This window comes from Oncorhynchus mykiss, chromosome 18, assembly GCF_057628025.1.
Source record: "Oncorhynchus mykiss isolate SJ-2025 chromosome 18, ASM5762802v1, whole genome shotgun sequence".
Taxonomy (NCBI): Eukaryota; Metazoa; Chordata; class Actinopteri; order Salmoniformes; family Salmonidae; genus Oncorhynchus; species Oncorhynchus mykiss.
In genome coordinates, this window is record NC_143039.1 from 56,873,615 (window position 1) to 56,978,311 (window position 104,697).

Here is a 104,697-nt window from a genome sequence, read left to right on the forward strand (position 1 = left end):
AGACAGCAGTAGTAGTAGAAGTAGTTGTATAAAGTATAGTCATAGCAGTAGTACTAGTGGTAGTAGTAGTAGACATCAGTAGTTCTAGTAGACATTAGTAGTGATAGTAGTAGTGGCAGAAGGTAGTAGTAGTAGTAGTAGTAGTAGTAGTAGTAGTAGTAGCAGTAAACATTAGTAGTAGGCATTAGTAGTAGTAGTAGTGGTGGTAGTAGACATAAGTAGTAGTAGTAGTTGTAGTAATAGTAGCAATAGTAGTAGTAGTAGTAGTAGTAGTAGTAGTAGTAGCAGACAGTAGTAGTACTACTACTAGTAGTAGTAGTACTAGTAGTAGTAGTAGTAGTAGTAGTAGTAGTAGTAGTAGTAATATACAATAGTAGTAGTAGTAGACAGTAGTAGTAATAGTAGTACTAGTAGTAGTAATAGTAGTATACAGTAGTAGTAGCAGCAGTGGTAGTAGTAGAAGTAGTAGACAGTAGTAGTAGTAGTAGTAGTAGTAGTAGTAGTAATAGACAGTAGTAGTAGTAGTAATACACAGTAGTAGCAGTAGTAGTAGTAGTAGTAGTAGTAGTAATAGTAGTATAAAGCAGTAGTAGCAGCAGTCGTAGTAGTAGAAGTAGTACTAGTAGTAATAGTAGTATACAGTAGTAGTAGTAGTAGTAGTAGTAATAGACAGTAGTAGTAGTAGTAGTAGTAGTAGTAGTAGTAGTAATAGTAGTATACAGTAGTAGTAGCAGCAGTGGTAGTAGTAGTAGTAGCAGCAGTGGTAGCAGTTGAAGTAGTAGACAGTAGTAGTACTCCTATTAGTAGAAGTAGTAGTAGTAGTAGTAGTAGCAGACAGAAGGAATAAAATTAGTAGCACTAATAATAGTAGTAGTGGTAGAGGTGGTAGTAGTAGTAGTAGTAGTAGTAATAGACAGTAGTAGTATTAGGAGTATTAGTAATAGACAGTAGTGGTAATAGTAGTAGTAGTAGTAGTAGTAGTAGTAGTAGTAGTAGTAGTAGTAGAGGTAGTAGTAGTAGTAGTAGGAGGAGTAGTAGTAGTAGTAGACATTAGTAGTACTATTAGTAGTAGTAGTAGTAGTAGTAGAGGTAGCAATAGTAGTAGTAGGAGTAGTAGTAGTAATAGTAGTAGTAGTAGTAGTAGTAATAGACAGTAGTAGTAGTGGTAGTAGTAGTAGTAGGAGTAGTAGTAGTAGTAGTAGTAGTAGTAGTAGGAGTAGTAGTAGTAGTAGTGGTAGAGGTAGTAGTAGTAGTAGTAGTAACAGACAGTAGGGGTAAAATTAGTAGCACTAATAATAGTAGTAGTAGTAGTAGTAGTAGCACTAATAATAGTAGTAGTAGTAGTAGTAGTAGTAGTAGTAGTAGTAGTAGCACTAATAATAGTAGTAGTAGTAGTAGTAGTATTAGTAGTAGTAGTAGCAGTAGTGGTGGTGGTAGTAGTAGTAGTAGTAGTAGTAGCAGACAGTAGGAGTAAAATTAGTAGCACTAATAATAGTAGTAGTAGTAGTAGCACTAATAATAGTAGTAGTGGTAGTAGTGGTAGTAGTAGTCGTAGTAGTAATAGACAGTAGTAGTAATAGGAGTAGTGGTAGTTGTAGTGGTAGTAGCAGTAGTATTAGTAGACAGTAGTAGTAGTAGTAGTAGTAGTAGTAGTAGTAGTAGTAGTAGTAGCACCAATAATAGTAGTAGTAGCACTAATAATAGTAGTAGTGGTAGTAGTAGTAGTAGTAGTAGTAGAGGTGGTAGTAGTAGTCGTAGTGGTAGAGGTGGTAGTAGTAGTCGTAGTAGTAATAGACAGTAGTAGTAATAGTAGTAGTGGTAGTTGGAGTGGTAGTAGCAGTAGTATTAGTAGACAGTAGTAGTAGTAATAAGAGTAGTAGTAGTAGACAGTAGTAGTAGTAGTAGTAGTAATAGCAGTAGTAGTAGAAGTAGTAGTAATAGTAGTAGTAGACAGCATAGAAGTAGTACTAGTAGTAATAGTAATAAGACAGTAATAGTAGTAGTAGTAGTAGAGGTAGCAATAGTAGTAGTAGGAGTAGTAGTAGTAATAGTAGTAGTAGTAGTAGTAGTAATAGACAGTAGTAGTAGTGGTAGTAGTAGTAGTAGGAGTAGTAGTAGTAGTAGTAGTAGTAGTAGTAGGAGTAGTAGTAGTAGTAGTGGTAGAGGTAGTAGTAGTAGTAGTAGTAACAGACAGTAGGGGTAAAATTAGTAGCACTAATAATAGTAGTAGTAGTAGTAGTAGTAGCACTAATAATAGTAGTAGTAGTAGTAGTAGTAGTAGTAGTAGTAGTAGCACTAATAATAGTAGTAGTAGTAGTAGTAGTATTAGTAGTAGTAGTAGCAGTAGTGGTGGTGGTAGTAGTAGTAGTAGTAGTAGTAGCAGACAGTAGGAGTAAAATTAGTAGCACTAATAATAGTAGTAGTAGTAGTAGCACTAATAATAGTAGTAGTGGTAGTAGTGGTAGTAGTAGTCGTAGTAGTAATAGACAGTAGTAGTAATAGGAGTAGTGGTAGTTGTAGTGGTAGTAGCAGTAGTATTAGTAGACAGTAGTAGTAGTAGTAGTAGTAGTAGTAGTAGTAGTAGTAGTAGCACCAATAATAGTAGTAGTAGCACTAATAATAGTAGTAGTGGTAGTAGTAGTAGTAGTAGTAGTAGAGGTGGTAGTAGTAGTCGTAGTGGTAGAGGTGGTAGTAGTAGTCGTAGTAGTAATAGACAGTAGTAGTAATAGTAGTAGTGGTAGTTGGAGTGGTAGTAGCAGTAGTATTAGTAGACAGTAGTAGTAGTAATAAGAGTAGTAGTAGTAGAAGCAGTAGTAGTAGTAGTAGTAGTAATAGCAGTAGTAGTAGAAGTAGTAGTAATAGTAGTAGTAGACAGCATAGAAGTAGTACTAGTAGTAATAGTAATAAGACAGTAATAGTAGTAGTAGTAGTAGTAGACAGTAGTAGTGATAGTAGTAGTAGCATACAGTATTAGTAGTAGGAGTAGTAGACAGTAGTAGTAGTGATAGTAGAAGTAGCAGACAGTTGTAGAGATAGTAGTAGTAGTAGTAGTAGTAATAGACAGTGCTAGTAGTATCAGTAGTAGTATTAGCAGCAGCAGCAGTAGTAGTAGTAGTAGTAGTAATAGACAGTAGTAGTAGTAGTAGTAGTAGTAGTAGTAGTAGACAGTAGTAGTATTAATATTAGTAGTAGTAGTAGTAGTAGTAATATTAGTAGCCGTTAGTAGTAGTTGTAGTAGTAGTCATATTAGTAGTAGTAGTAGTGGTAGTAGTAGTAATAGACAGTAGTAGTAGTAGTAGTAGTAGTAGACAGCAGTAGTAGTAGAAGTAGTTGTATAAAGTATAGTCATAGCAGTAGTACTAGTGGTAGTAGTAGTAGACATCAGTAGTTCTAGTAGACATTAGTAGTGATAGTAGTAGTGGCAGAAGGTAGTAGTAGTAGTAGTAGTAGCAGTAGTAGTAGTAGCAGTAAACATTAGTAGTAGGCATTAGTAGTAGTAGTAGTGGTGGTAGTAGACATAAGTAGTAGTAGTAGTTGTAGTAATAGTAGCAATAGTAGTAGTAATAGAAGTAGTAATAGAGGTAGTAGTAGTGATAGTAGTAGTAGTAGACAGTAGTAGTAATAGTAGTAGTGGTAATAGACAGTAGTAGTAGTAGTAGTAGTAGTAGTAGTTGTAGTAGTAGTAGTAGTAGCAGTAGTAGTAGCAGTAATAATAATAGTAGTAGTAGTAGTTGTAGTGGTACATGTATCAATAGTAATAGTCTGATTAGTGTTGATAATAGCAGCAGTAGAAGTTTGTAACTGTTGCAACAGTATTAAGGTTTTGGCTGATTAAGCAGTGGTGAAGAGATCAGCCTCTAAGAGAAGTACAGTACCAGTCATCTTGTCCATGCCTCAGCCCTACCTACGCTCCTTAGCCCCTCAGGCGACAGCAGGCCTTTCACTCCCCCTGCTCTGCTCCCTGTGGAGCTGCTGTAGCGCTCTGGGGAGGAGGGAGGAGGGGAGGGAAGGAGGAAGGGCGAGAGGGAGGGAGCTCAGAGGCTAACCTGAGAGAGATCTGGAAGAGGTAAGCAGGAAGTGAGCCTGGATGGCTGAGTGGGCCTGGAGGCCTTACGGGCAGACAGCGAGCCTAATCCCCACCGGACCCTCTACTAATTGGAGCTACAGTACCAGCCTAAAACTGTTCTGAGAGAGGAGGGATGGTTGGCGATAGAGGGATGGACACAGGGAGGAACGGAGTGGACGTATAGAAGGAGAGCCCGGGGGTGGGAGGGAGAGGAGGAGGGAATATAAAAATAGAGCTGGGCAGATTAAGGACCATCTGAAAGCGGGGCAGGGGATCAGAAAATCCTTCCTGCGTGCCAGCTACTGTAGCGCTGTACTGTAGCGCTGTGCTGTAGCGCTGTACTGTAGCGCTGTGCTGTAGCGCTGTGCTGTAGCGCTGTGCTTGTAGTGCTGTGCTGTAGCGCTGTACTGTAGCGCTGTGCTGTAGCGCTGTACTGTAGAGCTGTACTGTAGCGCTGTACTGTAGCGCTGTACTGTAGAGCTGTGCTGTAGCGCTGTACTGTAGCGCTGTGCTGTAGCGCTGTGCTGTAGCGCTGTACTGTAGCGCTGTGCTGTAGCGCTGTACTGTAGCGCTGTGCTGTAGCGCTGTACTGTAGCGCTGTACTGTAGCGCTGTGCTGTAGCGCTGTACTGTAGCGCTGTGCTGTAGCGCTGTGCTTGTAGTGCTGTGCTGTAGCGCTGTACTGTAGCGCTGTACTGTAGCGCTGTGCTGTAGCGCTGTGCTTGTAGCGCTGTGCTGTAGCGCTGTACTGTAGCGCTGTGCTGTAGCGCTGTGCTTGTAGCGCTGTGCTGTAGCGCTGTGCTGTAGCGCTGTGCTGTAGCGCTGTACTGTAGAGCTGTACTGTAGCGCTGTGCTGTAGCGCTGTACTGTATCGCTGTACTGTAGCGCTGTGCTGTAGCGCTGTGCTGTAGCGCTGTGCTGTAGCGCTGTGCTGTAGCGCTGTGCGTGCTGTAGCGCTGCGCTGTAGCGCTGAGCTGTAGCGCTGCACTGTAGCGCTGTATTGTAGCACTGCGCTGTTACTGTGCTGCCCAGTCCTTAGAGCACAACGACCAGCACTGGGCTCTGAGTGACAATAGTAGGTTTAGAGCCAGGCCTCTTCCCACCCACTACTACCACACCATGCCAGATGGAAGGAGGACAGACACCTTTGGGAGAGCACGGCTCCGTCAGAGAGAGCTGAGGCCAGGTGAGGCGAGGAGAAACCTTTGGGAGCGCACAGCTCCATAACACCTGAGAAGGAGAGCTGAGAAACAGGCCTCGTCATCACAGCTAAAGACAGACACACCTGGCACTGTGTCTCTGGAGAGACCATTACTTCACTGGTTGAGCAATGCAATGGTTGAGGAATACAAACATCTATAAAAACATGGCTAGGAGTGATACCACTGTCATTTTGAGGGTATAATTATACCAGTACAGATGACTCCAAAAAATCAATGTAACAAAATACCAAATGGACAGCTCCAGAATGCTTTTCCCTTTCCAGGAGACCCTCATCTTATATTATCTCTTAGTAACGATCGCTTTTGCTTTCAAAAAGAAAGAAATCCGTTGATCGAAGGCTCCATCTGCCAATGGGCTTTGGTAAAACATTACGCCCAAAGAATGTCATGTCTTATCATTTTACCCTTCCTCCCAATCCTGGGTGTTTGCTGTGTACACAATCAATCATCAACCATGTCACAGGCTAATTGTTCCCAATGTCTCTGAGAGGAGAAACCTGATCTCTACAACGAGGCACAACACAAAGGCACTGCTTCATAAACTCAAACACGATAACTCCACCCACAGAAAGAGAGATTATGTTATTTCAGCGCGTACAAATAGCTCTCTACTTCAAAACGAAATGGATAAAATGTATTGTTCTTCTTCAGACTGTCAACTCAATGAAACACATTCAAATGTGTCAAGAATTTAATCTTCCTTGAAAATGGTTTGCAAATGTCAAATTCACACTCTCACACCTTGGAGAGGCTCAGCTATTTGGTATTTCTCACACTGCTCTTGTTAGTCATACACTGTTAATAAAGCAATCAGAAACACACAGACACACGGACACATACACACAAACAAACACACATACACACACAAACACACTCCTCTCGTGCTCTGTTAGCCTGGCACACTGGGTCTGCTCATTACTACAATGCCAAGCTACCAGTTGCTAAGGAGACCTGTGGGAGAGGGAGGGTTCCTGTTGCCATGGTAGCAAGCCTGCTTCCTGCCAACTATCTTCCCCCATGAGACCTGACCAATAGTAGATGGAGAGAAAGAAAGGAGGGAATACAGAGGGAGGGAATAAAGAGTAGAGAATAAAGTAAAGAGAGAGAGAGGCTGGGGGTGGTTATGGTTTAAGATGTTGAAAGAGAGAGCTGTGAAGATGGCTGCAGGAACGAGGTTGTCGGGGGGGGGGAAGAGACGGGAGGCTGAAATAAATAACGCCAAAGTGAAAATTGATGAGGTGAAAAAGAGGGAGACACTGAAAGAGCCTTTTGAAAGACCCAGTGTTGTGTTCCTCTGTCAGCTGGTGATCAACATGGCTGCCGAGTCCACCACAACCAGTTCCAGGCACTCAAGACGACACTACAACCACACAAACACATTGCCATGTCCTGGGGTGAACCTAGATCTGACAGAGCTTTGGAGGAGGACTCACACAACACAGAACACATCCGTCAGGGAAAACTCTGCCTTGTCGAGTCTGAGTGGTGTAATAAACAAAGGAATAAGAGAGGCAGAAGAGATAAAGAGGAAGAGAGAGGGGGTGAAGAGAGGGAGAAGAGGGTTAAACTGATTGGAAAGGCATGGGGGGGCCAGGTGGAGGGTTACATGGAAAGGGTCATGCAATGCAAAGAGAGAGAGAACTCCTCTCTGTCTCAACATTCAAATTAGCCTTATTGGGCTGAAATAAGACATTATTGTTTCCATCCTCTCTCTCTCTTCTTTCACTGGGTCTCTCATTCAATTATTCTTCTCACTGCTTACGACTCACAACAGGAGGCAGACAATGCGTTTTGGTATGTACATTTTTAAAAAATGCATTCCTGCAGAAGAGAATGAGATAGAGAGACTACAATAGACTTGTATTTAACTAGGCAAGTCAGTTAAGAACATATTCTTATTTACAAGGACGGTGTTCAGGGGCAGAACGACAGATCTTTACCTTGTCAGCTCGGGGATTCGATCTAGCAACCTTTCGGTTACTGGCCCAACGCTCTAACCACTAGGCTACCTGCCACCCCAATATCCTACAATAGAGACTACAATAAACTAAAATAGAGACTACAATAGACTACGATAGACTACAATAGAAGCTACAATAGAGACTACAATATATTACAATAGAGACTATAATATATTACAATAGAGATTATAATAGACTACAATAGAGACTACAATGGGAACTACAATACAGATTACAATAGATTACAATAGAGACTACAATAAATTTGATTTGATTTATTAGGATCCCCATTAGCCAATGGAGACAGCTAATCTTACTGGGGTCTGACACATAATAAAAAAAAAATTATTTAACTAGGCAAGTCAGTTAAGAACAAATTCTTATTTACAATGACGGCCTAGGAACAGTGGGTTAACTGCCTTGTTCAGAAGCAGAACGACAGAATTTTACCTTGTCAGCTCAGGGATTCAATCTAGCAACCTTTCGGTTACTGGCCCAACGCTCTAACCACTAGTCTACCTGCCGCCCACTAGGCTACCTGCCGCCAAATACATTACAGACTAAATACTTTACAATTTACGTACATTTAAAAATAGAGACCACAATAGAGACTAAAATGGACACTACAATAGAGACTAGAACATATTACAATAGACCACAATAGAAACTACAATAGAAACTACAATAGAGACTACAATAGAAACTACACTAGACTACAATAGAGACTACAACATAGACTATAGTAGATTACTATAAAGACTACAATAGATACCAGAGGTGTGGACTCAAGTTACGTGATTTGGACTCGAGTCAGACTCAAGTCACAAATATGATGACTTGCAACTCGACTTTGACTTTAACACCAATGACTCGTGACTTGACTTGGACTTGAGCCTTATGACTCGACCTGACTTGATACCCTCCTCAAGCCCAAATATTAAAAATGATGCCGTTAAAAAAAAGGGTTCAGCGAATCAACTCTTCATTTAACGGATTACAGTTTGATTCGGACAGGAGCCAATCAAATTGTGCCAGTTGAGAAAAACTTGTGTGTGGCAGTGCAGAGGAACGTCGAGGAGTGAATTCAGATGGAGCCCTTGGAAAGATGATCCCCAAACGTATTTATCCCCTGATACTTGCAAAACATGCGGGAAGAAAATTACAGACGGAGGCGCAACAATTTCCAACTTTGTTCGACATTTGAAGCTGCACAAAGAACGGTAAGTCGTGGCTAATAGAGCCGACAGCTATATATTTTATTACTTTACTGGTGTATCATGTAGGCTAATGTAACGTTAAGTCAATGAGCCTCCACACAGTCAGTCAGTGCGGGAACGTGATCGTTGCAAGATTGAGCTACAACTGGCTAGGCAGTTGGTAGAAAAAAATCCTGCCTGATGTTACTGCTGTTCCTTAAACCATTGACATACGTCAATACGTGTGTGTGTGTGTGTGTGTGTATATGTGTGTGTGTGTGTGTGTGTGTGTGTGTGTGTGTGTGTGTGTGTGTGTGTGTGTGTAAGGTTGGGTGATTGTGTATAGCGATCCTGAATAGTCGATCACTATTGGGGGGGTCTTTCTCATGGCTACCAATGTATTTCCATGGAAATATAACGTTTATTTGGAAAGTAATAATATGTAGATATTTTTAAAAGCCTTCATGATTTACGTAAATGTAATATACTAACTATTACTCTTGTTAAAAATATGAAATGGTATTACATTTGGTGAAGAGCACATCATGACTTGTTTAGGACTCGAAACTCAAAGTTTAGGACTTGAGACTTGACTTGATACTTGACAGTCTTGACTTGAGACTTGACTCGGACTTGCCTGTCTTGATTTGGGACTTGACTTAGGACTTGAGTGGTAAGACTTGAGACTTACTTGTGACTTGTAAAACAATGACTTGATCCCACCTCTGATAGATACTATACTAGACTGAAATATAGACTCAAATAGAGACTACACTAGACTACAATAGAGACTATAATACACCCCAATGGAGAGTGCAATAGAGACTATAATAGACTGAAATAGAGACTACAATAGAGACTACAATAGAGACTATAATAGACTGAAATAGAGACTACAATAGAGACTACAATAGGCCAACTTATTTCTTTAAGTCTTCTTACCATCCTAACACCACCACCACCACCACCACCACGCATACCCAAACATGTACGCACTAAAGCACACACACACATACACTCAGCATTGCATGCACACATGCAAACACACACAAACATGCTCACACACTGTACCAAACCAATCAAAGATCTCCCTCTCTTTCTCTTCTTCTTTCTGGTTGTTTCTCATTGCCAGGGAATGTGGCGTTTGTCTCGTTCTCACAGACTCTCCCCTCCTCTACCCTCCTGCCATGGTCCCCTCCTCTCATCCCCCTCTCCCGATCTGATTCTTGTCTGTTCATTCCACTCGTTCAGACACACAGACTGCCTTTATTGACTTATTCATGCATGAGTTTGTTTCAGGGGCAGAGCTCCTGTCTGCAAGGCTGACAATCAGACATCCCCTGTCCCCAACCCTTTAACCCTCGGGTCCCCCACCCATATACACACACACAGACAACAGCCCCCAACCCCCGCACCTCAGCATGGCACTGGGAGAGTGTGAGGTTCACTTGGGGTTCTCTCTCTCTCTCTTTCTCTCTCTCTCTCTCTCTCTCTCCCCCAACCCAGCTCCTCCTCTTCTCTTCTCCTCCTCTCCTACTCCCCTTCATCTCTACCTCTACCCATTCCTTCTCTCTCTCTCTTTGTCAATCTCTCTCTCTCTCTGGTGAGGATCCGAGGATAAGGGGAATGGGAAGAGGAAGGGATGCCCACAGTTCCTGGAACAAAGACATCCCAATTAAGTCAGTTTGAGTTAGGGTCTGAGTGGCGGCACCGTGCGAGAGAAGGGGGGAGCTGAGGAGAGAGAGATGGAGAGAGAGAATGGAAGAGAGATGGAGAGAGAGCGGAAGAGAGAAAATGAGAGAGAGGGAATGGGAGGAGAGGAGACATACAGAGTCTAACGAGAAAAGAGGTGAAAAGAGAAGAAGAAGAAGAAGAAGAGCAGTCACTTTGTAGCGGAAGCGGGTCGACTAGTTTTTAGCTCCTCAATGGGAGACTATGAAATATTAATAAGTTGCTCCAGCCATATACTTCAGAGAATCACACACACACACACACACAAACTTCAGAGGCCCATGGTAAAACTGAACGTCTAATGAGACCAGCCTCATGAATTGCTAATGGAGATGCTGGAATGTTTGTGTGCATGTGTGCATGTGCGTGTGCCTGTGTGTGTGTGTGTGTGTGTGTGTGTGTGTGTGTCATTGGGGGGGGGTCATTGGTAACAGAGGGGTGGAGTATAGATGAATGTTCAAGTCTATTCAAAGGGTAGACGAGAGAACTTAATTAAAGGCTATAGAAGTTCTATCTGTCATATTCCTATTCCTTAGAATATCACTGAAAGGAATTTAAACTGCATACAGATCTTAATTTGACCAGTTTCTCATAGCAGGAAAATAATGCTGCAGCAACAGGAAATGTGAATTATTGTGTGGATTAATGAACATTTTTGTTGGGGTTGATACATTTCTAGTTTGGGCAAATCAAGTCTCCAATTTTAAAGTGGAAAGGACACATTTTAGAAACATTTTTAAACCTCAATTATACACTACAAGTTTGCAACAACAGGGTGATCCAATTAAGATCCTATATCTGTAGTATCACTGATAGGCTTCTAATAATTTATACAATCCTACATAAAGTAAAATGGAAATGTATCCTCCATTCATTAAAAATGTGAGTTTCTGTTTCAACCAAAAAATCTACTGATCTAGTTATACTGTTATAAAATCCATTCCAGCTTCATTCCCAACTGTATATATCACACATACTGCTCACAAAGTACAAACGGTTGTTCTACTTTCACAGCTACAGAGCAGTACAGTACCCCAGAGAGAGAGAGAGAAACAGCAAGCGGGAGACAGAGATAGAGACAGAGATAGAGAGAGAGACGGAGATAGAGACAGAGAGACAGCGAGAGAGAGACAGAGAGAGGCCACCGAGGTCTTGCGTAACACTGACTAATGGGTGGGCTGGAACCATCAGCTGAGGGAGTGTGACCGTGGGATTGTGTGTGTGTGTGTGGTGTGTACTGGGACCATGGGGGAACCCAGAGGTGTAGCCCTGTGTGAGAGCATTGCTCACTGACCTCCTTCTTAACCTCTCTTCCCCTGGCGAGATGACACCGAGACACTGGTGAGACACGCGGGACAGTGTGTGTGTATGTATGTATGTATGTATGTATGTGTGTGTGTGTGTGTGTGTGTGTGTGAGTAACCAGACTGAAAGTTGTGAGAAATACTCTGAGAGGTTTTCTACAAAGCTCTGGGTTCTGTAGTATGTTCATCTTTCTCCTAATATTTCTTAAAGGTTAAATGAAGGTTAAATGAAAATGATCCTAATGTATTTATTATTAGACAAGTGTGTGTAAATGGGATGTTGTGTGAGAAGACCAGTGCTGCCATGTATGTGAAAATATGTTTGCATGTGTCATCTGCTGTTTACATCTCTGTTTACATGTGAAAGATTGGGTGAGATTTGTCTATTGTAGATCTATCAGTGCAATGCTTGGGTGGTGAAGCGAGTTGGCATGCACTCGGTATGTGACTATGTGTGTGCATCACATGAATTTAAATATGTAGGATAAACGTGTGTGTGTGTGTGTGTGTGTGTGTGTGTGTGTGTGTGTAGGGGCGGTCACAGCCTTTCCGCCTGAGTGGGGCTGTCAGTGGACATTAGTCAGGCAGGCAGAGGCAGGCGGAACACATCATTAGTAGAGAGAGACACAGGGAGAGAGAGGAAGAGAGAGAGTGAGAGAGAGCTAGTGAGAGAGTGAGCGAGCGAGCGAGCGAGAGAGATGAAGAGAGACAGAGGAGACGGAGAGAGAAAGGGAAGGTAGGGAGAGCGAGAGAGCGAGTGAAAGAGAGCTAGTGAGAGAGAGAGAGACAGAGAGAGAGAGAGACAGAGGAGATGGAGAGAGAAAGGGGAGGTAGGGAAAGAGAGGGAGAGGGGGGTGGAGAGATAGAGCTAGAGAGAGATAGGGAATCAGGGAAAGAGATATAGAAGGAAAGGCAGAGGGAGAGAGCGTGAGCGAGGTGACAGAGCAGAGGACTAAGGAAGAGGCACAGAGCCTCTTTATATCCCTCTTGAGAACATTACACAGACAGCTCTGTCACATAGCTCTGCCACACAGCTCTGTCACACAGCTCTGTCACACAGCTCTGTCACACAGCTCTGTCACACAGCTCTGTCACACTACGTCACAATCAAAGCAATGAATCCTCTCTCTTCTGTCTACTCCCTGTCTTTCTCTTTTGTCCACTATTCCTTCTTTATTTATTGGGGACTCTTTGGTTCTGTCTTCCACCTCACTATATATTCTGGATGTTCTATGCATTCTTCTTAACAACTTAACAAAATATATATGAAAAATGCTTTTAAATACTTGTTCAGATCATGCCACCATTATACTAGAATAGCCTCCTCCTCCTCCTCTCATAATGCCACTCCCCTCTTCAGCATCCTAGCTCCCTCCTTTGTATTTTCCCTTCTCTTATTCCATCTCTTGGTCCCTGTAACTCATCTTTTAGTGTGTTGTCTTATGGTGGCCACCTTCCACTCAACAACACCATTAAAAAGACAGATTAATGCCTCCATTAAATCGACCACCACGGCCGTCATCAGAGACTGAGTATATGGCTAACGGTATCAAGGATTTGATGAAGTCAGACTTAAGGTGGGCTTATAAATCAGTCACTAACAGTTGAGGAGAGGAGGGGAGGAAAGGAGAAAAGGAGAGGTAGAAAAGGAGAGAGAGGCGGACAGTTGAGACAGAGAAGAGGAAGATAGCGGAGCTATGTTGATTAGAATGCATCTTTGTGGGCTTGTTTCACAGACATACAGGTTTATACAACCATATTCCGACTTTGTATCAATTAACAAGCAATTTAGAGGAAACTGTGAAACTGAGATGATAACTTATTTTCAGTCTTCCGGCTACAGAAGTAGAGTGAAAAGGGGCAGTCCAAAAAGAGAGTAAGAGAGAGAAAAAGAGAGAGAGAAAGAAAGAGCAAGGGAGAAAGAGCGAGAGACCGAGAGAGAGGGAGAGAGAGAGGGAGAAAGAGCAAGGGAGAAAGAGCGAGAGACCGAGAGAGAGGGAGCGAGAGAGGGAGAAAGAGCAAGGGAGAAAGAGCGAGAGACCGAGAGAGAGGGAGAGAGAGAGAAAGAGCAAGGGAGAAAGAGCGAGAGACCGAGAGAGAGGGAGAGAGGGAGGGAGAAAGAGCAAGGGAGAAAGAGCGAGAGACCGAGAGAGAGGGAGAGAGAGAGGGAGAAAGAGCAAGGGAGAAAGAGTGAGAGACCGAGAGAGAGGGAGAGAGGGAGGGAGAAAGGTAGAGAGAGAATGATAAAGAGAGAGAAAGACGGGGGAGAAAGACAGAGAGAGGGAGAAAGACAGAGAGAGGTTTGGTTCATTCAAGGCTATCAGTCGTCTTTCAGCCATCACATGTGCAGAATGATAAAGGCTCTGCGAGCTCTGAATCCTGACCTATTTTACTCAAACTACCACAAAAATACAGTTTGAGTTGCTGTCGTGCTCATGACCTCTGTCTGCCTTGTGCCCCACACCTTTCCAACCTGAAAAGCACACACTCATTAAAACTCCACAGTGTCTTAATATATTAATATCAATGAATTGTTATTAATGTTAATCTGTTCAGCCAAACCAAAAACTATTAAATGATACATGAGAGATTGCGCCTTGAATTACTTATTTTGCATTAATTTGTGTTGGATTCAACCATCATCCTAAATTAAAATAAGGTATATTAATGTGTTAAATACTGCCCTTAATAGCATACAGTCTATTTAATTGTGTAATAGCCATCTGTTTGTTGATTTGTTTTAATAGGGTGGTGAGTCGTGACTAGGTACTATTAGATATTTGGCAGTCTTCATCACGACTAGTACGTATGCTAACATGCTAACATGGGTCTTTCATTCTGATCTGCAGTGATCAGCTAAATGAGTCTGACGTACCAACTGCATACAGTAGCTCAGGCTAAACCTAGTGGAGAGCTGTGTCCTGTCCTCACCTGTCATCATGTTAGCATCGTACTACATTTTAAAGTATGTACTGCATGTACTTGGCTGTAATACTTCCTGTTCTTGGCTGTACATGGCTTTTTTTTTTAAATTGTCAATACATTCAACAAATGTAATCATGGTGACGTCGACTGGGGTCAAACACGTTTCTCTATTTAACCCAAGCACATCATTTATTTAAACAGTTCCAATCATTGAGGTTTTCTTTCTCCCATCACTGCTAATCAAAGTGGCATTACAACCCTGGAATGAATCAGTAAGAGGATAAACAGTAGGCTTTGACAACGAGAGAGTATCCTGATTGATGCAGAACATCACTTGAACACGAGGCTACTTCATTGAGAATAATTAACATGAACAGTGACTAATAATGGCGTAAAAGAGTTAAGTGTTCTGGTAATGTGTCCCGTTTTTCTTCTCGACAATCTCGCCATTATTTTGCTCTCACAACGTCGTACTTGTCAGCGACAATAATTAATTTTGTCATCAGGGTACCATTTAGCGATGAAACGTGTCAACAAACAACAGTCATCAAAGCATTGGATGAATTGCCTTGTGATTCCGTTATCCTGACCACAGTATCCGCTTATAGAGACCCTGTTCAGACAACCTAGATGTACAACCCAACAGATGTTCTAAAGGGACGCAGGTAAAGAGCAGCTAGAGAACAGGAAGAACGGGCTCCCTACGTGAACAGGGTCAGAGAGGTCAAACAGCTCCTTGGGCAGTTAAGTGGTTAGTACGCTACGGTGGCCCCAGGTCAGAGGTTTAATAGCCAGAAGGTACTGTAGTAGCTAGAGAGAATGCCTCTGGGTAGTACAACTGCAACATCCAGGAGAGCTGAGCCATCCAACTTGCTGCTAGCTAGCAGCATTAACCACCCACGCACACACACAGACACACATACAAGCGCGCGCACGCACGTACGCACACACAGACACACACATACACAGTGCTGCTGTCCTCTACTGCTTACTTCCCGTCAGTCTTAGTTAGCCAGGGCCTCCGAAGGGAGAAAGCCCTTATGAAGATCTGATTAAAAATGTAAGTACCTCTAAGCACATGCCTCAGCCTCCCAGTCGATATGCTCTAATACCCGCAGGCTCTCTACTGCACCAGAAATAGGTTGTTCACCTGCTACCACTAAGATTAGTCTAATCTCAAATACCTGAGAGAGGAGATACAGTGGATCGAGATGCATGGAGGAAGTCGTTTGTATGTGCAGATGGGAATACACACTTACATGCATTCACAGAAACACATGAGCAAGTCCTGAAACCATTGAAACACACCACAGTGTAAAACACTTAGCAAAACACAGACAATAATAGAAATGCAGGAGTTCTCTAGTTGTCCATGATGCAGGTTTGACTGGCCTACAATTCCCACCAACCCAAATCAGCCATATAGTTGTCCATGATGCAGGTTTGAATGGCCTACAATTCCCACCAACCAAAATCAGCTATACAGTAGTCCATGATGCAGGTTTGACTGGCCTACAATTCCCACCAACCCAAATCAGCTATACAAGATACTGGAACAACTGAAGAGTTTGATTCAAAAACACCATACATTCATTTCAGAAAAGTTGTTAAATTAGCTTTTATTGTTTTATTAAATTATGAACGAGATTGGTGTGTTTTTTCACTATCTAATCCTGGCATTGGGTTGTCCTGTTTGGCTCAGTTGGTAGAGGATGACGCTTGTGGGTTCAATTCCATGGTGGACCAGTATGCAAAAAGTATGAAAATGTATGGACTACTTACTGTAAGTCACTCTGGATAAGAGTGAATGATGACTAAATTACTAAAATGTAAAGATGTTCAATGACATGTTCATCACTTGGTTTCATTTCAGAGAGTCAAATAATCATATTTTTTACGAAATGCTCCGCCTCAGTCTCAGAGAAATAAGTAGTACTGCTAGGTTTTGTGTTGGACACGATGGGAGACAGAGAGCTGGATTCAAGCACAGGGCGCAGCAGGTGTTTATTGTAAAGGACCACAGGAGGAGGCAGGTAGCTGGGTCCAGGGGCAGGCAGAAGGTCATACACAGGGGGTCCAAAAGGCAACAGTACAGGCAGGGAAACGGCTAGTAACGTAGTCTGGGAGATCAGACAATAGGTTGATAACAGAAAATCCGATAGGCTAAAGTACAGGCAGGGAATAGTCAAAAGGTGTCGTTAGTGAGGCAGCCAAAACTATCATACATGGGAGGAGTAAATTACAGGGAAAAACAGAGCTCTGAATAGATGTGTGTCACAAAACAAACAATACCTCACAGTGATGGGGGTGCAAAGAACTGAACTAAATAGTGTGTGATAATGACATACAGGTGTGTGAACAGGTGATCAGAATTCAGGTGACTGGGATCTGGAGAGTGAGCTGCATTCAGGGGATCTATGTGTTTGAGAGTGTGAGTTGGGTTCAGGGGATCTACGTGTTTGAGTGTGTGAGCTGGAAAGTGGGCTGGAAAGTGAGCTGCGTTCAGGGGGTCTACGTGTTTGAGAGTGGGAGTTGGAAGCAGACGTTACAGGTTTTATACAGTCAAATGTAACAAATAGCTACATACTTAAATATGCACTATGCAGAAATTGCTCCACCATTTCCTGGTTGCAAAAATTCAAGTAGTTCACCTAATTTCAGTTTATGTGACAAAACAAGCAAGTATAGTGTAGAGAATCAATGTACCATCTAAACCGATGTTCCATCAGCTGTTTGAAGCTGGTGTACAAAACCGAAAATAAAAGATGCAAAAACAAAACTTAAGAACTGGAAGTATAGATAGATCAGTTTTATGTGCGCTATCACATCTTAGATATGCTTCAATAAGAATTACAGATCTATAACACATATTTCTATGTGAATTTGGTTTGGTCGCCCCAAAAAATGACATATTGCAGCTTTAATAAAGAACTGCACAAATTATACATTTGTGACCAAATTAAATACAGTAAGTAATATGAGATCTGTATGTAAAACATTTATAATTTACATTTTAATAATTTAGCAGATGCTCTTATCCAGAGCAACTTATAGTTAGTTAGTGCATTCATCTTAAGATGGCTAGGTGAGTCAACCACATATCACAGTCAAATATACAGTATACAAACATTCAATTCCAGCTAAACACTGGATATATAGCGTTCCGCAACAACAAAAAAATCACACACATCTAAAATCTATTAATTAGAAATATGAGAACAGTAATATTATAAACACACATGAAGGTACACATAATCAATCATTTCTGATGAAAAAAAGAAATGTGACTCGTTTCAGGAAACTAGGCGTATGTCTCAGGTCACTACTTTACAGGAGAGCCATTTAAATGTAAACCTTTTTTTTTAATCAAAATGCATTTTTGGGCAGAAATGCCTTCTGGAACATGTGAACTTTCATGTGCCTTAAAAACATAAATACAATTGTTAAATTACGAGCCTAGTTGGTTTAGCTACAGAAAAAGAAAGCAACCTTCCTGCTAGCCATGACTGGCTGAGATAATGAGTGGGCTGGACATGCCGAGAAATTAGTTCGGATTGGTCTGCCATATAGCACACTTCTGTTTATTTGAGCACATCAGTATGTGTAGGTAATCCTGTCTAATGCAGCTTTTTAAATGTATCGCGTAGTAGAAATGCGTAAGTGTTGCTCTCCACTTTCTGGAGGACTGAGTTTTGAAATTAGTGGAATTAGAGTATGATAGCTAAGGAGATGGCGAAAACACCATGGCATCTGTGACAAGGAGAAGGGTCCACCAATGATGTATACGGGTAAATAGTCTAGCTAGTTACATTTTCAAATGTTGCACGTTTCTAGTTTTGATAGAATGTCATTTTCATTTCAAGTTATAGTGTACGGTTAGCTAGCTAGTTAACGTTAGCTGGCTGGCTAGCTAGACTCCACTATAAACAAAAGACTCCACTATAAACTCTTCAACTGTAGTTCTATAAGACACTGGAAAAACTTTCCCCTGAGAGAACACCACGTTGAGGCAGGCTGTGTGTGTGCTGCATGGAACCAGCACATTTTATCACACACAGTCACAAATTCCAAGATCGGCCCACCCTGCCTGTGTGTGTGTGTGTGTGTGTGTGTGTGTGTGTGTGTGTGTGTGTGTGTGTGTGTGTGTGTGTGTGTGTGTGTGTGTGTGTGTGTGTGTGTGTGTGTGTGTGTGTGTGTGTCTGGACTCGATTTTCACAGTGGAATTTCCGTTCTATGGTTCCATGGCTTGCTCAACATCCTCTTTATGGCACCCAGCATCTTATTCTATCTGGTTCGAGTGTGACCACTGAGATCGTTGAGTGCACCAACATGTTCTATACAGATGATTCACTGTAAAGCAGTGGTTCTGAGCTGGAGTATTTTTTCAATTAAAAAAACTCCAGTCTGAGGTGAAACCACTAAACTAATAATTTAATCTCTGAACTACACAGAACAAAAATGTAAACCCAACATGCGAAGTGTTGGTCCAATGTTTTCTGAGCTGAAATAAAAGATCCCAGAAATGTTTCATATGCACAAAAAGCTTATTTCTCTCACATTTCTCCATTGTCGAGATAATCCATCCACCTGACAGGTGTGGCATATCAAGAAGCTGATTAAACAGCATGGTCCGTTACACAGGTGCATCTTATGCTGGGGAAAATAAAAGGCCACTCTAAAATGAGCAGTTTTGTCACACAACACAGATGTCTCAGGTTTTGAAGGAGCTTGCAATTGGCATGCTGACTGCAAGAATGTCCACCAGAGCTGTTGGCAGATAATTTAATGTTAATTTCTCTACCATAAGCTGCCTCCAACGTCGTTTTAGAGAATTTGGCAGTAAATCCCACTGGCCTCACAACTGCAGACCACATGTAACCACGCCAGCCCACATCCTGCTTCTTCACCTGCTGGATCGTCTGAGACCAGACACCCAGACATCTGATGAAACTGAGGAATATTTCTGTCTGTAATAATGATCTTTGGTGGCCCACTCATGGCTACGCCCCTGCCCAGTCACATGAAATCCATAGATTCAGGCCTAATGAATTTATTTAAATTGACTGATATCCTTATATGAAGTGTAACTCAGTAAAACTGTTGAACTTGTTGCATGTTGCTTTTATATTTTTCTTCAGTATTTTTTTCTCAATAAGACTATTGGTTGATTTTGTGGTCTCAAACCAGTCAGTTTCTTATCAGTATTCATCACGAATATGGGCAAAATTGAATTATTGACAATGAAAAGGTTTGGAATGATGTTCCCTTGATTAAACCCCTTACTGTTCTTCTTCCTCTATCCAACTCCAATGTCCTGAAGCTTTTATAGTAGATCAACTCTTAATCAACTGAGGGGACAAAGGGATCATCTGGATCAAATCCTGTACTGTCTACAACTAGTGGCAATCCACACACACACAGACAAGCATGCACTTACACACACACACACACTCACACACCACCCCCCTTTCTTTCCGTTGTTCCAACACTTTGTCTCTTCCCTTCTCTTTTTTTCCCTTCTCATAAATAAATACTCCAGTCTGAAGTGAAACAACTAAACAACTAAAACCAGGTAGAAAGGGATTAAACCCTTTCAGAAAAAATATAAAGCTACTAGCAGTGCTATATAGTGAATTTGGTTAAGGATCATATCTGTTCATTGACTACAGCTCTGCCGTCAACACCATAGTACCCTCCAAGCTCATCACTAAGCTTGGAGTCCTGGGTCTGAACCCCGTCCTGTGCATCTGGGTCCTGGACTTCCTGACGTGCCGCCCCCACCTTCACTATGCTGATCCTCAACACAGGGGCCCCACAAGGGTGCGTGCTCAGCCCCCTCCTGTACTCCCTGTTTACCCATGACTGCGTGGCCACACACGCCTCCAACTCAGTCATCAAGTTTACAGACTAAACAACAGTGGTAGACCTGATTACCAACAACGACGAGACAGCCTACAGGGAGGCCCTGGCGGAGTGGTTCCAGGAAAATAACCTCTCCCTCAACGTCAACAAAATGAAGGAGCTGATCGTGAACTTCAGGTGACAGCAGAGGGAGAACACCTCCATCCACGTGGATGGGGCCACAGTGGAGAAGGGGAAAAGCTTCAAGGTTCTCTGCGTACACATCACTCACAATCTGAAATGGTACACCCATGCAAACTGGAGGCTGAGGAGGCTGAGGTTGAATTTGGCTTGGCCCCAAAGTCCCTCACAAACTTTTACAGACATGCCATTGACAGCATCCTATCAGGCTACTTCACTGCCCGGTAAGGCAACTGCACCGTCCACAACCGCAGGGCTCTCCAGAGGCTGGTGCGGTCAGCCCAACGCATCACTGCCTGCCCTTCAAGACATCTACACCACCCGGTGTCACAGGATGGCCAAGAAGATCATCAAGGACCTCAGTCACCCGAGCTACAGCCTGTTCACATCACTATCATCCAGAAGGTGAGGTCAGTACAGGTGCATCAAATCTGGGTCAGAGAGACAGAAGCTGTTTTTCAATCTCAAGGCCATCAGACTGTTAAATAGCCATCACTAGCCGGCCTCCCCCCAGTACCCTGCCCTGAATTTAGTCACGGTCACTAGCCGGCTACCACCAGGTTAATCAACCCTGCACCTTAGAGGGTGCTGCCCTGTGTACATACACATGGAACCATGGTCACTTTAATAATGTTTACATACTGTTTTACCCATTTCATACTGTATGTATATACTGTATTCTAGTCAATGCCATCCGATTCAACTACGGTGGCTTGCGAAAGTATTCACCCTCCTTGGTATTTTTCCTATTTTGTAGCCTTACAACCTGGAATTAAAATTGATTATTTTATGCTTTATGTCTTTTGCCTACCACTTTGCCTACCACTTTGAAAATGCAAATATTTTTTCTATTTCTCTATTTTCACAATATTTTTACTGTGAAACAAACAAGAAATAAGACGCACAAAAAACAGAAAACATGAGCGTGTAAGTATTCACCCCCCCCCCCCCCCCCCCTAATGTCACTTTGTAGAGCCACCTTTTGCAGCAAATACAGCTGCAAGTATCTTGAAGTATGTCTCTGTAAACTTGGCAAATCTAGCCACTGGGATGTTTGCCCATTCTTCAAGGCAAAACTGCCTTGAAGTTCTGCTGGTGTACAGCAATCTTTAAGTCAAACCACAGATTCTTAATTGGATTGAGGTCTGGGCTTAGACTAAGCCATTCCAAGATATTTAAATGTTTCCCCTTAAACCACTTGAGTGTTGCTTTAGCAGTATGCTTAGGATCATTGTTCTGCTGGAAGGTGAACCTCCGTCCCAGTCTCAAATCTCTGGAAGACTGAAACAGGTTTCCCTCAAGAATATCCCTGTATTTAGCACCATCCATCATTCCTTCAATTCTGACCAGTTTCCCAGTCCCTGCCGATGAAAAACATGGGGATGGTGTTCTCAGGGTGATGAGAGGTGTTGGATTTCTGCCAGAGATAGCATTTTCCTTGATGGCCAAAAAGCTCAATTTTAGTCTCATCTGACCAGAGCACCTTCTTCCATATTTTGGGGGAGTCTCCATATGCCTTTTGGTGAACACCAAACGTGTTTGCTTATTTTTTTCTTTAAGAAATTGCTTTTTTTCTGACCACTCTTCTGTGAAGCCCAACTCATCTGTAAAGCCCAGCTTAATGTGGTCCTATAGACAGATACTCCAATCACAGCTGTGGAGCTTTGCAGCTCCTTCGGGGTTATCTTTGGTCTCTTTGTTGCCTCTCTGATTAATGCCCTCCTTGCCTGGTCCATGAGTTTTGGTGGGTGGCCCTTTCTTGGCAGGTTTGTTGTGGTGTCATATTCTTTCCATTTTTTAATAATGGATTTAATGGTGCTCAGTGGGATGTTCAAAGTTTAGGATATTTTTTTATAACCAACCCTGATCTGTACTTCTCCACAACTTTGTTCCTGACCTGTTTGGAGAGATCCTTGGTCTTCATGGTGCCGCTTGCTTGGTGGTTCCCCTTGCTTAGTGGTGTTGCAGACTCTGGGGCCTTTCAGAACAGGTGTATATATACTGAGATCATGTGATAGATCATGTGACACTTAGATTACACACAGGTGGACTTTATTCAAATAATTATGTGACTTTTGAAGGTAATTTGTTTCACCAGATCTTATTTAGGGGCTTCATAACAAAGGGGGTGAATACATATACACGCACCACTTTTCAGTTTTTAATTTTTTATAATTCTTTTGAAACAAGTTATTTTTTTCATTTCACTTCACCAATTTTGACTATTTTGTGTATGTCCATTACATGAAATCCAAATAAAAATCCATTTAAATTACAGGATGTAGTGCAACAAAATAGGAAAAACGCCAAGAGGGATGAATACTTTTGCAAGGCACTGTATTGCTCTACATTTTCTATTCTATCCACGTTTTCTTCACATATACATGTATGACATATTCGATCCACATACAGTCCATAATGTATTTACATCCCGTCACATATATATATATATATATATATATATATTTATATTTATACTTATACTTTGACATTGCTCATCCTAACTTTTCTCTATTTCTTAATTTTGTTCTTATACTTGTCACGTTCTGACCTTTATTTCCGTTGTTTTGTATTTATTTAGTATGGTCAGGGCGTGAGTTGGGTGGGCAGTCTATGTTTGTTTTTCTATGTTTTGGGGCAGTTCTATGTTTTCGGCCTAGTATGGTTCTCAATCAGAGGCAGGTGTCATTAGTTGTCTCTGATTGAGAATCATACTTAGGTAGCCTGGGTTGCACTGTTTGTTTGTGGGTGATTGTCTATGTTAGTGGCTTGTGTCAGCACAGGTCTCATTTTTGTAGCTTCACGGTCGTATTTGGTTTATTGTTTTCGTTACTCTTTTGCATAGTGTTCAGTCTTTCTTTATTAAAGATTCACCATGGACACTTACCACGCCGCATATTGGTCCTCTGATCCTTCTCGCCTCTCCTCTTCAGACGAAGAGGAGGACGACCGTGACAGAATCACCCACCAACCAAGGACCAAGCGGCGTGGTAGAAAACAGCGACGACAGCAGCAGCAGCAGCAACAACAACAGCGGCCGGTATCACAGGACTCCTGGACATGGGAGGAGATACTGAACGGAGAGGGACCCTGGGCACAGGCTGGGGAATATCGCCGCCCCAAAGCAGAGCTGGAGGCAGCGAAAGCTGAGCGGCGGCGATATGAGGAGGCAGCACGGCAGTGCGACAGGTACGAGAGACAGCCCCAAATTTTTTTTGGGGGGGGGCACACGAGGGGTGGAGCTAAGCCAGGTAGCAGACCTGCGCTCACCCCTCGTGCTTATTATAAGCAGCGCGATACTGGGCAGGCACCGTGTTATGCGGTTAAGCGCACGGTGTCGCCAGTACGTGTCCATAGCCCGGTGCGCTATAGGACAGCCCCCCGAGAGTGTCATGCGAGTGCGGGCATCGAGCCAGGGCGTATGGTGCCTGCTCAGCGGGTCTGGTCGCCGGTACGCAGTTTTGGCCCAGGGTATCCTGCGCCGGCTCTGCGTGCTGTGTCTCCGGGGCGCTGGGAGGGTGCAGTGCGTCCTCTGCCCGCGCTCCGCTCGTACCGGGCGACTGTGGGAATGGAGCCGAAGGGAGAGGTGCGTGTAGTAAGCACTAGATCTCCCGTGCTTACCCACAGCCCGGTTCAACCTGTGCCTGCACTCTGGACGGTCCGGGCTAGAGTGGTTATCCAGCCTGGGGAAGTGGTGCCAAGGTTGCGCACCAGAGCTCCAGTGCTCCCCCACAGCCCGGTCTTTCAGGTGCCTCCTCTTAACCCCAAGCCTCCTGAAGGTCTTCCCAGCCTGGTGGTTCCTGTGGCAGCCCCACGCACCAGGCTGTCTCTCTGTCTCCTCCCTGCAGGTGGTCCTGTCTGTCCGGCGCCGCTGCCGGAGTCTCCCGCCTGTCCGGCGCCTCTGCCGGAGTCTCCCGCCTGTCCGGCGCCTCTGCCGGAGTCTCCCGCCTGTCCGGCGCCTCTGCCGGAGTCTCCCGCCTGTCCGGCGCCTCTGCCGGAGTCTCCCGCCTGTCCGGCGCCTCTGCCGGAGTCTCCCGCCTGTCCGGCGCCTCTGCCGGAGTCTCCCGCCTGTCCGGCGCCTCTGCCGGAGTCTCCCGCCTGTCCGGCGCCTCTGCCGGAGTCTCCCGCCTGTCCGGCGCCTCTGCCGGAGTCTCCCGCCTGTCCGGCGCCTCTGCCGGAGCCTCCCGCCTGTCCGGCGCCTTTGCCGGAGCCTCCCGCCTGTCCGGCGCCTCTGCCGGAGCCTCCCGCCTGTCCGGCGCCTCTGCCGGAGCCTCCCGCCTGTCCGGCGCCTCTGCCGGAGCCTCCCGCCTGTCCGGCGCCTCTGCCGGAGCCTCCCGCCTGTCCGGCGCCGCTGCCGGAGCCTCCCGCCTGTCCGGCGCCGCTGCCGGAGCCTCCCGCCTGTCCGGCGCCGCTGCCGGAGCCTCCCGCCTGTCCGGCGCCGCTGCCGGAGCCTCCCGCCTGTCCGGCGCCGCTGCCGGAGCCCCTCTGCCCAGAGCAGCTGTCTCTCTGTCCCGAGCAGCTGTCTCTCTGTCCCGAGCAGCTGTCTCTCTGTCCCGAGCAGCTGTCTCTCTGTCCCGAGCAGCTGTCTCTCTGTCCCGAGCAGCTGTCTCTCTGTCCCGAGCAGCTGTCTCTCTGTCCCGAGCAGCTGTCCCTCTGTCCCGAGCAGCTGTCCCTCTGTCCCGAGCAGCTGTCCCTCTGTCCAGTGGGGTCATTGAGAGGGGTGGTCATGCTGAGAGAGCCACGGAGGCGGACAATAAGGCGGACTAAGACAATGATGAGGTGGGGTCCGCGTCCCGCGCCAGAGCCGCCACCGCGGACAGACGCCCACCCAGACCCTCCCCTATAGGTCAAGGTTTTGCGGCCGGAGTCCGCACCTTTGGGGGGGGGTACTGTCACGTTCTGACCTTTATTTCCGTTGTTTTGTATTTATTTAGTATGGTCAGGGCGTGAGTTGGGTGGGCAGTCTATGTTTGTTTTTCTATGTTTTGGGGCAGTTCTATGTTTTCGGCCTAGTATGGTTCTCAATCAGAGGCAGGTGTCATTAGTTGTCTCTGATTGAGAATCATACTTAGGTAGCCTGGGTTGCACTGTTTGTTTGTGGGTGATTGTCTATGTTAGTGGCTTGTGTCAGCACAGGTCTCATTTTTGTAGCTTCACGGTCGTATTTGGTTTATTGTTTTCGTTACTCTTTTGCATAGTGTTCAGTCTTTCTTTATTAAAGATTCACCATGGACACTTACCACGCCGCATATTGGTCCTCTGATCCTTCTCGCCTCTCCTCTTCAGACGAAGAGGAGGACGACCGTGACAATACTTTAGATTTGTGTATTGTTGTGTGTTGTTAAATATTACAGTTGGAGCTAGGAACACAAGCATTTCACTCCTGCCGCAATAACATCTGTTAAATGTGTGTATCCAACCAATAACATCTGTTAAATGTGTGTATCCAACCAATAACATCTGTTAAATGTGTGTATCCAACCAATAACATCTGTTAAATGTGTGTATCCAACCAATAACATCTGTTAAATATGTGTATGTAACCAATAACATCTGTTAAATATGTGTATTTAACCAATAACATATGTTAAATATGTGTATGTAACCAATAACATATGTTAAATATGTGTATGTAACCAATAACATATGTTAAATATGTGTATGTAACCAATAACATATGTTAAATATGTGTATGTAACCAATAACATATGTTAAATATGTGTATGTAACCAATAACATATGTTAAATATGTGTATGTAACCAATAACATATGTTAAATATGTGTATGTAACCAATAACATATGTTAAATATGTGTATGTAACCAATAACATATGTTAAATATGTGTATGTAACCAATAACATATGTTAAATATGTGTATGTAACCAATAACATATGTTAAATATGTGTATGTAACCAATAACATATGTTAAATATGTGTATGTAACCAATAACATCTGTTAAATATGTGTATGCAACCAATAACATATGTTAAATATGTGTATGTAGCCAATAACATATGTTAAATATGTGTATGTAACCAATAACATATGTTAAATATGTGTATGTAGCCAATAACATATGTTAAATATGTGTATGTAACCAATAACATATGTTAAATATGTGTATGTAGCCAATAACATATGTTAAATATGTGTATGTGACCAATAACATATGTTAAATATGTGTATGTAACCAATAACATATGTTAAATATGTGTATGTGACCAATAACATATGTTAAATATGTGTATGTGACCAATAACATATGTTAAATATGTGTATGTGACCAATAACATATGTTAAATATGTGTATGTGACCAATAACATCTGTTAAATATGTGTATGTAACCAATAACATATGTTAAATATGTGTATGTAACCAATAACATATGTTAAATATGTGTATGTAACCAATAACATATGTTAAATATGTGTATGTGACCAATAACATATGTTAAATATGTGTATGTGACCAATAACATATGTTAAATATGTGTATGTAACCAATAACATATGTTAAATATGTGTATGTAACCAATAACATATGTTAAATATGTGTATGTAACCAATAACATATGTTAAATATGTGTATGTAACCAATAACATATGTTAAATATGTGTATACCTTCCAACACTTGTCTTCCCTCCTCTTTTTCTTCTCCATCAATTTCCCTCCATTCAAAATACTTATGAGGTGATGCTTTACTATAGGATGGATCTCTAGAGTCCCGTTCTCAGACAAGAACCCCCCACTCCTCCATCCCTCCATTCATCCCTCTGTCCCCCGTGGTGGACTCGGTGCCAAGCCCGCCAACTCGAGAGCTCTCACTCCTTCTGCTGTGTCTGTGATAATAACAATAACATGGAAGTGATGCAGAGAGCTTTCTGTTGAACCCACGCCAACCAGCCTGGCTGGCACAGCACAGGGAACCTCTCTAAGGCATCATTCACACTACAGGGCCTGCTCAACCCATTAGATCCACACTACAGGGCCTGCTCAACCCATTAGATCCACACTACAGGGCCTGCTCAACCCATTAGATGCACACTACAGGGCCTGCTCAACCCGTTAGATCCACACTACAGGGCCTTCTCAACCCATTAGATCCACACTACAGGGCCTGCTCAACCTGTTAGATCCACACTACAAGGCCTTCTCAACTCATTAGATCCACACTACAGGGCCTGCTCAACCCGTTAGATCCACACTACAGGGCCAAAGCAAACTGTACTGTGTGGCTCTGATATTTTCTTTTCACATAGTCCTTTTTTCAACATGGTTCCAGCAGCTATGGTGTCTGTATAACCAGGCCAGTACAGCTCGGTTAGGCCCTATTGTGTGAATCAGGCTTAAGCCTGTACCGTAGGTTTCACCATCTCCCAAGCTAGCTACCCACTGGGCACAGACGACAATTCATTGAAATGACGTGGAAACAACGTTGATTCAACCAGTGTGTGCCCAGTGGGTAACCACCAATACTCTGCCTCTCTTTTCAAAGCAAAAAATGTATATGTATTTTGCATTATGAAAATACATATCCATATTATTATTTGTGTTATGGGGGTGTGAGAGTTATATAAGCTATAAAAAATATATGATCAGATATTTTAAAATGTATGTCATGTTTAAATATTATATATAAGGCCATGTTACTTTTCCGTATGGGTTCTTCTCCATTCTGCTCTGCTAGGGGCTGGTTTAAGGTTGATTTAAGATGAAATTGTCAAACCTGTTACGGTCAACCTTGTTGCATTATTTGGTACTTAATAGGCACGTACTATAGTCTTTTATTTTATTTAACCTCTCGACTTCTTTTTCCTAAAGTTGATCATATGCTCATGACATAAAGTACAAATTTGGTGAAATCAAATTTTTGGGGGACCAAGTTACACTTCTCAAAAGGCACCGAAATAGCGGAACGACCCATTTCACAGCAGTTATTACAGACTGTTTTTAATAACCAGCAGCTACCACTGTATCTGATTTGATCATCCCCCCATCCATCTACGTTTCTTCTCTTATTCATCTCATCAACAATTTAGTGATGTGGATGATAATGTTTAATGTACAGTGTGTGTGTGTGTGTGTGTGTGTGTGTGTGTGTGTGTGTGTGTGTGTGTTTTCACATCTGAGTGTGTGTTTGTTTCTGTGCGAGTGTGTGTTTTTATGTGCTTAAAATCGTATTAAACCCATTGCCAACTGTTACAGCCCATCATGTGCATGCCTGTTTTTAACACTGTTATTAAGATTGAATCAAGTTGTTTTTGCCCTCCCAGCCTATCAGATCACTGCCAAACCAGCCAATCAAAGCCCTTGTTACACACAAAGCCCTGCGGAGGAATCTGAGCTGGCATACAGCTATGCATCCCTGGGCAGCACACACACGCACACACACACACACACACAGACTCACAGGGCCTGGAGAATTAAGCCTATTTTAAATCCTATTTAAAACCTAACCCTAACAATTGGAGTACTCCTATCCACTGAACTTACTTACACCTAAATTATATGGTGATTTCATTTGTATTAATTATTTCTCTTAATACCGCTGTCTTTCTCAGAATGTTATGATTGTCGTATATTGAATGAGAGAGATGCCAGGTAAGGCGGGATGAGAAAACGTGCGTGTCTGTGTGTGTGTGTGTGTAACGGCGCCGGAGGGGCTGCCGTTTTATGGTCTCTTAACCAACCGTGCTATTTTGTTTGTTTTTTTGCATTGTTTGTAACTTATTTTGTACATCAAATCAAATGTTGCTGCTACCGTCTTTTATGACTGAAAAGAGCTTCTGGACATCAGAACAGCGATTACTCACCTTGAACTGGACTAATCATTTTTCTTTGATGAGTCGAACGAGAGGGATTTACTCCAGACACCCGACGAGGCCATCATCCCCGTCATTCGCAGGAGAAAAGACCGAGTTATCGCATGAAGGAGATCAGGGTACCTTGTAAGGATCCGGAGATGAGTGGCAAATCTGCCTTTGCCATCGGTACTATTGGCCAACGTACAATCGCAGGATAATAAAGTGGATGAACTACAAGCACGTATATCCTACCAACGGGACATTAATTTAAAAACTGTAATATCTTATGTTTCACTGAGTCGTTGCTAAACGAGCACATGATTAACAGACAGCTGGCAGGTTATACACTGTATCGGCAGGATAGAACAGCAGCCTCTGGTAAGACAAGGGGTGGCGGTCTATGTATATTTGAAAAACAACAGCTGGTGCACGATATCTAAGGAAGTCTTGAGGTTTTGCTAGCCTGAGGTAAAGAATCTGATGATAAGCTGTAGACCACACAATCGACCAAGAGAGTTTTCATCTATATTCTTCGTAGCTGTCTATTTACCACCACAAACCGATGGTGGCACAAAGAACGCACTCAAAGAGCTGTTTAAGGCCATAACCAAACAGGAAAAAGCTCATCCAGAGGCGACGCTCCTAGTGGCCGGGGACTTTAATGCAGGGAACTTAAATCCATTTTACCTCATTTCTAACAGCATGTTAAATGTGCAAGCAGAGTGAACTCTAGACCACCTTTACTCCACACACACGCATACAAAGTTCTCCCTCGCCCTTCATTTGGCAAATCTGACCATAATTCTATCCTACCGATTCCTGCTTACAAGCAATAACTAAAGCAGGAAGCACAAGTAACTTGATCAATAAAAAAGTGGTCAGATGAAGCAGATGCTAAACTACAGGACTGTTTTGGTAGCACAAACTGGAATTTGTTCCGGGATTCTTCAGATGGCATTGAGGAGTACACCACATATCAGTCACTGGCTTCATCAATAAGTGCATTGATGACGTCGTCCCCACAGTGACTGTACGTACATACCCCAACCAGAAACCATGGATTACAGGCAACATCCGCACTGAGCTAAAGGGTAGAGCTGCCGCTTTCAAGGAGCGGGACTCTAACCCGGAAGCTTATAAGAAATCCCGCTTTGCAGTCCGATGAACCATCAAACAGGCAAAGCGTCAATACGGGACTATGATTGAATCGTACTACACCGGCTCCGACGCTCTTTGGATGTGGCAGGGCTTGCAAACTATTACAGACTACAAAGTGAAACACAGCCGAGAGCTGCCCAGTGACACAAACCTGCCAGACGAGCTAAATTACTTATATGCTTGCTTCGAGGCAAGTAACACTGAAACATGCATGAGCGCATCAAATCAAATCAAATCAAATTTTATTTGTCACATACACATGGTTAGCAGATGTTAATGCGAGTGTAGCGAAATGCTTGTGCTTCTAGTTTCGACAATGCAGTAATAACCAACAAGTAATCTAGCTAACAATTCCAAAACTACTACCTTATAGACACAAGTGTAAGGGGATAAAGAATATGTACATAAAGATATATGAATGAGTGATGGTACAGAGCGGCATAGGCAAGATACAGTAGATGGTATTGAGTACAGTATATACATATGAGATGAGTATGTAAACAAAGTGGCATAGTTAAAGTGGCTAGTGATACATGATTTACATAAAGATGCAGTAGATGATATAGAGTACAGTATATACGTATACATATGAGATGAATAATGTAGGGTATGTAAATATTATATTAGGTAGCATTGTTTAAAGTGGCTAGTGATATATTTTACATCATTTCCCATCAATTCCCATTATTAAAGTGGCTGGAGTTGAGTCAGTGTGTTGGCAGCAGCCACTCAATGTTAGTGGTGGCTGTTTAACAGTCTGATGGCCTTGAGATAGAAGCTGTTTTTCAGTCTCTCGGTCCCAGCTTTGATGCACCTGTACTGACCTCGCCTTCTGGATGATAGCGGGGTGAACAGGCAGTGGCTCGGGTGGTTGTTGTCCTTGATGATCTTTATGGCCTTCCTGTGACATCGGGTGGTGTAGGTGTCCTGGAGGGCAGGTAGTTTGCCCCTGGTGATGTGTTGTGCAGACCTCACTACCCTCTGGAGAGCCTTACGGTTGTGGGCGGAGCAGTTGCCGTACCAGGCTGTGATACAGCCCGACAGGATGCTCTCGATTGTGCATCTGTAGAAGGTTGTGAGTGCTTTTGGTGACAAGCCGAATTTCTTCAGCCTCCTGAGGTTGAAGAGGCGCTGCTGCTGTTCCGGACGACTGTGTGATCAGGCTCCCCATAGCCGATGTGAGTAAGGCATTGAAACAGGTCAACATTCACAAGGCCGCAGGGCCAGATGGATTAGCAGGACGTGTACTCTGAGCATTCTCTGACCAACTGGCAAATGTCTTCACTGACATTTTCAACCTCTCACTGTTTGAGTCTGTAATACCAACATGCTTCAAGCAGACCACCCTAGTCCCTGTGCCCAAGAACACTAAGAACTCAATTTCTGTAGCCATGAAGTGCTTTAAAAGGCTGATCATGGCTCACATCAACACCATCATCCCAGAAACCCTAGACCCACTCCAATTTGGATACCGCTCCAACAGATGATGCAATATCTATTGCACTCCACACTGCCCTTTCCCATCTGGACAAAATCAACACCTATGTGAGAATGCTATTCATTGCTCAGCTCAGTGTTCGACTCCATAGTGCCCTCAAAGCTCATCACTAAACTAATGACCCTGGAACTAAACACCACCCTCTGCAACTGGATTCTGGACTTCTTGTTGGGCCCCCCCCCCCCCCCCCCCCCCCCCCACCCCACAACAACCTCTCCCTCAACGTGATCAAGACAAAGGTGATGATTGTGGACTACGGGAAAAGGTGGAACGAGCATGCCCCCATTCTCATCGACATGGCTGTAGTGGAGCAGGTTGAGAGTTTCAAGGTCCTTGGTGTCCACATCACCAACAAACTAACATGGTCCAGTCACAAAAAGACAGTCGTGAAGAGAGCACAACAAAACCTATTGCTCCTCAGGAGACTGAAAAGATTTGGCATGGGTCCTAAGATCCTCAAAAGGTCTACAGCTGCACCATCGAGAGCATCCTGACTGGTTGCATCACTGCCTGGTATGACAACTGCTCAGACTCCGACCGCAAGGCACTACAAAGGGTAGTGGGTACGAACCAGTACATCACTAGGGCCAAGTTTCCTTCCATCCAGGACCTCTACACCAGGGGGTGTCAGAAAAAGGCCCTAAAAATTGTCAAAGACTCCAGACACCCTAGTCATAGACTGTTCTCTCTGTTACCGCACGGTAAGCGGTACCGGAGCGTCAAGTCTAGGTCCAAGTGGCTTCTAAACAGCTTCTACCCCAAAGCCATAAGACTCCTGAATATCTAATCAAATGGCTACCCAGACTAGTTGCATTGCCCTCCCCCTCTTTTACGCTGCTGCTACTCTCTGTATATTATATTATCTAATCACTTTAATAACTCTACCTACATGTACATATGACCTCAAGTACCTCGACCAACCAGTGCCCCCAAGCATTGATTCTGTACCGGTACCCACTGTATATAGCCTCGCTATTGTTATTTTACTGCTGCTCTTTAATTATTTGTTAGGGTTAGAATTAGGTTTAGGGTTAGTTTTAGGGTTAGGCTTTGGGTTAGTTTTAGGGTTAGGTTTTCAGGTTAATGTTAGGGTTAAGGTTGCGGTGGCAGGTAGCCTAGTGGTTAAAGCGCTAGGCCAGTAACCAAAAGGTTGTTGGGTCGAATCCCTGAGCTGACAAGCTAAAAATCTGTTGTTCTGCCCCTGAACAAGGCAGTTAACCCACAGTTCCCTGGTAGGCTGTCATTGTAAATAAGAATGTGTTCTTAATTGTCTTGCCTAGTTAAATGAATAAAAAGGTTAGGGATTATGTAAAATAGGATTTTGAAAGGGACTGAATTGTTTGCCACAAGGTTAGTTGTACAATACTGCCTGTGTGTTTGATTCCCAGAAAACCAGAACAAAGTGATAGTTAGGAAGAGGAGGGGTGTGTTACACCGGTTGACTCAAAACAAGCCCTTAAGAAAACCAAAGCTAAACTACGTGACCTAAAGCCCTGATAAAATAGATGAGTGCAATCTGTGTAGAATTGATCTGACCTTATTGAGGGATTGATCAAATATTCAAATCTATATTAGGGCTTGGAGAGGTCGGAACTAGGCCTATATGACTTGAACAAATAGGCCTATCGAATAAATAATCCAGTCCACAATAATTTTGCCAATATAATCCTCACAAAATGTGCGGTAAACTAATGTAGATTACACAAACTCTCGTCTAGATTTTAATTTAAAGGATCATCTCTATTGTCCTATTTTGTGGAGTATTATCAAATTGCATAGCCCTTGCGTAATTTTACCACGCGCGCAATGAATAGAAGTGGACGGGTATAGCTCTTGTTCGTTGAGGGTTAACAAAGACTAGCCAAGCGGAGTGGCTCGTGCGTGAACACAAGGAACAGAATTGACCCGGACACACTCCTGACTTTCTGTGCCCAGCGTGACTCGTTATTCCTCTCCTCTACATATGGCTTGGGAGCCAGAGATGAAACAACGTTGAGTTCGAACGGAACATGGCGTCACGCAGTCACTTCTACAGTCAGATAATCTCTTTATAATAAAACCATGACGTGGACACGTCACAGTGAAGTGCGCAAACAGTATTTTCCACCATAGCACAAACAAAGCGTTTATGTTGGTAGTGATTTGCTCTGCTTTGCTATGCATAGCCTATAGACTGTAAAATAGGATGAACCCAGTAACCCCTCTCCGCCTCCCTCAGTCCCATCTCACCGCCCCTTTCTACAAACTGACTGACTGGAGAGCAGCGGTGGTGAATGTGGGGAAATGCGAAAACCATACATCGTTAACCAGGAACAAGTCATTTGCTTTAACCATCAGTTGAGAGCTGTCCATTTTTATGGCTGAAGACTGAACAACCATGTGTGGTTAAGATGCACAACCCAAATTAAGTGATCAAGGTCTAAAATTGATTTTATGGAAAGACTGACATATAGGCTACCCCCTATCAACACACACCATCATCATATAGAGGCTAATTATTAGGAATTTCAAGTAGGCTATGTTACTGTACCTTCCATCCAGCTGAACTATTGCTGTCGCCTTTATCCTTGAAATAAGGGACAAAGCGCACCATCCAATCGTAAACCTGCGACAGAGTGAGTCTCTTCTCAGGGGCACTCTCAATGGCACGCGTGATGAGGTCCGCGTACGACTGGTTTCCCCACGCGTTCCTCCGGGATGACTTGGCTTTGCGCAGCTGGCCGGCCACGTCGAGGGCAGCCCCAGACATGCATGTAGGAGCGCCGGCTGCGATGGGGACCAGGGCGCCGGCTGGATGTTTGAGCTCCGCGGGTGCGCCACCTCTTCCCTCGGCTGCTCCACCGCGGCATGCCGGCACGTTGTACTGAAGCTGCTCCAGTTTGACAGATGCCAGGGGCAGACCTCGATTTGCTTCATCCACTCCCCTAGGGAAATCCTCCGGACACGTCGGCAGCGGCCAAGTGCATGACCGCGGCCGGCTCTCCGGCTCGTATTCAGGATTGATTCCAACCTGATGCGCGTCCATGCCGTTATTCTCCATCATTAGCATCTATCCTCTTGGATTAACGCCGAAAAGGCAAGGTCACAAATAAACAAAAAATCCACTATTATCCTCCAACTGCCTTTGGAATTGTTCAAATAGCCCAAATGTGTCTACTTGCCTACAAGCAACTGCTACTGACTGATATAAAAATATGATAAACCAATATCAAAAAGCCAGGAGAGGCGTGGAGTAGGATCATTCTGGAAGAGCATGTATTCTCTATGCAGTATCAGAACAGACCATGAACAACATGCATCCGGCCGCCGGGTGCGCGCAGCACGATAAATAAACCAGGTCCAGGTGATGGTTAAAAATGCATTCTCAAACCCATGTCAGCAACACGGATTTGGTAAATTGTGATTAGCCTAATGTCCCTTTAAAAACCATTCGGCCGCAGCAACAGTTGATTCCCTTGACCAACCGTTGGACTGGCAGGGCTGGACGATATATTCGATAAAACCCCAGAATTAAAGCCAAATTAATTTGACTTTCTTTCACGAAGTCTGCTCACGCTCACTGTTTCTTTCGTCTGGAATCTCCTCTCCTCTCCTCTCCGTCTCCTCTGCAGATTGGTGACCGGCTTTTCACTCACACGCAAGCGCTCACCCGAAAACAACACACACACTCATAGCCGATAGTAACACACGGACTAACTGTGCGAGCTGCGCGCAATTACTCCGCTTAAAAATAAGCTTGCTCTATGAATCATTTACAACCCGCAGAATTCCAGACGAAAAAAGTATCGGCTCATGGAGCATGCTCTGTTTGTCTTCCTTCTCTCACGCGACGAAGACGCCCCGCCATAAGTGCATTACATGCAATTAACCTCCCTTATTTCGTTAGATTTGTTGATTATTACCCAACCCTATTCCTTCCACATTGGTACACCAGTGTGTATCCGTCAGTGAGGCTTGATTATCAAGCGACTAAACTGTAGCGTTGAATAAATGTGTGCTGCTTACACATAATTAATTATATGAGACTTGGATCAACTCACTCCCTCTATAACAGGTTTAGCGAAAGGGAATATCCATTTTATTCTGTATACAACATCGTTTCACATTGATATCCCATATAGAGAATATTTATTCACAGTTCATAAAATACCTTGACAAATGTGATTGCATTGTTTCATTGATGTTTATTGCTTTGTGAATAAACAAGAATGCTTAAATAAAAGAGCAGTTGACGTGGTGTGCTTTAGCCATCCGATTTGTGATGCTTTTCCATGTGCTGCATGTGATCGTCAGTCAGTGGTCAGATGTACCTGTTGATGAGCAAGACTGGGATAAGCATGACATATTCACCTCAAGAGTGCCGCATTTATAAACCTCTTAATCAAATCAAATCCAACGGTATTAGTCACATGCGCCGAATACAACAGGTGTAGGTAAACCTTACAGTGAAATGCTTACTCACGAGCCCCTAACCAACAATGCAGTTTACAAAAACACGGATAAGAATAAGAAATAAAAGTAACAAATAATTAAAGAGCAGCAGTAAAATAACAATAGCGAGACTATATACAGGGGGCACCGGTTAGTTGAGGTACATAAAAGGTAGAGTTATTTAAGTGACTATGCCGTATTGTGCACGTCAGTTCAGTTACATGAACTGCCAACACTGTATTGAATGATTATAATATGTCATTATTACCGGCTTAATTAATGCTACAAATAAATATTTATTAATTTATGCATGAACGTCTACCATATTCCCTACGCAGATTCCCTATGCATTGCAGTCAGACAAGAAAGTCAGAAAAGTCTCAATTACATACCCTTTGAAATAATAATTGTCTCGCGGTTTCATTTCATACCATCCTTTCTCCGTACGGGTGTTTTCCTCCAGCAGAGAAAGGCGGAAGCGACCATTGTGAATGTCACACTCATTTGGCGCCCGCGAGCTGAACCCTCAATGGGTTCAAGTTGTGGGGTATCCATACTGATCTCCTTCCAACTAATAGTGTCTCTCTACATATATGCATTGACTGTTATTCTATCAAATGAAGGGTTATTTGACTGTTATGCACCTGAAGTTTGATATGATGTTATATTATTTGCTACTATATTATATTATGTTCTATTTTATTATTTCTATTCTACTTGATTGAATTATATTATATTATAATATATTCTACTATACTCTATTCTATAATATATTCTATAACCCCATTACCCTTTTTCAATGGAAAATTCCCCAGTGGTGGGTGGTGATGTTACCCCCACTATTGACAGCTTGGTTGTCAGGGGAAACCATATCCTCAAATGCTCCTACAGTGGAATGCTTTCATGGTGACTAAACGGGTCTATCACAACATGAGATGTGAAAGAGAGAGGGGTGGGAGAAGAGGAGGGAAGGAGAGGGTGAGAGTGACAGAGGGAAAGAGAGAGAGAGTGGGGGAGAGAAAGGCAATGAAAGGAGGGGGAGAGAGTGGAGCAAGAGGGAGAGAGGGGAAGGAGAGAGGGAGGAAGGGAGAGGGTGTGTGTGAGAGAAGGGAAGGGCGAGAAGAGGAGGAAGAGTAGAGTGCAAGAGAGTGAAGGAGAGGGAGAACAAAAAAAAGGAGGGGAGGAGAGAGCGAGAAGAGGAGGGGATGGGGAAAGAAAGAGAGAGAGGGGGATAAATGAGGGAGAGATGCTGTAAATGAGAAACAAAGGGGTAATTCAAAACACATGGCCCCTGCCCTGCGGTCTGGAGAGGATATTTTTATGCACCGCAGTGAAGTTGTAACCGGAATGCGGTGTGACTCCTATCCTATGGAATGCAAACACTGAGCCACTGCCAGCTCAGTTGAGTGGAGCTGAGTTGAGTCGATGTGTGTACTGATCTGGTGTGGCCCGTAGCAAACTAAGCTGTTGGGCATTGGCACTGACAAACAACCAAGGAAGCTCCAGCTCCAGAGTCAGACAACAACAACAATAACAACAAAAGGAGCTAAATCAGTATGAGAACATCTTTGAACCAATCACCTGCCAGTAGTAATCCTGGCTGACTAGCTGGCTTAGGTAGAAAGGTTACACTGTAAAAAAATATCCTGTTGTTTTTGTGGTAACTTACTGGCAGCCAGTTACCTGTAAATTACTTTTTTTTCTTAAAGTACACTATGTTACCGTAATTTCAAAGGAGCTTTAGTTTAACAGCACATTACTGTAAAGTTTACAGTAATGTACTGTTAAATCAAAGTTTCTTTGGAATTTACTCTAACCTAATGTACATTATTATTATTGTTTTCATGTTCATTACTATAATAAAGGTATATTATGTCACGGTAAATTCCAAAGAAACTTTAGTTTAACAGCAGATCACTGAAAAGTTTTTTTTTTTTTACAGTAACTTACAGGCTGCCAGTAAGTTACCGTTAAAACAACAGGATTTTTTTCACAGTGTAACATACCTACCTAAGACAGCTAGTCAGCCAAGGTTACTACTGATGTGTTTACTGGGACAGAGTGATGATGTCACTCCCACCCTTGTGTTGAGCAACAACGCCAGACTGACTGACTACAGCTCTAATTAGGCATGTCAGAAGAGTAGACTAACACTGTACAAAAGGTGAGGGATGTCCACCGAACATAACAATAATTATCGGTCACGGGACACAGTCTAGACCACTCAATATTTGCCATAAAAATCAGGGTCGTTGTCCTGCTGTCCTCTCCTTTTTAAAAACCCTTTTGGATTTGACTTTGAGAGCCAGACTGCATTCTGGCTCTGTACTGTTTAGGTCCTCAAATGTGAGCCCAATCTTTGCTCTAAAGCCCCTTAACAGCAGTCATCTCCCTCCCTGTCTTCCTCTCTCTCTCTCAATCTCACTTTCTCCCTCTCTTTTTGTTCATCAATGATGTTGTTACATAAGAAGAGCTGTGGGTGTTGTTTCATAGTGTCAAATAAAAAATACAAAATGTGCGCCGAATACAACAGGTTTAGACCTTACCATGAAATGCTTACTTACAAACCCATAACCAACAATGCAGAGTAATTTATTTATTTTTAAGTAAGAAAAATTAGCTGAATAAAATAAATGAAAAATAGTAACACAATAAAGTAACAATAACGAGGCTATATACAGGGGGTACTGGTACGAGTCAATGTGCGGGGGGTATGGGTTAGCAAATGGTAATTGAGGTAATATGTACATGAATGTTGGGGCAATGACACTATGTATAGATAATAAACAGAGAGTAGTAGCAGCGTATGTGAAGAGTGTGAAGGAATGTGAATATGTGTGTGTGTGTGTGTGTGTGTGTGTGTGTGTGTGTGTGTGTGTACATCGAGCCTGTGTCAAAAAAATATAACAAATAATAATAAAATAATGGGATCAATGCAAATAGTCCGGGTAGCCATTTGAGTAACTGCTCAGCGGGAAGCTGTTAAGGAGCCTTTTGGTCCCAGACTTGGTGCTCTGGTATCGCTTGCCGTGCGGTAGCAGAGAGAACAGTCTATGACTTGGAGTCTTTGACAATTTTTAGGGCCTTCCTCTGACACCACCTGGTATAGAGGTCCTGGATGGCAGGAAGCTCGGCCCCAGTGATTTACTCGGCCACACGCATTATCCTCTGTAGCACCTTCAGATCAACTTTATTATCCCACCAGGGTTGTCGAGCAGTTGCAGTCAGAATGCTCTCGATGGTGCAGCTGTCAAACCTTTTGAGGATCTGAGGTCCCATGCCAAATCTTTTCAGTCTCCCGGAGTGGGCATTGTCGTGCCCTCTTCACGACTGTGTTGGTGTGTTTGGAACATGATAAGTCCTTAGTGATGTGGACACCAAGTAACTTGAAACTCTTGACCCAGTCCATTACAGCCTCGTCGATGTGAATGGGGGTGTCCTTGGCACTCCTTTTCCTGTAGTCCACGATCAGCTCCTTTGTCTTGCTTACATTGACAGAGGTTCTTGTCCTGGCAGAACCTTGGCAGGTCTCTGATCTTCCTATAGGCTGTCTCATCGTCATCGGTGATCAAGCCTACCACTGGCGTGTCGTCGGCAAACTTAATGATGGAGGCGGATGTGTAGTTGCATACCCTCACCACCTGGGGGCTGCCAGTCAGGAAGTCCAGGATCCAGTTGCAGCGGGAGGTGTTCAGTCCCAGGGTCCTTAGCTTAGTGATGAGCTTGGAGGGCACTATGGTGTTGAACGCTGAACAGCATTCGATGAACAGCATTCTCACATAGGTGTTCCTTTTGTCAAAATGGGAAAGGGCGGTGTGGAGTGCAATAGAGATTGTGTCATCTGTTGGAGCGGTATCCAAATTGGAGTGTGTCCAGGGTTTCTGGGATGATGGTGTTGATGTGAGCCATGGATCAGCCTTTCAAAGCATTTCATGGCTACAGATGTGTGCTAGTCATTTAGGCAGGTTACCTTGGCATTCTTGGGCACAGGAACTATGGTGGGTGGTCTACTTGAAACATTTAGATATTACAGACGGGGTCAGGGAAAGGTTGAAAATGTCAGTGAAGACACTTGGGGGTTGTGTGTGTGTGGTGTGAGTGCATGCGTGCGTGCGTGCGTGCGTGGATGTGTGTATGTATGTGTGTGTGTGCAAAGTCTGGGTGTCTGTAGCCAGTACACAGCACATGGCCATCCCAGGATGTGTCTCATCCTTGGGCATGAGCTGCCAGGAGGCCTGGGCTGTAGCCAAGCATGTGGCTTCTCAAAGTCACAGAACCATGGAGAAACACTCCACGTTCTTCAGCTCCTAGCCTGGTCCCAGATTTGTTTGTGCTGTTTGGTGTGACAATGACCATAGCAGTTAGTTAGCACGAATAGATCTGGGACCAGACCACTCAACTCTACTTCTCTCACTTTTTAGTAGACTTTCCCAAAGACAAAAAGGCTGCGTTTTATTTTACTCTCATGTGGCACTGGCAGTAGTGTGCTGGTTTGACTAACACTTTCTGCTTTGGATTCTTTGTCTTTTTCTAGTTGGAAACCAAACCACAACGCAGAATGGGCCCTGCCTCCCTAAGCTTTGATGAATACCAATGTGGTATTAACAATATTTTTAAATCTGCAGTGGCAATATTAATTTTTGGATGGACTGTATAAACAATGTGTACCCATTGATTTTTGAAGAATATAACTAATAAATGCCTCATGAGCTTAGTTCAACTGTCATACCCCATCAGAACCCAAAATGTAAGCTTGTTTTTCAGAACATGGATAAAATGATAATTTTGATATCATGGATGCTCAGTCCTGGCATCCATACCTGTCTATGAATTTGAGAGTGGTTACATTTCTCCAGCCCCATCCCTCAGCTTTTTACCAAAACACTTTGTCAACTTCTGTCCCGCTTTAAGAATCCCTGTGTTCATTGTGCCGTGTGTGTGTGTGTGTGTGTGTGCGACAGACAGTCTTCCTTCTGCCACACCTGCATAAGAGAGGTTTAGCTAACACTCCCACACCTACTGTAACGATAATCCTGTTTCAGATTGCACCTTCAACCATGAAATCCACTCACAGAGAGAGAGAGAAAATACACAGTGATGCAGTGTAGGCAGAGGTGCAACGAAGATAATCTTCCCCGTCACTTTCCTCCTCTGCCTGTAAGGAAACAGAAAGGAAATGGCACAATTAAAGAATGACAGCAGTCAGATGGATGCAACCAGAGCCATACATAACTGGATGCAACCAGAGCCATACATAACTGGATGTAACCAGAGCCATACATAACTGGATGTAACCAGAGCCATACATAACTGGATGCAACCAGAGCCATACATAACTGGATGTAACCAGAGCCATACATAACTGGATGTAACCAGAGCCATACATAACTGGATGTAACCAGAGCCATACATAACTGGATGTAACCAGAGCCATACATAACTGGATGTAACCAGAGCCATACATAACTGGATGTAACCAGAGCCATACATAACTGGATGTAACCAGAGCCATACATAACTGGATGTAACCAGAGCCATACATAACTGGATGCAACCAGAGCCATACATAACTGGATGCAACCAGAGCCATACATAACTGGATGTAACCAGAGCCATACATAACTGGATGCAACCACTAGATAAAAACAGATGATTCAGGTTAGAATGGAAATAGAGAATAACCTCTTTTTATTTTACACTGAAATCACAGGGTTTGCCCTAAAGGCAAAGCAACTATGTGTCATATACACAGTAAATGTGTAAATGAAATGACCCAGTCCTGTTGACCAGGGGTCCATTCAGTTACCAATTCAGTCAATTCATGAATAAAAAAATCATCATAATTAAACAATGGACCATTTTCAACTCATGAATCATTAAAATTCATTAAACTGAACTTGGCCCAACCCGGCTGTAGACATTGAAATATCCCTCCTATGAAAAATGGAGCAGGAGTTCCCATGAACTGGTGTGACCGCTGTGGTCTGCTGCCCTAGCAGTGATCCCATAATGGATCTGGCTGGCCTGCCTAGTTTACTGTACACTGAAGGAAAGTCCTTGAGCTGGCTGACTGACCAACACAGCTCTGTCTACAGGGTGGAGTAGGGAACACACTTACTGCATGATGAAGTCACTCCCAGGGACCAAGGCACAACTACACGAGAGCCTGCCTACAGTCTGCAGAAGTGAGCACTCATTCACTACCCCACAATGTGACCTCAGAAATGGACTGGTGGAAATATATTGGATTCTACCTCCACCACATGCCTATACCAATCCAATACTTTAACCTATGTGAAGGAATGAGCAAGTGCACACTCCAGGGGAGAAGATAATTGAATCAGAACAACAGAGGCCTAGTAGGAATGTAGAGGTGTAGAACATTGGGTGTGACAAGGTGGCAGAGGGGTAGGAGGCTTTGTGAGGATGTCACCAAGTGGTTTCCTCCCTGTCTCCCCCCTGTCTCTCTAACGTCTTGAGAGTTCCGCTTCACTGTGTGCGACAGGCGATTGGGGTGATCAGGGCCGGCGGGCTCTCTCCACCCCTCCTTCACTCAACTGTCTCAGCAGGTCACCTGTGGCCCCTGAAGCCTTCAGGGGCCACTACATCACAACATGTGAGTTGCATACTCAATATAATAATATATACTGATGGATAATATACCAGTATTACAGGTAGTATATTTTAGTCTCCATTTTGCATTCCATGTGTGAAACTATCAGGAAATATATTTTATTTTCTCTGCCATATACACTCTTGTGTTAAATCATGTGAGGCAGAATTTATTTTTATTATCTCAGTGGTCACAGGTTAACACTGAGGCGAGAGAGAAGGGAAGATGGAGAGAATTAAAAAAAGAAAACATGGATTAGAAAGAAGAAAAAAAAGAGTTCAGAGGGTCGTATCTCATTAAGCAATTGAGAAAGTTAATTAGGCAGCGCTAATAATTATTGCCATGGCAACCTGAGCGCACTCATGCAAATTTGATTAAGGAGTTGCTGGTGGTTTATCGGCACTGGGGAGACAGATAGCATCCCAAATGACACCCTATTCCCTATCTAGTGCATAGAGCTCTGGTTGAAAGTAGTACACTATAAAGGGAATAGGGTGCCATTTGAGACACAAAAAACAGACAGCAAAGCAGGGCCAGCAAAGAGCCCCAGAGACCCCTACAGGTGAAATTGTGCAGCTGCATATTCTCTTACCAAACCCACCCCAGAGTTTCTCTAAGTAAGATCACCTCAATGAGCACAGCATAACTATGGTATTGACAACATTCCCTTACAGCAGACTATCACAAGCATTAAGATGTTACTAAAATATATAATACCAGCCAAAAGGCAAAACACGGACAGCTTTACTACTGGCCCTCGAAATGGGGACAGGATGAGTCTATCACGGTCCGTTCAAAATCAACAATGATCAGTCCTATTCACAATATTAATCATGAACCCTGTGTCTGCTATTACCTATTAATTTATACAGAATACTAACAATATCAATATCTCCAATATGGATGTCTTCCTAATAATGGTTTCATTTTCATTCCTAGATGGAGAACATTTGTGACACAACGAGTATGAGTTTAGTGATCCACTGAGGTAGACATCCTGGGTTGTTTCTCGATTCCACAAAGAGAGCAGAGCACAGTACACATGTTGCCCTCTGGTGGAAAAGAGATCAACAACTATAAGAACACAACCATTTAAAATGAGTCACATAGGTTGATTGAACCGGACACGGCATTGACCATGGAAATACAACCATTCTAAATGAGCCACACTGTAGATTTTTTTTACATTGTCTGCAGCTTGTGCATCAAATAGATATTGTGAAGGATAAATACCCTTCGTGATGCAGCAAGCATTGCTAATCACTGCCATCTATGGGATTCCAACCATTTATTTCTTAATTTTACTCCTATAAAACCTCAGAATGGTTTTGAGGACAGATTCCTTTTCAAACAATGTTTGCTTTAACAAACCCACAAGTAAAACTCGAACAAAAAACAATTGATGAAATTGAGGTTTAAATTCGATGAGACCTACGTCAAACTCGTCACCTTGAGGAAGCAACAGACACATATGACATGTTCCCAGAACAGACAATCACATTCATTTAGCTGAACAATCCCTTAATTAGCCATCCCAGGAGCTTCCTCAGTAGATGGCATCATGTAAAGTAAAAAGGAAAAACTGGCGACATGAAAGCAACAGCAGAGACCCAGTGGGAGATTTCTCTAGGGACTAAACTAGTCCTCCTCTCCAAACCATCATCTCACACAGTGGAGAGAGAGGAGTATGGATTATTACTGTTTATTATACAAATATCAAAAGATATGAATTCTAATAACCTGCATGTCACTTTGTTTAAACTTTATTTATTTTCTAAACTGAATTTCATACATATCTGACAATAATGGGTTCCATTTCAACCAACCCCCCAATTCTCATATAAAAATAGCAAAAAATTATAATACAACTGTCTCACACACAAAAACTGCTCTGTTTCTTCATAGTTTCTTTAAAGCCAATCTGTACCCACAGTTCATAGCCTTGTCTGAGTGGATTATTAAAACATCTAGCAGGCCTTGTCTGGTTAATGTTACCCTCTGTATTGACAGAAACATGGTTTTCAGTGAAACCAACAGCACTAAAAATATCCACTAAGGCAAAATCATACTGTGAATCAAACAGTCAGAGAGTGAATAGCGAGTTTATAAGACATTTTTCTGCAACAGAGCAATGTTTCATTTAGTTTAAAATAATGAATAAATAAAGCTGTAAAACAATGGACCAATCTGTGTTAGTTACAATACGCTAATCTGAGGTCAGTCAGACATTACTTTGTCAGTTTAAGTGAGTTGAGCAATAAAAATAAAACAATATACGTATGAAGCAGACAAAAAAAAAAACATCCAAACCAAAATAATATATTATTCTCACAAACATTTCCCTATATCAGGGATCCCTATATCCCTTTGTCACAGCTTGTACAGTACAGGAAGTCTTGATTGATTGGTTGTCCAGAGACGTGACCACTCTCCTAACTAATACTAACCCCTCCCATTATATTGTCCAGGGAGGTGCTATGTGCAAATTTGAAATGGTACCCTATATAGTGCATTACCTTTGGCCAGTAGTGCACTAAGGGAAATAGGTTGCCATTTTCAAAATGACCTATATTAGAAGAGAAGGGGTGGGCTTCTTCCCTGGCCACGCCTCCTTGGCGTATTTCTTCTTGCGTGGTTCGTTGAGAGCCTCGGTGGTGTAGGGTCCGGGGGCGAGGATAACAGCAGGGCTGGGGGTGACGAAGGGCTGTGCTGAGGCTGAGGTGGGGGAGAGGTCCACCTCGGGAGCAGGGTTAGGGAAGACTAGCGGCAGGCCCCCCAGGATAGTAGCTCCACCCTGGGCCATGGCGGGGAGGGAGCCGGCCTCTCCAATGGTGGGTGGGAGGTCTCCATAGAGCCCTCCACTGAAAGGGAAGTTCTGCATGCGTCTGGCCACAGAGTCCTCCAGACCTAGTGTAGCGTGACCCTCCATCTTCCTCTTCTGATTGGGTAGCAGGGTTTAGGGGGGAATGAGAAGATTGAAGATGGCAATATAGTAGCGTCAACTGTAAAGCACCGTGAAGTACTCTCTGACAAATAGTCTGAAAAGGGATTTATAAATCAAATGTGATTGATTGACCTCAATTTGCAACACAACATCAACTTTTAGCATTCATTGATTGGAGATGGATCAACACGAAGGTAATTATAGTTGTGTTTTTATATTTCTATTAATTTAGTTTCAGTTAGTTTTCAGTTTTAGTTGTATACAAATATTTCGTTTTTATATTATTTAGATTCAGTTTTAGAATTAGGAACAGAAGGAGGCTTGGAGACATGTGCTATATAGGTTTTTGGGGTGTTTTTGGGCATGTCACTTCTTTCAAGTGGGGGGCAGTAATAAACAAGTTGATGGGTAAGGTTAGGTTTAAATTATTAAGTCAATCTCAATGAGACTTGGATTTAAAAGGAAAAGCACCGAAACTGGTGCAAAAAATATGTTCAAAAGAATTGAGTCAGCTACCTATGTATTTATTTGGACAGTGAAGAAAAACGTTTAATTTGGCTCTATACTCCAGCATGTTAGATTTAAGATCAAATGTTCCATATGAGGCGACAGTACAGAATGTCCGCTTTTATTTGAGTGTATTTTCATTATTATTTGAGTGTATACATACTGTATCTGTTTTACCATTTAGAAATGAATTCAATTTATGCATCTAGTCCCCCCATTTGAAGGTCTAAAAAGTATTTGGACAAATTAACTTGTGTATTAAAGTAGTCCCCCCAAAGAATGTAGAGGTCGTGTTTCAGATTAAGTTGTGCCCAATAGAAATGAATGGTAAATAATCTATTGTGTAATTTGAGTCACTTTTATTGTAAATAAGAATATAAATGTTTCTTAAAACCTCTACATGATCGGTGGGTCCCCCGCAGGACGGTTGAGCTAACGTAGGCTAATGCAATTAGCATGGTGTTGTAAGTAACAAGAAAATTACCCAGGACATAGACATATTAAATTCTTGTTAATCTAACTGCACTGTCCAATTTACAGTAGCTATTACAGTGAACGAATATCATGCTATTGTTTGAGGGGAGTGCACAGTTATGAAAAATTATTAACAAACCAAAATCGGCACATTTGGACAGTCTTGAAACAAAATTGTGAACATAAATGCAATGGTTCATTGGATCAGTCTAAAACGTTGCACATACACTGCTGCCATCTAGCTGCCAAAATCTACATTGCGCCTGGGCTGGAATAATACGTTATGGCCTTTCTCTTGCATCTAAAAGATGGTACAAAAAAATATCATGTTTTTTTTCGTTGTTTTATCTTTTACCAGATCTAATGTGTTATATTCGCCTACATTTATTTCCACAAACTTCAGTGTTTCCTTTCAAATGGTATCAAGAATATGCATATCCTTGCTTCAGGTCCTGAGTTACAGGCAGTTAGATGTGGGTATGTCATTTTAGGCAAAAATTGACAAAAGGGGCAGATCCTTAAGAGGTTTTAACCTCTACATTAATGTGGATGCTACCATAATTAGGGATAATTATGAATGAATCATGAATAAGTTAAGAGGCTGAAATAAATCAAAAGCTAGCCGCATTTACACACCAGCTTCAGTAGCTTGAAAACCATTCAATTTTTGCCCAATGTTAAGAAAAAAAAAGTTTAAAAATAAACATAATTCATGATGGTTTTTATTTAAGTTTGTTTTGGAGTCAAAGATATTGTTTTCGGTATAGTTTTTGTTTTTTAAACAGTTTTGATTTTTATTTTGTTCACTAAATCGTTTTTTCTTGATTTGTTTTCATTATTATAACAACAACAACAACAACCTTGGTCAACACAACTTTTGCCATTTTTCTCAAGAATCATCCCCAGCATAAAGTAAGAGATAGACGTGAAGAAGTTTACCTTGATCGGGACAACAGCAGTCTGTACCATATTCCTGAAGCGCCCTACTGATGGGTCGACGTCCTCTGTAAAAACAAGAAGACACACAGGATTATATTTTGAAATTTTTGCACGGGTGTGTGTTCTTGCATGTCTGTGTGCAAGTGTGTGTGTATGGGCACGTGGGTCATCAACCCTAACTAATACACCTGGGTTGATGATGACCTCCTCCTCACTGAAGGAGACCCTGCTACTCCTCCTCTTCCTCTTGGGCCTCACAATGTCCAGATTGCCATCCTCAATGGTCAGGGTGGAGATACGCTTGTTGTGGGCCGTGTTGAACTCTGTCAGGTTCTGGAACAGGTGAAACAAGAGGATGGATGCAGTCAGGTTCATCAAACAGATGGAGAAACCAGAAAATTCTACATTAGCTGCTTGAACAAAACAAATATATCTCACAAGAACTCAAGCAGTCCCCTGCCCCACACAAACCTCCAGCTCAGTCTCCTCCTCAGGTAGACCCAGCAGTCCTTTGAGCTCCTCGTCCTCCCCTGCCTTCACCTCCCCTCCAGGTATGGTGTTAGTCTGGGTCTGGGGCTTCTCTCTCAGGGTGTAGACCCGTGTGGATGCCCCGAACGACATGGTGGAGTCGATGGGCACCTGCTGGGGCTTGTGGGGCTCCAGACGGATACGACCCAGGAATGTACCATGTGCTAGGGGGACAGAGTAACATGGATTGTCCTTTCAAAAGGAAACTTCATGTTTAAGTTCACATATCTTCTATTTGGCATCTACAATGACATGGCATGACCCAAGCCTTTTTGTACCAGGGGCCAGCAAGCTACGGTTCTCTTTCTTGAACATTTATACTGAAACAAACACTTGACAACTGACTGCCAGACAACAAAGAAACATTGCAGGATACTAAGCTGTACTAGATACTCACTGCTGTTGAGGTCGATCAGGAAAACCCTCTTGAGGTGTCTGTGGTAGACCAGGGCTGAGTGGATACGAGAACACGACTGGTGGTCTATCGTGAAGTCACACAAGTCTGGGTTCCGCCCAAACAGGTAGTATTTCTTTTCATCAATGATTAGCTTCTACCAAATGAGAAAAAATGTCAACAGAGTTTTCTATCTAAGGTCATGGACTGGTATTGCAATGATTTTCTATAGAAAAAGTTTTGTAACATACACCGGATAGGTGCAGTGAAATGTGCTATTTTACAGGGTCAGCCATAGTAGTATGTCAGCCCTGGCGCAAATTAGGGTTAAGTGCCTGGTTCAAGGGCAATTTAGGGTTAGGGATAAATGACTTGTGGGTCTTTGACTGCATTGGAATCCAAGGGGTCACTAGGTTAGGTAGGCAGAGAGAACGGACATTATTCCATGTTTGTTTAAGCACATCTTCCAACACAGTGACATGTGCAGCAAATATATAATATAGGCCCTACACCTTATAACATATTTTAAGTCTTATCTTTAAATTAACATTAGGCTACTTGATACATGCCATATCTTCTGCACAGAGGCATTGCTCTTGCTTCTGTGGTTATTTTTGTCCAGCACCAAAAAAGTTGAAGTTGGGGTCAGGGTTAAGACTAGTAGACTTACCTCTACTAGCTTGTCTCCCTTCACCACATCTAGATGGAGTCCAGGGGGAGGTTTCCCTGCCCTGACAAAACAAAGTGAATGTCAATTGCATGTTGTAATTATGCTTTTATTCAAATGGAGGCTGTTTTGCCACCTTGCTGCATAACTAGTTGATCAAGACTACGGATTTGCAATACCATTTCTTCAAATGTTTTGCATGTGTGAACTGCACAAGCAATACTGTTATTCTTGTCTTGAGAAAGGAACACGCTTGCAAATGCTGCATAACAGTAAGCATTCTGGCACACCATACAGCTTTAGCAAACCCTGCTGCTGGATTTCACTGACAAGCTAACGTTAGAGCATTCAAACAGCTAGCATACTACTGTGACTGAGCACTCCAATATCATAGCGAAGTTGAGCTAACTAGCTAGCTATCTGGTTATGTTTCTAGCAAACAAACTACATCCTATTTCGATGCGACAATCTAATGAACTTCACCGACATGGACCTTACAACACTCTACTGCATGCTTTTGATTTTTGACAGTCAAAATTATGCATTAGACATCGTCGCTGGTCTTACCATGACGGGCAGTCAAAAAGAGGTGTGTTTGTGCTTGGGTTTGCTGCCATCTTACACCGTGCACTAGTAGTGAATGCTGGGAATGTGAGGACTACAGGGAAGTCTGTAGAAAGCTGGGAATCGTAGTTTATTATGAAATAATATTATGGAAGTTAATAAACCTAATTTAATTCCCCTGGTTTAAATATCTATGCTATATACGTTGGAGATCAAATTGTTTGGGGTAGATTTATAACAAGTTTCCCACGATTGTGGAGGTTCGTTTCAACATCTTTTGTTGTTTGTTTGGCAAATCAAGACAATACAATTTTGACAATTCATTATTTTCATTGCATAATGACATTTCACCAAGCAATCATTTATCCAATCAACATTTTACACTGTACATCAGCTGTCACATACCAGAGGACCTCAAAACAAAACTATACAAAATAAAATTAGGCCACAGAGTCACCATATTTGAGAGTAAATCATATAAATAACAAATCATAAACAGTAACAGACATGCATGTTGATAAACCAAAATGTTGTGTCTTTATTTAAAAACATCCTATAGCCATTGATGTAAGTTGACCTTAAACAACAGAAGACATTCTCTAGCCCAGGTGTAACAACTCTTACCCTATGAGGTCTTCAACCTGCTGGTTCTGTTCTACCTGAATTGCAGTCACACCTAATCAGTAACTGGTTAGAGGGGAACAATGAAAACATGCAGTGGACTGGTTTCAAGGTCCAGAGTTGAGTTTGAGGGCCTAGCCAGTAGTGGCCCTGAAATGCTTGTCGTCGATGGTGGAGAAGATGTGGCCTTCTCTGATAAGAAACTCCAAGGTCTGGCTGCATGGAGTAAAGGGGAAAAGGAAGCATTAGACCAGATAGTGAAAAGAGACTAAGATGGGTTTTTTTTAAGTTCTCCCTACGGAACACCCCCCCCCCCAAAAAAAAATATAATCTGTTACCTGATGGCAGTCATGCTGAGGTACCCCAGCTTAATGTCTAGCTCCTCTAGACTGATGCCCCTGGGCTGTGAGTCTGAGCAACTCCTGATCAGGTTCAACACCTTACAGGAGGAGAAATAAAGCCATTGGTCTTTTGACCAAATCACATCTTACACATCAGATATTTTTCAGAACTGATCCGATTGTGAGAAAAATATCAGAATTGGACTGTCTGTGTAAATGTAGCCTTAACCTACATGCCAAACTAGAATGTTCCAAACACACCAAGACAGTCGTGAAGAGGGCACGACAAAGCCTATTCCAACTCAGTGTAATGGATGTGAAACGGCTAGCTTAGTTAGCGGTGGTGCACGCTAAATAGTGTTTCAATCGTCGACGTCACTTGCTCTGAGACCTTGAAGTAGTGGTTACCCTTGCTCTGCAAGGGCCGCGGCTTTTGTGGAGCGATGGGTAACGATGCTTTGTGGGTGACTGTTGTTGATGTGTGCAGAGGGTCCCTGGTTCGCGCCCGGGTATGAGCGAGGGGACGGTCTAAAGTTATACTGTTACATCAGGAAACTAAAAAGATTTGGCATGGGTCCTGAGATCCTCAAAAGGTTCTACAGCTGCAACATCACTGGTTGCATCACTGCCTGGTACGGCAATTGCTCGGCCTCTGACCGCAAAGCACTACAGAGTGTAGTGCATACGGCCCAGTACATCACTGGGGCTAAGCTGCCTGCCATCCAGGACCGCTACAGCAGGCGGTGTCAGAGGAAGGCCCTAAAAATTGTCAAAGACCCCAGCCATAGACTGTTCTCTCTACTACTGCATGGCAAGCGGTACCGGAGTGCCAAGTCTAGGACAAAAAGGTTTCTCAACAGTTTTCACCCCCAAGCCATAAGACTCCTGAACAGGTCATCAAATGGCTACCCGGACTATTTTCATTCACAGCTATCTGTATTGTGTCCCACCCACCATCCGCCAGCCCCTCTTTTACGCTACTGCTACTCTCTGTTCATCATATATGCAGTCACTTTAACCATATCTACATTTACATACTACCTCAATCAGCCTGACTAACAGGTCTGTATGTAGTCTTTGGGGGGGGGGGGGGGGTTGATTGATACTGTTTGTGTGGAAGTATGTGCGCAGCTATAAAATTTATGTTTTTGTATTCTTGACTTTAGAACGTTCTCCGAATAAACTGTACTAGCCTTTTGCGTAAACTCATTCTGACTAATAATTATTAAACCCATGGTCTTACAAACCTCGGGGATTGGTCAAAGCTATTGATTGATTGTTATTATCATTGAGATTGAAAACTCTCGTGACAAAAGGACAATGTGAAAAGAAAATATCTAAACCAACATAATACGGTTCAGCCCTATAATCCAAGTCAGGCATTAGAAGCTAGGGTCTAGGCATTATATGTGCTGCAGGACTAGAGAACTGACCTGGCTCTGACTGGCACTCAGCCCGTAGGTTGATGCGTCTCCATCTCCAGGATTACCACCACCACCACAAAGGTTCCTGTTGTGCTGCATGTGGGCTTGCACTACCTCCAGCATGTGAGAGGTGATCTCATTCAGGTCCTCAAGGCAACAGAGGTTGAAAGCCACCAATGATCTTTGGCCCTGGCAGGAAGTATATGAAGGGGTACAGAAATGTGCCATACTCATGTAGAGAAATACTAGACTTAAAGTGCTAAATCGAATACATTTACCTGAATGATACGCAGGCTTCCAGAGACCTTGACATAAGTCCCTGGGGATACAAAAGTACTGTCCACACCAGGATCCTGTAAGAATCCTGTAAAATCAATTTAACTTCTAAAAGTGTGAGGGAAAATCCAAGATGTAGAACATATTATCTGCTATAGGAGAAACTAAAAATGATTTTAAAAAGTTGCCAATGCCCTATTTCTCCCCAACCTAGTTTTCATTTGAAACGTTTCGGGACGAAGACCTATAATTATCCACTTACTGCAGTGTCCACCCAGAGCTTCACGCCTAATGGGGGTCCAGTCATGTCGTCCACGGAGTACAAGACATTGTTTACTGAGGGAACCGTTCTCCTGACGATACCCACCACAGATACCTTAATCCAGAAATCAAATACAAAAGACAGGTGTAGATGTTGAATCAATGCGGCGCTGCCAGATTTTTTCTGGTTTGCAGTGAATAAAGTGGATATACATGATATAGGACCTACTGGGAACGAGTTCTAGGTTTCTCTACCAACAGGGACCCTCACCTGGTTGAACTCAATGTCACCAACTCTGAAGACTTCCCCGACAGCCATGGCAGACAGCAGTTGGGACACAGTGCACGGCATCATCTGAAGTACTGACCACTGTCACAGCAGGGCAATGAAAGCGTCATATTTTGGTCCACTGAAGCTTGTCCGTTTTATAAATATAAGAATACTAGTTCAATGCATTCCAAGACAACATTGTCATTGTTCAGTTATGGGTTACGTTGTGACGACATGGGGGTTAAAATAAACACCTTGGTTGTCTTCTGTCCTGACTGGAACGTGGTAAATCCACCTGTGGACTGATTGTACCTGTATCCACTTCCCATATATGAGCCCCTGTTGTATACTTTGGAAAAACACATTGAACTGCACAACACATCTACTGAAAGCAGGTACAATGAGTGACTAAAACTTTTAAATGCTAGTTAAATTAATTTGTGTGACATCTTAGTTGCAGGTCCCTTCAAAACTCACCTTGACCCCACTTGTAGTTGGAAGAGGGATTTTAGTTAGATTTGATCATTACAACTATCCCATAAGATTGAAAGGTGCAACACTTGACAGATCACCACATTTCAGCTCACTAGCAAAAAACGTTAGCCAATTATCCAATTAACCAATCAGAGACCAAAGTGTAGCAACCATATAACCTCAGCAATCTACAAAGGGCATCTCCCACTCAATCGGCAGCTAAATAAATTGAAAACTACCAGACAAGTTCATTCTCACTAAAACATTTACTTTGATATAAAATCTAATATATTTTTTTAAATCCATGTTTTGTTTTTTGTAACATTTTAATTATAACGCCATCAATTCAACAATGAATGACATTTTACAGCATTTATTGATACATTTCACTGAACCTCTTCAAAATATCTTACGACATACAAAGGAAATATTGTTCATAGAAAAGTTTGAGCCCCTCATACACCTGGTTATAATGTACACGGATGATGCTTGGTGTTTATCTTCAACTGGTGAGGTTTGTCGTTGCAATGGGTCCTGTTCTGAATAGGGCACTTACGATTTGTGTTCCCAATGGCACCATATATATATATCACATCACTACTTTGGACCAGGGCCTCTGGTCCAAAGTAATGCATTTATGGGCAATAGGGTGCCATTTTGGATGCAGATTTCACCAAAGGTGACACATCTGAGTCTGGTAGGATTATACTTCAGGCAACGAGCTATTTTTATCTCCTTATCAAGTTCATCAGAAGCAGCAAAGACGTTTTTGAGTAGGTGACCCCAGTTGTGTGTGTACACAATCAATACACACACAAACACATCAATGACCAACCAAAGTTGGGCCAATGAAGACATAATTATCACCACTAGCACACCAACACAGTATCCAACTCTAAAACCACTTCTGTATCAATGACAGAACATATGGGAAGCTGAAGTAACTGTTGAAAAAGGATCAACCATCACAGCAAACATACAACTCAAATAATGTCAAGGCGCTCGTAATAATTCACAGTCACATGTCCATAAACTCCTCCTTCAGCCTCTGTAGTAGCTCATATGCACAAGGTGTACAAAACATTAGGAACATCTGCTCTTTCCACGACAGACTGACCAGGTGAAAGCTATGATCTGTTATTGATGTCACTTGTTAAATCCACTTCAATCAGTGTAGATGAAGGGGAGACAGGTTAAAGAAGGATTTAAGACAATTGAGAATATCACAGGAGGTTCATACCTTAATTGGGGAGGACAGCATCATGGTCATGGCTGGAGTGGAATAGTATCAAATACATCAAACACTTGGGTTCCATGTGTTTGATGCCATTCCGTTCGCTCCTTTCCAGATATTATGAGCCGTCCTCCCCTCAGCAGCCTCCACTGGTTTATGTGTGCCACTCAGAGGGTGAATAGGCAAGACTAAATATTTAAGTGCCTTTGAGCGGGGTATGGTTGTATGTGGAAGGCGCACCAGTTTGAGTGTCAAGAACTGCAATGCTGGCTGGGTTTTTCACACCCAAAAGGACATCCAGCCAACTTGAGAACTGTGGGAACCATTGGAGACAACATTGGCCAGCATCCCTGTGGAATGCTTGACACCTTGTAGAGTCCATGCCCAGATTAATTGAGGCTGTTCTGAGAGCAAAAGGGGATGCAACTCAATATTAGGAAGGTGTTCCTATTGTTTTGTACACAGTGTATATTCATGAATCAATGAGTACATATCATTAAAAAATCCAAAAATGGATGTATACTGAACAAAAATATGAAACGCAGCATGTAAAGTGTTGGTCCCATGTTTTATGAGCAGAAAAAAATATCCCAGAAAAAGTCCATATGCACAAAAACCTTATTTCTCTCAAATTGTGTGCACATCTCTGTTAGTGAGCATTTCTCCTTTGCCAAAATAATCGATCCACCCGACAGGTGTGGCATATCAAGAAGTTGATTAAAAAGCATGGTCATTACACAGATGCACCTTGTGCTGGGGACAATAAAAGGCCACTAAAATGTGCAGTTGTCACAACACAGTGCCACAGTTGTCTCAATTTTGAGGGAGTGTGCAATTGACATGCTGACTGCAGGAATGCCACCAGAGCTGTTGCCAGAGAATTGAATGTTAATTTTTCTACCATAAGCCGCCTCCAACGTCATTTTAGATCATTTGGCAGTACCTCCAACCGACCTCACAACTGCAGACCACGTGTAACCATGCCAGCCAAGAACCTCCACGTCTGGCTTCTTCACCTGCGGGATCATCTGAGACAGCCACCAGCTGAGAAGGATTTCTGTCTGTAATGATGCCCTTTTGTGGGGCAAAAACTCATTCTGATTGGTTCGGCCTGGCTCCCAAGCCTATGGCTGCACCCCTGCCCAGTCATGTGAAATTCATAAACTAGGGCCTAATCAATGTATTTTAATTAACTGGATTTTATTTTTTTATGAACTGTATCTCAGTAAAATCATTGAAATGGTTAAGTTTATATTTTTGTTAAATATAGCAACTGCTGATTGTGCTTTAGCCATTTTATTAAAGGGGCAATCAGTGCTAATATTGAAGGGGTAAAACAGCAGAGATAAAAACCCAATAGCCAAAACTCTGAACAAAATGTGCCTGGCCACCACAACAATCACACAATGTAGTGCTAGGTGCTAGTGTGTGGAGATATTAAAATAAGGCATAAAGTATGTTAATATCATGAAAGACAAGAGGATTTTGGCAATGGAAGACATTTAAAAAAGGCAATAATGCAGGTTAATGTTGGCGACAGTCTGCTCGTATGAAATATATTTTAAAACTTATGCCACTGTTTGAATGACACACTAAAACTACATTTTTTCAGATATTGATAACGTTTTCATTTTCACAACTGTTAGAAGCGCACAAATTATGACCTGCAAGGCAATAGGCCTGGGTCCCCAGAGCGTGCCTTCCTTTACCTCTGCCACCTACACCAAACGTAATAGGCTTAGTAGGAGTCTGTCGGAAGGAAACGTGGAGAAAGGGATTACCGTTAAATCCAGCGGGACCCAGAGGTGTGTGTCTGTTCTGGGGAAACCGAGGTGAAAACTGACAGTGAGAGGAGATCAGGTTAAAACACAAAATTGTATTTTTTAAATAGATCCTCTGGGCTCAGGGACAACTGTGTGCTGTGCTGCCTCCATCTCCTCTCTGAAGGGGAGAGGCATTGCATGCATAAGTAGACGTTCTGTGTGCTGACAATATACCGGTGTGTGTGTGTGTGTGTAAGAGACTTCTTGTTTGCTGTTTGACAATATATCTTCCCAGGCCCCAAGTAAACACTGTTTCTCAAGGTGATAGATAATAGCATGGTAAGTTATGAAAAGGAAAATAACTAAATAAAAGTGCATTTTTTCATCAAGTGATTGCCAGTGAAGTCATACCCCTAACCATTCCGTTCACACAGGTTTCATTTGGAACTCCACTGGCCTTCAGTTGTGAGAATTCAAGTCTAAATTAAAGCACTATATTTTAATAATACAAGCAGAACATTGGCTCTTCAGTTAAATACATCAATGTTTGTTTGGGGCCACAACACATTCCTTTATGTGTTTTGAATAAGCAGCTTGCTATCTCTGGACTTTAAATTATGGTGACTCAAGTTAATTACATTCCAAACACTCCATTCCTCAAAATTATTTTCATTATGGGGCAATCATGACACATTCCAGGACAATTATGACAATGGCTGACTGAGGTTATGCTAGGTTATGTCTGGGCTGGGGGTTATGCTAGGTTATGTCTGGGCTGGGGGTTATGCTAGGTTATGTCTGGGCTGGGGGTTATGCTAGGTTATGTCTGGGCTGGGGGTTATGCTAGATTATGTCTGGGCTGGGCTGGCATACCAAGATTTAGCCTGATCCCATAGTTTGCTCAGGGCCAGCTCAGAATACTGTCCTGTGTGATATGTCTCTTCAAACAGCTGGTTGTCTACAAATCCCAACCAACAGTATATCTTCGATTTTACCTGAGCAGTGGGAAGTGTGTGTGTGTGTGTGTGTGTTGATGGGGAGGAGCAGGGTTTGGTCACAGAATACTGGTAAAACCAGCCGTGCACAGTTTACGATCACTGAGGCGTGTCTAAATTGGAATTTAATTGCATCATATCTACACGGGATGCGGTCTCCCTGTTTCATAAATTGCATCCGAAGTACGATTATTAGCACCGAGACTGGGGTGAAATTTGTAGGCAAACAACTGAAGAGAGTTAAAGTTAACAGGTTAGCCTAAACCACTGGGGTGGCTAGCAAACACCTCTCCTTCTGAGAGACAAACAGCTGAATGTGCTTATGGACAGCCTTGCTCTGTTAACATTCAAAACAAAACATTTTTACAGCCTGGCTATCAACCCGTTGAGCTAGGTTTACCAATAGTCCTACATCTAAACCAATATCCAACTGCAAAGCCAAAATCTGACGTTTGAATTGTTCCCTTACAAGAAAAACAAACTCCCATTGTGTGGCCTCGACCACCAGAGCTAACAGTGGTGAATTAGGACTAGATACAAGTGCTTGATGTTGTGACTACAAGTCCCATGGTCCGCTCTCCTCCTATCCACATCAATTATCACGTGTCCCAGTCGAGCTCTCTGCAGGCAATCCTGACCAGTCGGAGCTCCAGTTCAAAGGCGTCAGGTCTCTCCTGAGGGTTGAACGACAGCATCTCCCGGATCAGCTGTTTCATGCCCGCGTTCATGCTCTTCATCCTGGCCGGGATCAGCAGCTCCATCTTGGGGTTCTCCAGGAGCGCCTCCCCGAGGGGCACGATCTCCTCCCCCTGCTGCACGTAGCTTCCCAGGAGCTCCTTCTGGGTCTCCACATCAACGAACGTGATCCGCTCCACCATGGCCCAGATGATGATACCCAGGGCAAAGATGTCTGCTTTAGCCGTGTAGTGGCCCTCCCACACCTCTGGAGCCATGTAGAAGTCCGTGCCGCACGCTGTGGAGAGGAAACACTTGTTGACGGAGGCTGGTTCCTCAGGGTTGAGGCCTGACGTGGAGCAGACCTTTGACAGCCCGAAGTCTGCCACCTTCAGTGTGGGCTCGGGGGTTCCCGCAAAGGTCCTTCCCTGGGAGATGAGGATGTTGTCAGGCTTCAGATCTCGGTGGATGATCTGGTTTCGGTGCAGGAAGGCCAGGGCACTTCCTAACTGCAGCATGAAGCTGGTGTTGGTCTTGCGGCTGGGTTTACGGGACAGCAAGTAAGCGTTCATATCTCCTCCGTCACAGAAGTCCATGACGAACCACAGATAGTAGGCACAACACGGGTCAAAGGTTATCTCTCCCTTCAGAGATGTCTCCACCAGCTGGAGATAGAACAGAGACAACAGAAAGGCTATCAGAAAGGCCATTAGTATTAATAGTACATCATATAGTAATTCAGCAGACAGCCAGACACAATCCAAAACAGACACTGTATATAAAGGCATTCAGTATGTGCCCATGCAGGAATTTTGCCCAAACCCATGGGGTTGCCAGCACCATGCTCTAACCAATGACTGTATTGCTCTGTATTCTGGAACACTTGGCTCGCTTCAGAAAATGCCACCAATAAGATGAATGCTGAACAGATCAAAAATAAATAGTTCAAAAAGACTGCTGGGAGCAAGCCGACAGGCTCTCTGTGTCAATTCCCATCACGTTTCAGAGGAAATGCTAACTGGAGGAAAATTACTAAGAAAACAGAACAAAATGCTATTTCTAGCAGCGGTACCTACCTGACAGGGAAACAGGGAAATTGATTATGTAATCTAAAGCACAGTGGCAGTCCTGATTATTGATAAGCCAAGATGGAAGAAGAAAAACACTTCTATTAAATTCCTTGAGGGGAGGGGGGGGGGGGGAGAATTTAACAAACAAGCAAAAGTGCCTTGTCTCGTGCCATTGGCTTTGAATTCACAGCGTGACTGCCAGCCTCCTCTGTGAGCCGTCAAATGGAGGGGTGTGTGTGTTGTCGGTTTCTGTCTCTTTGTGTTTTTTTGTTTTAAATCTAAACTCGTTGTGACGCCTCTGATCTTAGAAAGACTTCTGCTGTGGGAACTGGGTTAATCAAGCACACGTCTCCTTTTGACAGCTGACCAGATCTTAAAACCGATCCTCTCCCATAGAAAATGTGCTGCAGGTTTTTGACATGCACACACCAGCAGCACAACTATTTGGGTTTTGAATTACAGACGAATCAAATGCCTGACAATCTTTATGGTACAAAACAACACATTGACAGTCCCGCCACTTAGGGAAAACCAGTCTGTACACAAAATTGGTCAGTGAGCCAAGCCATCCGTAACCTAATAGATTGAAATAATTCACCAGCATCGCCAGTCAGACAATACAGTCCCTGGCCTCTGATCTATTATAATGATGGTTCCTCCCCCACACGGTAATCCTGTCCCATTATCAAAATGTTCTCCCTCTATAAGCAGCAGTAGAACAAGAAAAGACGACTCGGTCGGAACAAAGGATTCTGGGAAAGCGGCCAAGCCCAACATGCTGCAGTGTTTAACAAGCTCGTAGAGCGGATCGGACAATGTATGTGAGTGTGACAATGGCCCACGTGCCGCTGAGAGGCTACAATCAGTTGTTGCCAGGCCCTTTAAACCCTCGGTGAGCCAAGAGGGAGGAACATGTTGTTGGTAATAGACTAGACAGGTTGACTGGGGAGAGGAGTCCCTTTAAAACACTGTGCTCAATGAGGACATAAGATGCCCCCTTAAAAACCAGTGTTCAATGCACCACCTGACAGAGCCACAAGGATGACTAGCTAAACAGAACAGTCTTCTGAACTAACTAGTCACAGTATGAACACTCTGTAGAGGCATCCAACAGGCTGAATGAGAGGCCAAAACACTGGAAGCAACACTAGCTAACACCTTGAATTACTAGCAAACCCTGGACTAACCATTTCAGTCACCTCTGTGTCCGTCGGTACAGCCGTGTACTCTGCCACTTGTGGCTGGCAACAATATGTAGAACAGCCAGAAGGGAAAACAATCCAACACTCCCTTTATCAAGTAGCGTGACTGTGCTCAATGTCCAATACATCATCCTATAGCCAACATTGGGATCTACGGAGTGTGTGTATCGGTCCTGTCTTGTTCTACATAATTCAATCGTTATGATATGTTTGTTACATTAAGTTGTGTTATTGTAAACTTGTGTTATGGTAAATGTATTTAGGCTATCCTGGTGTTGTGTTTTCTATCACTTCTATAATTGCCCTTTGGTGAATTGAGTTTAGGAATTCAAAAAGAAGCTTCTCCACTAACATTCTACCCATCAACATAATCAGATTCCTTCACCTCTGCTCTGACCACATCCTCTTCGGCTGCCAAGTTGCTTCTCAGCATATGCGAGACAGAACCTTGAGGTTGAATGGTAAGTTCCGCCCTGCCAGCACAGATCCGTTTGTGAGGTTCTTCTGTGGCTGTGGTCTTTCAACAGATATGCTCAAGATGTGATTCCTCTGGTCTGAATTTGTAGTCTTCCATGTGCTTACAATGCATTTGAACTAGGGCCTAACCTTACTCATAAGTATCTGATATGTTAAGTAGGCTACATAAAGTTCAATATTTGGTGAGGGGGGATTCAAAACCTAGGCCTATCCTTAAAACCTACACATAAACCCACTTGTAGGCTTGGGGGGAATCCAGATTCTCATACTTACAGTGTGCCATACCGGGATATCCAAGGCTCTTCATCCAGGCGGGGCATTCTCTGCTGTTACCAAGCAAAGCTTAATTTTGGAGTAAGCTAACCACTTAACTAGCAACTAAATTAGCGAACAAATCGCACAACTGCAGAGCATTTTAGCACATTTTAGACAGTTAAGATATCTAGCAGACAAACAGTTGTGAATTCCATACTGCAACTAAATCACCTGACCCGTGCTGAAGAACAGTGAGTGACTCACAAGGCTCCAGTCTCTCATCGTTATGTGCTTGTAAACAAACACCACATGACTGGGGACTACCGGTAAGCTTCATAATGGAAAAGTATGTGACAGGTGACATATTGCACAAGTTGATGCAGGCATTTACTTAAAAAGTACCAACAAATATTCAAATGTACTTCAACTTCCAAAAATAGTTTGAGGTATTAAAACATTTTTTTTTTAGCCAATGGCTATTTCAAAATACTCCAGTATACTATATACCGCCCATACCCTACCCTCCTGGAGCCTATTTGAAGACATCATATATAACCCTCTCCTGTCCGCTAGCAGAGTCCTTTCATATGAGCAACCCTGTCACATTGACAAAGGGAAACCTGAACCCCAGTAGCCCTCCCATCTCCCCCAGTTGTTTTTTCCTCCTCCGCTTTCTGTACATTTGATGCAATGCATTGCTTTTACTAAAGTTCTAATGTATTACATTTGAATTATTTACTCATCTATTGTTTGTACTCATTGTGAATCCCTGTGCTTCATGTGTAAAAGGTGGTATCTATACATTTTGTTTTAAGTCTATTATCAATACATCCAGGTATAGCAGGGAGCTGGATCTGTGGTTCATCCTCTGGACAGGTCTATCTGCATTTTACTACAGCTAGCCTGTTATTTATCAATCTTTCTAGCCATCCATCCATATAAAATGTATTACCTCTAGGTACAGTGGGGAACTGGACCCATGGCTCATCCTCTGAGCCAGGTCATCTCTCTGCAGGACACACTCCTCCAGGTGAATGACGTTGGGGTGCTGGCTCTGGATACTGCTCAGGGCCCAGAATTCCCTGAGGGCCAGCTCTACATTCTCTGGGCTGTGGCAGCGGATCTTCTTCACGGCCATCCGGGCCCCGGTGCGTTTCACCAGCGCCTCGTACACCACGCCGTAGCTGCCACGCCCTACCTCCTGGATCAGCTCATACTTCGGCTGGCTGCTCACCATCCTCTTCCTCACTGTGTGTGTGTGGGGGGGGGGGATGGAGGCGGTGGGGTTAATGGGGTACCACTGATTGTTGTTGAGAGCTAGGTGGTCAGCAGAACAAACTGAGAATGTAACCCTGATAACCCTCAGTTACTGAATAATATCCCAACAAGGTGAGTTTATCCGTCATACTAAATTAAGAAAACCGTATGTGAGTTGACATGACAGCCCCCTGCTCCTGACCACATCAAAAACCCATAGCTATAGGCCTAGTCTAGATGTAGTCTGATAAGTTTTATCCCAGGAAAATGAACTAGCCACGTGACACACTGTCAGATGGATGACACAAATAACAGTGTTTAAGTTTTAGCAAGTAAAATTAGGACAGTTGGCTTTCTACCCGCAAGATAGCACTTGATCATGACTCCCAGTCCATTAAATTACACATAAGAGTCATTGAAGGAAGGCGTATTCTGTACTGGGGAGTTTTGTTAAGAGAGCTAACACTGGGCCTGAATGTTAAAATGCGTTACGGTTTGGTAGCATAAAGACGCTATCATACTTATTACAACAGTTCTCATTGATACCCGGCCATAGAGGGTTAGGGTACCCACCCGGCCATAGAGGGTTAGGGTACCCACCAGGCCATAGAGGGTTAGGGTACCCACCCGGCCATAGAGGGTTAGGGTACCCACCCGGCCATAGAGGGTTAGGGTACCCACCCGGCCATAGAGGGTTAGGGTACCCACCCGGCCATAGAGGGTTAGGGTACCCACCCGGCCATAGAGGGTTAGGGTACCCACCCGGCCATAGAGGGTTAGGGTACCCACCAGGCCATAGAGGGTTAGGGTACCCACCAGGCCATAGAGGGTTAGGGTACCCACCCGGCCATAGAGGGTTAGGGTACCCACCCGGCCATAGAGGGTTAGGGTACCCACCAGGCCATAGAGGGTTAGGGTACCCACCCGGCCATAGAGGGTTAGGGTACCCACCAGGCCATAGAGGGTTAGGGTACCCACCCGGCCATAGAGGGTTAGGGTACCCACCCGGCCATAGAGGGTTAGGGTACCCACCCGGCCATAGAGGGTTAGGGTACCCACCCGGCCATAGAGGGTTAGGGTACCCACCCGGCCATAGAGGGTTAGGGTACCCACCCGGCCATATCACCATAGAGCACATGTTTACGGGTGACAATTAGCGATCTAGCATGACCCGAACACCTGTGTGTACCAAAAGGCGGCCACGAGAAACGTTTGATCACTAAAAAATACTGTCGACGATAAACCCAGTTAAAACAGTGTACAGTAAGTGTATATTTTGCATTTGTGAAATTATTTGATGTGATACTAAAAGTAACAAGCTTTATGTTTCTATACTGAACAAAAATACAAATGCAACAATTTCAAAGATTTTACTGAGTCACAATTCATAAGGAAATCAGTATATTGAAATATTTTCATTAGGCCATAATCTATAGATTTCGCATGACTGGACAGGGATGCAACCATGGGGAGCCCGGCACAGCCAATCAGAATGAGTGTTTCCCTCACAAAAGGCTTCATTACAGACAGTAATACTCCTCTAAAACAACATTGGAGGCAGCTCATGGAAGAGAAATTAACATTACATTCTCTGGCAACAGCTCTGGTGGACATTCTTGCAGTCAGCATGCCATTTGCACACTCCCTAAACTTGAGACATCTGTGATATTGAGTTGTGTGACAAAACAGCACATTTTAAAGTGGCCTATTGCTGTCCCCGGCACAAGGTGCATCTGTGTAATGATCATGCTGTTTAATCAGCTTCTTGTTATGCCACGCCTGTCAGGTGAACGAATTGTCTTGGCAAAGGATACATGCTCACTCACAGGAATGTAAACAAATTTGTGCACCAAATTTGAGCTTAAGCTTTTTGTTTATATTGTACATTTCTGGGATCTTTTATTTCAACTCATGAAACATCGGACCAACACTTTACATGTTGCGTTTATATTTTTGTTCAGTGTTGAACCGTATCGCAATTTAGGAATCAATTCACGTTTAGATTGAGTTTTTGGCTGCCTGAGCCAGTCTACCTCAGACGATATCACATATCGTCCTTGGACCTTAACGAGTAATGGTAGGCTCCAAAAGATTACCCATTGGACTACCCGCAAGAGAGCAAATGTGCAAACGTGAACACCTGAGAGGCCAAAGCATGCGACATGTACACAAATCAACACTTCCCCCTCACAGATTTTACCTGTTATTTGCGCACTAACGCATTGCTGACAGCTACAGCATTTGAGGGGAAAGTTGAAGTTAGCTATGCCATTTCCTGACATGTCAGCCTACTGCCCAAATATGTACGAATAAATAAACATTATCAAATAGTAAATTCAGTGTAATTAGCTAAACTCTATGAGAATTAGCCTGCTAGCTAACACGGAAGCGAAACTGTTTTTAGTTAACGTTAGCTAGCTAGCAAGCAAAGGAAGAAACTGCTGGCTAAAAATACATGAATAGTTTGTTAGAATCATAACTACCGTTAGCTAGCTATATACATGTAAATTATATATTGCTATGTTGCCACAGGGGAATGTAGACAAGTTAGCTAGCTAGTTCAGTACCTTATGTCAGGGTTTCCCGAAACTCGGTCCTGGGTCCCCCGCCCGCTAGCTGCAGATTTTTTGCCCTAGTGATACATTAAATAAATCAAAGCTTGGTGATTTTTTGTTGTTAACTAGGCAAGTCAGTTAAGAAAACAAATTATTATTTACAATGACGGCCTGATGAGTTTGTTATTTTGAATCAGATTGGGCAAAAACCTAAACGTGAACCCGGGGGATGACCCGGTCTTACGTAAAGTAAACTACCTAACTAGTTAGCTCGACACCTTTATTGTTGTCCTTCTGCGCCAGCTTGTTCTGGCTCCGTACAATTCGGCTAGCTAACGTAACGCAGTCCCACACACCTGCGCACACGACCAAGCACCATGTCGCAGGGGCAGACAAAAGAGCTGGCTTCTTCTGAAGACGAGGAAAGGAAACAGAGTAGCTAACTATAACTCTAGCAAGCTACACATTTACCTGTTTTCCTCTTCCCTCAACGATTCATTTGTTGTTGACTTTCTCTGGCAGACAAGACAAGGTCCGTGGTGAGAGATCGCAAACCTGCAGCTCAAGTACCCCGTCAACAGCGCGCGCCCGATTGCTCGTTCCCAAAACAACACAGCCAGGGTGCTCTACAGCAGCAGCCGTGAGAAATACTGCCCCCTTCCTTTCACTTTTTTTGTTGAGCCTTTTGTGCAAGCTTCCAGCTAGCTGAAAGGGGAAATACAGTGCCTTGCGAAAGTATTCGGCCCCCTTGATCTTTGCGACCTTTTGCCACATTTCAGGCTTCAAACATACAGATATAAAACTGTATTTTTTTGTGAAGAATCAACAACAAGTGGGACACAATCATGAAGTGGAATGACATTTATTGGATATTTCAAACTTTTTTAACAAATCAAAAACTGAAAAATTGTCTGTGCAAAATTATTCAGCCCCTTTACTTTCAGTGCAGCAAACTCTCTCCAGAAGTTCAGTGAGGATCTCTGAATGATCCAATGTTGACCTAAATGACTAATGATGATAAATACAATCCACCTGTGTGTAATCAAGTCTCCGTATAAATGCACCTGCACTGTGATAGTCTCAGAGGTCCGTTAAAAGCGCAGAGAGCATCATGAAGAACAAGGAACACACCAGGCAGGTCCGAGATACTGTTGTGAAGAAGTTTAAAGCCGGATTTGGATACAAAAAGATTTCCCAAGCTTTAAACATCCCAAGGAGCACTGTGCAAGCGATAATATTGAAATGGAAGGAGTATCAGACCACTGCAAATCTACCAAGACCTGGCCGTCCCTCTAAACTTTCAGCTCATACAAGGAGAAGACTGATCAGAGATGCAGCCAAGAGGCCCATGATCGCTCTGGATGAACTGCAGAGATCTACAGCTGAGGTGGGAGACTCTGTCCATAGGACAACAATCAGTCGTATATTGCACAAATCTGGCCTTTATGGAAGAGTGGCAAGAAGAAAGCCATTTCTTAAAGATATCCATAAAAAGTGTAGGTTAAAGTTTGCCACAAGCCACCTGGGAGACACACCAAACATGTGGAAGAAGGTGCTCTGGTCAGATGAAACCAAAATTGAACTTTTTGGCAACAATGCAAAACGTTATGTTTGGCATAAAAGCAACACAGCTCATCACCCTGAACACAACATCCCCAGTGTCAAACATGGTGGTGGCAGCATCATGGTTTGGGCCTGCTTTTCTTCAGCAGGGACAGGGAAGATGGTTAAAATTGATGGGAAGATGGATGGAGCCAAATACAGGACCATTCTGGAAGAAAACCTGATGGAGTCTGCAAAATACCTGAGACTGGGACGGAGATTTGTCTTCCAACAAGACAATGATCCAAAACATAAAGCAAAATCTACAATGGAATGGTTCAAAAATAAACATATCCAGGTGTTAGAATGGCCAAGTCAAAGTCCAGACCTGAATCCAATCGAGAATCTGTGGAAAGAACTGAAAACTGCTGTTCACAAATGCTCTCCATCCAACCTCACTGAGCTCGAGCTGTTTTGCAAGGAGGAATGGGAAAAAATGTCAGTCTCTCGATGTGCAAAACTGATAGACATACCCCAAGCGACTTACAGCTGTAATCACAGCAAAAGGTGGCGCTACAAAGTATTAACTTAAGGGGGCTGAATAATTTTGCACGGCACTGTAAGTGTTCCCCCGTTCATTGCATAGCTTTAAATTAGTGGCGGCTGCTGAGGGGAGGACGGCTCATTATAATGACTGGAACAGAACGCATGGAATGGATTAAAAAAATGAAACCATGTGTTTGATGTATTTGATACCATTCCACTGATTCCGCTCCAACCGTTACCACGAGCCCGTCTTCCCCAATTAAGGTGCCACCAACTTCCTGTGTCAGACCATGGCCATGGATTCTTGCCCTTGCAACTCCCTCCCATATTCTACCGAAAAGTTTAATTACACCAGTAAAACGAGGATTAGGGTTAGGGGAGGGTTTGGCCGGGGAAGGCCTTCATTGTAAAATACGAATTTGTTCTTAACTGACTTGCCTAGTTAAAAAAAAATTTAAGTAAAATCATTTGAATATTTATTCAAACATTTTGAATACAAATCTATGGCAAGAACTTAATTCTTAAGTTATCGTGACATTTAATGTTTGTAAAATGTTATTGTTTTTCCCAGCAACCCCGCTGAATGCCACATTTAGTTTGCGCCAAAGTGATGCCATGCAGGATGTAAGATTATATTTGACACAACACAGGCGACTAAGTCAATGATCTTGAATGAAATGACACACTGAAAGATACCTTTATCTCAACCCTAATTTTATACAGTAGGCAGTATCAATAAGAACTAGATTATGAATTATATCTTAATCAAAACGGTTTGCAGAAAATGTAACTCCCCTATCACAGTACCTGTTTGGAACATGCTCTTAAAGGGACAGCACCATGATGTACTGGAAGAGACGAGCACAATGTTGCAACAAAGTATTCATAAATCGGTTATTATAAACATTGTCTCTTGAAAAGTTGTTTTGTTACTTGGTAAAACAACTTTAAAGTCTCTAGGCACTAGACTACCAACCCATTAATCAATTATAGGCCCAACATTGCATCACATGTTCAGTGTGTCAGAAACTGCAGCCTAAGTTAAAGAATAACAAAAAGATGATGTGACATAGGGCTAAAAAGAGACCCACCACTGTGTATCATATTGATATATTTTTATTAACAGGCTAGTCAATTATGCATGTGTCAACACTACTATGTCTGGTTCGCAACTCAGTTTGTAATACAGCTTGATACATGATTTGTCAAAGTGAGCTATAGGCCTACTATACCACATACTGTGGTTGGTGATAACAGTCAACATAGCTACATTCTTTGGTCTAATAAACAGCAGAGCAGAGAAATCAAGTAACACACAATATGAGGCCTATTGTTTGTTTTGTGCATCATACAGTGCTTTCAGGAAGTATTCATACACATTGACTTATTCACATTTTGAGTTACAGCCTGAATTCCAAATTGCTTAAATATTTTTTTTAAATCTCACCCATCTACACACAATACCCCATAATGACAAAGTGAAAACATGGTTTTAGAATTTCTTTGCACATTTATCAATTACAGCTGTGAATCTTTCTGGTTAAGTCTCTTAAGAGCTTTGCACCCCTGGATTGTACAATATTTGCAAATTATAATTTGGAAAATTCTTCAAGCTCTGACATATTAGTTGTTTTCATTGCTAGACAGCCATTTTCGAGTCTTGCTATAGAATTTCAAGCCGATTTAAGTCCAAACTGTAACTAGGCCAATCAGAAACATTCAATATTGTCTTGGTAAGCAATTACAGTGTATATTTGGCCTTGTATTTTAGATTATTATCCTGCTGAAAGATACATTTTTCTCCCAGTGTCTGTTGGAAAGCAGACTGAATCAGGTATTCCTCTAGGATTATGCCTGTGCTTAGCTCTATTCCGTTTCTTTTTATCCCCCAAAAACTCCCTAGTCATTGCAGATGACAAGCATACCCATAGCATGATGTAGCCACCACCATGCTTAAAAATATTAAGAGTGGGACACAGTGATGTGTTGGATTTGCCCCAAAACAAAATGCTTTGTATTCAGGACTAACAGTTCATTTCTTTGCCACATTCTTTGCAGTTTTACTTTAGTGCCTTAATGCAAACAGGATGCATGTTTTGGAATATTTTTATTCTGTACAGGCTTCCTTCTTTTCATTCTGTCATTTAGGTTTGTATTGTGGAGTAACTACAATGTTGTTGATCCATCCTCAGTTTTCTCCTATCACAAGTCTACTCTAGTCTAAGTCTACTCTATTCTAACTACTGACTGACTACCACTACCATGCACTACCATGCACCTTGTAACTGTTTTAAAGTCACCATTGGCCTCATGGTGAAATTCCTGAGCGGTTTCCTTCCTCTCCGGAAACTTAGTTAGGAAGGACGCCTGTATCTTTGTAGTGACTGAGTGTATTGATACACCATCCAAAATATAATTAATAGCTTCAGCATGCTCAAAGGGATATTCAATGTCTGTTTTTTTTACCAATCTACCAATAGCAGCCATTCTTTGAGAGACATTAGAAAACCTTCCTGGTCATTGTGTTTGAATCTGTGTTTGAAATTCACTGCGCAACTGAGGGACCTTACAGATAATTGTATGTGTTGGGTACAGAGATGAGGTAGTCATTCAAAAATAATGTTAAACACTATTATTGCACACAGAGTGAGTCCATGCAACTTGTTATGTGACTTGTTAAGCACATTTTTACTCCTGAACATATTTATGCTTTCCATAAAGAAAGGGTTTGAATACTTATTGACTCAATACATTTCAGCTTTTGATTTCTAATTAAATTGTAAACATTTCTAAAAACATCATTCCACTTTGGCATTATGGGGTATTTTGTGTAGGCCAGTAATGCAACATCTACATTGAATCCGCTGTAAATTCAGGCTGTAACACAAAATGCTGAAAAAGTGAACGGATGTGAATAATTCCTGAAGGCACTGTGTATTACCTCTATGCATTGAATACTGACATATAGGCCTAATTGAGAGAGTGACAAGAAAGAATCGATGAGGGAAAAGAGGTGGGTATTCATTTTGTGAGGAAGGATTCAGAATATTTTTTAACCATACTTTCAACTCATATAAGAAAGAAACATATGCAAAAGCGTAACTTACACAAACTCATTACAATGTATCAAAAGATCAGTGGCAGATTTGTCACAAAATTGAACAAATGTGTTTCTGACAGTAAATACTGGTATTTTTCCCACAGCCTATGCTGAATATGTTTATATTTGATGCTTTGGTATTTAGGTAGGCCTAGTGTCACACGTCTGCAGAAACACAACAGAGATGTCAGAGGTTTATTGAGGCTGCTTGAAGTTGTTAGGGCGTTTGCCTGTCCTGGTAAGTATAGATAAGGTGATTTGTTCAAGAGGCGCTGTTGTCACCTACATGCAGAGTAATATACCCCTCTTGCTTTGAGTTCAGTATTATCATGTTATACATACACAAAATAATATCAATGCAGAGAATAATTCAAAAAATTTCTGTGATGTATTGGTGCAGACAATGCTTAATCACAAAAAATAAAAGCAGTAAACAATCATTCAACAGCATTTCTGTGGGAGGTAGAACACATCGCATTGCAAACTGAAACAAATAAATCATTCACATAAAATAAAAAAGTTCAAAAAAATCTCACAAAATTCATGGACAATTTCATCTTGATTAAAAAAAACTTGTCATTGTCCATTTTCAAAAACATCCTGAGGTAGACTTGTATAGATTCTTGACAAGGCATTTCTGTCTTGTTCTCATATAGTAAGAACATTGTAATATAAAAAACACGACCCACTCTAAATAAAATAAAAAGATTAAAACCATTGTCTGGACTTTACAGCCTAAATAAATTAAGGGATAAAATACTAGGCTCAAACCCATATGACTGTGTGACATCAAATGGCAAATGACATTACCCATCAACACAAGCTCTTGAAAGGTCATAGACAAGGTCATTAATTTTCTTGAACCCCCACAGCGGCCCATTTATTCCCTCAAGGCGCCCATTATTAACCGGATAATGATAATTTTGCCCAAAAAACCCAAGTTAGACAGGTCCACTGGGCTAAAAATGGACCGGCCAGTCCAACCCTGGTCATCAAAATGCTGTAGTAGTTCCTACATGGAGAGGCAAGTCTACTCTATTCTAACTACTGACTGACTACCATGCAAAGTAAACACGGGACTAAACAACATTATATTAATATTGTGACGAAGCTGTATATTTACAATAACCACTGAAAGTGGGGAGGTAGATGGTTTGGTGCTTCAGACTGGTCTTATGCCACTTCCAGAGAGAGACCGGAGAAGTAACTCAGGGTGTCTAAGGAAATATCATTATTCTCTAATACCTACGCTGTCTTACAACTTGATCACCAATTAAATCAGAAAAAGAGAGCAAAACTAGGATATAACATTAAATATAGCTAGCTGTACTACTGTAACGTCATAACAACGTGTAAATAGTGCATTGCCCTTTTGGCTCTTTTGGCAATCAATGTTCTGCATGGGTTTTCCGGCAACCCAGCCTATAGGCTATAGGTACACACATAATACACTTTACCCCTCCTTCCAAAGTAGCTCCTCTTTAAATGGGTTTCCCTGAGTTCAACATGAGGATTTCAGAGAAACTAAACCCTAGCTACAATCATAAGGATCAATGAGTTATTAAGTATCTTTAAGAAATGCCCATACTCATACTCCATACATGATTAGTGCAGAGTATTGCTGCAATGGTTTACGCACAACATATTACAAAGTCAACTGAAAACAAAGCCCCTAAATATGACCATGAAGCTCTAAAGAGCCCACAACCAAAGACAGTTTCAGTTTAAACAGAAATGAGCTAGAAATTGTAACACTGGATCAATTAGAGGTTTAGAGAATTAAGACAATGAATAAATAATAAATATAAAAAAGATAACTATATCCATTTAAGTGGTGCAAAGTATTCCAGTCACCTCTGTAAAAGAGGAATGAAGACTACACTTAGAACCATCTTATTCAACACTTGAGTCCCTGTATCATTGCACTCAATCATGAAAATATGTCCTTGAAGAAAAAACACTCAGCTCCATCCAAGAAAGCAAATATGTTCTAAATAGTTTCCAAGTACAACGAGACAATGATAAACAGGTAATGTATTGGGCAGGGTATGAGAACACCCCTAATATGTAGAATATGTTAGAAAGCCATGTCTACATCCAAAGTAAAAGCTATGGGACAGACAGAAAGACACAGTCTGTCATACAATCAACGCTGGTCTAGCAATTAGCCTCGAGTCAAAGCTTTGTGAAATGCATGGGAGGAGGCAACATCCAACCACCCATGAGACAAATGGCCAGGCTATGGCACTTATGACAAGCTGTATTGTACACAGTCCTATCGGCATCCATGGTGCACCAACATTCATACAGCAGAAAGGGTTAAAACATTCACTCGGTCGAAGAAATGCACAATGACTTATAATACCCAACGAAGATTTCAATAAGCAGAAAGACACACTCCTTTTTGACCAAGAAACAATCTATTTCTGTACATTCACTTGGATGATTGTATTTTCTTTACCCTTTTCTAACAAAAGGTTTTGGGGAAAACACTCGCGATCATCTCCAGTAAAATCAACGTAGGCTAGCTCTGATTTAGCTGCAGCAGGGAAAATAAAATGATCAGTGCACATAGGAACAGTGGTAAAAACTGACAATACAAGGCTTATTGCAGTTTGTAAACACAGTGAGTGTTGATTGTTTCAGTGTGAAGCTAAGACACTTCTTTATCTAATGCAGAACGAATACCTTCATTGACAAAAAAAAAGGAATTACTAAAAGTATTTGAGTTGCAAAGAAGGTGGATAGATGTGTCTCTCTGTGCATTAAAACACAGAGCTAACTCTCAATCTCAACTATCGCATCAATAAAAGTACAATTTTCTTGCTGTTCGTTCGATAAATAAAGACAGCCTGATGTAGTTCCAACAGCAGCATTACAATGAAACCTTGTGATTGGCTGAATCCTTGAATGGATCAATCAGAGCTCTCCCTGGGGAGTAAGGGGGCGTGGCTCTGCTCCTCTTTCTCATCCCTCAATGATGATGCTATTCCCTGAGAGCCAGGGGAGGACTGCTGTGCTTTGATTGGACAGTTGGCCACCATGTGGCTGATGCTCTGGCAGCAATGGCACTTCTTGGGCTGAGGAGGTAGCTGGCATTCTTTGGCATGGTGGTCAGGTCCTCCACAGTTGTAGCATCTAGAACACAATGGGAGAAGGGGACTCGCACTAATACAATGGTTTCAGACAGTTAACACCTTCTTCCACCAGAGTGCAGTGTTCTCCCACATATAGTTTCAGATTCTTGAATTTCCTCAGATCTCATCTATGATAAGATTAAGTAAATCTTGAGAAATTATTAGTATGACTGCCTCTTATGTATGCACAGTTTATTTACTGCATACTTGTGTATGATCATTTTAGGAGGTGTATAGTGCATTAAAACCAATGCCTCAACACATACATTTAACACAATCTCAAATCAGTAGATGTGAGTATAGTAACAATGGGGAATTTTGTGATTGCATTAACTCCAACGCAGATGGAGCATCAGAGCCTCCCCAAGCTTACTACCACTTCCCTCCTTCTTCTGTCCTCTGCCCTTTGCATCCCAACCCCCTACCATACACATACACACACCCTCTCCTCTTCTAGGATGCCGTTGATTATTGATCAGTGTGGGCACCAGGGTGGGAGAGGAGAGCAGAGGGGGCTCTTTGTTTCAATACTGCACCCTGACCTCTAACCCCTGACCCCTAGCCTTTTCTCTCTGGATCTGCCTTTCCCCCACCTAATTTACACAACACACCCCACTGTTGCCATGGCTGCCATGACCTATGACCTCTCTCAGGGTACCTACATCTGGTATCAATTAAATGGATCCTTTTCCCTTTTCTGCATCCCCTATTCCCACTTTCATGTTTGGGAGTCAGTGAGTTTAAATGGATAGGATCCTTTTCCCTTTTTACTTCTGCATTCCACTGTTATGTTTGTGAGTCGGCGAAAGAGACAGAGACAGTGTTAAATAAACTCACATCTATGTGGTGTTTGAGGTCATAAGACTCAATAGGCTAATAAAAAGCATAGCTGGAGCACACCCAGAGAAAAGTATTTTGTGTGGAGGTGCTGACTAACAGTGAATGAACTGCAAGCTATAAAAATAAATAAAGAGTCGTATATATATATATATATATGTATATATATGTATATATATATATATATCAATTTTATGTTATTGTAATGGACAAAAAATATATATATATAGCATAATATATATATAGCATTTTTTTGTCCATTACAATAACATAAAATTGATCAGAAATACAGTGTAGACATTGTTAATGTTGTAAATGACTATTGTAGCTGGAAACAGCTGATTTATTATGGAATATCTACATGGGCGTACAGAGGCCCATTAACAGCAACCATCACTCCTATTTTCCAATGGCACGTAGTGTTAGCTAATCCAAGTTTATCATTTTAAAAGGCTAATTGATCATTAGAAAACATTTTTGCAATTATGTTAGCACAGTTGAAACTATTGTTCTGATTAAAGAAGCAATAAAACTGACCTTCTTTAGACTAGTTGAGTATCTGGAGCATCAGCATATGTGGGTTCGATTACAGGCTTAAAATGGCTAGAAATAAATAACTTTCTTCTGAAATTCGTCAGTCTATTCTTGTTCTGAGAAATGAAGGCTATTCCATGCGAGAAATTGCCAAGAAACTCAAGATCTGATTCAACGCTGTGCACTACTCCCTTCACAGAACAGCGCAAACTGTTTCTAACCAGAATAGAAAGAGGAGTGGGAGGCCCCGGTGCACAACTGAGCAAGAGGACAAGTACATTAGAGTGTCTAGTTTGAGAAACAGACACCTCACAAGTCCTCAACTGGCAGCTTTAATAAATAGTACCCACAAAACACCAGTCTCAGTATAAACAGTGAAGAAGCGACTCTGGGATGCTGGCCTTCTAGGCAGAGTTCCTCTGTCCAGTGTCTGTGTTCTTTTGCCCATCTTAATCTTTTCTTTTTATTGGCCAGTCTGAGAAATTGCTTTTTCTTGGCAAATCTGCACAAGAATAGAACAAGAATAGACTGACGAGTTTCAGAAGAAAGTTATTTGTTTCTAGCCATTTTGAGCCTCTAATCGAACCCACAAATGCTGATGCTCCAGATACTCAACTAGACTAAAGAAGACCAGTTTTATTGCTTCTTTATGTTTGAGCCCCTTAATGATTTAACGGTTAACCCATAAGAGTCTAATCCCTGTCTAAGCCAAGGAATGGGGGGGGGGGGGGGGGGGTTCTACTAAGCTATATGGAATTGTTTTAAAGAAAGTCATACCAAGGATCCTTTTGCTAGTTGATATTGAATTTTAAGACCCCTTTGATGAAAACATATTTTTGTCCTGCTATTAGCCCATACACTCATTGAATAACAGATTTCCTACATGGAACAACAGACAGTCCCACAAAAAAATTTAAAGGAAGTTTGTTCTGAAGTGTCTGTCCTATATCTGATAGATGAAAGATCAGGAACCATTTTTTTATACATGTATTTAACCCCATATTTTTGGCACTTAAACAGTCTCCATATGTACATCCATTCATTTTTTCAACTGGTACCTGGGGACCTTCAGACCAGTCGTGTGAGGCCTGTGGCGTTCTAGAGCAAAACAACCGACATGTATGTGTTCATGTTCGAGTCTCACCTTTCCACAGAGGAGTCATATTAGTGTGTAGCCCAAACTGTTCGGAAACTAAAGACAGAAGTTGGAAAATCGACTGTACCGACTTCAGACGAGTCCCAAGACGCCATCATGTTCATGAGAGTCTCATCTTTCCATAGAGGTGTCATAATAGTTTGTAGGCCAAACCGTTCGGAAGTTACAGGCGATTTTGTGAGCAGAACGGTTTTCGGGATGTCTCATGGTCTGACAAACACCACTCTAGCTCTGTCACCTTTCCCCGCAGATGCGGAAGCGTGACATAGGCGGAAGTGGTGGATTGAGATGCATCCAATGAAAATAAAAACAGATATCTCTAGTTTAAACTAATGGATTTCTATAGGGATTTATTTATTATGCTAATTCAATTTTCACGGGGACCCGGACATCGACTTTAGGAGCTTTTAATAAGCCTACATGTCCCAATTTATTTTTACTACAATTTGCATTTGTCCTTGACACTTAGCCACAACCACAATCACGTGGTAGGCTAAAGGTAGGGTAAATCCAACGATGTAAAGGAATAATACAAATGTAGGGAAGGGAACGAACACTAAATTGGTAATTACAGTGCCTTGCGAAAGTATTCGGCCCCCTTGAACTTTGCGACCTTTTGCCACATTTCAGGCTTCAAACATAAAGATATAAAACTGTATTTTTTTGTGAAGAATCAACAACAAGTGGGACACAATCATGAAGTGGAACGACATTTATTGGATATTTCAAACTTTTTTAACAAATCAAACACTGAAAAATTGGGCGTGCAAAATTATTCAGCCCCTTTACTTTCAGTGCAGCAAACTCTCTCCAGAAGTTCAGTGAGGATCTCTGAATGATCCAATGTTGACCTAAATGACTAATGATGATAAATACAATCCACCTGTGTGTAATCAAGTCTCCGTATAAATGCACCTGCACTGTGATAGTCTCAGAGGTCCGTTAAAAGCGCAGAGAGCATCATGAAGAACAAGGAACACACCAGGCAGGTCCGAGATACTGTTGTGAAGAAGTTTAAAGCCGGATTTGGATACAAAAAGATTTCCCAAGCTTTAAACATCCCAAGGAGCACTGTGCAAGCGATAATATTGAAATGGAAGGAGTATCAGACCACTGCAAATCTACCAAGACCTGGCCGTCCCTCTAAACTTTCAGCTCATACAAGGAGAAGACTGATCAGAGATGCAGCCAAGAGGCCCATGATCACTCTGGATGAACTGCAGAGATCTACAGCTGAGGTGGGAGACTCTGTCCATAGGACAACAATCAGTTGTATATTGCACAAATCTGGCCTTTATGGAAGAGTGGCAAGAAGAAAGCCATTTCTTAAAGATATCCATAAAAAGTGTTGTTTAAAGTTTGCCACAAGCCACCTGGGAGACACACCAAACATGTGGAAGAAGGTGCTCTGGTCAGATGAAACCAAAATTGAACTTTTTGGCAACAATGCAAAACGTTATGTTTGGCGTAAAAGCAACACAGCTGAACACACCATCCCCACTGTCAAACATGGTGGTGGCAGCATCATGGTTTGGGCCTGCTTTTCTTCAGCAGGGACAGGGAAGATGGTTAAAATTGATGGGAAGATGGATGGAGCCAAATACAGGACCATTCTGGAAGAAAACCTGATGGATTCTGCAAAAGACCTGAGACTGGGACGGAGATTTGTCTTCCAACAAGACAATGATCCAAAACATAAAGCAAAATCTACAATGGAATGGTTCAAAAATAAACATATCCAGGTGTTAGAATGACCAAGTCAAAGTCCAGACCTGAATCCAATCGAGAATCTGTGGAAAGAACTGAAAACTGCTGTTCACAAATGCTCTCCATCCAACCTCACTGAGCTCGAGCTGTTTTGCAAGGAGGAATGGGAAAAAATGTCAGTCTCTCGATGTGCAAAACTGATAGAGACATACCCCAAGCGACTTACAGCTGTAATCGCAGCAAAAGGTGGCGCTACAAAGTATTAACTTAAGGGGGCTGAATAATTTTGCACGCCCAATTTTTCAGTTTTTGATTTGTTAAAAAAAGTTTGAAATATCCAATAAATGTCGTTCCACTTCATGATTGTGTCCGACTTGTTGTTGATTCTTCACAAAAAAATACAGTTTTATATCTTTATGTTTGAAGCCTGAAATGTGGCAAAAGGTCGCAAAGTTCAAGGGGGCCGAATACTTTCGCAAGGCACTGTAAGTATAGGCCAGAGGAAGCTGGTAGGAGGAGCTATAGGAGGACGGGCTCATTGTAATGGCTGGAATGGAATCAATGGAACTGAGTCAAACATGTAATTTCCATTTGTTTGATGTGTTTGATACCATTCCATTCATTCCATTCCAGCCATTACAATGAGCTGGTCCTCCAATAGTTCCTCCCACCAGCCTCCACTGATATAAGCTATACATGGTTATTACTTACCATCCCTACTGATAGTGACTAATAATAACTTAGGCTTTAGCCTACTAATTGAAGGAAACAGGAAATGTCGGGGCATGCTGTATGATTAAACCGTTCTAGAGAGGACAAAGGTTACATTTTGCGTGACTCTTTGCCTTTTTATTGAATCCCTGCAGGCTAAATTACAGTGTATGGAGAACGCTGTTATTTATATTGCAAAAAATATGGATGCTCTTTCTACTTGGAACAGGCAGGTACGCTTGACCTTACTCATGGTTTCCTCACATGTAAAGGTGGTGGAATTATTCGTCAGAATCTGTAGACACACCTCCGCCACATTTATTTTATCTCCACCCCAAACGCGTACCTCGCTGGCGTTGGTGTTTCGCCCATGCTTAAATTTAAGGTCAGAATATGCGTAGAGAGAAAAATGCATAAAAGGGGAATAAAGTTGCGTTTATGCTGGCGTAACTAGGTCCTGAATTTCCACCAAAGAGGATAAATAAATCTGTTTGATGTCAGACCATTGTGGCTAAAACGGTAAACTTGGCAACTTTCATGATGATGACACCAGATATTTTCAACACCCTCAAATGATTTGTTAACAACCATGCCACAGATAAACTTGTTGTTAATATTGCAGCGATCTTCATAGTTAATACTATAAGCAGAGTGTTACAGTGTTTCCATATCATGGAATTATTTTGAGTAAGTGGGGATGTTAAGTGATGTATGGTTCGGCTATGTGCCATTTAAAGATATTGATTGAACTGTCTCACCTGTCCCCCTTGGACCGTCGTTTCTGTTGCCCCTTAGGTGTCTTCTCACAGCCCACACACTGTGCTCCCCCTGGCCCCGTCACCGTGACAGACTCTAGGCCTTTAGACGACTTCTTGAAGGTAAACTCCACCGCCTCGCCCTCCTTCAGGCTACGGAAGCCCTCCATGTGCAGCTTGCTCTGTGTAGGGGAGAGGGAGCATGAGTGTGGTCTGCGGAATAGTTTAGAACAGCATGAGAACTGTTCTAGGTGAGGGTAGAACGGAAGTCTTACCCTGTGAGGGAATAGGGAATGAGTAGTCAGAGTTGGAGAAAGGTTATTTGGCCAGGGAACTGTTGAGAAGATATTAAAGTGGTTCTAAGCCTGTGAAAAACTGTGGAAAACAGTTCTAAGGCCAGATGTGATGCCCTTCCTGTGTCTACAAGGGTGCATTTGTTCCCCAGCCCAATTCCCAGCCTGGTCAGGAAGCAGAGACAAATAGAGTTTAAATGAATTTGACTCTGCCATTGTTTGTGCATATAGCTGGTCCCCTTCACATGTTGTCTTCTGGTGTGCTTACAGCTAAGAGCTGTTCCTTAATTGGGATCCTACATGCATACATTAACGTTCTGCATAGGTTTTAATACATCAATGGAAACATCCAGGCACTCTCGCGCTTTCTCAGGGGCCAACCCCCTCAGCCAATCCAGATTCCAATCCCATTGACAGCCCTATTAAAACAACAATAACTGCTTGCTCACTACACCCTTCCCACTTCAGAATGTGTGTGTGTTTCTGTGTGTGTGTCTGCGTGGACAACGTTACCCCCTCCCCCAAGCTAGTCACAGCATTCCAAGCTCCAACCTCCCCCTCCACCACCACACAGAACAGCCGATAGACTCTCCAAAAGAACTTCATCTGGTCAAGTCCCAGACTGACCACTGCTAAGGATGTTGGGAGAAGAAGGGAGGAGGGGAAAGGTGTGCATTCTTGGGATAGCTGACCAAAAGGCACATAAATAATGGTTTCAAGAATGTAGGTGTCCACCTTGAGAAAGACATTTCCTTGCCATTGTCAACCTTAGTCCAGGGCCTCTGGAAAAAGAAGCTTGGATTTCGTGGCCACCTAGTTCTATCGTCCTCATGTGCTTTGTCAAGCTGCCTGAACAGCGGTAGGTATGACACTAATTTCATACCATTGAGCTCAAGGTGAAGAATCATGCCTTGTTCAAGACCTTCCAGAGACACAGAAAGTAACCCTGATCTGTTTCCCCAACCTGGTTTGTATTATTCTTTACGTACATGTTTTTCAGAGGCGGGGACTGGGAGACTAGTCAGGTTTGAGGAAAAGATGAACGAAGCAAAGTACAGAGAGATCCTTGATGAAAACCTGCTCCAGAGCGCTCAGGACCTCAGACTGAGGCGAAGGTTCCCCTTCCAACAGGACAACGACCCTAAGCACACAGCCAAGACAACGCAGGAGTGGCTTCACGACAAGTCTCTGAATGTCTTTGAGTGGCCCAGCCAGAGCCCGGACTTGAACCCGATCGAACATCTCTGGAGAGACCTGAAAATAGCTGTGTAGCGTTGCTCCCCATCCAACCTGACAGAGCTTGAGAGGATCTGCAGAGAAGAATGGGAGAAACTCCCCAAATACAGGTGTGCCAAGCTTGTAGCATCATAGCCAAGAAGACTCAAGGCTGTAATCTCTGCCAAAGGTGCGTCAACAAAGTACTGAGGAAAGGGTTCGAATACTTATGTAAATGTAATATTTCCGTTTTTTTTATTTTTATAAATTACAAAAACATTTCTGAAACCTGTTTTTGCTTTGTCATTATGGGGTATTGTGTGTAGATTGATGAGGGAAAAATACAATTTCATCCATTTTAGAATGGCTGTAATCCAAAAAAATGTGAAAAAAAGTCAAGGAGTCTTACTTTCCAAAGGCACTGTATATCCGACTCTCTTTAGTATGATATGTTAAATTTAATCTGGTATATATTAATTTGTGAATGTCCATCAGCCATTTTGTATGACATGTTACGAATTACAATTCGTATGATATGTTACGAATTTGCTAAATGTACAATATATTATGATTTTCCAAAAGTACAATATTTTAAGAATTAGCTAAATGTATGATATGCTAAAAAGTCAAATTTGTTGTGGCTAACATTAGCTAGCTGGCTAACGTTAGCTGGATTAGAGGATAAGGTTAGGAGTTAGGTTAAAGGGTTAAGGTTAGGGGAAGAATTAACTAAAAAAGTTAAGGTTAGGGTTAGGGGAAGGGTTAGCTAACAGGCAAGTAGTTGCAAAGTAGCTAAAAAGTAGTAAGTAGTTGAAAAGTTGCTAATTAGCTAAAATACTAAAGTTGTCCGTGATGAAATTTCAAACACGCAAACCTTTGGGTTGCTGTACGTTGGGGTGTATAACCTTAAACCAGAACATAGCTAATGTTAGCCAGCTTGCAAATGTTAGCGTTAGCCACAAAAAATTGGAATTCATGACGTATCATACATTTAAAAAATTCGTAAGGTATTGTATGTTTTGTAAATTCATAACATAGCATAGTATGCTGGACATCCACAAATGAATATATAACATATCATACTAATTGGGTTGTCTCGGATTTACATAAAGAATCATGCGTAATGCTCTGTTTTTGCCTTCTGCCGTCTGTAACCATACCAAAAGTAACATATTATCCTAATTTGAGTGTCTAAAATTTACATTTACTATGTGACGTCTATTCTATGATACTGGGCTGGTTTACCAGATTATACTATGCTCATAGCTTTTTTTTAAGCCAATCTTAAAATGTTGTGGAGCAGAATTTTATGATGATGGTGAGAGGGCTGTGATGTGGAGGGTCAGTTTATGGCCCTTGCATTGCATCAGTCTTAACCCAGACTGTGAGGTCTCTTCTGGGGGGTTTGAAGTGATAATGGTGGGAAAGGAATCCAAGTCATGAAGGCCTTCAGCATTCCTTCCCCTTTAGGAGGTGAACGGGCCGGAACTATCCCCTGACCCCCCTGACCTCTCCTCCTTCAATCACCCCCACCCCAACTCTCCCTCCCTTGACTGCTTTCTTGTGAATGAACACAGCTCTCAAGCTCTCTCTTTCTCTCTCCGTTTCTGTCAATCTCATTCTCTCTCACACACAAATATACAATATTATCCACACACACACACACACACTCATAACCCCCCCCCCCCCCCCGCCACACACACACACACACACACACAACCTCCCCACCACCCACTCTTCATTCACAGATAGTACAAGTTCACAGTACAAGATCACAGCCAGCAGGATTTCCTCTCTGTTAAGTTGACAATAGCAGCCATTGTCCAGCAGTCCCTACAGGCCTGTATGAGAGCAGAGGTGGATTAGGGGACTGGTAATGTGGGTGTTTGATAACCTTTTTATGGGTGAATCACTCATTTTTCTTCCTTTGATTAAGCAGTTTGCAGGAACATGGAGCAGAGAAATTTGAGGAGAGGACTTTGGTCTTTAGCATCCAGGTTTACAGAGTGTGGAGGGCTGGTGGTGGATGGCTGGGGAGGGTGGATGCGTTGGGGCTACGGGCAGAGGGTCTGGGTGGGAGTCAGGGTATGGCTAGTCTGGGGTGGGTGGGCTACCACATGAGATGCCAACTCCCCTGATGTTTGAAGGACTTTATAACAGGAAGCAGGGTTCGATGGGGACCGAGAGGAATGAGCCTTGTTATCTCTGCTTAGACTAACCCCTGTCTCTCTGTCTACTCTTTTTTAAGTCCAATTGCTAATATTAGCACTTTCGGACCAAATCCCTATTGTAAAATCAATCTCCCCTGTTTAGCATATTTTAAATGTTATGCCCAAACTCTAATTTGAAGTCCCTCAGACCTCTACCTTAACTCAGGAAGGACGGTGGAGAAGACAGCCTCGGACATTATGGTACTCATAACTCTCTCTCTCTACCGCACCTGCTGTCTCTACCTCTGAATGATCGGCTATGAAAAGCCAACTGACATTTACTCCTGAGGTGCTGACCTGTTGCACCCTCTACAACCACTGTGATTATTATTATTTGACCCTGCTGGTCATCTATGAACGTTTGAACATCTTGGCCATGTACTGTTATAATCTCCACCCAGCACGGCCAGAAGAGGACTGGCCACCCCTCATAGCCTGGTTCCTCTCTAGGTTTCTTCCTAGGGAGTTTTTTCCTAGCTACCATGCTTCTACATCTGCATTGTATGCTGTTTGGGGTTTTAGTCTGGGTTTCTGTATAGCACTTTGTGACATTAGCTGATGTAAAAAGGGCTTTATAAATACATTTGATTGATTGATTGATTCTCGGGCATGTTGATAATCTCCAGGTTAATTTGACAAAACAATCCTGGAGTCATTAGGCTGTCCTTCAGGATGCTTAGCATTCCATTCCATTTGAAACAAACTAGATTTCCCCTCCGGTTTTACTAACTTGGTTTTACATTACTCCTAATTCCGACATTTTACATAACACTTATTCCCCAACATTTATTGTCATTCATTATCTGCCTTTGTAAAACTCTAAAAGATTGTGAGGTAAAAATGTGCCAATATATTTTTTATATTGAACCCATCCTTTTGTATTTCAAAACCAATATTCACATTCAATTCCTTTTATTTTCTGGTAGGTTTATTAAAACACCAAATACAAACAATCTATTATTATGAAAATTTTATATTTTTGTCTGTAAATGTTTTATTCATTAGCTAGTTTTAGGGCAATATGATAATCAATTTCCCTAAAGGCTACCATTACCCTGCTTGCAACACCTAATCAGAAGCCCAATCAGATGTAACAACTGATCAATTAACCAAACACTTTTGTTCTTGGCTGGCTTATATCTTACTTTAGAGAGGTTCTTTTACATGTCACTTCTTGACAACAACATTAACTTTCTCATGCAAACTACAAAGATGATGGGCCTCTGATTCCAGTTATAGCATTGATGGCATATCATCTGAACATAAAATAAACAAAATCTTGTTTTTAGTTTTAAAGCTACTTGACTTTATTTATCATGCTTGTTTCGATTTGGTAATATTAGCTACATAATAAGTTTTAACTGAGTAATAAACTACTATAGGCATAATAAGAGTTGTTCAACCTGTAAGAATAACATTATAAACCACATGCACTGCTGAGAAATAGGCCTACATATTTTAATTTCTAAAACGTGAATCAGCTGACAATTTCAAGACAATGTTGTCAAATGTTTAAAAGAGATTTTAAAAATCCTATTGCCTCTTGCCCAACATATAAGCTATGAAAACATACAAACTATAAATTAGTTTTGAATGAGTGCAGCAAAGTGGTTTTCAAGCACTATAAACAATGATTGATAGGCCTATATAATTGCATGATCGATAAATTCAAATGCCTAAAAACGCTAAATCAAGGCAGGTAAATAATAATGACCTACCTTAACGAAAACACAAAAGTGGGATATTTACATTGTTGATAAATAAGACATGGACTCGCACAAAAACGCGCCAATAGAACCATTCGGACCTGTTTGGAGCTCGAGACAGGCCTTGACGAACATCAACACCACACTCTTCGAGTCCTAGTCCCACAGCAGACCTCACCTGATGAACGAATACATCGACAGTCTCCTCGAGCGGTGTCCCATCTCGGTTGGTCATCGACAGGAACCCGAAACCCATCCGGACGTTGAACCATTTACACACGCCGCTGCCACGAGACGAACCCAGATCCTCCTCTGAGCCCGTGGCTTCCTCCTCTTCCGTCTTTGCACAGCCCCCTTTCGAGATAAAATAATGTCACTCAGTCAGTTTAGAAAATATAGATGTTTGAAATATGGCATGTCTTGTCAACAATTGTGGCAGGAAAACGAGTTGGGGAGGCTCTTACTCGGATGTTTTTCAGCGTCAGTTCTTTGGTTCGACATGAAGAAGGCATTTAATGGGTTGCGTAATGGTAAAGAGCTCGAGAGCAGCGCAGCAAGCTAGGAACACATGGGTGTAAACAATGTTGCTATTCGAAACAATGTCGATATATTATCCATAGGAATACACTTTTTTTAAACTAGTATATTAAACGGACTCTTTTTCAAGTTGTTTTGAAATGGAAACAATACGCTAATGGTGATAATAATAATAGGTCTAATCATACTAGCCTAATTATATATAACAATACGATAATAATGATGCATTCTTATAAATAATAATATGCGTAATAAATATAAGCTAATCGAAATAATATCGTCAAAATGAATCATTTGAATAAATATACACGTTTTAAATGTATCTACCATTACAATAGTATAGCTTCTAACGTGTTGATTTACACGATACGTGCCTAAATAATTCCCAAGCACGTAAGAGATTGACTCTGATAATGTAGCCTAATAAAACTGTGCATTTTCTTCCCATGAGGAGCAACGAAAACCGAGAACACAATATCTTTGAATATTTGAAGAAAAAAATATAGAAAATATTAAATTTCAAGATTCAGTTACCAATGAAAAGTATAAAGCTAAATGCATCACCTATAGTCATAATTTATCCCAAAATGTCAACGCAAGCAGTGAAAACCATTCTTCCATGGATAGAGATTGTAGGTCCCAAATCGAAGAATAAATCATTACAACACCATTCTCAGGCAAACGTGTGCTGTTGCTTTCGGAAAACGTTCCTAATCTAAACACTAATGACCGATCTACCTGTAAACTGCTGTTCGGAAAAAGAGACCATCCCTTTCCCGGGTATATTTTAATCCAGGGTTACCGTGTCCTCCTCTCCCCAGTCCCCCCTGCCCTGTCCACCTTCAACCCTCCTTCACTCTACACAATAACACTTTCCCGAATACAGTTTAACAAAGGCGCAGAAGAGGAACAGAACAGCAATGGAAACAAACAAAGAGTGTTGGAGATACTTTCGCCCTGACAACCGGTGGTGTAAAACTGCTGGGAATCATTTCTCAAAAGAATCCCCAAATCTGAAAGACAATACAAGGAAACCCAACCCGCCCTCTTTTTGTCTCTTCTCATAAAGAGATCTTTCCATCGAATCCCCTCAAAGATCTTCAAAGAACCTGTGGAACCATTGCCTGTACCTTCTGCCATGGTTTGGGGGGTTCCTGGCCCTCCTACAACTCCAGAAGAATCAGGCAATAAACTCTGGTTGTATCGTCAACATCCGTGCACGTTTTTCGGTAATCCCTCTATGGAAAATAGTGTATTTTCCTTCTCCTGGTCTCTTGCACAATATGGAAGGGAGCCCACTCTGACCCTCCTATACCTCTAATATTAACCCCCACCTTTTCGATCCAGGCCACCACGTGATGCTCAATTGCAATCTTCTGGCTGATAAATTAGACATTCCACGGTGATAGGGCCCAAATTCGCCGAGCGACCAATCAGCGGCGAGGACCACCTAGATGTTAACAGCGGGGCCTTGGGGGACTCACACCCCGTGCGACCCCCTCCACTTCCGGGACAGGAGAGAGCCACAACCCCCACAGTGCCTGGAGCATTTGAATATGCGGATAATGAGTCACTCAGGTGCATGGTTTCACGGAAACCATTCAAATTAAACCTTCCCCTTCCACATTCCACACCATCAAAAACCAAGGACATCTAAATCCAGCGGTTCTGTTTCTGTTTGTTGCATTCACACATGAGCACACAAAAAAAGTCACATTAAAATAATCTATATACCAAAGAATAGGTTCATATCAGGAAAATAAATGTAGCAGTGAGCAGGAAAAAATAGAAGATCTTATTTAAAGTAGCTGATCTTGTAGAAATATCCAGGATAGGCAGGCTACATGCATTCCCCTTTGTCATTTCGTTTGAAACAATTTTGAGCTAACATATTTTGCTACTGTCATACGTGTTTAGGATTACTATCGACTACACGCTGTAAACAAAGGAAATAAATAAACACCTATCTCTTGAGATACTAGTTCCACACAACCCTCCCGTGAATGTTGCTCTTATAATTCACCATAACTTGATTGTTATTTGTGTTGGGGGTGCACGGTCTGTGAAAGACGGTGAAATAGGTTTCCATCGAATTCCCTCAGAATCGCTGACGGATACAGATAATGAATATGCACGTCAACAGAGGGGTTGTGTTGCCTTGTGTGAGAGGGGGAGGGCCTGTCCTCATAGGCTACAAGGCTATGGCACATTATTACTGGTGCGTTGTTATAACTTTGTAGTGCCCTCTCAATATTGGTAAGTTTAAATGGAAAATAAAACCAGATAGAATAACCTTGAAAGGAATCCAAAAAGTTGAGTGAAGTGTCACTTCTACAAATCTGACTATTTCTCACCATCTCAATTGCGATAGGGAGGATGAAAAGACAATCTAGAAAAATAAGACGTTTACAGGCTACCAATGCTATCCCAATCAATGAGACAATTCCCCCTGGTAGACACTGCAGACTAAACATGAGGTAACAATAGGATAAAAGGCCGGGTAACAGAACAAGTAATCATGTGTAAAACACACCAAGTCACACACACACAAAATAGTCCTACTTCATAGTGCCCATATATTTGGCATATATTTCAGGTTAACAAAGGAATAAAATGGTCAACTCACCACAATTGGGATCTTTTGGACACATTTTAGAAAGTAATTCTTGGTGAGCTCTTCAAAAGCAAGGCTATATGTAAAACCTGTCAGTCCCTTCACCGACTTGACACGGGTATTTATGGCCTCTGAAACCCAAAGGTTCAGGATCCCTGCTGAAGCATTTGAATAATTAGCGACGATGAGTCACCTTTACCGGATCTGTGCTCTAACTCAGCCGTCAACGCTTTTCAATGGCAGCTGTCATGACATTGACAATGCAGGTGTCATCCGGCTTTTCTCTAAGCACTGAGTACACCGCATGAACTCAATGGGCTACAATACTTCAAGTCAATTACAATGTCGGATAATTAAAATGACTAAGATAACTTGGGTTGTGGGAATCAGCTGCATCATAAGTGGAAAGCCCATCCACCTGTTGCCGTAAAGCGCCTGACAAAGACACTGAGTCACGCACATCAATAGTAAAATGTGGATACCTTGTCAGATACAGGAAACGGAAACCAATCGTACGCTGTGAACGGGACACTTTGAGGTCGTGCATGTCCGTTGGGCAGCTGGTGCGCTGGGCCATATGGGACCCTTGTCACCTGCACCCTCGTGCCTTACCCTTCTTCTTTACATGTGTGCCAACGACACCTGTGAGATAAGGCGTCCCCAAGATGAACGGGAAGTGGAGGAGGGAGTCATTTTGGGTTGGACATAGGATCCTCCATCTTATAAAACCATCATCCTAGAGCATTACACACTGGAGAGAAAGAGAGAGAGAGAGCGATAGGGAGCAAAAGAGAGAGTGAGAGACACACACAAGGAGAGGGAGAATGGTAGATAGAGAAATAGAGAACTAGAGATATATAGAGGTGAGAGGGAGAGGGGCAGATAGAGGAATGGGGGGACAGAGAGAAAGAGAGGAGCGAACGAGATGGTGAGAGAGGTGTTAGCCAATTAAAACTATATGACTGGTTTCATTCAAATTCTTCTCTAATAATCTCTCAGGCTTGCTGCTACACTGCAGTCTTCTCTGGGTCACCATGGAGATGAAGGGCCCTGGATCTGTTGGTCAGAGCACAAAGAAGGCCGGCCTTAAGGTGACCCCTGTCACACACAGGGGCTTAGTAATTACAATGCCTCGACATGTGCTCACTGGTCACACACACTGCAACCCCCACCCAACTTCCACACACGCATGCTAGCAAACACACAAATGCATGCACCCACACTACCAGATGTTATGTAATAGTGACTGAAAGGGCAGAGGGTTCCATCTATATTACCCCTCTCATGGTTGTTGACTGTCATTCCTGTAACAGCAGGCACGATATCTGTAAGATTATCTACAACCAGGCTGCAAGAGTGTATAGTGTTTCTCTCTTGGGTTCATTAATTTAATGTGTCTGTGTGTGTGTGTCTCTCTGTGTGTGTGCGTGTGTGTGTGTGTGTGTGTGTATGCGCACACATGCGTGCATGTGTTGTGAGGAGCATGAGGTGTACTGATCCATGTTTTCATATCAAGAACTGCATTGAGGTGTAGTTGACCTGGGAAACATGTTAGGGCCTTGTGGTTGGTTGAAGGAGAAAGCCCAATGGCTCCATATGGTTTCAGCTGTCAGCTCACATCTCACCTTCCTCCCCCAGGGGACACAGCATTGATCAATAACCTGATCCATCTGTACTTGATCCATGCAGCATACTGTGATGTTCTGACAGGTAGCCCTCCCTCTCTCTTTTTCTCTCTTCCTCCCTCCCACAAAAAAAAATAAAAATGTTAGAAAAGCCTGTTGCTTTAATATCTACGCTTTTTTTCCAATCACTGTGGTACATTTTTCAGATGCAAGTGGTATATTTTCATAACTGATAACACTTGTCTTATGTTCAGAACCTTTGACTGAGCATTCATTGGAGTCAAACACTTCTTTCACCCCTGAGTTATTCATGCAATATACATTTATCTTGTCAAATACCATGACAACATTTTGTTTAGTCACCAATAGTCACCATTTAGTCATTTTAACTCGCATGTAATCTAATAGCAAAAAATGCAAGAAACAATTTTTTAAATAAATCTGTTGGATGTGCTGAATAGAAGGAATAAAATAAGGTAAATACAATTTTTCATGAAGTATTTAGCTATGTACCAGTATGTACTATTTTTTAAGGTTACGGCAAATACATTTTTTTTCAGTATTTGTTTGCATCCAATGTAAATTTTGAAGCATGTTGAGAAAAATGAGATTCACAGGTTCAGTATCCTTACTGTAAACAGCACACATGTAGGATAAATCATCAGATATAGGGTATTGTGGCATGTGCAGTAAAGCAGAAGCCTACAGTTAAAAGGTATTGGTGTAGCCTGGTATATGTATGCCATTTCTGCCCTATGCAACATTGCACAATATCAACTTTTCTATATGACTTGTTATTGTAAATGCTACAGTAATACCTCTCTCGCTCTGCTTGACAAAGTCAACAGCGAAAGTCAGATAATAAGTGAAATATACTGTCATTTACAAACCAGGTATTTCAGCAGTGCATTGTAAACTACTGCACCATCATTTAAAATGGTAACTCTTTACACCTTGCCCTACTGTATTGAAGCACACTGGCTGATGTAGGATGATAGTGATGTAGTATTTACAGCCACATCCGTATAGGATTTGGTTTAACCTTCCAACCTAAATTGATGTCAATTGATACATTTATGATGTGAAAATGTAATATTTTACAGTGTTCAGCAGTTCTGAACTGTTAAGTGATAGTTAAATGTATGTATTGTTAGCCAATTACAAGAAAATGTATGAATATGTATGTAAACTGAAAGAGCGATGTGATGCAGTGAACAAGACTTTGAATTGTTTTGCAGTACTCAGTCAATTGAAAAAGTGCTTAGAGTTTTGAAACATGAGTCAATTTGATGATTTGTTTCGATTTTTGTGTTCAGAGTGGTGAAAATGTACCAAAGACTTGTGAAATTTGTAGCAAAGTGATTGAAAAAAACTGTATTAAGCTACATATCCTATACATTCTGTTTGCATGTTAACTGTTTTTAACATGGAATAACATGTAGCTTAGAGTGTTTGATTGGTTAACTTGTCAGGTAAGACAGTCCATCTCCAGGCCATCTGCTGAGAGAGCCAATACATCAAACTACTGTAACACTGTCTGGTGGTTTTTCTGATTATCTGCCAATAGGGGTTGAGCAACAGAGGTACTAACAAGTTAAGAATTTACATAAGAATTTTAGATATTCTACAGTTGTGTGTGTGTGTGTGTGTTTGTGTGTGTGTGTGTGTGTGTGTGTGTGTGTGTGTGTCAGAGCAGAGAACATTTCTGGCTGGCACATGTTAAAGTAGCATTTATATGTATATACAGTACCAGTCAAAAGTTTGGACACACCTACTCATTCCAGGGTTTTTCTTTATTTTTACTATTTTCTACATTGTACAATAATAGTGAAATAACACACATGGAATCCTGTAGTAACCAAAAAAAGTGTTAAACAAAACAAAATATATTTTATATTTAAGATTCTTCAAAGTAGCCACCCTTTGCCTTGATGACAGCTTTGCACAGTTTGGAGTTTTTTTTTTTTAAAGAATAATAATTTAATAAGTAGGTGTGTCCAAACGTTTGACTGGTCTGGATAGGTGGAGTGAAATGTGTTATTTTATAGGGTCAGTACAGAGCCCCTGGAGCAAATTAGAGTTAAGTGCTTTGCTCCAGGGCATATCGAAATACTTTTCACTTTTTCGGCTCGGGTATTCGAACCAGCGACGGTTCGCTTACCGTCATGAACGCTCTAACCACTAGACTATTTCAGCACCTTGGACAGCTCTTACCGCTAAAGTGAAACCTCTAAAAACAAACTGTTGATGATTTCTGAAAGTTAAATTTGGCGCTCAACGAAGACTACTAGTCAGAAGAAGCGTTCATACATCAAGCCACAACGTGTCATTTTTTCATAAAGCTTCAAACATTCAAATCACTATGCAGAATCAAGTCAATTGCAGGGCTAGAACACGGGATTGATGATTCACTTCAAGGTGTCTCTATTTACATTTTAACTGATCATGTGTCGATCGATATCGTTATTCGATAACGAAAAGCGCCCATGTAAACATTTTGTGAACCCATCCCTTGTTGTGCATGGTGCTGTAGTCTACCTTTCAATTCGTCTCACAATTCAAACTCGTTTAAATGATACATAGACTCCACCTGGTGGTGACAAATGTATATACATGGATACAATGAGAGATTACATTAAATCAGTCCTCTCTATCATCACTGAATGCAACTGAACCTGTCACTTTTATTAATACGGTGTGGCTCGGATCCTCACCAGTCATATTTCTCACATCAACAAGATTACTGTAAAACAAGGTATCTCTCATCCCACTAGATGTCACTCTGGTTCCATTACAAATTTGCAGAGGCCTAAACTGGATCGAGCCTTGTTTGAATTAAACATAAGAGTTTCTATGTTTTTGTGCATGAAACCTAAAGACACACTCATATACAAATCATAATGAAGACAACATCAATAGAATAACATAATGAAAAACCATTTTGTTGACTATATATGCTAATGAGATTTGAGCCTTTAAAAAAGAAGAAAACAATGAAAAATAAGAAGCCTTGGGCTATAAAAAAATCAACACAAGCACAGTCAGGGGGCCTTCATAATAGAAAAGCCTAACTGATTATTATGGAGAGAAGCGAGCTGTGCCAGTGGGCTTGATTCGAGGAGAAGATCCTAGCCGTGGGTGTCCACTCCGGTTCCCAGTGCCAGCTGCCAGTGCTGCGGCTCTAATCCACCGTGTGAGTGGGTATTTATCTGCCTCCCAGGAGCTAATCTTGCCAGGGCTTCTAGCTCGTCCAAAAGGATGTAGTGGGTGGCATCATCTTTCATCTCAACCGTCAACTTCAAAGCTTCTACATATTTAAATGTTGTAATGTTTTCGACATAAACCTACTCAGCCCACCGATGCTTCGTGGAATTGGAAATCTCCTGTGTGAAAAGCAATAATGATCAAGCAGAAGTAGGCTATTTCAAAGATTTAGGATTCAGATTTTTTTGCTGTTGTCTTTATTGGCAAGGAACAAAATACATTTGAAAAGGCGCTCAACTGGGGCCACACAAGGGCCCTTAGCCCTCTGTTATTTGATCTTTATTCAAATGTCATCTCTTTCCCTCTCCACTGTCATATACTGACAAACTGTGTTCTATAGCCTCTCGCCATAGGCTGTATCATATAGCCAAAATCGTACAGGTTGAATCTCTTTTGTTCAATAAATAGTAGATGTAAGTCAATGTGCCCATATTGTAACATATAGCCCACATAGCCTATAGTGTGAACTGCCAACTGATCACTGAGAGAAAGGCTTTGAAATAGGAGGATATTTTGAAATAGAAGGATAGCACGAGAATGCAACGTAGCCTACTTCTATCCATAGACACTGAGTTAAAGAAACCATATAGGCTACAGAACAAAGGCAAAAGCAATAGGCTACCCATTGGTTCCACGCGCGCTCTATTTTCCTCTCAAGGCAGTGTGCGGGGTTAATTCATAGATTTTAAAACCAGGGTTAATCCCTCCCACTCTGCTCGCCCCCGCATCGCACCATCGAGCGCTGTGCTCAGCCTCCTCCTCCTTCTCCTGCTGTGTGTGGCGAGAAAACGATTGTTTTTATATCTGTCTGCCTAAAACCGCAAATCGACCTAGCGCAGACAATTAAATGTCGACTAATTCTACCGTTCTGAAAATGTGATGGATTATAACGGTTTGCTCCCGGAAGAGCAGGTTCAAATGCATAATCGAGGTAGATAAGAGTCGCGGATAAACAAGGGGTAGGGGTAGCACGCGAGCGGAGAGCACTTGCAGAAGACAAAGGTAACTGTGCTGCGAACTATGTGATGAATTAACAGTCCAGAAGAGCAGCTGGGAGTGTGGAGGCACAGTTTGGGGAAAAATAACTGGAGAGATTGGCTTTTAAAATACGATCAGAGCGACATGCTTTCTCTGTTTCTCTCAGTGGAATCCACAAATGAACTCTCGGCGGTCGGAAAGCATAAAAACCCTAATATGACGATGCCCTGAAATGGTAATGACAGTCAGTCGTTAGGAGAAGCTAAACCTTAATGCTAGAGATATATATGCTATTCGTTGATAGAAGCAGAAAACTTAACACAAAGGAGAGATTCGTTTCAAAACACATTACCAGGAAACGGTGATGGTTTGACAGGCTATATCTTAGATGTTTGAAGGGACATGCATTTGATTCTTTGCGCTTCAAGTCAGACATCGAACTCAAGCCACGAACGCTGGCACTGAACTCTACAACGAAACGCACAAACCACTGTAGAGATTGAGTGGCTTTTCCCACATTTTTCTCATGCTAAGTGTGTATACTTGAAGACTTCACATGTTGATGGAAGAGACTGACATAGATCTAACGACGCTATAGTTTCAACGAAAGCACTCAACGGATTGGCTGTCCATTCACTTCAGCACCTCAGCACAGAGCGTTCTACTAGGCTTCCTTCAGCACCTCAGCACAGAGCGTTCTACTAGGCTTCCTTCAGCACCTCAGCACAGAGCGTTCTACTAGGCTTCCTTCAGCACCTCAGCACAGAGCATTCTACTAGGCTTCATTCAGCACCTCAGCACAGAGCGTTCTACTAGGCTTCCCTCAGCACAGAGTGTTCTACTAGGCTTCCTTCAGCACAGAGCGTTCTACTAGGCTTCCTTCAGCACTACGGACAGCTACCAAAATGACACGGCTACGCAAGAAAGCTTTCATTGCACTTTTCTTATTCACCCTCTTCATCTTCGGGACCATGATGGGCCTCAGGACACTGAAACCCAGCGATGGCTTCTCAGACCTGGCCCCGGGAATGGGAGAGTTTGTGGGGGAAAGAGGAGGCGACCGGCGACGGCCAGTTTCGAACGACATGGTAGTTTCCCCTGGTCAGCCCCATCTAGCCAGCGACACCAAAGTCGTCTTCACAAAATCCGACCGTGACTACAGTATATTCTACGATGTACAAATCTTCTATTACCTATGGTACGGCAACCCACAGATGGACGGTAAATATATTCACTGGGACCATGTTCTAGTACCGCACTGGGACCCTAAGATCGCCGCCAGCCACGCCAAAGGAAGACACACTCCTCCGGAGGACATAGCGTCGAGTTTCTACCCGGAGCTAGGACCATACAGTTCCAGAGACCCCACCGTGCTGGAGTCACACATGTCACAGATTGAAGCGGCTGCAGCAGGTAAGGGATTTCGGCACGACTAACCCATCCAAACTGAAATATCATTATCAAGCGGTGTCCTGGACATGATACTGTAGCTCTCAAATATTGACGTAGCTTCACTTAAACTCCCCCATTCAATCAGCACCAATGTTGTGCACTTAATGCTCTTGAGCTTTCATATGAAAGGGGATGTGTTATAGACCTACCTTTCTGTCAATAGTCATACCAGAGAGTGTCCTCACTAACTGTTTTGCCCCAGGGGTACTGGTTCTGTCTTGGTACCCGCCTGGCATTGCAGACAACCATGGTGAGCCATGTGAAGACCTGGTGCCTGCTGTCATGGACGCTGCCCACAGACACAGCATCAAGGTAACTGGTGAGAGAACCGGTATGTTTTTACACTTTCTGGTGCTTTACTGAAGAAATAAATGTCTGGCTACAGGGTTGGGGTCGATTCCATTCCAATTCAGTCAATTGGAATTTCAGTTTTCTTCTGGAATGGATTGAATTCAAAAGGAATTGGCCTCAACCCTGGCTGGCTGACTGGCCGTCTGGCAGTGATGATTGGTTGGTAGGTGGTTAAGGGGTAAGGGTTATGTTGTTCGCTCAGATCCTAAACTTGAGATTCAGAAAATAGACCTACATTCTTCTGTAACAGTCTGTCACAAGAGACTACGTTAACTCAGACCTTTGTTGTAGTAGTCTAAGTGAGTATCAGTCCTGGCCTTTGTACCTAACTAAATACATACACTTTGAAATATTCACACTACAAAAAGAGCCACTGTGTATGTATAAATTCACTATGTTCTCTCGAAGACAAACGCAATGCATTTCTTTTAGGGTGAAGTATGTGATGTTGGTTTTGGAATGTATTTTCTATACCTAAAACCATCTGTTATAGCCCACTTTCTTCCTCCATCTTGTATGTTATTGATGTAGTCAGAGAAAACACATTTCTTCAACAACCTCCCAAGTCTTTGGGTGCTTCACAAGGTCCTCTGAAGGCAGACTTTTTTTTCTTCAGTATTTTAAAACCGAAGAAAGACCGTTTCCAATTGACGGAGGAGTGACTCAGGGGATACCGTTCAAGGCACTGTTGTACTGTTTGACATTCAGTCTATTGAAGCAATTAGAGATGTTCTGTACACACACACACACACGCACGCACGAACACACACACAGCATTGGCCTCCAAGGCATAACTGGGGCTGATCATGCAGCCTGAGGCCTGTGTGCATGGCACAAGATGGTCTCTCTCTCTCTTTCTCTCGTGCACACTGCATAAACCCATAGCATGCAGTACAGTGCATGCATTTATTTAAATATAGCCCAAGGTTCTTCTTTCCATCCGCTTTCATATGTAGAATATGTCAGGCCTATATTTTGCAGAAGACAGTGCAGACTTCACTTCCAACCGTGTGTGTAGTGTGGAATTGCATGACTAATGAGAAGCACTGTAGGTCTGTGTGGGACTTACACAACAGTAACGGTTTGTATCTCTGTATGACTAACCTGAGGGCTAATGCTGCAATGTTCTGTTCCAACCAGTGTTGCAGAATACCTGCCACACAGGAATTATAGGTTGAGGTAGAGGGACTGAGAGATCTCTTTCCTTGCATACGTCCTCAGTGTATCTGTGCCGACCTGTCTTTTCTACTCATATAGCCTTTAATATGCACACTGACTGTTCCATTCACTGACTTTGTTTACATGATCATCACCTTAAATCATGAATAAGAATATACAGAGCCTAATGTGTAAACATTAAACTACCTCGGGCCTAGCTTATTATTACGTCTCACAAAAAAACAATGACAAAACAAACATCTGTGTTAAATATTTAGATGTTTCAATAACGATTGACGTTCCCAGTTTACAGTAAGCGTAGCTGCACCTAAGGGCAGAATGCTAATAGGAGAATCTGTTCCCACTACACAGCACAACGTGTGAACAAACTGAAAAACAGCTTCCCATCTCCAGTAGAGGCGCACACACACACAAACACACACACACACACACAGTTTATTCAGCTGAGGAAAGCGACAGATTGAACAGCACATCAGCTCACCTTGCCGCTCGGCCTTTCTGAGGCCAAAGACACAAACTGACAGCTCGGCGAGCGAGTGAGCCTGGTTGCTGCCGTGCCAAACACAGTGTTGCCATGGAAACTCTTTATGAAAGAGAGCTAGAGAGAGGGAGTGGGTGTTCTTTCCTTTCTATGTAGCCCGCCACGCTCCTTCATGGCTCGACGGTTCTATCAGCGGTTGTCGGTGAGCTGAAGTGGACCTTTTGCTATACAGCAGCTGAGGTAAACTTCCTAGTCGTCAGGCAGTTTAACCCTGGTCCCAAATCTGTTTGTGCTGTCTCGACAATGACAGTAGGTGTAGGCTATACAGCCCAAACAGATATGGGATCAGGCTAGTCTAACCCTGGGGTGAGAGAGGGCAGCCACCACTCAGCAGTATGTCAGCCCTGCTGCCACACTCCCATTCATGTCATTTGAATCATTCACAGCAATCTGTGTCACACCGCAATCAGTCATTTGAATGCTGAGAGACTCCCTGTTGACCCTTCAAGGTTCTGGTATGTGGTCTCCCTTGAAAAATTGTTTGGAAACCTCAAGGGATTTCATCCTGGTTGGATGTATAGACCTTATACAGTATGTATGCCATCTACTGTATCTCCAAGTAAGGTCCTTGAGTGGTTCATTGAAAGGTTGGCAGGCATTGTCTCTCAGTTGCAGCAAAGACAGAGGCACAGAGAGAAAACGGCCTTAGGTAATACTTTAAGGTAGAGAGTATTATTGCTTTAAAGTAGAGAGCAGTAAGTATTGTGCTCATTATCTATCTCCAGCAGATAAAGTTCACTGCAGTACCACTGGAAGGAATATATCTCCAAATCCCTTTTCTTTTCTTAAAGGAGGATCACTTAAGACATGACAGAGAGGGTGAGGTCCTGAGTTTGGATATTGGATATGACCGCAGGGAGCTAAGAACCTCTGCTTCAGTGGTTTGCTCTTCTTCTTCCTCCCTCCAGTCTTTTTTTTTTAATTTTCAAGAATTTAGCTCCTGCCCTGCGCCATTCTATCACCTTATATCTTTACACTTGGGATACAAGCTCTCCTCACATCACCAGGAGCACACACACAGAGACACACACAGAGACACAGAGGCCCTGGAGTCAGAGAAGGATTTATAGATGATCTGCCAGTTATAGGCAATCTCTGATTGGCTGATCCCAGCCCGGAGGCCTCTGACACTCTAGTCTGACAGGGTCAATTTCATCTGTTATTCAGGAAGAACACTGGAGTCCATGACATTTGATTAAACACATTTTGCACATGAATTCCCTGAGGAACAGGTTCTATATTCTTAGAAAAAGAGAACTATTTTGTGTTCCATGTAGAAACCTCTCTGGAAAGGGTTCTACATGGAAATCATAAGGGTTCTACCTGGAACCAAAAAGGTTTATTCAAAGGGTTTTCCCATGGGGACAGCCGAAGAACCCTTTTAGGTCCTAAATAACACCTTTTTTTCTAAGAGAGTACTATTTACCGATGGATATGCCAGTTGTAGGGCAACATGGCGAAATGCATTGGTTATGAACAATAATCAGAATCAATTTATTCGCATAGTGCATTAACACATACCCAGAATCTAACTTAGTGAGAAGGTGCTGCCATGAAGACATTGTACAAACAGAATACAGACACAAAGTCAACATACAGAACATACTGTATAATACACTCTTTAAAAATAAGGCGCTATCTAGAACCTAAAAGTATTATTTGGCTGTCCCCATAGGAGAACCATTTGAAAAACCCTTTTGGGTTCCATGTAGAACCCTTTCCACAGAGGGTTCTACATGGAACCAAAAATGGCTCTACCTGGAACCAGAAATAATTATCCTGCTGGGGACAGCTGAAGAAACCTTTTGGAACCCTTTTTTCTAACAGTGTATAAATACAGTGACTTTGTTGGAAAGCGAGGTATCGACAGTACTTATTCTTTCTCTATGCCAGTGCATTGAAGAGTCAATGCCTTACTGCATTTCAATGCAACAATAAAATGGCAATGTGCTGATATACTAATGAATGTGAACATTGCTTTTCATTATGTCTTCATTTACAGGACAGTGTTTACATTCAAGTGGTATAATAATGTTTCAAAGACTATGAAAATGTGTACTGCAGACAGTATTGTCCTCCTTTATTAAGAGTTTATAATGATCCGTATCTGTACTCGGTTCCCACAGGTGGCGTTCCACATCCAGCCGTACCAGGGACGGACTGACCTCAGCATGTACGATAACATCAAATACATAATTGACAAGTAGGTTGACCTTCCACTGTCCTATGCATCAACATGTCCTCTTCTCTCTCTCTCAAACTACATCATTGACAATTAGGTCAGTCTTAAACAATTCACACATCTCTCCATTCCTCTTCTCTTACTCGCTAGATCATTTACATGTTTTTGGTCATTTAGCAGACACTCTTAACCAGAGCGACATACATTTTCATACTTTTTTCCCCATGCTGGTCCCCCGTGGGAATCAAACCCACAACCCTGGCATTGCAAGCGCCGTGCTCTAACTGAGATACGCGTTAACAAGCAGGTTGGACTTCGACTGTTCTGTACCTCCAGCCACTCCATTTCTCCTCTCCTTTTACCTCTCCACTCTCAATCCCCCCTTCTCTCTCTCTCTCAAACTCACACAGATTAAGATGCTCTTATCACTTACTTTAAGCCAAAGGTCAGAGCTCTGCTTCCCATGTCAATTTCCAGTGACTTTGATCTGGAGAAATCTGAGTCTTCTTCGGGTCTAAAGGAGGTTAAGGAATGAAACGCAAGTGGCCTTTGTCCTGATTTCACTTGCATTTTTAGAGTATTACTCAGAGGGCTTGAGACAATTGATAGTGCCACTAAAAGATTAGTACCTGTGGGAAAATGTATGAAAATAGTTTAGCTTTGGAAGAGACCAGTAGTAGCCTGCAGGTCCCAGATCTGTTTGTGCAGTCTTGTCAACTCCCATGGTCATTGTCATGCCAAACATATTTATAACAACGACTATATACATACTGTATGTAGGATCTTAATTTGAGCCAGTTTGCTACAGCAGGAAAATAATCATGCAGCAATAGGTATGTGAATTATTATGTGGATAAAAATGTATGGACATTTTTGTAGGGGTTGATACACTTTTCGTAAGAGAAAATCAAGTCTGAAATTTCAAAGTGGAAATTACAAACTTTAGAAGCCTTTTTAACCCTCAAATACACTACAAGTTTAACATTTCCTGCATTGCAGGAAAGTTCTCCTGCTACAGGGTGATCAAATTAAGATCTTACATTTGTAGGAGCAGGTTACAGTGCACCAACAGATCGAGACCAGGCTAGAGCAGTAGAGAACAGAAATATGAATATGAGATGTTTTATATAATGAGGAACATTAGGCTAGAGCAGTAGAGAACAGAAATATGAATATGAGATGTTTTATATTATGAGGCATGATAGTGATCCTCCTTAACATTGTCCCAACCTTTGGACACCCTCTGTGGGCGGCGGGAGGGTTAGCGTATCGTAGTCAAGCTAACTGAACAGTGATGATCGTGACTGAGGCCAACTTCTGCAAAAGCAACTGTGCTAGCCATCTGCCTGAAAATAAACCACAGAGAGAATGAGAGTGGGAGATAGAGGGGGGAGGGGGGTACATTTATAAATGCTGATCTCTCCATCTACAGTGTTCACACATTCCAAATTTGCTCTTGAAAATAATAGCACCATTTCACATAATAGCATTTTCTGTAGACATCTGGCACTTCACTCAATTGAGAACCCTTGTGTTGGCAGAACCTCCTGCTTTGTAACAAGTGTAAAACAACACACTTTAATATAATAATCTCTGACTGTAAAATCGAATCACCCATGTGGGTGATACACATTGGGAGTGGAAGATTGGCTACCTATGGAGTCATGATATGTTTTCCATCTTGCTTGTTCACTTCTCTATAAAAATAAGTGTGATTTGTATGTATACTGCAATTAAGCTTCTAGCTGCATAAGTAAACATGAACTAAAGTAAACAAAATCTTAGGTATGGGAACCATGGCGCCTTCTACCGCTTCAGGTCGACCACGGGGCGGATCCTTCCTCTGTTCTATGTCTACGACTCCTACCTGACCCCGCCTGAGGCCTGGGCCGACCTGCTCCACCCCGCCGGCGCCCACACCCTCCGCGGCACGCCCTACGACGGCGTCTTCCTCGCCCTGGTCGTAGAGGAACGCCACAAACACGACATCCTGGCTGGTGGCTTCGACGGCATGTATACGTACTTCGCCTCCAACGGCTTCTCCTTCGGCTCCTCTCACCAGAACTGGAAGGCGGTCAAGGACTTCTGTGACGGTAATAACCTGCTGTTTGTGCCCAGCGCCGGGCCGGGATACGTCGACACCGCAGTGAGGCCATGGAACAACCACAACACGAGGAACAGGGTCAACGGACGCTATTATGAGACCAGCCTACAGGCTGCGCTGTCGGTGCGGCCGGAGATCGTGACCATCACGTCGTTCAACGAGTGGCACGAGGGGACACAGATTGAGAAGGCGGTGCCCAGGAAGACGGTGACGCGGCTGTATCTGGACTACCAGCCCCACCGGTCAGATCTATACCTGGAACTCACCAGGAAGTGGGCCGAACACTTCAACAAGGAGAAAGACAAGTGGCTCATGTAGAGGACAGGAGTGGACTGGGTCGATGGGAATAATACCTTTTGGGTGTGACTGGAGCGAGTAAAACTGAGGAGCTTTTCACCATACTGAGCTGAGCCGAACCGAGCCAAACCAAGCTGTACTGAGCTGTCCTGGTTAGTGGTTACTATCCTCCATAGTCGCTGGAACCTGCTGAAATGGAAAGAAAATAGCACAGCCAACACAGTTTGGTTCAGCACGGTAGTGAGAAAGGGGTTTGGAGTGGCCTCATTGCTGGGTATTTTGGGTCCTTGTGAATATAAACCATATTTATTTTGACAGTGAAGCAAAAAATAAATACATTTGGCCCCATACTCCAGCATTTTGGATTTTAGATTTGTTTTTAATGAGATGAGAGTACAGCATGTCACCTTTTATTTGAGGGTATTTTCATACAAATCTGTTTTACCATTTAGAAATGAAAACCTTAATGTATCTAGTCCCCTCCCCATTCAAATGTTTTTTTTTCCTCTCATAAGTATTTGGACAAATGAACTTATAGCATATTAAAGTATTCAAAAGTTTAGTATTTGGTCCCATATTCAAAGCACGCAATGACTACGTCAAGCTTGTGACTCTATAAACTTGTTGGATGCATTTGCAGTTTGTTTTGGTTGTGTTACAGATTTTGCCCAATAGAACTGAATGGTGAATAATGTACTGGAGTCACTTTTATTGTAAATAAGAATAGAAGATGTTTCTGAACACTTCTACATTAATGTGGATGCTGCCATGATTATGGATAGTACTGAATATATCCTGAATAATGATGAGTGAGAAAGTTACAGAGGAACAAAGATCATACCCACCCCAAAAATGCTAACCTCCCCTGTTATTGGTAATGGTGAGAGCTTAGCATATATATATATTTTTTTTTTGGGGGGGGGGGGGGGGGGGGTATACACTTTTGACTATTTTAATACACTATAAGTGAATTTGTCCAAATACTTATAAGAATATTTTTTTTATTCAAATGGGGGGACTACATACAGAAGTGTTTTATTTCTAAACTGTAAAACAGATACGTACGAAAATGTCCTCAAATAAAAGGTGACATTCCGTAGTCGCCTCACATGAAACATTTGATCTCAATTCCAAAATGCTGGAGTATAGAGCCAAATGTACACATTTTATCTTCACTGTCCAAATAAATACAAGTAGCGTATGCTTTTCAGTGGAGCAAATGGGACTGAGACAGCTCACACCATTGACTTAGCAACAATTCCACCTGGCCTATCAGAGGGCAAGATGAAGGTTGCTTACACCAATCCAATCCTCTCAGATCTGCAAAAGCATCTAGGGGGAGGGGGCTAGGGGTTGGTTTGGGATTCAGAGGTAAACTCATGATTGAACCCGTCTCTGTTTTCGTCAACTCTTCTGTTCTTCTCTCAAATGAACTTTTCCATTTATGTGAATTTCATCCTGATGCCTGTTTTAATTTTTACATTTTACATCTGAATACACAACACACATACTTTTGTACAAAGTTTCATTGGTTGGTTTAAGTCAACTTATGTTAGTGCCAAGAAATAGCCTGTTTTGAGTGACTTAAGTAATTTCCTTTCAGATGAGTTCTGTTGTGATGATCACCACAGTAATGATATAGCCACTGGGGTTTGTGTAGTGTGGGTGAGCTTGGAGACATTCTGACATTGAGGACTTATTCTTTCCTGTAATACTTTTAAATGGTGAAAAATAAACGTATTGTCTGGTTACTATGTGGGAATCTTTGGTGTGTTTGAAATAGGGTGGTTTCGACTCAACCGAATCAGCAAGGGTCAGACCCACCATCTGGGAAGGAGCCTGTCCTGTAACACGCTCTTCTATCATTGTCAAGCCGTAGCAGGCTGCCTGGTCCCTTCTCAACACACTGCACTAGCTACTTTACTACTCAGCTCAGGGCAAATAGAAACCATGGGGCCAGTGTTGAGTCTCTGTCCTGATCCATACCCACACTGCCCAAACACATTAGCCGTTAACACCAAACCAACCAGGCGTGGTGAGGTTAGAAATGTCAGGTTTCACAGCATCGTGCGACGGCCGGCCCCGACACTCCTCATCACCGATCCTTCTAGTACCAGGTGACAGATCAGATGATGCATTCATACCATTATAGCTTCCTGGTTCGTACCTCAGAATTTCAACCATAGAAGGGCAGTGAACTGAGAGGGGAGAGAAAGGGACAGAGAATCAAAGAGAGAGAGAAGTATGAAAATAGAATCGACTGACAAGACAGTAGGAGGGCGTAAATAAGGAAGTCCTTTACATTTAGAAAGCCTGTTGTTCCTTGCTACTAGCATCCTCTTAGCCTGGAATCCAAACTGATATTCATTCTACAATGGTGAAACAAAGTATATCAGTTGAGATTCTAAATGAGCATAATCCATACAGAGCTTGTTCAATCTTGAATCCATCACCATCTGATCCTCCTGCATGGGTCCATCAGGCCAGCGAAGTAGAAGAAAGCTAGGAAAAACCTGTTTCCTTCTGTTAACTCAGTAACACTTTGAGAATATTGAGGTCATATGAAAGCATTGTCCAGGGACAGAAAGTCACACTAGAAAAAAGAAAGGCACGAGAGACAGAGACAGATACAGAGAGAGAGGAAATGTATCTAAAGGCAGCAGGGTTGGCTGGGGGGATGTCGTCAAGGGAATTCTGCCACTCAGAGTTCCAAACCAAAGCACTTAAAAACAGGAAGCCCATTAAGCTAGTTCAATAATGCAGAACATTCAAAGAGACACAATCAAGTGGATTTTTGTACATTAAAATACAGTTACTCTTCAGAGCTCCTCCACAGGGAGCCTGATGCAGACCCCTCAGCTAACCTGTCCATCTGGTCATCATGTCAGTAAGTAAAACAGTTACTCTTCAGAGCTCCTCCACAGGGAGCCTGATGCAGACCCCTCAGCTAACCTGTCCATCTGGTCATCATGTCAGTAAGTAAAACAGTTACTCTTCAGA

The 104,697-nt window shown here is 42.5% G+C and overlaps 6 protein-coding genes across 10 annotated transcripts in view; 1 reads left to right on the forward strand and 5 right to left on the reverse strand.

Annotated features, from left to right (window-relative positions):
* The window catches only part of LOC110496413 (forkhead box protein O3-like), a 59,783-nt gene extending 24,024 nt beyond the window's left edge, over positions 1–35,759 (reverse strand). Inside the window, exon 1 of the mRNA XM_021572297.3 lies at positions 34,443–35,759. Within this exon, the coding sequence (XP_021427972.1) occupies positions 34,443–34,961 (519 nt within the window). The 5' untranslated portion in view covers positions 34,962–35,759. The remainder of the gene's footprint in view (positions 1–34,442) is intronic.
* Positions 35,760–42,002: 6,243 nt separating this feature from the next.
* Positions 42,003–50,075, reverse strand: LOC110496414 (nuclear inhibitor of protein phosphatase 1). The gene is made up of 7 exons (XM_021572299.3): positions 49,977–50,075; positions 49,413–49,473; positions 48,746–48,899; positions 48,292–48,512; positions 48,009–48,153; positions 47,821–47,885; positions 42,003–45,894 (listed from the first exon to the last, which is right to left on the reverse strand). Exons 1-7 carry the CDS (start codon positions 50,024–50,026, stop codon positions 45,523–45,525), a joined length of 1,068 nt encoding a protein of 355 aa, XP_021427974.1. The 5' UTR covers positions 50,027–50,075; the 3' UTR covers positions 42,003–45,522.
* A 208-nt stretch (positions 50,076–50,283) lies between these two features.
* Positions 50,284–53,733, reverse strand: LOC110496416 (replication protein A 32 kDa subunit). 2 transcript variants are annotated; one of them, XM_036952987.2, is made up of 8 exons: positions 53,645–53,733; positions 53,422–53,516; positions 53,168–53,266; positions 52,898–53,011; positions 52,638–52,712; positions 52,369–52,548; positions 50,933–51,033; positions 50,284–50,810 (listed from the first exon to the last, which is right to left on the reverse strand). In XM_036952987.2, exons 2-8 carry the CDS (start codon positions 53,494–53,496, stop codon positions 50,729–50,731), a joined length of 726 nt encoding a protein of 241 aa, XP_036808882.1. In that variant the 5' UTR covers positions 53,497–53,516; positions 53,645–53,733; the 3' UTR covers positions 50,284–50,728. The 2 variants fall into 2 exon arrangements, with proteins under 2 accessions (XP_036808882.1, XP_090062947.1); XM_090206821.1 differs by lacking the exon at positions 53,645–53,733 and having other exon boundaries at positions 53,422–53,532.
* Positions 53,734–53,948: 215 nt separating this feature from the next.
* LOC110496415 (serine/threonine-protein kinase pdik1l) lies at positions 53,949–65,773 on the reverse strand. Of its 2 annotated transcripts, none has more exons than XM_021572301.3 (3): positions 65,596–65,773; positions 62,265–62,560; positions 53,949–58,973 (listed from the first exon to the last, which is right to left on the reverse strand). In XM_021572301.3, exons 2-3 carry the CDS (start codon positions 62,547–62,549, stop codon positions 58,233–58,235), a joined length of 1,026 nt encoding a protein of 341 aa, XP_021427976.1. In that variant the 5' UTR covers positions 62,550–62,560; positions 65,596–65,773; the 3' UTR covers positions 53,949–58,232. The 2 variants fall into 2 exon arrangements, with proteins under 2 accessions (XP_021427976.1, XP_090062946.1); XM_090206820.1 differs by lacking the exon at positions 65,596–65,773 and adding an exon at positions 65,137–65,485.
* A 2,537-nt stretch (positions 65,774–68,310) lies between these two features.
* LOC110496840 (protein lin-28 homolog A-like) lies at positions 68,311–88,301 on the reverse strand. The gene is made up of 4 exons (XM_090206668.1): positions 88,241–88,301; positions 84,752–84,927; positions 79,153–79,331; positions 68,311–73,450 (listed from the first exon to the last, which is right to left on the reverse strand). Exons 1-4 carry the CDS (start codon positions 88,299–88,301, stop codon positions 73,228–73,230), a joined length of 639 nt encoding a protein of 212 aa, XP_090062794.1. The 3' UTR covers positions 68,311–73,227.
* Positions 88,302–93,322: 5,021 nt separating this feature from the next.
* Positions 93,323–103,446, forward strand: LOC110496419 (glycoprotein endo-alpha-1,2-mannosidase-like protein). 3 transcript variants are annotated; one of them, XM_090208843.1, is made up of 4 exons: positions 93,323–95,004; positions 95,246–95,374; positions 99,241–99,317; positions 101,082–103,446. In XM_090208843.1, the coding sequence occupies exons 3-4, from the start codon at positions 99,286–99,288 to the stop codon at positions 101,716–101,718; spliced, it is 669 nt and encodes a 222-aa protein (XP_090064969.1). In that variant the 5' UTR covers positions 93,323–95,004; positions 95,246–95,374; positions 99,241–99,285; the 3' UTR covers positions 101,719–103,446. The 3 variants fall into 3 exon arrangements, with proteins under 3 accessions (XP_090064969.1, XP_021427982.1, XP_090064970.1); XM_021572307.3 differs by having other exon boundaries at positions 93,360–95,004; positions 95,246–95,355; XM_090208844.1 differs by having other exon boundaries at positions 93,376–95,004; positions 95,246–95,362.
* The last annotated feature ends 1,251 nt before the right edge of the window (positions 103,447–104,697 follow it).

Bases quoted from the DNA above. Each gene is read 5' to 3' on its own strand.
- LOC110496414 (XM_021572299.3), bottom strand. From the start codon at position 50,026: ATGGCAGCAAACCCAAGCACAAACACACCTCTTTTTGACTGCCCGTCA. The intron at 48,513-48,745 runs GTGAGTATCTAG...CTGTCCCCCTAG, and splicing joins CCTGATCGACCTCAACAGCA to CACATGGTACATTCCTGGGT. The intron at 48,154-48,291 runs GTTTGTGTGGGG...CACCTGTTCCAG, and splicing joins AGGAGGAGACTGAGCTGGAG to AACCTGACAGAGTTCAACAC.
- LOC110496416 (XM_090206821.1), bottom strand. From the start codon at position 53,532: ATGTGTTTTTCCAAAGTATACAACAGGGGCTCATATATGGGAAGTGGA. The intron at 53,012-53,167 runs GTGAGGGTCCCT...TTCTGGATTAAG, and splicing joins GTGACATTGAGTTCAACCAG to GTATCTGTGGTGGGTATCGT. The intron at 51,034-52,368 runs GTCAGTTCTCTA...TCCTCCTGTAAG, and splicing joins TGAGTGCCAGTCAGAGCCAG to GTGTTGAACCTGATCAGGAG.
- LOC110496415 (XM_021572301.3), bottom strand. From the start codon at position 62,549: ATGGTGAGCAGCCAGCCGAAGTATGAGCTGATCCAGGAGGTAGGGCGT. The intron at 58,974-62,264 runs GTAATACATTTT...TTCTATCTCCAG, and splicing joins GTTCCCCACTGTACCTAGAG to CTGGTGGAGACATCTCTGAA.
- LOC110496840 (XM_090206668.1), bottom strand. From the start codon at position 88,301: ATGGCCCAGCGCACCAGCTGCCCAACGGACATGCACGACCTCAAAGTG. The intron at 79,332-84,751 runs GTGAGGTCTGCT...TCCCCTACACAG, and splicing joins TCGATGTATTCGTTCATCAG to AGCAAGCTGCACATGGAGGG. The intron at 73,451-79,152 runs GTGAGACAGTTC...ATTGTGTTCTAG, and splicing joins CGACGGTCCAAGGGGGACAG to ATGCTACAACTGTGGAGGAC.
- LOC110496419 (XM_021572307.3), top strand. From the start codon at position 94,497: ATGACACGGCTACGCAAGAAAGCTTTCATTGCACTTTTCTTATTCACC. The intron at 95,005-95,245 runs GTAAGGGATTTC...GTTTTGCCCCAG, and splicing joins GATTGAAGCGGCTGCAGCAG to GGGTACTGGTTCTGTCTTGG. The intron at 95,356-99,240 runs GTAACTGGTGAG...CGGTTCCCACAG, and splicing joins CCCACAGACACAGCATCAAG to GTGGCGTTCCACATCCAGCC.